This window comes from Grampus griseus (genome assembly GCF_964374135.1).
Source record: "Grampus griseus genome assembly, chromosome: 16".
Taxonomy (NCBI): Eukaryota; Metazoa; Chordata; class Mammalia; order Artiodactyla; family Delphinidae; genus Grampus; species Grampus griseus.
This window is the reverse complement of record NC_139010.1, coordinates 70,173,958-70,297,851: the sequence shown is the minus strand read 5'-3', so window position 1 is coordinate 70,297,851 and position 123,894 is coordinate 70,173,958. Positions and strand designations below refer to the sequence as shown.

Below are 123,894 nucleotides of genomic sequence, written 5' to 3'. Positions count from 1 at the left end.
GATTTTCTTTCTTCTTCCATGTGACAGACCAAAGATTAGAATCCCTCCTCCCTTCTCCCCCTCACGTTCTTGAACTTGAATGCACTCGGGGCAATTTGTTCACAGCAGCTCTGTGTATGTGTGTGTAAAGTTTTTGGTCATCTCAGCTTCCTCGTAATTGTGCTGGTTTATAATAAGAAGCAGAGGTCAGGGTTCAGAGGGAATAGAGATGGGTGTGGAGAGTGGCTGTGGGACACATTGTTCTGTGCATCCAAGTTGGCAGGTTCACACAGAGGAGTCAGCAGCGTTGTGCAACAGAGAGGGAGGCTAGAAGGATGTTCTCCAGATTTAGTGCCACAGCAAGGGGCTTGTGTTCCTATTTGCAGAGTCTTTGAACTGCGAGAATTTCAGAGGAGGACAAATAGCTCATCATGTGAATTATGATTAAGATTTAAGGATTATCTTTAAAATAGTGCTTAAAAATGACCGCCACTCTCCAGCTCATCTCCTGGTGAAAGTAATTGGGCCACTTGTGTCCACCAGCTCCCAGTGACTAGTAATTCACAGTCCATGGCCCAAAAGGCTCTTGGGCTACGAGGGACCTTAGAGTGATCTGCCTACTCATTTGGCAGACAGAGTAGCAAAGGCACAGAAACCCTCTCCAGTCTACTCAGAACCTTCCCTGTCCTACCCCCGAGCCAGATGGTCCAAGGGCTCTGCTCTGTTTCTCTCCCTACTTGCCCCTCTGCTGTCTTCTTCTTAAATTCAATCTCCATTCCTACAGCACCTATAGTTTAAGTTGTGGGCTCCAGTGAGGTGTAACCATCCAGCCAGCATCCATTCATCCACGCATCACATAGTTATTGAGCAAACTGCTATGAGTCTTCCACTATGAACCACGGATATGGAGATTATTAGGACAAGATCCTTGTTCAACGAGCTTGTAGTCTAATCAGAGAGAGAAAACTTGTCTGCAAGTAGCTGGACCTCCAACAAGACTCCTTCAATGGAGTGCAGACTAGCTCCCACCTATCAAACCATTTGAAGAAGTGGAGAAGAAATTGTAACTAGAGGACATGGTTCTCTATTGACCTATATAATTTGAAAAATTTTTGGAATATATATTTGAATTTTTCAAAATAGCTCTGATTTTAAATATTCTTTTCAGTTCATGCATCCTGACTACTGGTAAGGAAAAGCTGGATGTCATTGCAGTCAAAGGTTTTCTCTACCCAGTCTGTCTTCTCTGCTGTGTTCCTTCTCTGACTCAGACAGATTCATTCTTTGGACTTCAATCTTGTTACAATGTATCTGTCCTTGGAAGGGTAATGCCCTAAGCCATATATCAGGTCCATCTTCATCCATCACCTGAAGCCCTGCTCTGGATGGGCTTTGGGTGGGGTACTGCACAGGTGATACAAAGGTGCTTAAGTATGTCCAGGAGCCCTGGGCTACTGGGCTGAATAGGGGATGGAATCTTATAAATATCATGAAAGAAGCACCAACTGAATGCTTAGGGGATGTTACCACTGGGACTTGGAACAAGTATTGGGGATGACTGGGAAGAAACTGAGAGAAGATCATGGGAAGTGGGAGAGAATCAGAGAGATTCTTTTGGCCATTTCATCACTTTGCCCAGTGTCAGCTCTGTTGGACAGGAGCTTACCAGATGGGGGCCTGGAGACAAACCATTACAAGGCAGCGTCTTTCAAGTCTCTGTGTTTCAGTTTTATAGATAAAGGGAGCCCTGCTGTCTCTTTCCCCGACAGCTTAGAGAGAAAACAAGTCAACATTGCCTTTTAGGTTAGTGCAAATACCTTTTCTCTATGTGTAGGGACAAATGGTTCCCTGAGAGACAAATATTCACGCAATCATGGAAAAATTTAACCAGAAATCAGGGAGCATGCCAGGGAGTGGCCACAAGGCATCAGAACTTTATCCAGCCTGGTAGCCCTGACACATGTCCCTGTGCTGTCACAGAGGTCCTCATCCCCCCCAAAGACTTTGCCTTACTGCTGTTTCAACTCCAATTGTCAAGGTAATTTAAAAATAAATATGTTCTATAACGTGCATATCTAAGTGGATGTGCAAGTTTAGCATAGATTTGTTATAAACAGACATTTTTCCTCAAGAAAACATACTCTGGACTTCCCTGGTGGTGCAGTGGTTAAGAATCCGCCTGCCAATGCAGGGGATACGGATTCGATCCCTGGTCCGGGAAGATCCCACATGCCATGGAGCAGCTGAGCCCACGTGCCACAACTACTGAGCCCGTGTGCCACAACTATGAAGCCTGCACACCCTAGAACCTGTGCTCCTCAACAAGAGAAGCCACCGCAACGAGAAGCCCGTGCACCATAACGAAGAGTAGTCCCCGCTTGTCGCAACTAGAGAGAGCCCACGCACAGCGACGAAGACCCAATGCAGCCAAAAATAAATAAATTTTTAAAAAAAGAAAACATATTCTGTTCATCTAAACATATTTGGAGCACCAACTGTTTACCAAACACTAATGGGGCTGAAAAGCCAAGAGTCACCGACGTGAGGCATGGTGTCACAGTCTTCTGGGAAAGAAGCAGAAGTTGCGATTGATGCCTGCTGGGGGCGTTTCCTCTTTAGACCTAAAACTGCTCTATAAGCTACACCATCAACTCAAGCCTCCTGATGGACTCTCTTAAATGCCACTACAAGGAATCTAAAGTGTTGTACCAATGTTCCTCTCCATTGATATTGTCTGAAACAAAGTTCAGAAAACCTCTCTTTTATCAATGTTTCAACTTCAGTCAAATGACTGGTTGCTTTCTGCAGTGGTGCTTCAAGCACTCGGTGGACTGTGTTCTCTCAGTCAGCAATCTTGTCAGGAAGACCGAGGTCAGGAAAGACCTCGGAGCAACGTCCAGAGAAGGTCAGTGACCTCTTCCAAGTTGGACAGCGAGTGAGGATGCCGGGCATGGCCTCCCACATATGCCAATTTACCAGGCGATACGTTTATCTCACTTCTGGCTGGGAAGAACCTTAGATGTCTATTGTGTATCAAAGCCCTCACTTGCCAGATAAGAAAACTGAGACGATTGAGACCAGAGTGGGCTACTGACTGTCCAAAGCCATGGAAGTATATGTTCTTAGAGAGAGAAGTCACCTTTGGTCTTTTATGATCTAGTTTCATCTCTAACCCAAAGGAGAATCACTTTTCACACGCTCTTCACCAGGTGATCACCCAGCCTCTGCTTGAACACCTCTGGCGGGGACGACATGACTTTTCCTGTCCATTCCATTCACAGATGTGTCTAATTGTTGTCTCACCCTTCTCTATAATAAGAGGGCATCTGCTTTCCTGCTGCATCCAGGGACAGCTGCTTCCAAAGCTACCAGAACAAAACCTGGAGACTTCTGTGTCCCAGGGGAGTTACTCCCCCCCATGGATCCCTTTACTGACTTGACTGCTAAGCTTGCCTTGCCTTAGTTTCCAGTGAGGGTTAGGTCCAGATAGACTTTATTTAGTGTAGCTTAGTTTGTTTGTTTATTTTGCTTTTATTTATTTTTATTTTTTAAAACATCTTTATTGGAGTATAATTGCTTTACAATAGTGTGTTAGTTTCTGCTGTATAACAAAGTGAATCAGCTATACATATACATATAACCCCATATCTCCTCCCTCTTGCATATCCCTACCACCCTCCCTATCCCACCCCTCTAGGCGGTCACAAAGCACCGAGCTGATCTCCCTGTGCTCTGTGGCTGCTTCCCACTAGCTAGCTCTTTTACATTTGGTAGTATATATATGTCCATGCCACTCACTCACTTCATCCCAGCTTCCCCTTCCCCCTCCCTGTGTCCTCAAGTACATTCTCTACATCTGTGTCTTTATTCCTGTCCTGCCCCTAGGTTCTTCAGAACCTTTTTTTTTTTTATAGATTCCATATAGATGTGTTAGCATACGATATTTGTTTTTCTCGTTCTGACGTACTTCACTCTGTATGACAGACTCTAGCTCAATCCACCTCACTACAAATAATTCAGTTCTTTTATGGCTGAGTAATATTCCATTGTACATATGTGCCACATCTTCTATATCCATTCATCTGCTGATGGACACTTAGGTTGCTTCCATGTCCTGGCTATTGTAAATAGAGCTACAATGAACACTGTGGTACATGACTCTTTTTGAATTATGGTTTTCTCAGGGTATATGCCCAGTAGTGGGATTGCTTGGTCGTATGGTAGTTCTATTTTTAGTTTTTTAAGGAACCTCCATACTGTTCTCCATAGTGGCTGTATCAATTTACATTCCCACCAACAGTGCAAGAGGGTTCCCTTTTCTCCACACCCTCTCCAGCATTTATTGTTTCTAGATTTTTTGATGATGGCCATTCTGACTGGTGTGAGATGATATCTCATTGTAGTTTTGATTTGCATTTCTCTAATGATTAGTGACGTTGAGCATTCTTTCATGTGTTTGTTGGCAGTCTGTATATCTTCTTTGGAGAAATGTCTATTTAGGTCTTCTGCCCGTTTTTGGATTGGGTTATTTGTTTTTTTGTTATTGAGCTGCATGAGCTGCTTGTAAATTTTGGAGATTAATCCTTTGTCAGTTGCTTCATTTGCAAATATTTTCTCCCATTCTGAGGGTTGTCTTTTGGTCTTGTTTATGGTTTCCTTTGCTGTGCAAAAGCTTTTAAGTTTCATTAGGTCCCATTTGTTTATTTTTATTTCCATTTCTCTAGGAGGTGGGTCAAAAAGGATCTTGCTGTGATTTATGTCATAGAATGTTCTGCCTATGTTTTCCTCTAAGAGTTTGATAGTGTCTGGCCTTACATTTAGGTCTTTAATCCATTTTGAGTTTATTTTTGTGGTGTTAGGGAGTGTTCTAATTTCATTCTTTTACATGTAGTGGTCCAGTTTTCCCAGCATGACTTATTGAAGAGGCTGTCTTTTCTCCATTGTATATTCTTGCCTCCTTTATCAAAAATAAGGTGACCATATATGCGTGGGTTTATCTCTGGGCTTTCTATCCTGTTCCATTGATCTATATTTGTTTTTATGCAAGTACCATACTGTCTTGATTATTGTAGTATAGTTTGAAATCCGGGAGCCTGATTTCTTCAGCTCCGTTTTTCTTTCTCAAGATTGCTTTGGCTATTCGGGGTCTTTTGTGTTTCCATACAAATTTTAAGATTTTTTTGTTCTAGTTGTGTAAAAAATGCCATTGGTAATTTGAAAGGGATAGCATTGAATCTGTAGATTGCTTTGGGTAGTATAGTCATTTTCACAATGTTGATTCTTCCAATGCAAGAACATGGTATATCTTTCCATCTGTTAGTATCATCTTAAATTTCTTTCATCAGCATCTTACAGTTTTCTGCATACAGGTCTTTTGTCTCCTTAGGTAGGTTTATTCCTAAGTATTTTATTCTTTTTGTTGCAATGATAAATGGGAGTGTTTCCTTAATTTCTCTTTCATATTTTTCATCATTAGTGTATAGGAATGCCAGAGATTTCTGTGCATTAATTTTGTATCCTTCTACTTTACCAAATTCGTTGATTAGCTCTAGTAGTTTTCTGGTGGCATCTTTAGGATTCTTTATGTATAGTATCATGTCTTCTGCAAACAGTGACAGCTTTACTTCTTCTTTTCCGATTTGGATTCTTTTCTTTTTCTTCTCTGATTGCTGTGGCTAAAACTTCCAAAACTATGTTGAATAGTAGTGGTGAGAGTGGACAACCTCGTCTTTTTCCTGATATTAGAGGAAATGGTTTCAGTTTTTCACCATTGAGAGTGATGTTGGCTGTGGGTTTGTCATATATGACCTTTATTAAGTTCCCTCTACGCCTACTTTCTGTAGAGTTTTTATCATAAATGGGTGTTGAATTTTGTCAAAAGCTTTTCCTGCATCTATTGAGATGATCATATGGTTTTTCTCCTTCAATTTGTTAATATGGTTTATCACATTGATTTGCGTATATTGAAGAATCCTTGCATTCCTGGAATAAACCCCACTTGATCATGTTGTATGATCCTTTTAATGTGCTGTTGGATTCTGTTTGTCAATATTTTGTTGAGGATTTTTGCATCTATGTTCATCAGTGATATTGGCCTGTAGTTTTCTTTCTTTGTGACATCTTTGCCTGGTTTTGGTATCGGGGTGATGGTGGCCTCGTAGAATGAGTTTTGGAGCGTTCCTACCTCTGCTGTATTTTGGAAGAGTTTGAGAAGGATAGGTGTTAGCTCGTCTCTAAATGTTTGATAGAATTCTCCTGTGAAGCCATCTGGTCCTGGGCTTCTGTTTGTTGGAAGATTTTTAATCACAGTTTCAGTTTCAGTGCTTGTGATTGGTCTGTTTATATTTTCTATTTCTTCCTGGTTCAGTCTCGGAAGGTTGTGCTTTTCTAAGAATTTGTCCATTTCTTCCAGGTTGTCCATTTTATTGGCATAGAGTTGCTTGTAGTAATCTCTCATGATCCTTTGTATTTTTGCAGTGTCAGTTGTTATTTCTTTTTCATTTCTAATTCTGTTGATTTGAGCCTTCTCCCTTTTTTTCTTGATGAGTCTGGCTAATGGTTTATCAGTTTAGTTTTTCTTCTCAAAGAATCAGCTTTTAGTTTTATTGATCTTTGCTATCGTTTCCTTCATTTCTTTTTCATTTATTTCTGATCTGATCTTTATGACTTCTTTCCTTCTGCTAACTTTTGGGTTTTTTTGTTCTTTTTTCTCTAATTGCTTTAGGTGTAAGGTTAGGTTGTTTATTTGAGATGTTTCTTGTTTCTTGGGGTACGATTGTATTGCTCTAAACTTCCCTCTTAGAACGGCTTTTGCTGCATCCCATAGGTTTTGAGTTGTCGTGTTTTCATTGTCATTTGTTTCTAGGTATTTTTTGATTTCCTCTTTGATTTCTTCAGTGATCTCTTGGTTATTAAGTACTGTATTGTTTAGCCTCCATGTGTTTGTATTTTTTACAGATTTATTTTACTGTAATTGATATCTGGTCTCATAGCATTATGGTCTGAAAAGATACTTGATATGATTTCAATTTTCTTAAATTTACCAAGGCTTGATCTGTGACACAAGATATGATCTATCCTGGAGAATGTTCCATGGGTACTTGAGAAGAAAGTATATTCTGTTGTTTTTGGATGGAATATCCCATAAATATCAATTAAGTCCATCTTGTTTAATGTATCATTTAAAGCTTGTGTTTCCTTATTTATTTTCATTTTGGATGATCTGTCCATTGGTGAAAGTGGGGTGTTAAAGTCCCCTACTATGAATGTGTTACTGTCGATTTTCCCTTTTATGGCTGTTAACATTTGCCTTATGTATTGAGGTGCTTCTATGTTGGGTACATAAATATTTACAATTGTTATATCTTCTTCTTGGATTGATCCCGTGATCATTATGTAGTGTCCTTCTTTGTCTCTTATAATAGTGTTTATTTTAAAGTCTATTTTGTCTGATGTGAGAATTGCTACTCCAACTTTCTTTTGATTTCCGTTTACATGGAATATCTTTTTCCATCCCCTCACTTTCAGCCTGTATGTGTCCCTAGGTCTGATGTGGGTCTCTTGTGGACAGCATATATACAGGTCTTGTTTTTGTTTTGTTTTTTTCATTTTAACATCTTTATTGGAGTATAATTGCTTTACAATGGTATGTTAGTTTCAGCTTCACAACAAAATGAATCAGTTATACATATACATATGTTCCCATATCTCTTCCCTCTTGCGTCTCCCTCCCTCCCACCCTCCCTATCCCACCCCTCCAGGCGGTCACAAAGCACCGAGCTGATCTCCCTGTGCTATGCGGCTGCTTCCCACTAGCTATCTACCTTACGTTTGGTAGTGTATATATGTCCATGCCTGTCTCTCCCTTTGTCACAGTTTACCCTTCCCCCTCCCCATAGCCTCAAGTCCATTCTCTAGTAAGTCTGTGTCTTTATTCCTGTTTCACCCCTAGGTTTTTCATGACATTTTTTCCCCTTAAATTCCATATATATGTGTTAGCATACAGTATTTGTCTCTCTTTCTGACTTACTTCACTCTGTATGACAGACTCTAGGTCTATCCACCTCATTACAAATAGCTCAATTTTGTTTCTTTTTATGGCTGAGTAATATTCCATTGTATATATGTGCCACATCTTCTTTATCCATTCATCCGATGATGGACACTTAGGTTGTTTCCATCTCCGGGCTATTGTAAATAGAGCTTAATGAACATTTTGGTACATGACTCTTTTTGAATTATGGTTTTCTCAGGGTATATGCCCAGTAGTGGGATTGCTGGGTCATATGGTAGTTCTATTTTTAGTTTTTTAAGGAACCTCCATACTGTTCTCCATAGTGGCTGTATCAATTTACATTCCCACCAACAGTGCAAGAGGGTTCCCTTTTCTCCACACCCTCTCCAGCATTTATTGTTTCTAGATTTTTTGATGATGGCCATTCTGACTGGTGTGAGATGATATCTCATTGTAGTTTTGATTTGCATTTCTCTAATGATTAGTGACGTTGAGCATTCTTTCATGTGTTTGTTGGCAGTCTGTATATCTTCTTTGGAGAAATGTCTATTTAGGTCTTCTGCCCGTTTTTGGATTGGGTTGTTTGTTTTTTTGTTATTGATCTGCATGAGCTGCTTGTAAATTTTGGAGATTAATCCTTTGTCAGTTGCGTCATTTGCAAATATTTTCTCCCATTCTGAGGGTTGTCTTTTGGCCTTGTTTATGGTTTCCTTTGCTGCGCAAAAGCTTTTAAGTTTCATTAGGTCCTATTTGTTTATTTTTGTTTTTATTTCCATTTCTCTAGGAGGTGGGTCAAAAAGGACCTTGCTGTGATTTATGTCATAGAGTGTCCTGCCTATGTTTTCCTCTAAGAGTTTGATAGTGTCTGGCCTTACATTTAGGTCTTTAATCCATTTTGAGCTTATTTTTGTGTATGGTGTTATGGAGTGATCTAATCTCATACTTTTACATGTAGCTGTCCAGTTTTCCCAGCACCACTTATTGAAGAGGCTGTCCTTTCTCCACTGTACATTCCTGCCTCCTTTATCAAAGATAAGGTGACCATATGTGCGTGGGTTTATCTCTGGGCTTTCTATCCTGTTGCATTGATCTATATTTCTGTTTTTGTGCCAGTACCATACTGTCTTGATTACTGTAGCTTTGTAGTATAGTCTGAAGTCAGGAAGCCTGATTCCTCCAGCTCTGTTTTTCTTTCTCAAGATTGCTTTGGCTATTCGGGGTCTTTTGTGTTTCCATACAAATTGTGAAATTTTTTGTTCTAGTTCTGTGAAAAATGCCAGTGGTAGTTTGATAGGGATTGCATTGAATCTGTAGATTGCTTTGGGTAGTAGAGTCATTTTCACAATGTTGATTCTTCCAATCCAAGAACATGGTATATCTCTCCATCTATTTGTATCATCTTTAATTTCTTTCATCAGTGTCTTATAATTTTCTGCATACAGGTCTTTTGTCTCCTTAGGTAGGTTTATTCCTAGATATTTTATTCTTTTTGTTGCAATGGTAAATGGGAGTGTTTTCTTGATTTCACTTTCAGATTTTTCATCCTTAGTGTATAGGAATGCCAGAGATTTCTGTGCATTAATTTTGTATCCTGCTACTTTACCAAATTCATTGATTAGCTCTAGTAATTTTCTGGTAGCATCTTTAGGATTCTCTATGTATAGTATCATGTCATCTGCAAAGAGTGACAGCTTTACTTCTTCTTTTCCGATTTGGATTCCTTTTATTTCCTTTTCTTCTCTGATTGCTGTGTCTAAAACTTCCAAAACTATGTTGAATAAGAGTGGTGAGAGTGGGCAACCTTGTCTTATTCCTGATCTTAGTGGAAATGCTTTCAGTTTTTCACCATTGAGGACGATGTTGGCTGTGGGTTTGTCATATATGGCCTTTATTATGTTGAGGAAAGTTCCCTCTATGCCTACTTTCTGCAGGGTTTTTATCATAAATGGGTGTTGAATTTTGTCAAAAGCTTTCTCTGCATCTATTGAGATAATCATATGGTTTTTCTCCTTCAATTTGTTAATATGGTGTATCACATTGATTGATTTGCGTATATTGAAGAATCCTTGCATTCCTGGAATAAACTCCACTTGATCATGGTGTATGGTCCGTTTAATGTGCTGTTGGATTCTGTTTGCTAGTATTTTGTTGAGGATTTTTGCATCTATGTTCATCAGTGATATTGGCCTGTAGTTTTCTTTCTTTGTGACATCCTTGTCTGGTTTTGGTATCAGGGTGATGGTGGCCTCGTAGAATGAGTTGGGGAGTGTTCCTCCCCCTGCTATATTTTGGAAGAGTTTGAGAAGGATAGGTGATAGCTCTTCTCTAGATGTTTGATAGAATTCGCCTGTGAAGCCCTCTGCTCCTGGGCTTTTGCTTGTTGGAAGATTTTTAATCACAGTTTCAATTTCAGTGCTTGTGATTGGTCTGTTCATATTTTCTATTTCTTCCTGATTCAGTCTTGGCAGGTTGTGCCTTTCTAAGAATTTGTCCATTTCTTCCAGGTTGTCCATTTTATTGGCATAGAGTTGCTTGTAGTAATCTCTCATGATCTTTTGTATTTCTGCAGTGTCAGTTGTTACTTCTCCTTTTTCATTTCTAATTCTATTGATTTTGGTCTTCTCCCTTTTTTTCTTGATGAGTCTGGCTAATGGTTGATCAATTTTGTTTATCCTTTCAAAGAACCAGCTTTTAGTTTTATTGATCTTTGCTATCGTTTCCTTCATTTCTTTTTCATTTATTTCTGATCTGATTTTTATGATTTCTTTCCTTCTGCTAACTTTGGGTTTTTTTTGTTCTTCTTTCTCTCATTGCTTTAGGTGTAAGGTTAGGTTGTTTATTCGAGACGTTTCCTGTTTCTTAAGGTAGGATTGTATTGCTATAAACTTCCCCCTTAGAACTGCTTTTGCTGCATCCCACAGGTTTTGGGTCGCTGTGTCTCCATTGTCGTTTGTTTCTAGGTATTTTTTGATTTCCTCTTTGATTTCTTCAGTGATCACTTCATTATTAAGTAGTGTATTGTTTAGCCTCCATGTGTTTGTATTTTTTACAGATCTTTTCCTGTAATTGATATCTAGTCTCATAGCTTTGTGGTCAGAAAAGATACTTGATACAACTTCAATTTTCTTAAACTTACCAAGGCTTGATTTGTGACCCAAGATATGATCTATCCTGGAGAATGTTCCATGAGCACTTCAGAAAAATGTGTATTCTGTTGTTTTTGGATGGAATGTCCTATAAATATCAATTAAGTCCATCTTGTTTAATGTATCATTTAAAGCTTGTGTTTCCTTATTTATTTTCATTTTGGATGATCTGTCCATTGGTGAAAGTGGGGTGTTAAAGTCCCCTACTATGAATGTGTTACTGTCGATTTCCCCTTTTATGGCTGTTAGTATTTGCCTTATGTATTGAGGTGCTCCTATGTTGGGTACATAAATATTTACAATTGTTATATCTTCTTCTTGGATCGATCCCTTGATCATTATGTAGTTCCTCCTTTGTCTCTTCTAATAGTCTTTATTTTAAAGTCTATTTTGTCTGATATGAGAATTGCTACTCCAGCTTTCTTTTGGTTTCCATTTGCATGAAATACCTTTTTCTATCCCCTTACTTTTAGTCTGTATGTGTCTCTAGGTCTGAAGTGGGTCTCTTGTAGACAGCAAATATATGGGTCTTGTTTTTGTATCCACTCAGCCAATCTGTGTCTTTTGGTGGGATCATTTAGTCCATTTACGTTTAAGGTAATTATTGATATGTATGTTCCCATTCCCATTTTCTTAATTGTTTTGGGTTCATTATTGTAGGTCTTTTCCTTCTTTTGTGTTTCTTGCCTAGAGAAGTTCCTTTAGCAGTTGTTGTAGAGCTGGTTTTGTGGTGCTGAACTCTCTCAGCTTTTGCTTGTCTGTAAAGGTTTTAATTTTTCTGTCAAATCTGAATGAGATCCTTGCTGGGTAGAGTAATCTTGGTTGCAGGTTTTTCTCCTTCAACACTTTAAATATGTCCTGCCACTCCCTTCTGGCTTGCAGAGTTTCTGCTGAAAGATCAGCTGTTAACCTTATGGGGATTCCCTTGTGTGTTATTTGTTGTTTTTCCCTTGCTGCTTTTAATATGCTTTCTTTGTATTTAATTTTTGACAATTTGATTAATATGTGTCTTGGCGTATTTCTCCTTGGATTTATCCTGTATGGGACTCTCTGTGCTTCCTGGACTTAACTATTTCCTTTCCCATATTAGGGAAGTTTTCAACTATAATCTCTTCAAATATTTTCTCAGTCCCTTTATTTTTCTCTTCTTCTTCTGGAACCCCTATAATTCGAATGTTGGTGCGTTTAATGTTGTCCCAGAGGTCTCTGAGACTGTCCTCAGTTCTTTTCATTCTTTTTTCTTTATTCTGCTCTGCAGTAGTTATTTCCACTATTTTATCTTCCAGGTCACTTATCCGTTCTTCTGCCTCAGTTATTCTGCTATTGACCCCATCTAGAGTATTTTTCATTTCATTTATTGTGTTGTTCATCATTGTTTTTTTCATCTTTAGTTCTTCTAGGTCCTTGTTAACTGTTTTTTGCATTTTGTCTATTCTATTTCCAAGATTTTAGATTATCTTTACTATCATTATTCTGAATTCTTTTTCAGGTAGACTGCCTATTTCCTCTTCATTTGTTAGGTCTGGCGGGTTTTTATCTTGCTCCTTCATCTGCTGTATGTTTTTCTGTCTTTTCATTTTGCTTATCTTACTGTGTTTGGGGTCTCCTTTTTGTAGGCTGAAGGTTCGTAATTCCTGTTGTTTTTAGTGTCTGTCCCCAGTGGCTAAGGTTGGTTCAGTGAGTTGTGTAGGCTTCCTGGTGGAGGGGACTAGTGCCTGTGTTCTGGTGGTTGAGGCTGGATCTTGTCTTTCTGGTGGGCAGGTCCACATCTGGTGGTGTGTTTTGGGGTGTCTGTAGACTTCTTATGATTTTGGGCAGCCTCTCTGCTAATGGGTGGGGTTGTGTTCCTGTCTTGCTAGTTGTTTGGCATAGGATGTCCAGCACTGTAGCTTGCTGGTCGTTGAGTGAAGCTGGGTGCTGGCGTTGAGATGGAGATCTCTGGGAGATTTTCGCCGTTTGATATTATGTGCAGCTGGGAGGCCTCTTGTGGACCAGGGTCCGGAAGTTGGCTCTCCCACCTCAGAGGCACAGCACTAACTCCTGGCTGCAGCACCAAGAGCCTTTCATCCACACGGCTCCTTAATTTGGGATGATTCGTTGTCTATTCATGTATTCCACAGATGCAGGGTACATCAAGTTGATTGTGGAGCTTTAATCCGCTGCTTCTGAGGCTGCTGGGAGAGATTTCCGTTTCTCTTCTTTGTTCTCCCAGCTCCCAGAGGCTCAGCTTTGGATTTGGCCCCCGCCTGTGCGTGTAGGTCGCCGGAGGGCGTCTGTTCTTTGCTCAGACAGGACGAGGTTAAAGGAGCCTCTGGCTTACTCAGGCCGGGGGTGGGGGGGGGGCGGGTAGGGAGGGTCACGGAGTGCGGGGCGGGCCTGCGGTGGCAGAGACCGGCGAGACGTTGCAGCAGCCTGAGGCGTGCTGTGAGTTCTCCCGGGGGAGTTGTCCCTAGATCCCAGGACCCTGGCAGTGGCGGGCTGCACAGGCTCCCTGGAAGCGGGGTGTGGATAGTGACCTGTGCTCGCACACAGGCTTCTTGGTGGCGGCAGCAGCAGCCTTAGCGTCTCCTGCCCGTCTCTGGGGTCCGCGCTTTTAGCCGCGGCTCGCGCCCGTCTCTGGGGTCCGTGCTTTCAGCCGCGGCTCGCGCCCATCTCTGGAGTTCCTTTAAGCAGCGTTCTTAAACCCCTCTCCTCACGCACCAGGAAACAAAGAGGGAAGAAAAAGTCTCTTGCCTCTTCGGCAGGTGCAGACTTTTACCCGGACTCCCTCCCGGCTAGCTGCGGCGCACTAACCCCCTGCAGGCTGTGTTCACGCCACCAACCCCAGTCCTCTCCCGGTGCTTGGACTGAAGCCGGAGCTTCAGCTCCCAGCACCGCCCGCCCCGGCGGGTGAGCAGACAAGCCTCTCGGCTGGTGAGTGCCGGTCGGCCCTGATCCTCTGCGCTGGAATCTCTCCGCTTTGCCCTCCGCACCCCTGTTGCTGTGCTCTCCTCCGCGGCTCCGAAGCTCCCCCACTCCGCCACCCGCAGTCTCCGCCCGCGAAGGGGCTTCCTAGTGTGTGGACACTTTTCCTCCTTCACAGCTCCCTCCTGCTGGTGCAGGACCCGTCCCTATCCTTTTGTCTCTGTTTATTTTTTTCTTTTGCCCTAACCAGGTACGTGGGGCGTTTCTTGCCTTTTGGGAGGTCTGAGGTCTTCTGCCAGCGTTCAGTAGATGCTCTGTAGGAGTTGTTCCACGTGTAGATGTATCCAGGTCTTGTTTTTGTATCCATTCAGTCTGTGTCTTTTGGTTGGAGGATTTAATCCAATTACATTTAAGGTGATTATTGATATGTACGTTCCTATTACGCTTTTCTTGATTGTTTTGGGTTTGTCATTGTAGGTCTTTTCCTTCTCTTGTGTTTCCTACCTAGAGAAGTTCCTTTAGCATTTGTTGTAGAGCTTGTTTGGTGGTGCTGAATTCTCTTAGCTTTTGCTTGTCTGTAAAGGTTTTAATTTCTCCATCAAATCTGAATGAGATCCTTGCTGGGTAGAGTAATCTTGGCTGTAGGTTTTTCCCTTTCATCACTTCAAATATGTCCTGCCACTCCCTTCTGGCTTGCAGAGTTTCTTCTGAAAGATCAGCTGTTAACCTTGTGGGAATTCCCTTGTATGTTATTTGTTGTTTTTCCCTTTCTGCTTTTTTTTTTTTGGCGGTACGCGGGCCTCTCACTGCTGTGGCCTCTCCCGTTGCGGAGCACAGGCTCCGGATGTGCAGGCTCAGCGGCCATGACTCACGGGCCTAGGCACTCCGTGACATGTGGGATCTTCCCAGACCCGGGTACGAACCCGTGTCTCCTGCTTCGGCAGGTGGACTCTCAACCACTGTGCCACCAGGAAAGCCCATCTCTTGCTGCTTTTAATATTTTTTCTTTGTATTTAATTTTTGATAGTTTGATTAATATGTGTCTTGGTGTGTTTCTCCTTGGATTTATCCTGTATGGGACTCTCTGCACTTCCTGGACTTGACTATTTCCTTTCCTATATTAGGGAAGTTTTCAACTATAATCTATTCAAATATTTTCTCAGTCCCTTTCTTTTTCTCTTCTTCTTCTGGGATCCCTATAATTTGAATGTTGGTGCATTTAATTTTGTCCCAGAGGTCTCTGAGACTCTCCTCAATTCTTTTCATTCATTTTTCTTTATTCTGCTCTGCAGTAGTTATTTCCACTATTTTATCTTCCAGGTCACTTATCCGTTCTTGTGCTTCAGTTATTCTGCTATTGATTGCTCCTAGAGAATTTTTATTTTCATTTATTGTGTTGTTCATCATTGTTTGTTTGTTCTTTAGCTCTTCTAGGTCCTTCTTAAACGTTTCTTGTATTTTCTCCATTTTATTTCCAGGATTTTGGATCATCTTTCCTATCATTATTCTGAATTCTTTTTCAGGTAGACTGCCTATTTCCTCTGCATTTGTTTGGTCTGGTGGGGTTTTATCTTGCTCCTTCATCTGCTGTGTGTTTTTCTGTCTTTTCATTTTGCTTATCTTACTGTGTTTGGTGTCTCCATTTTGCAGGCTGCAAGTGCATAGTTCCCATTGTTTTTGGTGTCTGTCCCCAGTGGCTAAGGTTGGTTTCAGTGGGTTGTGCAGGCTTCCTGGTGGGGAGGGGGCTAGTGCCTGTGTTCTGGTGGATGAGGCTGGATCTTGTCCTTCTGGTAGGCAGGTCCACGTCTGGTGGTGTGTTTTGGGGTGTCTGTGAGCTTATTAATATTTTAGGCAGCCTCTCTGCTAATGGGTGGGGTTGTGTTCCTACCTGGCTAGTTGTTTGGCGTAGGGTGTCCAGCACTGTAGCTTGCAGGTCGTTGAGTGGAGCTGGGTTTTAGTGTTGATACAGAGATCTTTGAGAGAGCTTTTGCCGTTTGGTATTACATGGAGCTGGGAGGTCTCTGGTGGACCAGTGTCCTGAACTCGGCTCTCCCACCTCAGAGGCACAGGCTTGACACCCAGCTGCAGCACCAAGACCCTGTCTGCCACACGGCTCTTTTGGGAAGTCTGAGGTCTTCTGCCAGTGTTCAGTAGGTGTTCTGTAGGAGTTGTTCCACATGTAGTTGTATTTCTGATGTATCTGTGGGGAGGAAGGTGATCTCCACATCTTACTCCTCTGCCGTCTTGAAGGTCTCCTCCCTATTTTGCTTTTATATATTAATGATAACCATCACCTTCAGAAAGTCCCACCCATTTTCCATTCCTTTCTGAAGTGCAGAAGGCTCTCATTAGAACCTCTGTGAATTCACTGCACTGTTTAAAATCAGGCAACAACAACAAAAAGCTTGCGTGTGCCTCCCCTGACACGCCTGCTTAAATATAATTATAGATCTGTCACAAAATGTGCGGGCTTATGACGGGTTGTCAGAGTCTTTCCCGAAGTGGGAGAGGTTGGGGGAAAAATTTTTTTTAAGTTAACTGAAAAGGAACAAAGAGGAACAAATCAAGGACCAAATGTTTTTATGACAGTTTTGCATAACTACAGCGTGGCAGGCTTTGCCTGGATTCATGATAATGCAGAGGGTTCCTGGAGGAGAGAAAAATGAAGTTGTGTGCTGTACACTTAATTGGTCTTGACATCTGTCTTCTCTGAAGTTTTTATTCTTTTAACCCAGTGAGGAAGCAGGTGAGATGAAAGAACTAAAAATGTTCATTTTCTCTCATGCAGATGCAAACTGAGTAGACCAGAGGGCAGCCACTGAATACACACCCGGGTTTCTTTAAATGATGCCCTGCTCACATGATTCCTGTTATTAGTTGCGTTTCACGTCATGATGCCAGAGGGTGATGGGCTCTTAAGGATTTCTCGAAAAAGATTTAAAAATTTCTCTTTAAAGCCATTTGGCTTTGCGTCACAACACGAAGGAGAAGAATTCAGATCCTTCTGGGTTCCGTAAATGGGATCGGCGGAGGGTGTTCTCATTTTCTTCATTTCTTGGGGCCGCCTCTTTGAGGTCCTATGGGCAGCAGCCCACTCCTCCAAACGCTGAATGGATTCCTCTCTGGCCCATGCATCCGGTTGCTTCAAGGGCCAGTGTAGACACAGCCCCACCTTGCACAGCATTTGCAGAAACAATTTCATGTGGGATGTGTGACTGACCTGGTGCGGTGGCGCCTCTGCAGCCGTTGGGCTTTTCCATGGGCTTCCCTGCATCCTTCCCTCCTTGTTGTCCAAAGCTGAATCTCCCTAGCGCTCTACTGATTTGGCAATGACTCAACAGAAATAAGATTTCAGAACTCTGCCTGGTTTCGAATGTGCTTTCCACTTTCTCATCAACCCACTTCTCTGACCACACCTTGCCCTGAATGAGAAGTACATCAGCAGGAAGACTCACTGGTCCTTCAATTGCCCCAGTGGCATATTTCTATTTAACTCTCCAGTGAACTTCCCCATTCTTCACGCAGCCAGGCTAAAGAGGGCATTTCATTCAGACATGGCTAGAATGCCCTGCCCCAAAAACAGCATCGTGAAAATCAGCTTACCGTTTCCTCCAAATGAGAAAGCAATCCCACCCTTTTTAACTCCCAGGAGCAACTGTAATGAGGATTATGAACAAGCACCACAGATATCAATTTTCAAATGTAAGAACCTTTTCAAGTGCCCTAACCCTGATTGTAGACTATAGCAGTATGATGGTTTTAAAAGCCAGGTTGATGATGCCTCAAGTTAAGTTATATTATACCTGCACGTGCAAGGGAAAGGGACATCAAAGGAAAAATGGATTTGGATGGCGAACAGAAATAGATGCCGGGCACAGACATTGAACACATCTGGCTTTCCTGGAGCCTGATGTTCGTTTCTTAGGCAAGGACAGTTAGGGACTTTCGTGAGCGCTGGGTGTGGCTTTGTTACACCCTCTTACTTTCCTGTGAGTCTCTGAAGGCTTCTCATTTCCAGGCACCAAGGATGTATCAGTTGTCTTAATTGTTACCCTTTAAAGCCTATTCCTTTTTTTTTTTTTTTTTTTTTTTTTTTTTGCGGTACGCGGGCCTCTCACTGTTGTGGCCTCTCCCGTTGCTGAGCACAGGCTCCGGACGCGCAGGCTCAGCGGCCATGGCTCACGGGCCCAGCCGCTCCGCGGCATGTGGGATCTTCCCAGACCGGGGCACGAACCCGCATCCCCTGCATCGGCAGGCGGACTCTCAACCACTGCGCCACCAGGGAAGCCCTAAAGCCTATTCTTGTATTTTAACAAAGGAAAGTAATCTTTCGGGTGAGAAGTCAAGGTTGACCCGATGAATGCATGCAAAGTCAGGATTAGGTTATTATCAAGGAAATGCAGCTTCCTTACTCTCAACCTAGGGGACTAGAAAATTGCTTGGGAGAGGGAGGTCTTTGGGGGAATTGCTCAAGTGGAAGAATGACAACTATTTGTAATTAATATGTCATTTGTCTTTTTTATGGGCTTTGCGTTTTTGAATTTATTCTTGTGTGTAATTTTAACTCTACCTCTTAAGATCTTTTTACCCTTTGATTTATCTAAATGTATCAGGTTCTAAAGTGACAATATCTTGACAGAAGGGTTTGCCCTCTATGAAGCAGATTGGTGGCTGGAGAGTCTCAGGGACTTGGGTTTGAGTCCTGGCAGCGCTCTCTGGGTGACATTGGGGGCATGACTCCTAAGTGCTGTCTCCTGGCTGATAGATGGGGGATAATAATACCCTCACTTCCTGTGGTGCTGTGAAGGGTAGGATGACATAATGCACACAGCCACTTATACCAGGGCTGGGCACATGATGCAAAGAACATTAGCTCGTTCAGGGATTTCCGAGGAAAATGGCACTGAGAGTTTCCGATTCATCAGGCAAACGCCTGCATCTGTAAAGGTCTCTGCTCTCTATCATGCTTCCTAGGACCAAACCAGACAGGAAGAACACCCCGGCTATGCCCACGTTTAAGCCCTAAGTAAATAACAGATATAATCTCATGGGGAGCAAGTGCATTTTGTTATGGGTATGGAAATATTTTATCAGTCTTCAGACAAAGTAAACAGTAGATGAAAGGACGCTTTTTTCCAATTTTTCTGACGTGTACAGCGAGAAAATAGCAGAGTGATCATCTCAGCGGCCTTAGGGGCACCTGGGGTACAGTAAACAAGACCATGATGGTGTTGAGTGCAAAATAAGAGTGCTGGATGGGCCTTTCTGGACCCCTGGGTTCTAAGCCCAGTTCTGCCACTAACAGTGGGACTGGGATAAGTCACAAGCTCCATGGGTCTGATTCCCTCTGAGAATATGGTGGCTCGCCTAGTTGGTCCCCATGGTCCAGTAAACCTCTGAGTCCTCAAGTCAGCTCTCAACAGCTGTAATTTCCCACTCTGGGGGTTAATAAAAGCGTTTTATGACAGCAGCAGGCTCAGAAAAAGGCTCAAGGCAAGATGTGTTTTTCTTCCCAGATATCTGTGTCTAGGGAAAACGACTCCACTGGCTATGCTCTGGGGTGACACAAGGCATCCCAGCCATCACCTCTCATGGGGATCCACTTGGGGAATATGAGGTTGATGGGACTTATGGTTAAATGGAGTCTTCTCCATTTGGAGGAGAAACACCTTTAACTGAAGCCTGCGGTGATTATCAGATGGCCAAAAAAACCTACCCAGTCTCCATCAGCATGATGGAAGGTCTTCACAGGGAGTTTTAGAACTTTCCATATTTAGTTCCAAACTGCACATACTAGTCACTCTTTTGCAAACCGGCCAGCTGTCTCTCAGTGGGAGTGCATGCTACTGTTTCTTCCTGACGTGGGTTTACTTGACACTGTCGTGCCTGCTCCGTCTGAAAGCAGAGTCCACTCGCCCTAACCAGAAGAACTGGAGAATCACATGCAGATCTCTGTGGCTCTTATATGAGGAAGGAGCCTTTTGCAGGAAAACGGGCCACCAGTTTGGTCGTGTGTCTGGTTTAATTGCTCATGATTTGTCAAGGTATAGCTGTCCTTTTGTTTGTTTTTTGTTTTTTTGTTTTTTGCGGTACGTGGGCCTCTCACTGTTGTGGCCTCTCCCGTTGCGGAGCACAGGCTCCGGACGCGCAGGCTCAGCGGCCATGGCTCACGGGCCCAGCCAGTCCACAGCATGTGGGATCTTCCCGGACCGGGGCACGAACCCGTGTCCCCTGCATCAGCAGGCGGACTCCCAACCACTGCACCACCAGGGAAGCCCAGCTGTCCTTTTAAAGTGCTACATAAGCAGAATGGAAGCAGAATTAACCCAAAGAATGCCTCATTTCCCATAATTCACTCCCCGAGTAAGCTGTTTACCTTCCATCAGCTCGCCAGCTACTGTGACATCTGTAGTAAGGGTGTCACGAGAAGTCCCTCGGCTTTGCTGACGTCAAGGGCTTGCTTCCCACAAAGTGAGTGACACTCTTGCTGTTCTCTTAATTATTTTTATTTTGATTCTTGACTCCAGTTTAAAGAAGGGAGGCCTTATTTAATCGATCGTTTTTTAAAAGCAAAGGCTGGTATTGAGACTCGGGGTTGAATACGTGGTTATGAGGGGCACACCTAGATACTGGTGAAGCTAAGTGCAGGATGGTGCTAAAAACAAAAACAAAGTAAAACAAACAAACAAAAAAAACCCAGAAGCAATGAACTTGTGAGACTGTGACAAACCGTCCGCGAATTAGTGAATGAATGCTTTCCCCCCAGGCCTGGTGCCTGTATATAGAGCACACAGCCTGGGCTTCAGACTCACCAACCTTTTCAAGGAGAGCAGCTTCATAAAATAGGTTGATACAAGATGGCAACACCTTTGCTGGGCTAAGACGGGAGAGGCTCCAAGGCCTGCTTTCCTTTTTTTCCCTCTCTCCTCTCCTTCTTTTTTTCTTTAAACCAGAACTTCCTACTTGTCTTAGTTTCCTGTTGCTTCTGTAACAAATGACCACAAGCTTAGTGGCTTAAAACAGCACAGATTTACTCTCTAACAGTTCTGGAGGTGGGAAATCGAAAATGTCTCACTGGGCTGAAGTCAAGGTATCAGGACTGCGTTCCTCCTGGACGCTCTGGGAAAGAATCTGTTTCCTTGCCTTTGTCAGCAACTGGAAGCTGCCCACATTCCTTGGTGACGTATTCAGAGGTTCCAAGGGCCAGGATGTGGTCATTGTCAGGGAGCCCTTATTCTGCCTTCCACACATCCAGAATCACTGAGTGCTCTGAGCGAGGGTGTGGGAATGGGGTAGGGCAGTGATTCCACACGCCAGTGATGCTCAGCGTGCTGCTCTAGCTCTTGGAGTCAGCTAGGAGTCCAGAGCTTCTGGAATGGATTCGGACCAAACCTATCATTCTGGATTCTTTCTTGCAAAACCATGCGGCCCGCTGTGCATTTTACCAAAACATGAACTCAGTGCACATGACAGAGGCAAGTGTATAAAAAAATATAAAGAATTATCCAGCATATTTTACAAATCTGAAGAGACCCGGAGACAAAAGGAAAAGATTTTCTGTTGAATTTAGCCCTTATTCTTCACAGGTAGACGAGTCTCTCAGATAAGGGTTTAGGAAGGGGAACCTTGTCTGCAGCGTAAGATACGAAAAATCCCAGAGTGCTTTTGAAGCAAGGATAAAGGGAGTTTTCACCAAGCGAGTGCATTTATTTTGACCCAACCCATACTTACCATTGTCTGCACCTGTTCCTTACCCTACGGTAAATACAATTAGGATGTTTTTCTTAAGCAAAGACCGTTGCTGAGTTTCCCCTTAGAAAGCAAAGGGCTGCCACTACCACCAAAAGCAAGAGCAACAGATAGATTCTAATGCCTTTGGGACAAAACACATTTTTAAGGAAAATTTTTTTTTGTGGACCTAAAATTGTCTTTAAAAGATTCCTTCCTGGGACTTCCTTGGTGGTGCAGTGGTTAAGAATCTGCCTGCCAATGCAGGGGATATGGCTTCGAGCCCCGGTCCGGGAAGATCCCACATGCCGCGGAGCAACTAAGCCCGTGCGCCACAACTGCTGAGCCTGTGCTCTAGAGCCTGCGAGCCACAACTACTGAGCCCATGTGACACAACTACTGAAGCCCACATGCCTAGAACCCACGCTCCGCAACAAGAGGAGCCACCACAATGAGAAGCCCGTGCACCGCAACAAAGAGCAGCCCCTGCACGCCACAACTAGAGAAAGCCCACGTGCAGCAATGAAGACCCAATGCAGCCAAAATAAATAAATAAATAAATTTATTTAAAAAAAAAAGATCCCTTCCCTTTCCGCTCCTCCTCCCCCCACAGAATCACAATCTCCAAAAAAAAATAATTTTGAAAGAAGAGGAGGTAGGTTGGATAAATGTCCATGGAACTTCTGGGCTATTCTCACTTCTTTTTGAGGGCCAGCAGCCTGCTGTGGGTTAGAAGATTATGTTCATTTGTAATAAATTTTGAGGCTAGGAAAAGCCAAGCTAATAGTCCTTTGACAAAGACCAATTTCATGCCCTTGTTTTAATCTTTAATCTAGTCACCATATGTTGTTTCTGAAGGATTAGTTAACTAAAAGACCTTATTTTAAGGACAAGCTGGACCAACGTTGGCAATATGCCAGAAAAGTGAGAAAATAATTGCAGAAATGTCTGCAAAAATGCTTAATAATTTCTTTTATTAATAAAAATTTTAAAACTTAAGCTGGACTGGAAAGAGAATATAGATTTTACTCCAAATTCACGAGTTTTTAACCCAGAAGAAACAAATGCCCACAATTCTTTTAGAGAACACAATTAAAGGTGCACAGATAATAGTAATGACAGTACCTATGGGGTAGAGACATCTCTAAATCAACTGTATTTCTGAGGTAAAATTTAAACCAGTAAGCAAGCACTACCCAGTTAGAATTCAATATTGCCTTCTTGTTATTTTTTTATACAATAGTAAATATTTGCATAGAGTTAATTTGCATAGTTGCTGTATTGTTTTCCTAAGGCTGCTGTAGCAAAGAACTACAAACTTCGTGGCTTAAAACAATAGAAAGTTTCTCTCCCAGTTCTGGAGGCTGTAAGTCCAAACTCAAGATGTTGACAGGGCCCTGCTTCCTCTGGGTCCAGAGAAGGGTCTGTTTCATTCCTCTTTCCCTAGCTTCTGAGGGCTTCTGGCAACCCTTGTCGCTCTTCTGAGGGCTTCTGGCAACCCTTGTCGCTCTTTAGATTGTAGATGCATCGTTCCAGTCTCTGCCTCTGCCTCTGTCTTTATGTAGCCTGATCTCTGTGTGTCTCTGGATCTCTGTGTCTTCACATGGTCTTCTCTCTCATGTGTCTGTGTCCAAATTCCCCTCTTTTTATGAGGACACCGGTCACTGGATTAGGACCACCCTAATACATTATGACCTCATCTTAAATAAGCGCATCATCAAATACTTCCAAATAAGGTCACATTCTGACCGTTACCATTTCACTGGCTCTGCATTTCCATCCATATAATGGGAATCACATTTCTTGTTCCTGTCTGGTTTTAGTATAATGGATGTATTATTAATTGTTCTCCAGTAAGATCTATCCTTTGAGTCTTACTCCTGAGATCTAGTAAGATAGGAGGTAAAACTTTCTATGGAATTATTTTCATGTAACATGAAAATTATTAAGCACGGAATCTTTTTTCATATAAGCTTTTCAGACTTGCATTTCCTAGAACATACCTTGGGGAAGATCTGTTTAAGAATTTGCCCTATGTATCCAGTAAAAATAATAAAACTAGAGACGTAGGTTTGTGGTCTGAATGCTTGTGTCCTTCTCACCGCCCCCCTCCAGTTCATATGTTGAAATCCTACCCCCCAAGGCAATGGCATTAGGAGATGGGGCCTTTGAGAGGTGCTTAGGTCATGATGGTGGAGCCCTGTTGAATGGGACTAAGCTCTTATAAAAAAGGCCGCAGAGAGCTAGCTCCTCCCTTCCACCATGTGAGGACACATGAGAGATTGACAGTCTGCAACCCAGGAGAGGGCTTTCGCTGGAACCCAACCATGTTGGCACCCTGACCTTGGACTTCCAGCCTCCAGAATTCTGCGAAATTTATATTGTTTACAAGCTACCCGGTATATGATATTTTGTTATAAGCAGACTGAACAGACTAAGAGAGTAAGTAATATTCTTATCTTCAACACACACACACACACACACACACACACACACACACACGCTGAACCACTGAGTGCCGCATGAGTTTTTGGCTTTAGGAGACTGTCTGGAGTTTCTACAAGTGCTGCTGAACATTTTCATTAGCTCTTGGATAAAGGCCTTCTTTCGTTGACAACTTTAAAAGATTTATGATGACTTTGGAGATGGCTACAGTTGCCAGTCATAAAAGAAAAAACAATCTCATGAGCACAAGGCAGGGAATGATGGTCCTTGCCTGGAGTACAACCCAAGAGGATGGGGGAGAGGAGGTCCCTTGTGGAATGACAGCGTGCAGGGCTTGGCTGACTCACTCCCCGGGGAAACTGGTTAAAATTGTAAGAAAGGAACCATTAAAACCTCTGGAAATGGTCCTAAGGACAAGCAGTAAATGAAGAAACGTCTATTCAAGACAAATCTACAAGAATGTGGTGAAGAGTTGAGTCTGTGGTATTTGAAACAAGGCTGCTGCCTCCCTCATCTCTCCAGCTCCGTGAGGTGAGGACTCCACTCCAGACTGCTGTAGCCAAGAGCACAAGGCTGCCTAACCCCCCAGCTCCAAAATGGGGGGGCTTCCTTCCTGCAAAAAAGCAGGACTTGAGTGTTTCCAGCTCCCAGCTTCCTGCTTCTGAGGCTGAGTCCCAGGCCAGTGTGGTCAGGAGGTGGGTGCTCCCTGCTTCTGTCCAGCCCTCGCTAGTGGAATGAAGGCTGTACCTTGGGTAAAGTGCACCAGAAGCACTGGGGCCCCTATTGCGCTTGCCTGGCTCCTGAGGTATTGGTAGAGGCAAAGCCAAGAGGACCTCGGGCTGCGGCCACCCCAACCTGCACTGAGCACTTAACCCCAAAACAGGAATGTCACTCAGGGAGAAGCTGTTGTGTCATTCCTGGTTCCAGAGCCCCGGCTCAGAGATTTTGCCCCAGGGGAGAGGGAGAGCAGGCTGTTAAACAGTTAGCTCCTAATCTCTTTCCAAAGGAACTGATTTTATTTATAACAGAGTGAAAAAGCGCAAATATAAAGGCACTCTGAAGAACGGTGGAGGCTGTGGTTAAAGGCAATACAGAGGTGATTCATGGACTTAAAGGACAGCCTAGATTAAAAAGATTTGGCTTAGACCGTGGGGTGGCCGGTTTGGAGGAGAGAACTGAGAAATAAAACAGCTGAGGAGGAGCCCTCGTGAGGTCAGAACAAATCACAAATGCTGACCTCAGAGACTGTTCCTTTAAAGGAGCCACCATTTGACTGGACTCATTTGTAGAGCAGTTGAGTGCACTGTTGAAAACAATAGAGCAGTCTGCTGGAAATTAGTAGAGTTTAACAAACAGCTGGGTGTGGTCAGTGGAGGGGGAGAAAAGCCCTCTCGATACCGCAGTCACTCAGGGGTTATGGCAGGCACACCCAGAGCTGCACCTTCCTAAGGAGCAAAATCAGTCTTATCAATGTGTGTATGTATTGGGTTGGGGAAGGGGTGGAGAGACTTACAGTAAAATAAGCCAGCCAGTTACTAAAATTAAACAAGCAAAACAACAATAAGAAGTGGATGTCAGTATCCAGAGTTGCTATAATATGTCATTGAATATGTCCAGTTTCCAGCAAAAAAAATTGTGAGGTATGCAATGAAACAGGAAAGTATGACCCATACACCAGGAAAAAACAAAACAAAACAGCCAACAGTAACTGCCTGTGAGAGCACCAGATGTTGGATTTAACAGAAAAAGATTTCAAAATAGCTACAATAAATATGTTCACAGAACTAAAGGAAAGCCGGATTAAAGAAGTAAAGGAAGGTATGTTGCATTAAATAGAGAATGGCAATGAAGAGATAAAAATTATAAAAGAAGCAAATGGAAGTTCTCGAGTTTAAAAATATAATAATTGGAATAAAAAAATCACTAGATCAAGAGAATGAGAAGACAAGTGACAGATTGGGAGAAAATATTTGTAAAAGACTTATCTGATAAAGGACTAAAAAGCCAATAATAAGAAAATGAGCAAACTGATTTAAAAAGGGCAAAAGACCTGAATAGACACGTCTCCAAAGAAAATATACAGATGGCAAATAAGATGCTCATCGTTATATGTAAAAGATGCTCATCATTACATGTAATCAGGGAAATGCAAATTAAAACAACAATGAAATATTACTACACACCTATTAGAATGGCCAAAAACTAGAACACCAACAAGACCAAAATCTGCTAAAGATGTAGAGCAACAGGAACTCTCATTCATTACTGGTGGGAATACAAAAACGGTACAGCCACGTTGGACAGCTTGTCAGTTTCCTTACAAAATTAAACATACTGTTACCATACAGTCCAGCAATTGCACGCCTTGGTATCTACCCAAATGAGTTGAAACCTTATGTCTACACAAAGACTTGCACACAGATGTTTAGAGCAACTTTATCCAGAATTGCCAAAACCTGGAAGCAACCAAGATATCCTTCAGTAGGTGAATGAGTAAATAAGTTGTGCTACATCCAAACAATGGAATATTATTTGGCTCTAAAATAAATGAGGTATCAAGCCATGAAAATACATGGAGGAATCTTAAATGCATACTATTAAATGAAATAAACCAATCTGAAAAGGCTACATATTGCATGATTCCAACTATGTGACATTCTGGAGAAGGGAAAACCACAGTGACAGTGAAAAGGTCACCAGTTGCCCAGGGTTAGGTGGGAGGGAAGGATTAACAATAAGAGCACAGAGGATTTTTAGGACAGGAAACTATTTGGTATGATACTGTGATGGTAGATACATATCATTATACATTTGCCAACGATAGAATGTACAACACCAAGAGTGAACCTTGGTGTATGTTACGGACTTTGGGTGATAAGGATGTGTCAGAGAAGGTTTATCAGTTGTAACAAATGTACCCCTCTGGTGCAGGATGTTGATAATGGGGCGGCTGTTCCTGTGTTGGGTCAGGGTACATATGGGAACTCTGTATTTCCTGCTCAATTTTGCTGTGAACCTAAAACTGCTCTAAAAAATAAAGTCTATTAAAAATTCACTAAAGAAGCTCAAATGTAGATTTGAACTAGCAGAAGAAAAATTAGTGAACCTGAAGACACATAAATAGAAAATATGCCAGCTGAAGAATAGAGAGCAAAAAGAAAGATGAATGCAGCCTCAGAGAAATAGGGGAAACCATCAAGCATGTCTGTATACACACCATAGAAGTATTGGAAGGAGAGGAGAGAGAGAAAGGAGCAGAAAAAAAAAACAAATTTTCCAAATTTATTGAAAAACAACCTACACATCCAGGAAATTCAATGAACTCCAAGTAGGATAAATACATAGAGATTGACAAATAAACATATCATGGTAAAAAATGGTGACAGTCAAAGACAAGAGAAAAATCTTGAAAGCAAGAAAAAAAAACTTGTCACAAGGGCATCTCCGTAAGATTAAGCACTGACTTTTCAGCAGAAACAATGGAGGCCAGAGGTTGGGGAATAACATGTAAAGTGCTCAAAGATAAAAACTGTCAACCAGAGGAGTTACTATAGAACCCACTAGTTGAAGGACATGGTCTACAACAAGACTGATCTTATGTTAGATCAACTGACTACAAGCCTGGTGGGATTCAGTAGCAAGCCACAGAACTCAGGACAACACTATAGTTACATGCAAATGAAGACACACGTAGTGTGAGGTCTGGGAGGACCCCAAACACAGAGCTTCAATGCCTTTTCCCAAGGGAATCAGTGTATGTCACCCTTCTGGCTCAATGATGTGACCAACCAGGAGCTCTACCATTCATGCCCAGAGTTTTTATTAGGTTATCATTACATAGGCATAATTTATTGAACACTGGACATGTGATTGAACTCTGTCTCTAGCTCTTTCCTTCCCTCTCCTCCCTGGAAGTCAGGAGGTCAGGCTCATGTCATGTGACTCAAAGTTCCATCCCTCTAATCACATGGTTGATCTTTCCAGCATGACCAGCCCCCATCCTGAAGCTATTGATACCTAGGGGCTCACTGTGAGTCAACTCATTGGCATAAATTTAGTTGTAATCCAAGGGGCTCATAAATAACAAAGATACTTCATCACTCGGGAAATTATAAGCGTTTTAGAAGCTCCATGCCAGGAACCTTGGGCAAAGACCAGATAAGTATAATATCTATTATACCACAGTCATGGTGTGGCATTCTTTTTATATGTTGCTAGATTGAGTTTGTTGGTATTTTTTATTGAGGATTTTTACTTCTATATTCATAAGAGAGATTGGTTTATAGTTTTCTTGTGATGTCTTTGTCTTCTTTTCGGTAGCAGGCTGATAGGATGAATGGGGAAGTATTCTGCTATTTTTTTGGAAGAGTTTTGTGAAGAATTGGTGTTAATTCCTCTTTGAACATTTGGTAGAATTTACCAGTGAAGCCATCTATTGCTGGGATTTTTTTGTGGGAAGTTTTGCAATTAATAATTCAATCTATTTATTTTTATAAGTCTTTTAAGACTTTCGATTTCTTCTTGAGTCAGTTTCAGTCATTTTTGTCTTTTCAGAAATGTGTCCATTTTATCTGTTAAAATTTCATTTTATTCATTCATAATCCTTTTTATTTCTGTAAGTTCAGTAGTAATGTCCCCTCTTTCATTTCTGCTTCTTTGTATCACTGTTCTGGAGATGGTAGTGGGGATAGTGCCCTACATTTCTGGAGCGACACTCATGCTTTGTGAGCGTGGCACTGAGTGGGGGTGGCAGCCTCTCATCTTCTTGGCTTGTGTCTTATGCTGTGGAACCTCTGTCGAATGAGTGAGGTGGGGTGAGGTGTTCAGGGCCCCAGCGTTCTTGGCTTGCTGTGCCTGGGGTAGAGCCTTTACTGTATGAGTGAGGCTAGGTGAAGGAAGGCAGCCCATGACTCTTGGCTGCACTCACCTGGAATTTAACAGAGAGGCAGGGATAAGAGGGAGGTGGGTGGCGGGAGGGGGATAAGAATGCAGGCAGCCTGCCCTCCTGGGGAACTACTGCAGCCCTTACCTGGGAACTGGAGAGAGGACACACCCACCCAGAGTGGGGCTTCTGTTATACTGATCTGGGGCAAAGGGAGCAAGGGAATGGGTCATGGTTCTAGTGCCATGGATTCTTGAGGTTTTAGTAGATTTTCTTGAATAAATGTTGCTTCCTTTGCTGTATGCAATTGGGACAATTTACAGAGATAGTTATTTATAGATAGTTTTCACCAGTTATGATTCACTGGAGAGAGGGTCCTCAGAACTCCTCATGTGACATTCCAGAAGTATGCCTAATCTCCAGCATTAGTTTGCCTTTCCACAGAATGCGCTTTAAGTTTTGGCTTTATAACTTTAGGTGGCTGTGGACAGTTCAGGGAGGGCTGGTGAAAAACAGGAGACTAAGACAGACAACAGGGCTTCCCTGGTGGCGCAGTGGTTGAGAGTCCGCCTGCCGATGCAGGGGACATGGGTTCGTGCCCCGGTCCGGGAGGATCCCACATGCCGCGGAGCGGCTGGGCCCGTGAGCCATGGCCGCTGAGCCTGCGCGTCCGGAGCCTGTGCTCCGCAACGGGAGAGGCCACAACGGTGAGAGGCCGCGTACTGCAAAAAAAAAAAAAAAAAAAAAAGAGAAAGACAACATAGGAGGCATATATGTGGGGAATTAATATTGAATTGAAAAAAATGTTAAAATATGATATGATTAACTTTGAAAAGAGAAGGTTAAGGTTATGAAGAGCTTAGTACAAAGTGGAATGCTTATAAAGCAGAGCAAGACACATAGGTTACACACACAATCTCTTTGCAAGGTTGTTATATAATAGAACATCTTGCCCATAAAGGTTGCAGAATAGCATTTTAAAACAGACTGGATCCTTTACTTTAGGTGGTTGATTTCCTGAGTGACTAAAATGCAGCTTCCCCATCACCACATTCATTATGGTAGAATTTGACAGAGGTACTTTATTAACATAAATGATTAAAATAACATCAGTGTTGTACCTTTTACCTACAACACTGAGCCAGAGCGAAGCACCACGAATATTTTAAAGTTTTTAATAGCAAAGTGCAATTAAACCGAATGAGGTTCTGGGCCACGCGGATGATTATTTTGTTCTTCCTCCAGAAAGCTAAACAAATAAAAGCAGCTGTCTTTCCTACTTGACTTTCCGCAAAAGGCTGAGTTGGGCTTGTTGCTCCCCAGACTGGGGCACAGGGTAAACAGCCTCGTTAGATCCCTGGCAATGCTTGGATTCTTAGGGCATGTCAGCTTCCTGAACATGGGTAAGCTATTGTTTTTCCCTTTCCAGGATGAGGAGATAAACCCTACTTCAAATATTTATCCTCCTTATCTTTTTTTTTTTTTTTTTTGCGGTACACGGGCCTCTCACTGTTGTGGCCTCTCCTGCTGCGGAGCACAGGCTCCGGACGCGCAGGCTCAGTGGCCGTGGCTCACGGGCCCAGCCGCTCTGCAGCATGTGGGATCCTCCCGGACCGGGGCACGAACCCGTGTCCCCTACATCTTTGGCAGGCGGACTCTCAACCACTGCGCCACCAGGGAAGCCTTATCCTCCTTATCTTGCTTACTCTAGCAAGGGACTTGGTTGTGGTGTCATTTCAAATGAAATGCCAAATATAGAACAATTTCAATTTAAAAAGATAGATATTATTTAATGAGATGCCTCTTTGCAAATTAAAATCTCAAAAATATTAGGGGAAATGCATGCTCTCATATGTTGGCAAGATTATAGAACTTGGCCTTTCTTTGGGATCCTCCCACTCTTCCAGTGGCAGTTCAGTAATTTCTTCAATAAGAGGAAGAAGTAGCAGGTATAGTGATACTATCTGACAGCTTATCTTAGCAACAGAAAATATACGGAACATATATTTAAATGGTAATTTGCAAAGTTTGGTTAAAATTACTACTTATTAAAGTTATGCTCTAAGATACTAGGATTTGACTTTGGGGTCAAAAAGGGAAAACTAGTAACTACAGGTGGTGAAATATATACACAAATTATACATACTAAATTATATATGTATGTCGTGATTATATACATATAGATATATAGATTTAGATAGTGATCAATATATATATTAATATATATTGAGTATTATAGAGTCCTAAGGCATAAAAGTGGTTTAAAGTTTATAGAGATGTCTTTAAGCTAAAAAGCTAAATTCTATCTGAGATAAAAGTCAACTTAAAGTGCTTTGATGAACAGCAAAAGTACAGTACTCACTAATGTGAAAAAAATTCTCATCTTAGTTTCACTAAAACCTAGTGATTTAAAAGCTGATTTGAAGCAATCCTGTTTATTTATTTTGAGGGGTTATCCCCCTCTTGGAAAATAACTAGCTGCACTGACACATCCGTGGATGCTGACAAAGTGTTGTTTCACGTACTGAAAGGCAAACTCCAGACTGCAGGAGTTTGGAAATACATTTGCCTGTCATTTCAGTTATCCAGGTTCCTTGATTATATCTGCTCCTAGACAGTTGACAAGATAAGGACTGAGCACAAAATATCACCAATGTCGATGTATTCCACATGTCATGAAAAAAATCACATAATAAAGAGCAATATATTCTTTGGAAAGCTTTGAAGATCAAGGTCACAAGTCTGTAAAATAGCACAATTACTGTACGTTGGGCAGCCCATGATTTCCTGTAAACCTTCATTTTAATGGAGTTTAAAAATATCCTAAGTAAGGTTTTATATACATAAAGGATATTTAAAATATTTATTGTTGCATATTCATAAAGCAAAAAAGGGAGGGGATGAATATCCAATTTTTTTTTAACTCAAGATCCTTTTCTTTCTTTCATTTTCGGCTGCGTTGGGGCACGCGGGCTTTTCTCTAGTTGCAGAGAGCAGGGGCTACTCTTTGTTGCGATGCGTGGGCTTCTCATTGCAGCGGCTTCTCTTGTGGAGCACTGGCTCTAGGTGCATGGGCTTCAGTAGTTGTGGCACTCGGGTTCAATAGTTGTGGCTCGCGGGCTCTAGAGCGCCAGCTCGGTAGTTGTGGCGCATGGACTTAGTTGCTCCGAGGCATGTGGGATCTTCCCAGACCAGGGCTCAAACCCATGTCCCCTGCACTGGCAGGTGGATTCTTAACCACTGCGCCACCAGGGAAGCCCAAGATCCTTTTCTTAGTAAGAAGTTTCTTACTGCGTTAGGAGTTCAAAACGGCAATTGCATTAGGCAGAGATTGGATTTGCACAAAATTATAATAACAGAGTTACATTTGGTTACCTAAAAGTGTTTTAAATCATTTTCTGGGTCCTATTAAAAAAGCTGTGTATCTTTATAAACATACTGATATTTGAATTGGTTTATAGTGTTTCATTCTAAAAAATGTTATAAAGTCCTAAGGCATAAATAACAAATTATTATTTTGAAGTAAAACTAAACAAAAAGATTTTTTCCATATATATTCCAAATCACAGAATCTTAGAATGATTCAGAACTTGAGGTCATCTGGTTTCATTTCCCACCCACTGTGATAAATACTTGATCCAACTACCTTATAGCCTCTATTTGAAGACATTCATGGGCAGAGAACTCAGTGCTCTCTGTGGCATGAATGACTCAATGTTTGGAGCATGGACTAGTTGTTAGTCACTGGGCTAAGTGCTTTTCTAATATTATCAAAAAATAATTCTGTGAGGTATTAATATCCAGTTAGACAGATGAAGAAACAATGTTGGAGGTGAAGGAAGTAACTTGCTCAAGGCCATTCTGTTATTAAGTGACAGTGTCAGGTCAGCTGGAACAAAATTGGTGTTTTAGACATGACACTATGCTGTGTGACAAATTCACTCTCATTTTACATGAATTCTCTTTGCATATTCTAAGATAACCATCACAGGCTTTCCTCACTCCTTCCCCAAACAAACATTTTCTTTCTCATATTACTTCTCATTACCCTCTGGTTACCCTTACCGGGCCACCCACAAAGCTAGCAGTGCAATTGTGGGAAACAGAAGTAATCTTTTTCCCACTTTAATTTGCTCTAAAAAGTTAGAAATATTAATTTGCAAAAGTTCAAACAATACAAAAATATATCAGGTCAATAAATACTAGTCTTTCCCTATCCTCTGTATTTAACTATATAGTTATTAGGAATTTGTTGTGTCCTTCCAATTAGCTATTTCTTGTTTCTCTCTGTATATGCAGGCAGCCCTTGCTTTGAACAATTCTGATGTGCACAGTTTCAGTGAGTATAGTTTAACACCAGTTCCCCAACAACACAACTCCAGTTTCAGTTATCACAGTATATTAACTGTAATTACCTATGTACAAACCTCACTGCCAGCTCTTCAGTCCACAAATCACTATGTAATAACAGATGTGTCCCATGACCATGACTAATAATGTCACTTTCAAAGTCTGTTAGTGACTAGTCACTGTTCATGTTATTTAGTTCATGCACAGATAGATAGCAAATCATGCAGTTGTGTTGCCTTGTCTTCTAGTGATAGAGCCATGTGACATTTTACAAAAGTGGAAAATCGAAAGAGGGAATTGGCCTAAAAGACAAAAGGTACAGCAAAGAAATGAAAAGTGAAAACACTGGAAGTGAAATTTGAATGGAACGTAAATAGAGTTACAGAGGAAACAGCTGCCCATGGGAATGTTTGATGGACTCTAGGTACACAACCAGAGAAACTGAGTGAACTTATTAACATAAATGAGGAAAGTGGCTGTGATGAAAAGAATGACGATGTCTCAGAGGAAGTGACACTGGCAAAAAAAACCACTTCACATTAAAGGGACTCTTGGAGAATATAGCACAGTACTGAAAGCACAAAGATTAAAATGTTGGTAGCTCATCCAGACTTAGAAAGGAGTGTGACAATTTGCCAGGGCAGAGGAAAGGTACTTGCTCTATCTCATAAATTTATGATGGGAAGAAAGCAAACAATGTTCAAATACTCTTGATAAGTTTTCTTAACAAAGAAATGAAAACTTGAACTCTCAATATTTGTAATGTTTTAAATTACAGTGTGCTAAATATTAGCTTTATTTTAAAAAATTTCCCATACATTTATAACACTAAGAGTTTTTAATATTTTTAAAGGTCATGGAAAATACTACTTTCTCCCATTGATTATTAAGATTGCTTTGCAGTTTCAGCTTACATGCATGGTCTTTTTTAAAAAAAATTATTTATTTGGTTGTGTGGGGTCTTAGTTGCGGCACATGGTCTCCTTAGTTGTGGTATGTGAACTCTTAGTTGTGGCATGCATGTGGGATCTAGTTCCCTGACCAGGGATCGAACCCGGGCCCCCTGCATTGGGAACAGTCTTATCTGCTGCGCCACCGGGGAAGTCCCTGCATGGTCATTTTTATAATCTCGCATTACTGTACAAAGATTGTCTGTCATTTGTGTGTGTGTGCGTGTAAACAAGTATGCACCTGTATAGAACTAGTTTTTTTTTTTTTTTAACTAGAAGTTGGTACCTTTTGACCCCCTTCACCCATTTCACCTATCCCTCACTTCCCAGCCACCAGTCTGTTCTCTGTATCTATGAGCTCAGTTTTTTGGCTTGTTTGTTTGGGTTTTTGTTTGTTCTTAGATGCACATGAAAGTGAGATAATACGGTATTTGTCTGTCTGACTTATTTTGCTTATCATAATGTCCTCAAGGTCCATCCATGTTGATGCAAATGGCAAGATTTCCTTTTTTATGGCTGAATAATATTTTGTGTATATACGTGTGTGTATATACACACTCGTATATACACGCACATATATCACATTTTCTTTATCCATTCGTCCATAAATGGACACAGGTTTTTTCCGTATCTTGGCTCTTGTAAATGCTGCTGCAATGAACATGGGGGTGTATATATCTTATCAAGTTAGTGTTTTCATTTTCTTCAGATAAATACCGAGAAGTGGAATTACTAGGTCATATGGTAGGTCTATTTTTAATTTTTTTTAGGAAACTCCATACTGTTTTACATAATGGCTGCACCAATTTTAATGCATTCCCACCAACAGTGCACAAGGGTTCCCTTTTCTCCACATCCTTACCAACATTGTTTTTTTTTGTCTTTTTTGATTATATAGTTAAAAAAATAAAATAGGATATTTACATTAATTCTGTTGATGGACATTTAGGTTGTTTCCAGTTTTTCACTATTACAATTGCTGACACACTTTTGCGCACATATGCAAGTACTTGAACGAATCGATTTCTGTTAAGTACAACTACTGGGTCAAGACATTTATGCATTTAAAATTTTGATAGATATTGCCAAACAGCCCTTGAAAAAGATGTATAATTTATATTCCTTTAAACCATTACAAAAGTGCACATTTCCATGTGCCCTCACCAAGTCTTCTTAAATTTTGCCAATTTCATGGGCAAAAAGTCAGATCTATCAGCAAATCCTATTGGGCTTACCTCTACAATGTGTCAAGTTCTATCCACTTCTCCCATACTAACCCAATTCATAATCCACTCTTTATTGCTTGGGCTAATAGCTTCCTAACTGCTTCCTCTCTCCTGGCCCCATTCCTCATAATCCATTTTTCACACAGCAGCCACAGTGATCTTCAAAAACATAAACTAGATCACATGACTCCCTGTTTAACATTCCTTAATGGCTTCTAGCTGAACTTTGAAAACTCAGAATGCAAATCGCTCAAAATGTGGCTGCTGCCTACCCTCTGACATTGTCCCCATCCTCCTGACCCCCACCCAGTTCAGCAAGTTTGTGCCAGCCTGATTGCCTCTTGTTTTTTAATGGAATGCAGGTGCACAAAATTGTATTATCCATAACCCTTGGTTTTATCACTCTCAGTAAAAACTCCTGAGTCACTTAACACACAAGCTAGGCTGTTGATACAACTCACATCTAACGGTCACCCTCATCTCCCTGCCTCCCACCCAAACTACCTACCAGTCTTAATCTGGTAGTTATCATTTGTTTCTCCTTTTTGACAGAATTTTATCTATATGTATTCCTAAAATATTTTCAGTTGTTTAAAATGCTATAGAAAGAGTATCATGACTTACAGGATTCTAAGCAGTAAAATTATCTCATGATATACTTAAAACAGCACAAAAGAGAGAAACATGGCTTTAGAGGGAAAATATTTAATCTATTTCCTGAAAATAATGTACAAAGCTTTAGAAAAGCGGCATTAGGTTTCAGTGTACAGTATAAACAGATTCTTGTTTTCTATAATCACACATATTATACACTTCTTTTGAGTTGGTAACGAAGGCCACTGTGTACTCATTCCAACCATCTTCTGTTAACACATGCACTTGAAAGTCACTGAAAATAGACTTGAAATAAATGTAGAAACAGTGTTGTATAAAAATATATTACTCTATCTACATGACATGCTTAAAAATGCAGACCAAGTAAATTCTTTTAGAACTTGACCATATCTAGAAATATCAATAGATGACCCTGTAAATTGGATTTTCATTGCTTTCATTATTTTTGAAGAAAAAATAGATATAATCAAACCCTTGGAATGACAGAGATGAAGTTAGCACAGCAGACCAACTCTATTCTCAAAAATAAAATCACAAGTTTACACACAGAAGAAGGCAAGAGTCTGAGTTTTTAAAATCTGACAGATTTATGAAATGTTACAATTTGAGTGACTATGTGTGTATATGTATGTGTGTGATATATTGATTTGTCCATAATCCACACATGAAGTAATGACAGCAGTTCAAACACTTCTAAACTGGCTCTCGATGTACCCTAACAGTGAACATTTCAAACTTTAAAAAAATATTAACCTATGTATAACATAATTAGAAACATACCTCCAAGTAGAGAGAAATTACTTCTGAAGTCATGTCGGGTACTGTTCTCCTCCTTTGGAAACTGACGTATTAGGAATTTTAGAAGAAAAATTTACCAGAGCAAAACCAATCTACTGTATCTGTTATTCTGGAACCATGTAGTTCCTCACTGAAACTTCTATAGAAACTACTATACTATTGTTTTCCAAAAGCGGGAAGCCTAAGGTGTGGAGAGGAAGTGGTCGTGTGTTTTTACAGGTAAATTTGGACGGTGAACATCAGAGGCACTCAGGGAAAACACAATCCAACTCCATACAAACACACACTTGTTAGTGTTTGAACAGTGTAACGAACACAACAGGTAGCCATCCTGCACGTGCTCACAGAATGAATATATTTCTGGTGGGATTAACAATAATGACTACAACATCTAAAAATGGAAGATAGCTCCAAGGCTGAGCCCTTCTTCATTTTCAGAAAGGAACGTGTCTATTTTTACCCTTTGTTACCATAATTTATCAACTGTTTTGCCCTATATACCTTAACACATACTTTTCATGAGCATAGCACACTAGTTAAAGAATAAAAAATACTGTTTAAACTGGTTCTATTCAAATCTGAGGGCTAATTTTTTTCCCCTCAGTATTATGAGGTCTCATTTCATTTTATTGCAAATGTAAATATGTAACCAAGTATATTAAAAGCAAAAGGTAGTAAATTCTGCTTGTCCATCTAACTCATAAAAAAATCTGACACTCTTGCTTAATTCTGTATTACTGAAAAACACCAGGTCTGCAAGTTGCTGCTTAAAGAGGAAGGAATTCATACCGTGCCCTGACATGTTACAGAAATACTTCTGAGTATATGGCTGTTAGGCGCTCCGCTGTGCTTGTTTAGTGCTTCTTAGTATATGGTTGTTGGTATAAGCCGGGAAGTAGATTTGGAAATACTTGCGATTCTTTCCTTTTGGTTGTGGGGCTTTCAACAGAACAAAATGTCCTTCGGTCCACTTGAGAGCAACATGCCAGTGAGGAAGAGGGACACACCAAACAAGGAATAACTGTAGCCGGACAAACATTCCACAAGTATCTAGGGTTCGTATTTTCCAACTCCAACCTTTGAAAAAAACTAAACCAAATCAGCACACTAAGAAATGGAGGGGATGCAGTCAGAGAAGCTGACCACGCTGCCTCCTGTTCTGCTTTTCCCAGGCTGTGGTCAGACCGGCAGCCTCGGCCCGAAGCAGCCAGGCTGACCTGCAGTCTAATAATATGTGAAAGGGCCAAGGTCTGCTGGTCACAGAACACACACAGGAGATCAGTCCAGGCTCTACCTCTTAACGCCATGCTTTCTATTACCCTATTGCAAGGAAATGGGGGGAAAGAAAGCAAACTTTTAATTATTCAGGACAAAATCATGACTTGTGGCTAGCGTGAATTCATTTAAAAAAAAACCATGTGCCACAGGAGTCGGAAGAGGAGGAAACCTTGGTGATTAACAGTGAATTCTAAAGTATGACGCTATCGTTACCTTTTCAAGTTGATGTACATTTCTTTAAGGGTTTCAGAAGTGGACTTTTATAACAATGTTAACAAATTATAATATTTAAATTAGCAAACGATTTAAATGAAAAACATCTGCATTCTTGTATTTAGATGACCATGAATCGTAATCAATGGTACGTAGCATTTTACTTCATACCTTTTAACAGTACCTAAAGCTGGAACGATAGGTTGACCTGGTGAAAACTTTACTATAATAGAATTGCAAATATCTGAGTCTTGCGGGGTGGGGTGAGGCCTACATACTTCAGTGCTATTTACGAATCAAGTAGGCAGATGACTTTGTGTTAACAGATTGGCCAAATATTACGTTTCTAGGGCTCACTTTGGTTATTAAAACGGTATTTTCTTAAATATGAATAAGCTTTTAAGGGTTTGAGAGAGTCCTGTGCTAAGAATTCTGTGAGAAGGTCTTACAATTACGTTCTGAAGACTAATTAAAATAGCACTTTTGGAACTAGAACTGAAAAGCTATTTAATTCTTTAATACATCCATCTGCTAAGAAAAACTGGATAATATCTGAATTTAAGAAAGAATGGTACATAAAATCTTCTGGGAAAAACAATTATACAGACTGTTCCAAACCCTGAAGGATAACTATGTATAATGAAAAGTCCCCAAAGCTAGTAAAATTAAACGGATTTACTTTACATTTCAGTCACCACTAGGATTTTGGGGGTTCTTTGTGTTGATTAGTTACTATATATAACTATGAAGATTTATGCTTAAAAAAAAAAAATTGAGAGACAGGCATCACAGCATGGTAGTTGAGTAGATGTACCCAGGCTTGGCCAGTCCTCAATGTGTGATCTCCATTACACTGGTGTAACTGCTTATAACTTCTGTATGTCTCAGTTTCTTCATCAGGGAAATAAGGAAAATAGTACCTCCCTCATAAGGTGGTTGTGAGGATTAAATCAGTTAATACACAGAAAGCACTCAGAAAAGTGTCAGGCACATAGTAAGCAATGAATAAATTTAGCTATTATTACTTTAAGTACTGCCAAAGGCTTAAGAAAGCATTCACAAAAGTAAGTACTCTTAATCCCAGTCTGTTTTCACTCTACATGTAGGAGTACAGCTAGGAATTAGGAGATCTGTATTCAAGTAAAAGGTCCATCACTCACTAGTCACCCTTAGTCATTCAACAAAACTGGCTGAGCAACTGCCCGCACCAGGCACCGCTCCAGCATCAGCCGTTATTCCGGGAGCGCTGATCTCGAGACACGTTGCCAACATTCTAAAGCTGCTTCCTCATCTGTAAAATGGACATAAGATCTACCTGTCTGATTCATAAGGTTATTCTGAAGCTCAAATGAGGCAAAATGCATGAAGGCACTTGGAAGATTTAGGAAAGCACCGTCAGAGTATGTTCCAGGAATGTGGTTTAGGGTATGTCTGGACCCTCTAAGGAAGTGTATTACTCAGTTCCAGGTCTTAAAAAAACAAAACTGTAGGTGTTTCTTTATAACAACGTTTATAAAACAGTACTATGTTTATTATAAAACTTTCTCTTCTTGAATTCCAACTCTGTGGAGAGTATTAAATACCAAACAGTTGATAGAGAAATTCGTTTCCTTTAGAAACTGTGGTTGCAAAGAAAATGTGAAGCCATGTGTTTACAGACATAAGTTATTATCATTATTATTAACTAAGCCAATAACTAGCAGTTTCATTTTTTACTAACTGCTATACAAACACTATTTCATTGAGTCCTTACAGCAACTCCATAAGGCAGGTATAGCAACCCCAGTTTATAGGGCAGAATCCAAGCGACTGCAAAGTCTGTGCTCATAAACGCTACGCTACATCACACGATAAAAACTCCAGCAGAAAAAGCCATAATCATTTCTGTCTCCACCATATCACATACTTAAGAGAAGTGGTAGATCAAAGAGCTCTAAACTGTGTTCTGATCTTTGGTAATAAAAGTGACGTTAGAAAAGCTATTATAGAACAAGTCCTTACTGTTCAGTTCATTTTAAATCTTTAAAGCACATTCCCAGTTGGGTTTTTTTTTTTTTAAATAACCCATTGCTCAATTTAAAAAAAATTACGGAAAAGTAGAAAACAAAAATATTCACAAGTCCACCATTCATAGTCCGCCACTGACACAGTCCCTCTGCATATATATTTTTATGCAACTTGTGAGCTATGAACTTTAGTTTTTGATGACTGTTCTTAAACATGATGCCAAATATAATGGCTAGACTGTTTTTAATTGGCAGATATAAACTAATGCTAAATGTTGGGTAAGCAGAAAATTATATTACAGAGGTATGTATTATTAATGTCTTCGCAAATTTTCCAACTATGGAAAAACAAGCAGAGAATAACATTTCAGTGGTACTAGCTCCAAAGTATATTGGCCATGTGAGAAATTGAGTTGATCTTTGTATCTGCATAAGTATATATACACATACATATTATATATATATATATATATATATATATATATACACTCATCTACCTATACTAAGCTTTTTTTGGCTGTTTTAAGATTTATAGGTTTCTGCAGACCTGATAACACTATAGCTAAATATATTATTAGAACAGTTAAGGAGAAAATTGTTTAGTCATTGAACTTTACCAAAGTTACGCTTTGGGTGATTAAACTGTAAAGCTTCCCCTGTGAAAAGGTTAACTATTTGCTTCAGACAGCATTTTCAAGATAAGCAAAATGCTTTTCAGAGCTATCAATCCTGACTACAAATTCAGAAAAGAAAATTCTACCGTTTGTGAAATGATATCATAACGAGTGGCAGAAAAAATGGTGACAAAGCAGAATAATTTAGGGCAAAGATCCCAGGTATCATGTCTAAGTGTATGTAACGCCACATTACTGGCACTTCGATTACAGTGACTAACACTAAAATCTTTTTTTAAACTATCACTGAACATAACTTTTGCTTTTCCTCATGCATAAATTAAAAAATATGCAGAAATCTTTATAGAAAACAAAGTCAGGAATCACAAAGTTTTTAAAAATAGACTTTCTAGTGCTTCCTCTTACGTAAGAGATTTATGTTAGTCATAAACTCTAGGAACCTATTTATATTGCTTAATATGATTTACAAAAAATCATACCAATCCATATAAATAATACTTTGAATGTAGAAAACAATGCAGACTAGTGGCTGGCTAAGAATAAGAATGTTCAGTAAAACTGTACTTTGAAAGTCAAGAAGAGCATAAGCTTAATACTAACAGAAAACTGTCTAGATAAAGTGAACATCTAAAATATTTTTGGATTTTAGTGTATATGAAAATACATACAGTGTGTATATTTGTGTATAATACTGAAAAAACAGTTATCAGGCATTCCTGAATTAGCAATTTAAAACGGTATATACTTCTTTCAGAGAGTGAAATTATTGTCCTTAAATAGGAAAAAATTAAGCCAACCTATCCTGTCCAACTGGAAATGAGAACTATAATAATAAAATGAGATTAAAAAATTACCATGGCCTATTCTCCATAAAAGAGCAAATTAATGTTATATATCCTTTTATTACAGAACATATTTTTTTTATGGAGAGAAAAGGTTTATGCGGTACTTATATATAATTTTAAACAGAATTCCTTTTAACTTTACATTTATAATACTTCTCTTTAAAAATATCTTTAGCAGGCTACAAATTAAATGAAAGTCATGATCTATGCATTTCCTTACTTCAGATTTAGGTAACTTGAATAAAAGACGTGAATAGTATGTTCAAAACTATAGTTCAAAAAAATATAAAGATATGGGCAGATGATCATGCTTAAAAATTACACTTCAAATTGAGCACTGGTTTTGAAGGGAGAAGGCATATTATGCTATATTGTCTATAAATATTTACTGAATAAATATGATTCTCCTGTTTTTAAAAATCTTATAAGCTGACTAAACCACAAACATGTTGAATCAGTTTTAGTAAAAACAAGCAGAGGCTTTTAAAATAGTTATAAAGAGAAATTATGATTAAAAAAAACCTTTCAATATCTTCTGGTGACTATTTCTTTTAAAAACCCCACCAAAAAAGTGTCATCAAATCACTGTATGTTTCAGCCTTAATATGTTAAAGTAATATATTAAGATATACTATACATATTAGTAGCATGGAAGTACTTCACATTGAAATTTTCACTTTGAAGCCTTGACAGTAATTTTTAAAAACATCACAATAAATGATCATAATTTAAATTCTGAATATGGGAACCAAAAAAACCCCCAAACCCAACAACATCTGCATTTAACGCTTCAACTGAAATGTAAACTTCTAAGACAACATACATACCCATTTGCATCAGATTCAGTGTCACAGTTCTTTAAGTGGTATCACAGACAGTAATGTGTCCCAAAGTCCCTTTCTCCTCGAAAGTCATAACATTTCTGTGGATTCATCCGTTATTTGGTAAGACTGTTCATTCAGAAAAAAGTTAAAGGAGTGAGCCTGTATGTCCTTAGAGACTCTAACTTTTAGAAATATAGAAATATATTTTCTGTATATTGAAACATACAGAATATTTAACATACCATTAATAATGGTATGTTAAAATAGCAAATAATTTAAAATAGACTGAATAAATATATCTCAAATGAGAAAATCGCAGAAGAGAACAAAGAACATTTTTACCACCTAGGTACTCTTTAAGCTGCTACTGTGATGAAAAGACGTTTTTGGGGGCCTAAAACAGAACTTGCACCTTGAATGGCAGGCGTCCTTATAATATGTGGACTGGATCTTAACTCTGTTTAAAGTTATTGTGCAATTTACACATTCAGATGTGCTGCTTGATAAATGTAAAAAAGTTAGTTAAAATATTTGGTATCGGGGCTTCCCTGGTGGTGCAGTAGTTGGGAGTCCGCCTGCCGATGCAGGGGACACGGGTTCGTGCCCTGGTCCAGGAAGATCCCACATACCGCGGAGCGGCTGGGCCCGTGAGCCACGGCCGCTGAGCCTGCGCGTCCAGAGCCTGTGCTCCTCAACTGGAGAGGCCACAACAGTGAGAGGCCTGCGTACCGCAAAAAAAAAAAAAAAAAAAAAAATTTGGTATCATTATTGTTATCAGTATTCACTGCAAATTATCTCATGATAATATTCTGTCCTATAATGTGGACTTAGGTCTTGTGCCAAATAGCAGCACAGATTACAGGATCATGGTTCAAATCATGGTCAATGACTTAGCTGGTACACAGTGAGAAGGAAGGAATTTGTCTATAATAAATAAATAAGGAGCCTAGCTTTATTTTAGTATCAGTTGCTAGAACTCAACAATGGGTTTCTGGGTACCCAGAGGCAGAAATAAAGTTTCTTTTCATAAATTACACAGTGATGGTGGGGATGGAGAACAGGAGGCACTGGGATGCTAGCCAGCTTGCTAAAATATATACTTGAGTTCTACTGGAGGTATGTAGTCTTGTTGTGTATCGGTTATTTGTAAAGGCTGACTGAACAAAATTCCCTTCATCATACAGGCACTGCTGTCTGCACTACAGTAATAAAGAAATACGCTGATAGAGAGAACGGCTTCGAGTGATAAACAATCCCCAGGGATCTGCAGTGAGATTGTTGGTTGACTGGAAATGCTCTCTATCTCTCCAGATGGTATCTGTCCTTGAAGAAGCCATTCATTGCCTAGAAAATAAAAAGGTAAATTATTAAGACTGCATAAGAAGTCAAGTAGGAAATTGGACAGACCTTACGAACACTAGATTCATTCAATCAACAAATATTTACTGAAAGCCTCTAAGTGCCAGGCATGGTGCTCTGTGTGGAGGATACAAAGTAAGATAGAAGAAGTTCCTCGTCTAATCATGTTGATGTCAAATTAAAATTCTTCCTTTGAACACTGTAAAATAAATTATAAAGTTATTTCTATTGAAATCCAGATGAATACTGCCAATATGGTTATAGATTTAAAATGTGATTATGGAATTTAAAATGAAAACTATTAATAAGTTCTAGAAATAAACATAGGATACTTCAGAAAATAGATCATTTTTACCAGATAAGTGTCTAGAAATATAATATGCAAACTACAAAATAATCCAGGGAATACAAATGTATGTATAACTCTGCAGTGACTTTCAAGACGATGAATTATTGAATATCCAAAGGTGGTAATAAAAAAAAGCCACTGATTTTTTTAGAAACAAGTAACACTGAATACATTATTCCAAGGGACTCAATGTAGAAAACGAATAGACTTTGTCTACCTCATTTTAACACACAAAACTCCTCTGAGACTTAAATACATAGATTATCTATGTAACAAAAGTCTAAAAAACCACTAAAAATCATTAAGTCTTCTAGTATTAAAGTTTTTAAAATGTTTTTATTCACCCAGTGCCTTCTCTCAGAAGGAACATATGCGTCATATTGAGGAAGTGCATACTTAGGCTGACACTCAGCATTAGCTAATTAAGAGCCATCACTTGGGAAATGCAGGACCTGCTTTCCTGCCATCTTAAATAGAATACATTGAACGTAATCTAACGATTTAATGACAACTCTGGGCCATCTGTACAAAAACTGGACCATCTACTGAGTAGTGATGAAATTCTATGTCTACTTTTTAGCTTTTCTCTCTTTTGACCTCAGGATGAGTCAACAGACTAGAGCACCTGCCTCTACTGGTCCTCTTCATCTCTCCTTTAGTTTATTGCTTCTAATATTCTGTTGATTGAAAAATTAAATCTGAGATACATATATCAAATAAGAGTAAGGAGAATGTGAAAGGCTGAGAATCTAAGGAGTTAAGTGCAGAGCTTTTAAACAATTCTTTTAAAATTCTCTGGCCTTTTTGCTTGCCTCTGGACTGAAGAATATGTTTTATTTTAATGTTTGATTTTGTTAGATAGCAGGCTAGTGGGGGAACTTCTTATGTTAAATAAAAACAGGAAAATAGTAAATTACACTATCTTAATGTCCAATTCTAGAGATAAAACAGTGTTTCTCTAGATAATTTTTGGACACATCACGTGTATCTAAAATAGCTAAAAATAGCTAAGAACTTTCTCTTTAGATCACTTCACTTTCCTTTAATACTATCCATGTTTTGTACTCCAATAACTTGATACTAATTAACTTGTGTATTTGACAGGGTTAAAATAAACATGTTAATTTACCAGTATCCTATTAAAAAAATACTCTGTTAATTTAATTTTTCTGTGTGCGGTTAAAGAGCAGTTATCTCCAAATGATGCAATGCTTTCAGACTAATGGACACAGGCAGGACAGTTAAACTGGCAGTTGAGGACTTGCTCTGAACATACAGAGGACTGCGGAATGAATGGCCAGGGTTTGAGTTCTCTTCTGCCCAAACATCCTCCTCTAGTACTGCACGGGTCAGCCCTCTCCTTTGTGGGGAGTAGATGGGGGTTATTTCCCCACAGGCTCAGTCAGTCACTCCAGAGCCAGCAAACTCTAACTCAGCAGTTCCTTCCGGCAGATCTCTCTGTTCTCTTGGTGTGGATACCAAGTGGGCAGTTGCAGGACAGTAGCTGCTGCTCTGAGAAGGTACCAAGGTAAGAAGGCATAAAGCCTGGATCTGGGTGATGTACAAAAGAAAAGTGTGTGAGAGGGCCTGAGACAGGAGGAGTCGGGCAGCAAATTCAAAACTGAGTGAGAACCTGTGAAAGAGCACGGGAGGCTAGGACACAGCAAGATCACTAGGGACGGGAACTTACTACTGTTCACTTTCAAATTGTTGCCTACTCTCTTAGAGATGTTGGAAAGCACTGCTAGAAGACAAGCAGTACACTGATTACTTATAAGTTCATGAAATAAGTTCACACTGTGATTCAAACACACACCCAAATCTTTACATAATTTACAGTAACTGAATACTTTCAAGAATAGACTCAAACAGGAAATGTTCTGAGATTAAGAGATCACAAATTAGTGACTGAGGACAAAGGCTCTGCCTGGACTCTAATCATAGTAATTCATCTGTATTTAATTACACATCCTCCTCCAACAATGTTTTTTCTTCTACTTGAATGGCATACTTTTAAGCAATGGCTTTGGCATTCTTGTAGCAAGAAAGTTAATGGGGCTCAAATTCTACCTTTGGAATCCCTAGAGGAGAAAACACAGCTTCAGGCTTAATAACTGGTAAGTCAAGTCCTAATGATACTACTGAAATAAAATGAACAGCAACTGAAAGCTCTAAAGCGTTTGACAGACGCTATCTGGAAAAGTGAAAGATAATAATAAAACCACCAAAGAACTGAATTAGAGTTTGTGTCAAGTTAATTCAGTTAAAAGCAAGAATATATTAAAAAAAATCAAACTCCAGGGAAAAATCAATTTAATTCTTTAGAAGAGAATCTGAGATTTAGTGGTATAGTGGTAATCATAATTAATACTGGATCAGGACCCCAGAGACCTGCTGATTAAACTGCTTAGCCAATACCTACACTTCTGCTCCCTTGTGCCTCACCTTGGCTGGAGACAAACAGCCTCCACGTGGACTAGCCTAACTTTCAATTCATGACAGCCAGCCTCAAACACAGCCTCCCGGCCGTTCAGCAATCACACTGTATTTCCCTCATGCAGTCACCCTCCCACCTTCCTGACCCTCTTCTTTTTTCAAACCGCCAAAACCTCCCCCACCACCTCTCACTCCCACTCTCAGCTGATAGCTGTGCTTCCCAATAATTAAGAAAACAGAAGCATGCAGAAGAGTGCTTCCACAAGCATCCACTTCAGTTACCCATCTAGATCTCTGGGTCGCACACCGGGCCCTCCCTCCTTACCGTGGAAATGAGGTCCACATTCCTGGCAAAGGCCAGCCTGCCACCTCTCCTATCCTCCTATCCTTTAGGGTACCCCGCAACACAGACCATCAGTCCTTTCCTCTACTGATCTTTGCCATCAGTATAACAAACACACTGCTCGCTCAACTCCGTTTTCCCCTGAGGGCAAGTGCGCTCTTTTCCCTTATCTTTTTAGCTCAGGTCCTCTAAGAGCTATCTATATTTACTTTCTCCAGTTCCTCTCCTTCAATTCTTTTTTAACCTGCTCTAATCAGGCACCTCCTCCATCACTCTGAAACGGCCCTGGTCGAGGACATCAATTAACTATAACACTGAATCAACGATCAATTCTTAGTCCTTATTTCACCTGATCTATCAATCGCGCTCAACACAGCTGATCCTTACGCTCCTTAAAACACCTGCTCCAGGAAACTACCCTCTCTCTTGGTTTTGCTTCTACTTGCTTATTCACTCTTCAGTCTTCCATGTGGGTCCCTACCTCCCTCCTTGATCTCTTTATGCTGCAGTGCTCTAGAACAGGGTCACCGAAGTATAGTCTGTGGACCGGTGCTGGTTCACAAACCATGGTGAGTTAAGTACAGAAACCGAGAGTGGGGTTTGGAAACTTTTGTAACATCCCAATGCATAACTGGTGGCTTTGAATTTTATGTCTTTAAAAAACTAACTTCGTTTTTAGGACTAATAACCCTAGAGCTAGTTTGAGATGGAGTAGCACAATGGAAAAGACACTACACTAAGAACCAGCAGAGCTGGGTTCAAATTCCATCTTTTGACCTAATTCAATATATGCCCTTCAGCAAATCACTTTATCTCTTTGAGCCCGTAGTCTCACTTATAAAATAAGAGTTTTAAAACAGATGGTGTCCTTTGGTGCCTCTCAGCCCTAATATTCAAGGGCCTAACATTCTAAGACCACACGAGTCTGTCTCATGTAATGAATTTGCTTAATAGCAAATGGCGGCAATTATGATTAACTTCAGGTGAGTTACACTTATTTAATAAAAGAATCTCAAAGGCTAAAGAAAACTGCTAAAGTGGAGTTCAATCTGGATCTTTCTGTTTTACAAGACCTTCCTCAAATCCTGCCCAACTGTAAACATATCACAAATGAGAAAAATTACTAGATCAAATCTCAAGAATTTATGAAATATTTGCATTTGCAAGATTATTGTCATACCTTCCGCTGATAGAAACCAGCAACTGGGTGCTCCTTCAGTTAGCTTTGTTCCTGATGGGAGGTCTAATCTTAGCTTGAACTGAAGAGTTTGCCCTGGAGATGCAGCCACCGGGGAAAGTCTAATGTCTGGAGCAGATTTAGGTAGTCTGGGTAAGGTCTTCTGTTTTTCTGCTGGGAATGGGCCGTCCACCATAGCACTTTCAGATCTGAAGACTGGGAGCTAGAAAACAAGAAAATCTGTTTTTTAAAGCACAAGTACTTTATAGTATTATAGACTGACAGAGCTTATTTTCAGACTTCAGTACAAACATGAGATTCTGTGTCAAGGAAACTTAATTGCCATTCTCGTCTGAATCAGAAGTTGTTTACTTAAATTTCCTCATGATTATTTTGTAGGTTCAGAAAAATATTTCATCCTGGCCAAAAAACTGCCAACATTTATGAATGAAACTGAATTAACTGTCCAATATGTTTATAGATAGCAGGAAATTAAAATAAAACTTTATCAATTTAAATGTAGTGGATATAATATACACCCTCTTATAATTTTCATTGCCAACTATAAGATGTCATTCATCTTATATCAGAGATCTATGTCAAGAGAAATGACACTTATGATGGGAATCTGTGTTTTTATTTTAAAACACATCTTGGAAATTCCTAGAATTTTAGGAAAAAAACTTGCATTTTTCCAGGCAAGTGTGATATATAAAGGGCTAACTTGTATTAGAGACCATGTCCATATCTTTAAAATTAGAACTTACTTAAGTTTCTTCCAATCTTATTTTTAAGTCTTGAGAAATGTGGCTCCTAGAGCTTCCTTTAAAGATTATTTGGTAATGGATTCACCATAGGAAACAAAGATTACCCACTAGTCAGAGGATCATTAAAAAAAAAAAAACACCCAAGATTAAACAACCCAACCCACATAGTTTGTATGTGTAGTGTGTCAGTATGTCCATACATTTAAAAAGAGATGAGTCCTTTTTTTTTTTTCCCTTTTCTGAAAGTTCATCAAATTCTCTCCAACTTCTAGAATCTTTCTCAAACACTCTTGGCACAAATGGAATTTTTATTTTAAAAATAACAGGATATCCTTGGAATAGGCACCCACTCACTACTCTACCCACATGTTTCACTTTCACCACTAGAGATGGCCTAACCAAAAGTGCCTCTGTTGTTGCTGAGGATCTTAGAATCTTTCTTAAAATGATGCCCTTTAACTTAAAGATTACTTACCACAGAAACTGTTTTTGTTTCTAAATCCATCACTTTAATTTGATGGTTATTGGTGTCTGCCACATATAATAACTGACCATTCTCTCCAATACACAAGCCTCCTGGTTCATTAAAAGTTGAGTCGGTGAAATTGGAACCGATAACATTACTTGCATCTCCAGTTCCCGCTAATGTTGTACAGTTTTTTGTTTTTGGATCCACAACTTTAATCTAAGAAGATAGAACAAAAATTTATATATCTGAAGCTCAACTGCACATTTCTCGTATGGAAAAGTATCATATTAAGCAAGCCAGAGAATTCCTGATTGACATTAGTATTCTTAATAAATCTCAGAAAAAGAACAGACATTTCCATATTTTCTTAAAAAGCCAAACATTCAAATTACAGTCTAAGGGGAGATATTTCATTCTGAGGGCTAAACACTATAAAATCCCCAGTTACGTCCTGTCTTCTAGAAGCAATCTTTGATAAAATTATTTATGGAATTAAAAAAAAAATTTTAATGTTCTTCTCTCCCCTCACAATGGGACAGAGTGGAACTGACTTTCTTCTCATGAATATCTAACATTGGCTGAGGATTTGGCTACTTACGTTAAACTTAATGACTCCTCGCTGTGTTTCAATAACATTAAATTCAGTCTCTCATCACAAAAATATTAACATTTGGGTTCCACTGATTTTATAAAAAGGAAAAATGCACAGTAAGAATGCAGTAGAGACAAAAAAAATGGAAATGCTGATGAAAATGGAATTACTTGCTAACAGGCGTGGCAACTGTGCAAAGGCTCAAAAATGTTCATTCGTTAGTTGACATGTTAATTTCCCTGCTACCCGCCTTGTCCTCATTTACTCAACATGTTACTAAGCAGCTTTAATGGCTTGCAATTCACAAGTTTTGGCTAGTCATTGGGAATTTGTTCAGTCCTTTCCCCCCAGCTCAGAGTACCATCACATCCTCTCTGCAAGAAAGGACCAAGAAAAGAACAGAAAGGCTTATGTACAGTTGTCCAAAACTGTCACTCCTCGCTATATTTTAGCGGCAATTGTAGGAGGCTCACAGATCTTTCAGCATTTTAAATACCGCAAGTGAAAAGCAGGGTATTATATAATTCTTTCAAGACTCACCTTGTGATTGTAAGAGTCTGCCACGTAAACTAAATTCCTTTTCTTGTCCCAAGTTACTCCAAGTGGGTGTTGAAGCTTTGCATTGATTCCTACTCCATCAACATCACCAAAAGCAAATAAATTCTTTTTTTTTTTTTAAAAAAAAGAAAGAAACAGCATGTATTAAAATTTTTTTACAGTGCTTTGTTAGGGTATAAAGTGAAAATTAAGACAGCTGTATATGCTACTTAAAGGGGAAAAAGTCTGATTTCATATAAATAGGGCTGGGCATTTGACTGAAATTAGAAAAAAATGATAGAATTCTGAACTTGAATTAATTTGTGGTGTTTAGGAATTTTATTCACAAAAATCACACATCTGATCAGGAACAGGTCAAGTCTACTGATCTGGTGCTCTTTCCACCCTACTGCCAGATATCTAATCTACGTTTTCCCCTTGCTTGGTAATCAATATTTTATCCTTCCTTTTCTCCTGAAACTTTGACATTTATATGTAATCAAGTCGAGTCATTTTATTTTCTTAGGCGGTTTTGTTACTTGTAGTTCTTCATACTCACATTTCCTTTGGTTTGACTTCCATTTTAACATGGACAAGCCAAGAACTTTCTCCTTCCTAAATTTTATTAACTCTTCACAATTCAGAAAATCACAAGCTTGTCAAGCAGGCACACCACATGAGAGTGCTTCTCATTACCATAGGATCTCTCTCTCCTCCCACGAGGTGCTTTACTGCTCCATCTTTCAGCGAGACGGTTCTCACTGTACTGCTCTCACTATCTGCTACGAACAGGCAGCTCCAGGGATCCTCTGAGGCCAGAGAAAGACCTGAAGGTTGGGCAAAACCGGCTTTGTGAGGATATGAGTTATTTCGATTCTCTTCATTTCCACTTCCAGCAAACCGAAGGCAGGTTCCTTTTTTTAACTCACTAAAAAAGACAAATTCATAGGTGAAGTCAACATTGTTATACTGTGTCCAATTTCATTAAACAAATGAATGTAAATCAATGGTGACAGCATTATATACAAAAAAAAAAATCCAGTGATCTTGGCCTAAATTGTGCAAATCACCTTTCACTGTCGTTTCTAATCATTAACTTATTTATCCACTGTGTAGAGACCTTTCTACCTTTTTAAATTTTTGACATACACAAAAATGAAACTATTCTCAATGGCAAGACAGGAAATCACTGACAAAGTTAGAAATATAAGAATAAAGATCATATCATTGATGGGATAGTTTTTTTTTTTTCCTCCAAGTGATGAGAGGTAGGTACAGCTAGATCCCACCTTTACTTCCTGACCTCTTCTTAGCTTCATGCAACATTAGGTTCTGAAAGGGAATTAAAAAGATCTAGGTAACCTTTTCTAGCTCTTGATAGCTTAAAGCTTAAATTTTCATTAAAAATGTTTTATTTTCTTGTATATAAGTAGAGACTAGAAAAAAGAATTAAAAGAATAATTTGTGAAAGACAGCCAGGTACTCATTTTAAGATAATAATATAAGATGATTACACTGCTTTAACTAATCGATTGTACAAATCCATTTCTTATATACAGTAGGGAAATTTCTATTTAAAGGACTATCGTAATGATTCCTTTTGTAATGCAGAGAAAGTTTTATACCTTGGCTTCTAAGTGTATGTCAGAGGAACTGTAAGGAAGACATGGTAATGTCCTGGGTTGAGGGAAGGGAAGAAGCTGACTTCAGATGCAAAATAACGAGACTATATGTATATCATTTCCTAATAGGGCACAACATGCAAAAGTCTAAAATGACCATCATATCATTTACTAGTTGATATGATCCCAATGCTAACTTTGGTAGGGAGCCAGGAGTGGAGGCAAAGGGATACAAAATGTATAAATACAGCCATTTATTCAAGGAACTCGTAAAAATAACCTACTCAGAGGAATACATGTAATGACCAATATGCCAAACAAATAAAGGAGTTACAACAATTTTAAAAAGGAGTTCCCTTAATTAAAGGTAGAAAGAGTGGGGAGAAACGGTAACTTCTAAAAGCTCAGGAGTTATTACCACTTGAAGATCAGTAACAAATAAAGATAAAGGGTCCTTAAAATTATAATACAGGTCAATGTGATCCAAATGGACACTTCACTATTGCAAACAAGTGACAACTCTACTTATGTGGAAATTTAGTCCACTGTTGACCATCTAGGTCCAAAACAGCCATCGCTTACAACAGCATATTCTGGTCACCTCTGCTACTACTTTCTTCCTCATCTTATATGTTATCGGTCCTGTCGCTGTTTGGGCTACTATCGTCTCTGGCCTGGATAACAGCAATCGTCTCCTCACTTGTAGCTCTGTCTCCAGTACCGTCACACTCCAAATGCTGCCAGTGTCCTTTCAAAAACACAAATCTTATGTCGCTTCCCCGCTTAAAACTTCCTATAAAGGTATAAGCAGAATAACTTTCAAATCTCTAAAGAAGACTCACAAGGCACTTCATGATCTGGCTGCTACTGACATCACTAGGGTCATTTCTTGCCTAGAAAACCTCTACTCTTCTGAACTCCTTTCTACTCTCTATCAGGTTTTAGTTTAGTACCATCTTCCAGGAAGCCTTCCTTGATACCTCAGATCTTATTTACATCAGGTGTTCCTCTTATTTATGTAAGGGACAACTTCCATTTAAAGGGCTACTGCAGTGATTCCTTTCGCACACAGCGCCTGTACTTCCCAACTATTTTTTGTTTGTTTTTGCTGATCTGATTCTTCCTCTGAGAACAGTAACCACATTTTTTCATTTTATTCTTAATATAGTAAACATATCATTTCATCCCTACGGCCAAGCACAGTGCCTAGTTTGCTTAATAAATATTTGTTAGATGAATGATTAAATGTTGCAAAACATCGTACAAAGCAACACACACATATACACTCTTTAGAATATCTGATATTTTGGATTATCTATATAACTGCCCCTTTCTACTGATAAAGGTAACTGAGGTGACTGACACTTACTTTCTAGGGTGGTTTGACAGTCTTTATGGTCTATGACTTTCATTCATTTATTTCTTCTGCAGACCCTTACTGAGCTCCTATCATGTGTCAGATACTGTGCTAGATACAGGGGACACAAAAGTGAATGCGAAAGGGTCCTTTCCTTTAAGAGGCAGTCTACTAGGAGAACAGTTATGTAAACAAGTGCAACCAAAAACAGAAGGTGAGAGAGAGAGGGGTGAGAGGGAGGGAGAGGGGAAGAAGGGAGAGATGGGAGGGGAGGGCGGGGAGGGGAGGGCGGGGAAGGGAGGGAAAGAGAACCCTAACCCCAGTGTCAGGGAGAATAGGACAGGCTCTATAGAAAAAATACAAGAAAATTTGTAGAGACACTACTTTTCCAGCTTTATACCCCTAACAGTGGCAGCAATGCTACCAACATTTACTGTACATGCCAGGCACCAGGCTGAGCTCTTCACACACATTAATTCTCAAAACAAGCCTATGAGGTAGATATAAATAAGGAAACTGAGGCTTAGAAAGTTAAAGTGACTCTCCCAAGCTCATGTAGATAAGTGGCAAAGCCAGGACTCAATCTCAGGCCTGACTACAAAACCTGAGCTATTAACTACTCTGCTATGCAGTCTTCAAATACCTGAATTAATGATCAGGGATATTAGAAATACGCATTAAAATAAAAGATGCTCCCAGGTCTCCTTGTGGATGCTCGGGGGGACCGCTCTTCCCAAGCTCCCCAAGGTTGGGTGTGGTCACGAGCCTTACTTGGGCTGACGAAATATGAGTAGAAGTGATGTGTGTCACTTCTGAGGAGTTTTCAGAGCCAGTGAGCAACTCACCAGCTCTGTCTCTCTCTGCCAGGACAGCTGGCAGAGCTCCAGACGGTGGCTGCTGCATCAGCCTGGGGGGCAGAGTAGTGCTCCCCCAGCAAACAGACCTCGTCCGAAGCCACCAGGGACCTGGGCTGCTGGTTATGGTAGCACAGCCCAGCACATCCTGACCAGCACAGTGAGAGCTACGAGGATGAAGACTTCGGGAAAAGGAGTTCTGTGAACGCCACGTTTACCCAAAGAGAGATGTTACCGAAGTTACCACTTACTTTTTCTTTGGTAATCTGCCACAGTCCAACAGGAATGCCCATATCTGATGAGTCCCTGCCATGGCTATCCACAGAATGTCATCTCTTTGGACCTCTGAACCTTTATGAAAATAAACAGTAATTACTATAGATATATCTGGTTAATACAAACATTCCCAATCTTTCAGAAATTTAAATTAAGGGAAGACAGTAGTATGTTTATAAATCATCCGATAGAAGAAAGTAAAAATATTTGCAATGTTCTAAGTCATTTTGGAAATTTTTCCATTTTCCTCATGAAAAGTTTACTTCTTTAGACTTATAAATTTACATTCACAGAAATCCAAAGTATTCTTAATAGCAAAATGTCCCTCTGCATCTCTGGGCACAATGTTTTTAAACATCTGATTTCTTATTTTATGTGACAGAAGAAATGGGTTGACACACACTCTCCAAAGAAACTCTGGCACTCAAGTACCTAAATTACATGCTTTAGGAATATAGGAATAGTTCTTTGAACAATTTCTCATGAAAGGACTGTATCTTTTAATAGTTTAAGAAATGTATATTTCTACCCCAGTATTAGCTCTTAAGACTTAGACTCACATCACTGCTGCTCTTTAAAAATCTACTGTTTAATTGTGAACCTTTTTCAAAAAGATATGGTTGACATGTAATAAAGCTAAGAGTACACTATATTACAATATAGCTGTTTTCTAAAATTAATAAATAATGTTTTTTTAGACTGATATTACAACTTATTACAATGTGACAAGGCTCTGTTTCTCAAATTAATTCTATTTTTAAAATATTTAATTAAGCTGTATTCTGAAGCTACTTTTACATGTAGTTGAGACATTTTCACTAAAATAATTTGGTCAGACATATGCTAAAATAAATATATCGGAAAGGCTATTTTATTTGTACTTTCTTTAACTTCAAGTAGTTGTGTCCAGAAGGAATTTTTCTTCCTTAACTTGAATTACTTTCAAGTGTCTTTTAATTTAACAAAATTAAATTTTGTTTAATTAAAATTTTGTTTAATTTAACAAAAATAATGTTGATGGTCAATAAACTGTGGTTGCTATGTGCCAAGCACTTTACAGAGATTATCACTTGAATCTTCTCAAAAGGCCCTTCTTACAGGCCTTTTACAAAAGAAACTGAGGCTTAGACAGGTTAGCTAACTTACCAGAATCACAGAGCTAGTAAATGAAGGAACTGGAATCTGAACCCAGGAAGTCCAACAAGAAAATCTATTTAACATGCTGCCTCTTTCGCTGTGTTAATTGCTATCATGAAATCTAAAGGAAAGTAGTTTACTTCCATTTAATTTTTCAGTCAAATATTTTTAATAAACATAAATTAAAAGTGACAGTGCATCCATGTATTCTGGGGACTCAGTCTCTGCTTAATCACTTTAGAACTAGATCAAAAACTTTTCATTATTATATTCTTTTATTTTGCCCCTGCCATGTGAAGACAAAGGTTGAAGGTGACCGTCTATAAGCCAGAAGAGAGCTCTCACCAGAAACCAATCATGCTGGCACCTTGACCTTGGACTTCTAGCCTCCAGAACTGTGAGAAAATAAAATTCTGTTGTTTAAGCCACCCAGTCTGTGGCATTTTGTTATGGCAGCCCGAACTAAGACATTCCCCCTGAGAACAGAAATGAGACAAGGAGATCTGCTATCAACACTTATTTAGTATCATATGAAGGTCCTAATTCATACAAGAAAAAGAAGCAAAAAGCATAAAGATTGGAAATAAAACTATAATCATTAGAAGATGACATGGGTTTAAAGCCTCTCTACTTTGCCAAAGAAGAGCTGTGTTGGTATATACAGGAGTGAAAGACCAAATCAGGTCTCCATCATCTACTTCTCCAAACAGGCCAGGCTAGTTCAACTAGGGTCTACCTATGAGGCCAAAGCTTCATCGTAATATTAGTGTGAGCATCTGTTTGGTCTTAGTCTCTGTGTACTTATTCCCTTTAGAAGCTGGAGGTATGAGAAATAGTGTAGAAGCAGAGGCTGTGTCAGGTCGGGACTCAGGAGTTTATGATTCTACATACCAGTTGATGAGGATGATAATGACGACGGGGGGCATGGTGGTGAAAAGGAAAACCATTCGGAACATTTCCTGTTTAAGGCACTGAGCTAATAATAAGCACTTTGTATGGATTATTTCCTTTAACAACATTAGCAAGTCTAGTTATTATCATCTCCATTTTATAAAGAAATTGAAAGTCAAAGGGGTTAAATAATTTGTTGGTATTCACACAGCTAAACCTGGAATAACAATCCATTAGTGAGTCCAATTCCAGATTATTAGTGTTCTGATCAGAATGAAGGAACTACAGGAGTGAGCCTGTGCTCTTCTGGCCAACACTCTGCTTGGCCCGTTCTCTTTTCCCTCCCTTCCACTCCTGCTCCATGGACTTAGCTTTGGATTCAATTACCCAAGTGCATTTTAATGTGTGATCAGAAATTGAGATGTGATCAAAGGTGACCAAGGCTTTATACTCCAGTATTTGTGGCTAGGTCACTCCTTCTGCCCTTCTCTTCTTGTAGCCTCTGGAAGAGCCTGTGGCCAAATAATCTCTTTCGAGTATTTTTTCCAGTCCCTCGCCTTTCCATTTTTGGTTTGGTTCAGCTTATCAACATCTTGAGATTTTTATAATGAGAATCTTATAGCAAACAACAATAACAACGGACACTTATATAGTACTTTCTATGTGCCAGGCACTGTTCTGGGTGCTTCCCATATATTAATTCTCACAATTCTCACAATAGACATTTGAGGTAGATACTATTAGTATCTCCCACTGAGATGAGGAAACTGAAGCATCAAGAGGCTGAGTAACTTGTCCAAAGTCACACAACTACTAAGATGTGAAACTAGTTAGAACCCAAGTGGTCTGGCCCCAGAGTCCAGGCTCATCACTTCCTTACTAAACTGCCACTCAAGAAGTTTTTACCCTGCCTAACCATTTCAGTGAGGGCTGAAGAGTTTGTTCTTGTAAATAAAATGGGAGTTAAAAAAAATGGGGGGGGGGGGTGTAGCCTGGCATTTATAATGTCTATCAAACTAATAATCATGTTTACACTGTTCATCCTGGATTTTTAAATCTAAAGTATATAGTTGTGGGACTTCTCTGGTGGTGCAGTGGTTAAGAATCCTCCTGCCAATGCAGGGGACATGGGTTCAATCCCTAGTCCTGGAAGATCCCACATGCCATGGAACAGCTAAGCCTGTGCACCACAACTACTGAGCCTGCACTCTAGAGCCCGCGTGCCACAACTACGGAAGCCTGTGCACCTACAGCCTGTGCTCTGCAACAAGAGAAGCCACCACAATGAGAAGCCCGCACACCACAACAAAGAATAGCCCTTGCTTGCCGCAACTAGAGAAAGCCTGTGCACAGCAATGAAGACCCAACACAACCAAAAATAAATAAGTAAAATAAAATAAAAAATAAAATTTCCATCCTGTTGGGAAGAAGTCTCTTGACTTTCCCCTCAGCTTTAAAAAAAAAAGGGGGGCTTCCCTGGTGACGCAGTGGTTGAGAATCTGCCTGCTGATGCAGGGGACACGGGTTTGTGCCCCGGTCTAGGAAGATCCCACATTCTGTGGAGCGGCTGGGCCTGTGAGCCATGGCCGCTGAGCCTGCGCCTCCGGAGCCTGTGCTCCGCTCCGCAACGGGAGAGGCCACAACAGTGAGAGACCCGCATACCGCAAAAAAAAAAAAAAAAAAAAAAAAGAGTAGGGGTTCCCTGGTGGTGCAGTGGTTGAGAATCTGCCTGCCAATGCAGGGGACACGGGTTCAAGCCCTGGTCTGGGAAGATCCCACATGCTGTGGAGCAACTGGGCCCATGAGCCACAACTACTAAGCCTGCGCGTCTGGAGCCTGTGCTCCACAACAAGAGAGGCTGCGACAGTGAGAGGCCCGCGCAACGTGATGAAGAGTGGCCCCTGCTCGCCGCAACTAGAGAAAGCCCTCGCACAGAAACGAAGACCCAACACAGCAAAAAATAAAAATGAATAAATTTATTAAAAAAAAAAAGTATATAGTTGTATCACCAAGTATGGGTATTAGTTCCTTCTAACAAGAATGTGGCAATCATGAACATTTCAACCTTAAATTAAGAGTACACTTGGGACTTCCCTGGTGGCGCAGTGGTTAAGAATCCGCCTGCCAATGCAGGGGACACGGGTTCGATCCCAGGTTCAGGAAGATCCCACATGCTGTGGAGCAACTAAGCCCGTGAGCCACAACTACTGAAGCCCATGTGCCTAGAGCCCGTTCTCTGTAACAAGAGAAGCCACCACAATGAGAAGACCCTGTACCACAACAATGAGTAACCCCCACTCGACACAACTAGAGAAAGCCTGCGTGCAGCAACGAGGACCCAAAAATAAATAAATTAAATAAATTTATATATATATATATAAAAAAAAGAGTGTCCTTAGAATCACTGACTTACAGCAGTCACAAATTAATATTAAAAAAAGGACAATGCCAATAGCTAAAAAGGTTTTGGGAGTTAAGTATTTTTAAAGGCAAAATGCCTCATAATTATCAATTATCAAGAAGGATTAGTGAAATAGTTTCAGAAAACAGGAACAAAATCAGCAAATGAAATATGAATATAAAAATTACCTGCAGTCCAGCTTTTACAAATTCTGTGTTATTTTAAGCAACTATGATCAAAATAGATCCCACTGACTAGAACCCTCTTAATGGCATCTGTGAAATCATCCATTAGTGTAAATGGTTTTTTCTGTGCAGCTTCTAAATCTTCCCCTGTAAAGCAAAGCCTTAATCCACTAGGAAAAAGCAACAAAGTCTGTCACTGCCAGGGCACAGGAAAAGACTAATTATAACTGGAGGAGGAGGAGAGGAAAAAAAAAAACTCTCTACCTCTGGCGGAGGGGCAAGGAAATGTCTTTGGCCAAAGACCCCAGACAACAAGTAGAGATTTCCCACTGCTGGGAGAGAAGCAGGAAATGCTTCAAAACCACTCACAAATATAAGACAGAGTTAAGCTGCCAGAGAGAGAAGGAACAGAATCACTGAAAAAGCTCTAAGCTCTCCACCTTGTTTCATGGAGGCCCAGGCACACAGTGCCTCCCTAAGACTGAGGCTCACCAGAACAACAGAGAACTCTCCCTCAGCCCCAATGCAATCTAGTACAGAAAGACAGCAGCAGTCTATCCCTTGGGGATCTGTGCTGGCTGACTGAAAGCTGACGGTGGAGTACTAACACTAAGAAAAAGTCTCTAGCATCTAGCCCCCCAGGCTTAGGCAACAGCACACTGCTAGAGGACTGTGAAAGCTATGGTGATTTGACAGAACTCACAGCAATAATAAAATCCAGATCCAGGCCAGCTTCTGACTAAACTGACTCGACCTCCCATAATAATGACAAATACTATTGATCTCAGCCTCTATAGTTCCACGCATGACTGGAATTTAACAAAAAATGAGAAGACGCACTTAAATGTAAGCAAAACAAAATAAAAAAACGAACAAAAAAACATTTTCAAGAGACAAAGCGATCAACAGAAACAGACTCAGAGCTGACCTGAAATTTAGATCTATGACATAGACTTTGAAATCACTACGCTTACTATGGTAAAGAATCTAGAGAAAAAGATGGCAAACATACCTAAATAGATGGGGAATTTGAGAAGATAGATGAAATCTCTAAGAAATATTAAAATGGAAATACTGTTAGAAAAAGAATAATATCAGAAATGAAAAATTCCTTCAACAAGCTCATCTGTTGACTAGACACAGCTGAGGAAACAATGGATGACCCTAAAGATAAATCAACAGAAACTATGCACGCTGAAACACAAAGAGAAAAGGGTGACATTAAAAAAACCCCAAACCATAATATGTAAAAGTTGTTGAATATAATATTAGAATCTAACATACGAGTAACTGAAATCCCAGCAAGAAGAGAAAGGAGCAGAAAAACTATTTGAGAAGATAATGGTTGAGAATTTTTCCAAATAACGAAGGACATCAAGAATCCTAAGCAGGTAACTCCTCGACATATCAATCAAACTGCTGAAAACCAAAGAGAAAATCTTGAAGGCAGCCAGAGGAAAAAACACATTTTTATACTAAGGAACTAGGAAAAGAATTAAATCAGACTTCTTGTTTATACTATGTAAGCTATAACACAGTGGAATGACATCTTTAAAATATCAACAAAAAAAAAAGCCGATCCAGACTTATTTATGGAGTAAAAATAGCTTTCAAAAATGAATGCTAATTACTTTTTCAGACCCTCCCCCTCCAAAGAAAGGGCTAAGAGAAATCACTGTTAGCAGACATGTGCTGCAAGAAATGTTAAAGTTAGTTCTACACGCAAAAGCAAAATTATTCCAGCCAGACACGGGATTTTTAAGAAATCAGCAACGTTGGGAAACAGTCTGGCAGTTTCTTATAAAATTACACATACACTTATCATATGATCTAGCAATTTCATTCCTAAGCATTTGCCCAAGAGAAAATATATGTCCACATAAAAACCTGTACACAAACGTTTATAGAGGCTTTAATCATAATTGCCATAAACCAGAGACAGCTGAAATGCTTACCAACTGGTGAGTTAATAAACAAATTGTGGTTCAGCTGTACAACGGAATACTACTCAGCAATAAAAAAGAACTACTGATACATGTAAGAACATGGATGAATCGCAGAAGATTATGGTAACTGAAAGAAACCAGACATACAAAACTATACTGAGGAACAAGAAATCATTGTTGCCAGTGGGTGGAGTGGGTAGAGTGGGTGGTAGAGGGCGAGGGAGGGAGACTGAACAGAGTCATAAGAGAAATTTTGGGGTGATGGAAATATTCTATATCTTGATTGTAGCAATGGTTATAAAGATTCTTCATAATAGAACTTACACCTATTAAGGGTAAATGTTACTTTCTGTAAATTATTACCTCATCATTCGAACTGAAAAAAAACCCTTATAAACACCAAGTCAGTGTGATAATAGTTATTCAGATATACAAATACTACTACTGTTTTTATTTTGTTAAAATAAAAACACACTAGTCACATTATATAAAATTTATTCCTCAAAAAAATTTTGTATCATCTGATAAGAGGATAAATGTATTTTATTTAGAGCATATTAATGGAAGTCAGAGAAACATATTATCTAAGCTGTAGATTACCAGACTAGCACACTAAATAGCTGGATTTCAATCATTAAAGGTCAAATAAGTACAACTAAATTTCTATCTAGGGAAATGCTGATTAAAGGGCCAAGGAAGGTTAATGGCATTTGGGCACACTATCCTTTCTGTAAATGATTTAAAATCAGGTGAAGTCTGAAGTACTTAGAGACTAGCAGGGGTTCTGACCTTTACGATAAAAGAAATTCTCGGGTTATTGTCGGGCATGAGTGGAGACAGCACAGACTTGGTATGCATTTTAGAAACATGGCAATGTTTCTGGTGAAAAAATGAATTTATTGGAGTTCTTTTTAATTATTTTTAGTGCATTATAAAGTTTTGACCATATTTAGAGTGATAATCAAAAATGGACAAAGATGAAAATAACTTTTATAAAGTGATTTTTTGTAAAAATCAATTTATGTGAATTATTTCCATGCTTTTATCACTGTAATGGCATAATTACGTTAAATATTCAGGTACTATTTAAAATACAAACACACACACATTTACATATTACATATATATTTAAAATAATCAGAGGTATTTGAAGTCCCTTTCCCTAATCTCTTTTTGAAGTATGCTGTTCATTATCTGAGTCTTTTGGTGGGGTATATATTCAACTGTATATTGTCTTTGTTATTTTTCACTCTTTATCTGATCTATTTTCTTTCCTTTTAAGGTTTAATTTTTACTTAAATATGCATATGAATGGATAACTGTTCTACATGAAGTTTAAATAATAACTAAACATCCATGTGCACAACACCAGCTCAAGAAAAGGGAAGATTATTTGAAAACTTCCTGCATCCCTCTGTTAGCATATCCTCCCCTCCTCTTCCCAGAAGGAACTACCAGTCTAAAAATGTGTTTTTCATTATCTTCTTTGATTTTAAAATTTTACCATGTCTGAATGGATCTCTCAATGTATAGTTAATCTTGCTTGCTATTGAACATTCTATAAAAGGTGCTTTCTCCACTCAACAGATTTCCTGATACTTCTCCATGTTGTCAGGTGTAGCTGTGGTCCATTGTTTGCACTGCAGAACAGCTTAATATATGAAGATACCACAATACCTTATCTATTTTTCATGTTTTCCTTCTGATAATTCCATCCTTTCTCATATTCCTAACTATGGTAGAATTTCAGAAATATTCTATATAATTCTTAAAGTATTAAAGAATTTAAGTGCTTACAAGAACAATTTTTCTTAACCACAGTCCCCTTCAAGTTGCATTTAATCCCACATCTGCTTAAACCAACCAGTTGTACAATTACATAATTTAAATATATTCAAACCAATTCAATATGAATGAATTGGAAGGAAGTTTTTCCTCTGAAAACAAAGTTAATACTTTGGAAAGACAATAAAGGCAAGTAGCAAAGTCAAATTGTTAGTGAATAAGATGTGGAAAGACAATTGAAAAGAATAGGTTTTAAATTTTTCAGCCCTGTTTTCTTTGCAGGTGTTTTAAAAACTCATCACTGTTTAAGGAAACCAAAACAATACATTGTGATTGGTATAAGACTGTCAGAAAAGACACACTTAAACATCAAAAGACTAGTTAAAAATGTACATTCTACAGGGCTTCCCTGGTGGCGCAGTGGTTGAGAGTCTGCCTGCTGATGCAGGGGACAGGGGTTCGTGCCCCAGTCCAGGAGGATCCCACATGCCACGGAGCGGCTGGGCCCGTGAGCCATGGCCGCTGAGCCTGCGCGTCTGAAGCCTGTGCTCCATAGCGGGAGAGGCCACAGCAGTGAGAGGGCTGAGTACAGCAAAAAATAAATAAATAAAAATAAATTATTCTACTGGATTATTTACTTCTACTTTTATTTCACAAAGTATTCAGGTAGTTTACAAGGAAATAAACCCTAGTAAGATAAATAAATTTAAAATAAGAAAATTGAAGCAATAGGTAAATAGAGTAGAAAAGAAAGATGCAGCCAAGTAATATTAAAAAATGAATGTCAGCCCAGAGATGGAAACAACCTAAGTGCCCATCATCGGATGAATGGATAAAGAAGATGTGGCACATATATACAATGGAATATTACCCAGCCATAAAAAGAAACGAAATTGAGCTTGTAATGAGGTGGATAGGCCTAGAGTCTGTCATACAGAGTGAAATAAGTCAGAAAGAGATAGACAAATACCGTATGCTAACACATATGTATGGAATTTAAGAAAAAAAGAATGTCATGAACCACCTAGGGGTAAGACAGGAATAAAGACACAGACCTATTGGAGAACAGACTTGAGGATATGGGGAGGGGGAAGGGTGAGCTGTGACAAAGCGAGGGAGAGGCATGGACATATATACACTACCAAATGTAAGGTAGCTAGCTAGTGGGAAGCAGACGCATAGCACAGGGATATCAGCTCGGTGCTTTGTGACCGCCTGGAGGGGTGGGATAGGGAGGGTGGGAGGGAGGGAGACGCAAGAGGGAAGAGATATGGGAACATATGTATATGTATAACTGATTCACTTTGTTATAAAGCAGAAACTAACACACCATTGTAAAGCAATTATACCCCAATAAAGATGTTAAAAAAAAAAAATGAATGTCATGTTTCCGTTACACTTTGCTAGAGACAAATCTGTCTCTAAGTTTCCTAGGAATCAATATAACAAAGCAAACACAATCAGTTATGATATTCAAATTATCCAGGAGCTTAAAAACAAACTTGATACTTAAAAAAAAACATAATTATCTATAACACAGAAAAATTCTCTAGTAGATAATCAGAGAGGTTATTTATAAGATAATAACTGAAATTAGCAGCAAACCCTTATAGTAAAAACAGTTCAGAAGTCCCACAGGACTGTGTTTTGATGAAATATATAACATGAAACATATACATATATAAATGAATGTAAGATATGTTGATGTGTTAATATATTTTTAAATGAATGACATGATGTCAAAATACAGTTAAGTAAAAACAATTGTAAGGAGAGCAATTATTCTATGATCCAATTTCCCCATACTCTGACAATAATGCATTAATCCAGGATTAGACTTCAGAGTGATTTAAAGCAGTGGCTCTTAAAATGTTTTGGGGTAACACACCACTTCGAAACTGATGAGAATCTGACCAACTCCCCCAAACCTTAAATAGAATTTCTGGGAAATTTAAGTACTTCACAAAATCTAACCATGAATGCCTTGAGTATATAACTCAAGGTTAAAAACTCTTGTAGTCACTGTGATTATAGGTCCTTCATACAGTACTTGAAAACCATTTTCTCTTAGCATTTTGAAAGGTGTTGAGCTTATTTAAGTGCATTCAAGATTACTCCTCTTGCCAAGTACCTGGAGTGAAGCTAATTTAAACTGTAAGTTAAATGTGGAACCATATGCTTTTAATGATCTATTGAGCTAAGGCAGGATTCACTTCCTTTTCTAAAAGCTGAGCTTAATAAAGACACAAGCCTCAGCACATCACTCCAGTTGGAAGCTGAGGGAGTACTTGTCAACAGAGCCAATATTTTTCTTGGAAAGCAATTTGGGTACACTCTCAATATGAGATAAACAACCAGAAATTCCATGCCATAAAGTACGACTGAAAATTTTTTAGCCTATAAAAATATGTGAGTACATTATTAAATAAATCCAACTTAGTAAAGCATCCGGTAAAGTACACCCTGTTTTTAAGCAATGTAAATTCTGAAATATGTAACAGACTGAATTACTGGTCTCAAGTCTTTATTCCTCTGTGGTAATAATACAAGCACACCCTTGCCATTGCCTCACTGTAGGCAAAGTGCATATCCCTGCCCCATAACTTTGACCTTAGTTATGTGACTTGCTTTAATGACAGTAGGTAAGCAGATACGACATGAGCAAAGGCTTTAAATGTGTGTAACTGGGCTTACTCTCCTGTGCTCCTGCCTTTTGCCAAAAGAATATACCTCAGTCAGCTACTGGCTCAAGAAAAAGGAGAAAGAAATGGAGATCTGGACCCAAAAAACAGTCTGGAACCAAGCCCAGGCTCAGCCTTGATCAACTGAACCCCAACCCTGTATGTAAGTGAGAAATAAAGGTTCAGGTTTATATGAGTTTGGGGATGATTTCTTATGAAGCTTTACTGTGGCAATTACTGACAGACAGTAAATACAGGCTGTAAGATGTAAAATATAAAAATCAATAACTGAATTGCTATATGGACTATTAACTGTAAATCACTGGGGCCTTACATATTAAGAGAATTTTTTTTTCCCTTGAGGGAAGGTAATAACATACCAAAATAACAGTTCTCATCCACTTTGACTATTTTACTAACAGATATATTTCAGACTGTTTTTCCATCTATAAGATTATGTTCAAACAGCTCAGGTGTGTACCAAAAGCAGAGAGGCAAGTCCGGTTAAGTCCTGATGGGGATGAGTATTTTCAACCCTGAAATTATTTAGAAGTGCTGGTGCATGGTGATAAAAAGAAGATCGAGGTGTAGTTGGTTTTCTTATTGTTTTTAAAATCTCTACATATAATATATCCCCTTATTGACTGCTCTTGAGACACACTGCTCCCTCTACCTTCTCAACCCCTCCCCACTCTGAGCCACTAAAACAACTCGTCATTATTAGGGCACCAAATTCCCAAAATGGAATTTTCGAAAATGACTTACACAAAATACCTAAGTTACATATATTAAGTGCAGGTAGTACCAGAAGTTCATTCAGTTACTTTATAAATATTAAAAGCTTTATAAAAAGTTAATCACAATGAAAAAATTAAGGTCTTTGAATTATAACCAAATCGGCATCATAAAAAAATTATCTCAAATGTAAAATCATCCAACTAAGATGGTGCTTAAGTCACTCTATAAATATATGAAAATCATACAAACCATTTAGCTCCAAGTTCCATTTTCAATATATTCTACTAAATTTCTTTCTTCATTACTCTGGTTTTAAACATGTAGGATAACCATGTCAGCCACACTGAGGGCCAGTGAAAAATAAGAGTACTAGCGCTCCTGGATTATCTTTTAGTCAAGTAATATATAGGTAACAAAGATTGTAAAAATAAGGCAAATCTCATTTTCAATTTTCTAAGTAATTCAGTAGGATAAAGTTTTTACTTTTTAAATTAAGTTTTATTTTTTAATCTTAACTTTTTCTTCCAGTTTTATTTATATAATTGACATATATAGCACTGTATAAGTTTAAGATGTACAACATAATGATCTGACTTACATACATCATGAAATAATTACATTAAGTTTAGTGAATATCCATCACCTCATATAGATTAAAAAAGAAAAGAAAAAATTTTTTTCCTTATGATGAGAACTCTTAGGATTTACTCATCTTAACAACTTTCATACACACATACAGCACTGTTAGTTATATTAATCATGTTGTACATTATAGCCCTACTTCTTATGTATCTTATAACTGGAATTTTGTACTTTTTGACCACCTTCATCCAAATCCCCCACCTCTGCCTCTGGTGACCACAAATCTGATCTCTTTCTCTACACGTTTGTTTGTTTTTTGAAGTATAATCGACTACAACTCTATGATAGCTCCTGGTACACAACATAGTGATTTGATATTTCTCTACATTGCAGAATGATCACCGTAAGTCTAGTTACCAAAGATATGATATTATTATTGACTATATTCCTCATGTTGTACACTGCATTCCTGTGACTCATTTCTTTTGTAACTGGAAATTTGTGCCTCAATTTTCCTCACCTATTTCACTCATCCCCACCATCCCCTTCCTTGTTTGTTGTATCTATGACTCTCTTTCTGTTTTGTTATGTTTGCTCATTTGTTTTTAGATTCCACATATAAGTGAAATTATACAGTATTTGTCTTTCTCACCCTCTAGGTCCATTCGTGTTGTTACAAACGGCAAGATTTCGTTCTTTTTTATGGCTGAGTAATATTCCATTGTATATAGGTAAAGTTTTTTTTAACTACTCAAAAGAAGCTATAATAATTAAATAAAAATTTTATTGATAATCTAAAAAAACCCTCTCATTTCTTGATTTTTTACACGACAGTAAATAAAAAGGACATTGTTAAACAGTATAGTGTGTGAATAATCTTTTGAAATTCTGAAACTATAGTCTGTCCAATTTCAGAATATTCAGAACTATCTTAATTGGAAGCTGCAACTAAGATGAAATTCTTTAACATTAGAGAAATACATACCCTATCTTGTGTATAAAATATAATATGTATGTAATGTTACATGTAATATATAATGATATATTTACTCTATCTTCTATATATTACTGCTGGCTTTGTTTTTATGCAATTAACAAATCCCAAGTCATTGGTATAAAAGCATAAAATAACTAGTAAAAGAATTAGTCAAAAATGAATGTTCCCATAATATCTTAAAACTTTTACTTAGCAAAATTTACTTATATTTAATATCAAAAGTTTACATACCTGACCTTCCAAAAACTATATCCCAAGGAGAGCTAATGGGCTGTTCTTCTCCTTTAGCTCCACCTTCTTTATCTGTACCTTGAATTCCAATGCCAGCTACAGTGCTCACCATCTCAGCTTCTAGGTCAATCTATAGACATTAATACAGGTTTTATGCAATGCATCTATTTCCCGTAGAACATACAGAAAACATGTACTTTATTTACAGTATGTGTGAACTTATTATATGTTAATTAATAAAACTGAGTGGTTTTTAGTGTGTAAAAAAAAAACCATGTGCAACATACTTAAAAAAAAAAAAAGCTTAAAAAAAAAGGCTAATCAAGTACATGGTGACCTGGTTATTGAAATGCATAAAACTCAGTCCTTTTCATTTCTCCATCTGTCCATTCCCCCACTTTCCTCTTACTCCCCTCCCTCATCATGCCTCTACCAGAACTGCTGTTGATCTCATCTCAACTATAAAATATTTTAAAAGAAGGTGAAATTTGAAAATTTAAAGCAGAATCAAGGAAAACACTTGCTTCTTAAATTAAATGTATTTCAATTATGCTTGGCCAGTAACTGACACATATGGAGCTTAATATGTGGTAAGAACTAATCCAAGTATCAACCATCCATCCATCCATCCACTCATCTTAATAATCGTATGACTGTGATTTTGATTACTTTAGAGGAAACTGAGGCACAGATCATTCAGTAAGAGCCCAAGATTTTACAGCTAGTAAGTCAAGGATCTTGGATTTGAACCAGTTCTAGCTCTACTATGTTATATAGCCTCTGCTTCATAAACCAAAAAATCAATGCATTCTACTGAAAAAAGATGCTCTGGTTTCATCTCCTGAGACACTTTCAACATTTTATCATGAAAATTTTCAAACACAGAGAAAGCTGAAAGAATATTGCACCAAACATCCATATATCAACAGTTCACTGACTTGCTTTACCACATATCTCATCCAGCTATCAATCCTTCAATTCATTTACATTTTCTGATGCATTTCAAAGTAAATCATAAACATTAGTACACTGTCCCTAAATATTTCAGTAGGCTTGTCATTAACTAGAGTTCCATATTTGTTCAGATCTCCTTTTTCCTTTTTTGAGGCAAAACTTACAACGAAATGCACAAATCTTAAGTGTATCACCTGATAAATTCTCAAAAATGCATAAACCTGTGTGGCCCCAACTTATATACAGAATGTTACCTTCACTCCAGAAAGTTCCCTCATACCTCCTTCCAGTCATTCTTGAACCCCGTGGCAAACAGTGTTAATTTTTTATTTCCATCACAGATTAGTTGTAACTCTTCTAGGATCTCAGATAAATGGAGTCATACAGTAATGAACTCTTTTGTGTGAGGCTTCTTTCATTTAACATGTTTGAGATTTATTCATGTTTCTTTTTATTGCTGAGCAGTATTCCATATAAGGAATACATCACAGTTCATTTATATATTTTCTTACTCACAGACAGCTGGGCTATTTCCAGTTTGGGGGCCTTCAAATAGAGTTGCTATTAATATTCTTGTATAAGCCTTTTTGTGGACATGCTTTCACTTCTCTTGGGTATACACAGAGGACTGTAACTGCTATGTTATAGGGAAAGTATATGATTAGTTTGATTAAAAAACTCCCAAAAGGTTTTCTCCAGTGCTCTATCATTTTCTATTCCCACCAATGATGTATGAGAGTTCAAACTGCTCCACATCCTTGCCAACCTATGGTATTGTCAGTCTTTTTAATTTTAACCATTATACTGGATATACAGTGAGTGGTATTTCATTGTGGTTTGAACGTACATTTCCTTCTCAGCTCATGATGTTGATCACTTTTCTATGTGCTTGTGGTCATTCTTATATCTTCTTTTGAAAAATATTCAAATCTTTGGCTCATTTTTCATTGGTCTGCCTTCTCATTTTTCAGTTGTAGAAGCCTTTATATTTCATGGATACTAATCCCCTACATAGATGCGTTTTTGTGAATTTTTGTGACTATTTTCTGACAGCCTGTGGCTTTTCACTTTAACAGTGAAGTTTAATAGAAGTTTTACATTTAGATAAATTTGAATTTATAGTTTTTTTTCTTTTATGATTATTGTTTCTGTGTCCTGTCTTTGAGAAACCTTTGCCTACATGCAAGTCACAAGGATATTCTCATGTTTTCTTGTAAAAGCTTCATAGTTTTAGCATTTACATTTAGGTCTGTGATGCATCTTGAATTGATGTTTGTATATGGTGTGTGAAGTAGGTGTCATATTTATTTTTTCCCCATGTTGGTATTTAGTTGTTCAAGCACAATGTGCAGAAATGACTTTCCTTTCTCCCGATTTCACGCTTTTTAGAAAATCAAGTGACATGTATACACTGATGTGTATACAACTGATGACTGATAAGAACCTGCAGTACAAAAAAACAAACAAACAAAAAAACAACTAATACTAAACTTTCTTTGGGTTATTTGTATGGAAATATGTTAATATAAATGTTTCAGACATTACATGAAATTTCTAAAAATCTTATATGTTCTGGTATAATGTTATAATTCATAATTCTAGTTATTACTTTAAAATGTATATCTCAGAAATAACTAAATTTCCTTGTCAATTGCATTATTATCAACTTTCATCAAATCTTTAACCATGGTCATTTTTAAGTCTTTTGTCATTTACAGACAGTTCTGGGTGTACTCTGATGCTTTTGCAAAAATGTTCCTATAAAAGGGTTTCATCTTCAAGGAATTCATGGAAAAGACTCTGACAAGTACAGGTTTTTGGTAACTATACTGCTGAACTGAATGAATAAGCATTTTCAGAACTCTAATGGAAAACTGATGAATTCATAAAAGTGCTAACAAAAGATCAAGATGAAAAAAAATTAATTACATGGGACTGAGTGAACTGATGAGGATGATTATAATTTTTGTGACTTTCTGTTTGAATAAAAAGAAGAAAAAAATCCCACAAGGACTCAGAAGCAAAAAATATACCAATCAATTTTCACTGGAAAGTAAACGAGCCGTTACAGTGGAGAATTACTGGACTGAATGTCAATATTATGACATGGTATGAGTGTGTTTCGTGTTTGGTAATTGCAATCATTGTTGCTTTTGTTGTGGTCATCCATTTACAATGCTTGGTGTCAGTTTATCTCTTGTAAAAATAAAATACAGTGTGTGTGTGTGTGTGTGTGTGTGGAAAAAAAGGAGTTTTCAGTTAACTAACTGATAGTCATGCTCTATAGAAACAGTATTTTAGAAGCAATATTCTGATTACCACTTATCCAGGTGATTGATTAACATATACCTCAAGGAAAAGAAATCCTAGTATGGAGTTCTCTTTCAGTAAGTGCACATTTCTTAAGATGACTCCCATGAATACCGACACCCATAGACTGAAATTCATTTTTTTTCACTTTTCTCCCAAACCCACATCACCAAAATTCCAAGCTATTACCTTAGAGCTTCTTGTAAAAAAAAAAAAAAAAAAAAAAAGAAAATCAAGTAACTGCACAGGTGTAAGGTTACTTCTAGGTGCTGCATTCTTTTTTACTGATCTATATATCTATCCTTATGAAAGTATGACATTGTCTTGATTATACATAGTACAGCATGAGTATATAGCATAGCATTATAGCAAATCTTCAAATCAGGTAGTGTAAATCTTTCAACTTTGTTCTTTTTCAATATTGTTTTAGATATAATAATCCTTTGCTTGCATTTCCACATAAATTTTGGAACCCATTTGTTAATATCTACCAAAAAAGCCTGATGGCGTTTTAATTGGGACAGCACTGAATCTATAGATCAATTTAGAGCAAACTTGAGTTTTGAGTTTTTCAATCCAATATTAATTTTTGTCAGCAATTTTTATAGTTTGAAGTATATAGTTTGAAGTTCAAACTGCTCCACATCCTTGCCAACCTATGGTATTGTCAGTCTTTTTAATTTTAACCATTATACTGGATATACAGTGGGCTTGTATATATTTCTAAAAACTTATTCTAAGTATTTTATTTTGGTTGCTAAGTAAATAGAATTTAAAAATTCCATTTCCAGTTGACTATTACTAGTATATAATAAATATAAAACAAATAAAAATAAAATAAATAAAATAAAAATACAGTTGATATTTATGTACTGATTTTGTATTTTGCAACCTTTCTAAATTCACTTATTAGTTCAAGTAACTGTATAGATTTCTTAGAATTTTCTATGTACATGTCATGTCACTGACAAATAGAGTTATTCTTCTTTCTTCTCATCCTCTATATCTTTTATTTCTCTTTCTTGCCTTATTATAATGGCTAGTACTTCCAGTACAATGTTTAATAGGCATGGTAAGAGTGGGGATCCCTGCCTTGTTCCCCCTCTTGAAGGGAAAGTATTCAACACTTTGCATTAAGTGTAGCTGTAGGCTTTTTGCAGATGGCCTGATTTTATCATATTGAGGACATTCATTTCCATTTGAAGTTCACTAATTTTAACATGATTAGGTATTAAATGTTTTCCAATGTTTTTCTGAATCTAGTGAAGCATCATCTTTTATTCTGTTACTATGGTGAATTACATTTATCACCAGATTTATTCTGGTGAAATCCTCTTGCATTATTTTTAGTAGCTGCTCTATAATATCCTGAAATTGTAAAGAATATTCATCAGTGTAACTTTATTTATATTTTTACTGAACTCAAAATCTGCAAAATATAATCTGCAAAAATACCATAGGCAGCTACAGATGGGCCCTTGAAATAGATCTTGATTTAAGAAATGTATCACAGAAACTGATAGGAGAGTTTAAAAAATCCTCTTGGAAGAAGCCCTGGGCCCAGGTAATGTTACAAGGGAGTTTTAATAAATATTCAAAACCATTAATTCCTATGTTAGACAAATTATTCCAAAAAACAGAAAAAGAATGAAAACCAGCTCATTTGATGAGGTTAGTGTGACCTTGATTCCAAAATCTGGTGAGAACAGTACAAGAAAATATAGAGCCATTTAATTTTAAAATATTAAATATAATTTTGGATAATCAAATCCAATTTGACTTTTTAAAAAAATTCATGATTAGGTAAGGTTTATCACAGGATTAAAAAGATGGTTCAACATCAAAAATATCTATTAATGTAATTCATCACATCAGAATACTAAGGGCAAAAAACTATACAATTATGTCCATAAATGTAGAAAATGCATTTAATAAAATCATATAATAATTCTTAGTAACAAGGAATAAAGTTTCTTAACTTCATAAATATTTTATTTCCCAAAGCTATGGAAAATATTAAACTTGTGGAGAAAGTTTACAAGAGTTCCATTTAAGACTACGAGCATGACAAGACACCCACTATGGCTGTAATGCTTAAAAGCAATATAATAAAAGGAAATGGGAAGTATAAAAATAAGAAGGGAAAAGATAAAACTGTCATTTGTTCCTTCAAAAAATATAATTTACTTACATGAGAAAGAAACAGAAGTTTTTGCAGAAATGGATAAGTTGATCCTAAAATTCATATGGAATTGCAAGGGATTCAGAACAGTCAAAACAATGTTGAAAAAGAAATAAGTAGGAGGATTCATACTTTCTGATTTCACAACTTATTAAAAGTTATAGCAATCAAAACAGTGTGGTACTGGCATAAGGACAGATACATAGATCAATGGAATAGACTTGAAAGTCCAGAAATAAACCCATGCATGTATGAATAATATTCAAAAGGTTGCCAAGACTATTCAATGGTGAAATAATAGTCTCTTCCATAAATGGTTCTGGGATAACTGGATCCACATGTAAAAGAATGAAGTTGGACCCCTACTTCATACCATATGCAAAAATCAACTAAAAATGGATCTAAGAGCTAACTGTGAGAGCCATAACTATAAAAATCTTACAAGAAAACATAGGAATAAATCTTCGTGACCTTGGATTTGGCAGTGGATTCTTACAAGACACAAAAAATATAAGGAAAGAAATAAATAGATAAATTGGGAATCATCAAAATATAAAACTTCTGTACATCAAAAGACATGATTAAGAAAGTGAAAGGAGGAAGAGGGAGGAACCAAGATGGCGGAGTAGAAGGACGTGCTCTCACTCCCTCTTGGGAGAACGCCAGAATCACAACTAGCTGCTGGACAATCATCGACAGGAAGACACTGGAACTCACCAGAATAGATACCCCACATCCAAAGACAAAGAAGAGGCCACAATGAGATGGTAGGAGGGGCACAATCACAGTAAAATCAAATCCCATAACTTCTGGGTGGGTGACTCACAGACTGGAGAACACTTATAACACAGAAGTCCACCCACTGGAGTGAAGGTTCCAAGCCCCAAGTCAGGCTTCCCAACCTGGGCGTCCAGCAACAGGAGGAGGAATTCCTAGAGAATCAGACGTTGAAGCCTTGTGGGAATTGATTGCAGGACTTCGACAGGACGGGGGGAAACAGAGATTCCACTCTTGGAGGGCACACACAAAGTAGTGTGTGCATCGGGACCCAGGTGAAGGAGCAGTGACCCCAGGGGAAACTGAACCAGACCTACTTGCTACTGTTGCAGGGTCTCCTGCAGAGGCAGTGGGGGGTGGGGGGAGCTGTGGCTCACCGTGGGGACGGGGACGCTGGCAGTGGAGGTTCTGGGAAGTACTCCTTAGCGAGAGCCCTCCCAGAGTGTCATTAGCCCCACCAAAGAGCCCAGGTAGGCTCCAGTGTCGGGTTGCCTCAGGCAAAACAATCAACAGGTAGGGAACCCAGCCCCACCCATCAGCAGACAAGCGGATTAAAGTTTTACTGAGCTCTGCCCACCAGAGCAACAGTCAGCTCTACCCACCACCAGTCCCTCCCATCAGGAAACTTACACAAGCCTCTTAGGTAGCCTCATACACCAGAGGGCAGAGAGCAGAAGCAATAAGAACTACAATCCTGGAGCCTGTGGAACAAAAACCACATTCACAGAAAGACAGACAAGATGAAAAGGTAGAGGGCTATGTACCAGATGAAGGAACAAGATAAAACCCCAGAAAAACAACTAAATGAAGTGGAGATAGGCAACCTTCCAGAAAAAGAATTCAGAATAATGATAGTGAAGATGATCCAGGACCTTGGAAAAAGAATGGAGGCAAACATTGAGAAGATGCAAGAAATGTTTAACAAAGACCTAGAAGAATTAAAGAACAAACAAACAGAGATGAACAATACAATAACTGAAATGAAAACTACACTAGAAGGAATCAATAACAGAATAACTGAGGCAGAAGAACGGATAAGTGACCTGGAAGACAGAATGGTGGAATTCACTGCTGTAGAACAGAATAAAGAAAAAAGAATGAAAAGAAATGAAGACAGCCTAAGTGACCTCTGGGACAACATTAAACCCAACAACATTCGCATTATAAGTGTCCCAGAAGGAGAAGAGAGACAAAGGACCCGAGAAAATATCTGAAGAGGTTATAGTCGAAAACTTCCCTAACATGGGAAAGGAAATAGCCACCCAAGTCCAGGAAGCGCAGACAGTCCCAGGCAGGATAAACCCAAGGAGAAACATGCCGAGACACATAGTAATCAAATTAGCAAAAATTAAAACAAAGAAAAATTACTGAAAGCAGCAAGGGAAAAATGAAAAATAACATACAAGGGAACTCCCATAAGGTTAACAGCTGATTTCTCAGCAGAAACTCTACAAGCCAGAAGGGAGTGGCATGATATACTTACAGTGATGAAAGGGAAGAACCTACAGCCAAGATTACTCTACCCAGCAAGGATCTCATTCAGATTCGATGGAGAAATCAAAAGCTTTACAGGCAAGCAAAAGCTAAGAGAATTCAGCACCACCAAACCAACTCTACAAAAACGCTAAAGGAACTTCTCTAAGTGGGAAACACAAGAGAAAAAAAGGACCTACAAAAACAAACCCAAAACAATTAAGAAAATGGTCATAGGAACATACATATCGATAATTACCTTAAACGTGAATGGATTAAATGCTCCAACCAAAAGACACAGGCTTGCTGAATGGATACAAAAACAAGAACCATACATATGCTGTTTACAAGAGACCCACTTCAGACCTAGGGACACATACAGACTGAAAGTGAGGGGATGGAAAAAGATATTCCATGCAAATGGAAATCAAAAGAAAGCTGGAGTAGCTATACTCATACCACATAAAATAGACTTTAAAATAGAGAATGTTCCAAGAGACAAGGAAGGACACTACATAATGATCAAGGGATCAATCCAAGAAGAAGATATAACAATTGTAAATATTTATGCACCCAACATAGGAGCACCTCAATACATAAGGCAACTGCTAACAGCTATAAAAGAGGAAATTGACAGTAACACAATAGTAGTGGGGACTTTAACACCCCAGTTAAACCAATGGACAGATCATCCAAAATGAAAATAAATAAGGAAACAGAAGCTTTAAATGACACAATAGACCAGACAGATTTAATTAATATTTATAGGACATTTCATCCAAAAACAGCAGATTACACTTTCTTCTCAAGTGCGCATGGAACATTCTCCAGGATAGATCATATCTTGGGTCACAAATCAAGCCTCAGTAAATTTAGGAAAATTGAAATCATATCAAGCATCTTTTCTGACCCAAACACTATGAGATGAGAAATGAATTACAGGGGAAAAAAACGTAAAAAACACAAACACATGGAGGCTAAACAATACGTTACTAAACAACCAAGAGATCACTGAAGAAATCAAACAGGAAATCAAAAAATACCTAGAGACAAATGACAATGAAAACACGACAATTGAAAACCTATGGGATGCAGCAAAAGCAGTTCTAAGAGGGAAGTTTATAGCTATAAAGCCTACCTCAAGAAACAAGAAAAATCTCAAGTAAACAGTCTAACCTTACACCTAAAGGAGCTAGAGAAAGAAGAACAAACAAAACCCAAAGTTAGCAGAAGGAAAGAAGTCATAAAGATCAGAGCAGAAATAAATGAAATAGAAACAAAGAAAACAATAGCAAAGATCAATAAAACTAAAAGCTGGTTCTTTGAGAAGATAAACAAAATTGATAAACCATTAGCCAGACTAATCAAGAAAAAGACGGAGAGGACTCAAAACAATAAAACTAGAAATGAAAAAGGAGAAGTTACAACAGACACCACAGAAATACAAAGCATCCTAAGAGACTACTACAAGGAACTCTATGCCAATAAAATGGACAACCTGGAAGAAATGGACAAATTCTTAGAAATACACAACCTGCCAAGACTGAATCAGGAAGAAATAGAAAATATGAACAGACCAATCACAAGAACTGAAATTGAAACTGTGATTAAACATCTTCCAACAAACAAAAGCCCAGGACCAGATGGCTTCACAGGTGAATTCTATCAAACATTTAGAGACGAGCTATCACCTATCCTTCTCAAACTCTTCCAAAATATAGCAGAGGGAGGAACACTCCCCAACTCATTCTACGAGGCCACCATCACCCTGATACCAAAACCAGACAAGGATGTCACAAAGAAAGAAAACTATAGGCCAATATCACTGATGAATATAGATGCAAAAATCCTCAACAAAATACTAGCAAACAGAATCCAACAGCACATTAAAAGGATCATACACCATTATTAAGTGGGGTTTATTCCAGGAATGCAAGGATTCTTCAACATATGCAAATCAATCAATGTGATACACCACATTAAAAAACTGAAGGAGAAAAACCATATGGTCACCTCAATAGATGCAGAGAAAGCTTCCGACAAAATTCAACACCCATTTATGATAAAAGCCCTCCAGAAAGTAGGCATAGAGGGAACTTTCCTCAACATAATAAAGGCCATATATGACAAACCCACAGCCAACATCGTCCTCAATGGTGAAAAACTGAAAGCATTTCCACTAAGATCAGGAACAAGACAAGGTTGCCCACTCTCACCACTACTATTCAACATAGTTTTGGAAGTTTTAGACACAGCAATCAGAGAAGAAAAGGAAATAAAAGGAATCCAAATCAGAAAAGAAGAAGTAAAGCTGTCACTGTTTTCAGATGACATAATACTATACATAGAGAACCCTAAAGACACTACCAGAAAACTACTAGAGCTAATCAATGAATTTGGTAAAGTAGCAGGATACAAAATTAATGCACAAAAATGTCTTGCATTCCTATACACTAATGATGAAATATCTGAGAGTGAAATCAAGAAAACACTCCTATTTACCACTGCAACAAAAAGAATAAATTATCTAGGAATAAACCTACCTAAGGAGACAAAAGACCTGTATGCAGAAAATTATAAGACACTGATGAAAGAAATTAAAGATGATGCAAATAGATGGAGAGATATACCATATTCTTGGATTGGAAGAATCAACATTGTGAAAATGACTCTACTACCCAAAGCAATCTACAGATTCAATGCAATCCCTATCAATCTACCACTGGCATTTTTCACAGAACTAGAACAAAAAATCTTAAAATTTGTATGGAGATACAAAAGACCCCGAATAGTCAAAGCAACCTTGAGAACGAAAAACGGAGCTGGAGGAATAAGGCTCCCTGACTTCAGACTATACTACAAAGCTACAGTAATCAAGACAGTATGGTACTGGCACAAAAATAGAAATATAGATCAATGGAACAGGATAGAAAGCCCAGAGATAAACCCACGCACATATGGTCACCTTATCTTTGACAAAGGAGGCAGGAATGTACAGTGGAGAAAGGACAGCCTCTTCAATAAGTGGTGCTGGGAAAACTGGACAGGTACATGTAAAACTATGAGATTAGAACACTCCCTAACACCATACACAAAAATAAGCTCAAAATGGATTAAAGTCCTAAATGTAAGGCCAGACACTATCAAACTCTTAGAGGAAAACATAGGCAGAACATTCTATGACATAAATCACAGCAAGATCGTTTTTTGACCCACCTCCTAGAGAAATGGAAATAAAAACAAAAATAAACAAAGGGACCTAATGAAACTTCAAAGCTTTTGCACAGCAAAGGAAATCATAAACAAGACCAAAAGACAACCCTCAGAATGGGAGAAAACATTTGCAAATGAAGCAACTGACAAAGGATTAATCTCCAAAATTTACAAACAGCTCATGCAGCTCAATATCAAAAAAACAAACAACCCAATCCAAACATGGGCAGAAGACCCAAATAGACATTTCTCCAAAGAAGATATACAGAGTGCCAACAAATACATGAAAGAATGCTCAACATCATTAATCATTAGAGAAATACAAATCAAAACTACAATGAGATATCATCTCACACCGGTCAGAATGGCCATCATCAAAAAATCTGGAAACAATAAATGCTGGAGAAGGTGTGGAGAAAAGGGAACCCTCTTGCACTGCTGGTGGGAATGTGAATTGGTACAGCCACTATGGAGAACAGTATGGAGGTTCTTTAAAAAACTACAAATAGAACTACCATGTAACCCAGCAATCCCACTACTGGGCATATACCCTGACAAAACCATAATTCAAAAATAGTCATGTACCAAAATGTTCACTGCAGCTCTATTTACAATAGCCAGGAGATGGAAACAACCTAAGTGTCCATCATCCAATGAATGGATAAAGAAGATGTGGCACATATATACAATGGAATATTACTCAGCCATAAAAAGAAACGAAATTGAGTTATTTGTAGTGAGGTGGATGGACCTAGTGTCTGTCATACAGAGTGAAGTAAGTCAGAAAGAGAAAGACAAATACCGTATGGTAACACATATATATATGGAATCTTAAAAAAAAAAAATGTCATGAAGAACATGGGGGTAAGACGGGAATAAAGACACAGACCTACTAGAGAATGGACTTGAGGATATGGGGAGGGGGAGGGGGAGCTGTGACAAAGTGAGAGAGTGGCATGGACATATATACACTACCAAACGTAAAATAGATAGCTAGTGGGAAGCAGCTGCATAGCACAGGGAGATCAACTTGGTGCTTTGTGGCCACCTAGAGGGGTGGGATAGGGAGGGTGGGAGGGAGGGAGACGCAAGAGGGAAGAGATATGGGAACATATGTATAACTGATTCACTTTGTTATAAAGCAGAAACTAACACACCATTGTAAAGCAATTATACTCCAATAAAGATGTTAAAAAAAAGCAATTGACTTTTGTATATATATAAAAAAAAAGACAACTCACAGAATGTGGGAAAGTATTGAAAATCATATATCTGATAAGGAATTTGCATCTAGAATATATAAAGAACTCTTACAACTCAATAATAAAAAACACAAAAACCCAATAAAAAATTGTCAATGAATCTGAATAGACACTTCTCAAAAGATGATAAACAAATGGTCCATATACGTAGGAAAAGATGCTCAACATCATTCCTCATTAGAGAAACACATATTCCAAACCACAATGATAGGCCACTTCATATCTAGTAGAATGCCTAGAAGTTTAAAAATGGAAAATGAAAAAAAGAAAAAAAAAGAAAATGGAAAATGATAAGTAATGGTGAAGATATGGAGAAATTGGAACCCACATATATTGCAGGTAGATATGTAAAATGATGCAACCACTGTGGTTTAGCACGTTCTCAAAAAATTAAACACAAAATATAAAACATATGAATCAACACTTCCAGTATTTACAGACTTACCCATGAGAAATAAAAATGTATGTCCACACAAAACTTATATGTGAATTATTTATAAATAGCCAAAAACTGGAAAACACCTTAAATGCCCACCAACTGTTAAACAGATAAAATGTGGTTTATACATGCAACAGAATGCTATCCAGCAATACAAAGGAATTAATTACTGTCATGTTACATCATCAATGAACCTCAAAAACATTACACAGAATAAAAGAAGCCAGACACATAAGACCATACACTGTATGATTCTGTTTATATGAAATGTTCAAAGAGGCAAATTTACAGAGACAAAAAGTAGATTAGGGCTGGGGGTGGGAATGGGGATTAACTGTAATTGGGCATGAGGGTTCTTACTAGGAGGATGAAAATGTTCTAAAAATGATTTATGGTGATGGTTACACAACTTGTTAAATTTACTAAAAATTCCTGAATTATATTCATGAAATGGGTGACCTTTGTACTATGTAAAATGTATCACAATAAAGTTGTTATAAACACACACACACCAAAAAAAAAAAAAAACCACACACAAAATACTACATGTTTTACAAGATCACAGATAAATAAGAAAATGTGAATCAAACATATCAGAAAGGCTGCCTATGGGAGTACTTATGTACAGGGAATGGCAGGGGAAATGGGAATGGAGATGAAGAGGAATTTACAAATTAATAAATAAGTTATTCTAACAAGAGACAGGTCGGCATGGAACGATGATGTTCATGAGCTGTGAATGTAGGAGTATGATCAACCCTCTGCAAATGAGATCTTAAACAAATGTAAAATACAATAAATACATTTATACTTTTAAAACTTTTGTTTTTTTTAAAACAAAAGGAAGAAATCATAATTCTCTCATTTCCATTTTTGCAGACACTAAACTAAGTCATAAAAATGACCTCGAGTAACCTATATTTATCATGATTATGCTACTTAAAAAGTATTTGAAATGCAGTCAATACTCCAAAACCCACTAAGTCCTAAAGCAAGAGAAATAACATAAAATCAAAAAAGGACAAGTACTCCCTGTATGTTGTGGGCTACATATATTACTACTTCAATATCCTGTTAGATATCTATGACACTATGATGAATTTTAGAAGCATAGAACCCCCAAAAGATAATGATAAGGAAATACTGACCTCTAAGGAGTTATAACATAAAAGCACTCTTCCCAGAGTATACAACATTAAGCTATTAGTCCTATGAAAAGTTCTGCCTAAAAAGGGCTCCTTGGTCAAATAAGTTTAGAAATACCACACACATATCCCCCCACTAGTGTATTCACAATATGTTAGCATATTAAAATATATTAGCAAGACTTTCAAAAAATAAGTCTGCTTTAAGGGCTTCCCTGGTGGTGCAGTGGTTGAGAGTCCGCCTGCCGACGCAGGGGACGCGGGTCTGTGCCCCAGTCTGGGAAGATCCCACATGCCGCGGAGCGGCTGGGCCCGTGAGCCATGGCCGCTGAGCCTGTGCATCCGGAGCCTGTGCTCCACAACGGGAGAGGCCACAACAGTGAGAGGCCCACGTACCGCAAAAAAAAAAAAAAAAAAAGTCTGCTTTAATTTATAAATCCACAAAATCCTTTTTTCATGTAACATCTTTTCATATTAAGAGGAATTCACGCTTTAGAAAATGCTTCATTCAACAGATGTTATTTGCTTATAAATTAATTCAACAAATATCTAATAAACACCTACTGTGGGCCAGGCACTGTTTTAGGTGCTTAGGATTTCAGTAGTAAAGAAAACAAATGTCATGCCCTCATGGAGATTTACATTACAGTGGTTATTATTAAATGTTCTACATATGTTTTTTCCTATTATATATATATTAGTTGATAATTTTTATAATATAAATGGGCAAAAATATCAAGAGAGAGAAATAGCGAGAAAAGCAAGGAAGTACCTAAATGTACTTAGGTACAATATGTAGTACATATATGTTCAGACAGAATGGGTTAGATGAACTTACTTATTTTCCAAACAGAAATAACAACTTAAAGACCAACAGATTACAGTCAGAATACTCATCAATAAGAAATGTTTAAAATAACTAGGTAATACTATGCAGTCATAGTCATATGACTAACATGGAAAAAAAAGTTAAAAAAAGAATGTAGGAATTATGTATGTACATTATGATTCCATTTGTTTAAAGAAGAAGATTCTCTAGAGACAGTCCTTTCAGTATAAAATTATTCGTACATGAGTAGAAAATTTCTGAAGACACAAATTTTAACAATGGTTGGTTACCCCTGGAGAGCCTGAATAGATGATTAGGAGACCTTTTTTACCTTTACATATTAATTCATTTTTTTAAAAACAAGATCATATATTACTTTTATAATGAGATAAAATAAATTTTAAGACTAATTGACAGATAAGTATTCCCAGACAAAGCATAAGAGCTGAAGGGATGCAGGAGTGGTATGTTTTTTTTTTTCTAAGTTTGAGAAAATTTAACTGAAAAAGGACAAAGCATCTCTTTATAAATAGTAGTTAGGAAAATACCTCAAAATGAGGAGCTTTTGGGTGATTAGGCACATGACTTTAAAATAAAGGATTAAGAAAACGATTTGATGTGTTTTGTCTAAGAATAAAGTTAAGCAAGTAACCTCTGAACAAAGCTGAATGAGGATGATCTGAAGTATTTAAGCAACACCCTCTCACTTCAAATATTTATGTAGCAAGTAAATATAAGTTTTTCTGATTAGAAGGATTAAAACTTTATTTAAAATGGAAAATTACCTTTCTTATAAGGTGGTTTTCTGTATCTGCCACATATATGATATTATCCATTATGGCTACACCTTGTGGTGAGTTAAAAGTTGACTCTGAAAACATTCCATCTTTTCTTCCAGGGTTGGGTCCTACAAGACAAGATAGCTGTAAGACAAAATTTTTCCACTTAAAGTTATCTCAAATTAACACCGAAAAAATAAAATTTGTATTTAAAGCTGGGATTTTAATATAAATAACTTGATACTTCTACCTAAAAACTAAACTGTATCCCAAGATACCTATTTTTCTCGAGTAAGTTTTGCTAATGACAGGGCTTACTAGATAATGGTTACTAGTACACTTTAGTAGTAGATAGCAGAAGAAATTACTTTAAAAAGCATCTTAATTACCTATTATCTAGACTAGAAAGAATTAAAAAATAACTTAAATCTTTTACAATCTAGATGAATGATTTTTAACAATTTTGGAAGATAAACTCCTTTGCTTACAACTGAAAATTACGAACGCTTTCCTTACAAAAATACACATGCCCATAAAATGTCACAGGAATTTCAAGGGGTTCCTAAATCATGAGGATCATTCAAGCATTTCTTAATAGTCCATGAATCCCAAGTTAACAGACTTCGTTTAAACCCTAGCTCTTCCTAGCTGATGATCTGGGCAAGTTCTGTGTGTCTCAGTTTCTCTTTTGTAAAATGGAATTAATAATATACCTAACTCATAGCACTGTGAGGACTAAATAAATTAATACAGGTAAAGTGCTTAGAATAATGCCAGGCATATTTTTGTTTGCTATTATTACTATTATTAATAATACTATTTATTACTGTTGGTGATGAGAGTTCCCTGGGGAAAAAAAAGGGAGAGTACTGTGATCACTTCAGATTGGAAAATACTGTATACTATAACCTCCTCTCATATATTCATGAGATACATTAGGCAGAGTAAAAGATCTGAGTACAGTGACACCACCACCACCAAAAATCTTTTAAAGCACATCTGACCAGTATTTCCTGAGTGTATCTGACCACGGAATTCTTTTTTAAAAACTGTAGAATAACTATAAATTTATCACAAGATAACAATATTCCTAGAAACATATTTGGAAAAGGTAGCTTGCTGCTGGTTCCTCTGTTTAACAAAGGAGAATATCCATCTAAACTAGAAAATTTTAGAAATCTATTAAAAACTTTTAACCATTTAAACGTAATTTGCTATAACAGATGCTTTTTGAGTAACAACTGTCATAACTTCCTGTTATTAACCAAAATACCAAGTTGCCCAAGCAAAATAAACCATATAGAACACACACATACTCTAACAGAAACAACAAATAAGAAACAAATGAATTCAAGAGCTAAGGGAATGATACCTTGGCATACTAAGAATAGCCTCAGGACTTAGGAAACAATTAGTTTATTTTTTAGTTTATTTGTTTATTTGCATCAGGAATGTTGATATCCCTACTTTATGTACTAACACTGCATGTGTGACCAAAGTAGGATTGCAAAGAGATGAATTACTTTTCTCTTTGACTAATTATGTTGTCAGATGTCAGTTCAGCCTGGTGAGCAGGATTAATAATGTACTTAACAGATTTTATTAATTATATAAGATGTCAATAAGAGCCCTTTTTAGATCAAGACCAGGGAGATATGAAAGAAAATGATCTATGCCTATATGATAATTTTATTTCACTACAACCAAATGGAATGGATTCAGAAGTATGCTTAAGTTCTTATGGAAGGAGAGAAAAGTATAATAATATACAAATCCTAGGTTATTTCATAATCTAAGACTCAACTTCCTAGGGTATTGCCGTGGTCTTAAAAAACATATGGCTAGGGACTTCCCTGGTGGCGCAGTGGTTAAGAATCCGCCTGCCAATGCAGGGGACACGGGTTCGAGCCCTGGTCCGGGAAGCTCCCACATGCCGGAGAGCAACTAAGCCCGTGCGCCACAACTACTGAACCTGCACACTAGAGCCCGCAAGCCACAACTACTCAGCCCACGTGCCACAACTACTGAAGCCCGCTTGCCTAGAGCCCGTGCTCTGCAACAAGAGCAGCCACCACAATGAGAAGCCTGTGCACCGCAACAAACAGTAGCCCCCACTTGCTGCAACTAGAGAAAGCCTGCACGCAGCAACAAAGACCCAACGCAGCCATAAACAAACAAATAAATATATATATATATATATGGCTATATTTTGATGGAAAGTGAAATACTTCCATTTAAAATGCCTGAAATCTAAAATGTATATAATACTTTCATAAGATACAATACTGTGGCAGTTTTTTGAAAAAACAAGATGGGATATATGAATATACTTGAAAATTACACAAAAGATTTCCTCCTTTTGATCTTAATGGAGTTTTTTGGGGTAGTTTTGTTTGTTTTTGAGGGAGTGAGAAGAGATTAATTCAGACACAATTAACAAAATAATTTCTGATGAAGTTAAAATCAGTGTATATTGCCCTTCTACAATTAGTTCTTATTTATAAATTTCAATTTTAATGCATTTCCTTGAACTAGTTTTTTACATGTATAATGTAAAATACATTATATAACATAATTAGCAAACTTTACCTCCAATGCTGTACTGAATTTGTCCATTCCTCCAGACGACCAAAATTCTATGATGTCCAGTGTCTGCTATTACCAATCTATTAGAAACATGGTCTACTGTTACTTTGCCAGGAAACAGCAATGGTGAAGGTGGCAAAGAATCTTTATAGAGTTTTATTCCAATTTTATTATCTCTGATCTGTCCCCTGTCTTTGTAATATTTTAAAGCTATTGAAGTATATAAAAATAATTTCTCTCTATGTCCTTCTCCAATCAAAGAAAACAACATGTTTCCACGGGGTCCAAGTATGATCAGAGTTGGCCAGCAGGAAACTTCTAGTTCTTGCCAAAGGCTGGCATCTGCATCATTAACCACAGGGTGGGTGATGTTGTATCGAAGAATAGCACTCTTAACGTTATCCAGGACTCTTTCATTTGGAAACTTAGCCGAGTGAACACCAACAATCAGAAGACCATCTAAACGGGAAAAGTTATACGTTGAACATTATGAAGTATTAAAGTTTGAATATCACCATCCACATATTAGGTTTTGGGTCATAAACAAATATAAACAGTCAGAGATTAAAAAAGAGGAAACATAGAACTAAATTAGTATCTTCAACTGCGTTTACACTCATGAATAAAAAATTAACATTTAAATCTAAATTCAAACACGTATGATCAAAACCATGCAGCTATTTTAAGTTTAAAACCCTGTGTCCTTTATCTAGATAAAGCTTTAAAATAATATTCTCTATTTTCTTAGAAGATGTTGAAATTTTATAACTTTTTTCCACCTGTTTTAATCCCCTTTGAAATTCACAGTGACTATGATTGCTTTTTGTTGGTATTTATTATCACATTATCCTCTTAAATTTTTCTGACCTAACTCTACTATAGATTAACATAATGAATATAAGCAAGATGTTTCCATAAGGTCTTTATTTAAAATTCCTATTGTATAGTTCTTAGAACAAACCTTGTTGTAGACAGCAGACCTGCTGAAAACTAAAAACAACATATTTCTTCTATCTGATCAATACAGTATATCAAGAAAATAATACAGAAAAAAAAAGTATGAAGTGTTAGGCTGGATTCAGAGAAAAACTCAGCATTGATTACCAAGTAACATGTTACCTCGGGCATGTTACTTAATCTCTCTGTGCGTCAGTTTTCTTATTTGTAAAATGGGAAAATAACAGGAATTGCCTCATAGGTCAGTTTTGAAGATTTAGAAAGATAAATCTGTATAAGACATTTAGCATAGTACCTAGTTTACTGTAAAACTTCAACAAATGTTCATTATTATTATTTTTTGAAGTTATAAGTACAAAGATAACCAATAAAAGAGAAATACAACACTTCCTACATATCAAAAGAAATCAGTAAAGTAAAATAGCAAAAAAGCACATCATGTTGAGAAACAGCAAATAAAACCTAATACACAAAATAACACAATAACTACATAACACTACTTATAAATAAATGTGAATGGGTTTAACTCACCTACTAAAATGATTTGGATCAGAAAAGCTAAAAATAAAGATATGCACAAAGATACGTGGGCAAGTGAAAGCGACAGGAATATAAGGGTGTGATCCTGGTAGGTAGGATCTACCCAACAAGGTAGATTTCAAGCCCCAAAGCATTAAACAGGGCAAAGGAAGAAACGTTTTAATGTGAAAAGCATTCACAACAAAGATAAAACAATTAGGAATATCCATGTACCAAGCAATAAAGGAAGCAACTTATTTCTATTTTAAAAGTTTTCTAAAAAAAAAAAAAAAAAAGTTTTCTATTTTTGTTCCAGTGGTTACTTTCTATTAATACTTTTTAATCATATTATAAAAGTATTAATCCCCATTTTTTATAACCTTTTGCTATCTGACCTATCATTTTTAAATGGCATCCGTTACCACTTATTACCTATACAATAATCAATAGTCTTGTTTCCCCTCTCTCCTTTTTCTTTCCATCTTTCTTTAGTTGCATTCTTTCTAATTTTGTCAGAATACATGATTTTATATTATTCCTCTACTCTTGGGTGATGGATTTATAGACTTAGCTAAGTTGGAATTGTTTTCCAGTATTCTATTCCCTGCCTAGCTCTGGGTTATCCTGGACCACAAGATATTATGTGAGAGAACTGGAAGGTGTTAAGGGCAGCAGCAGCCATATCCTCTCTTGTTGGAAGATTGGTGCAGGGCACCAGGTGCTACTGCAGTTTACACACTCTGTAGCTCATCTACTGGCTCACCTCAGTGGTTGTGGGGTAGCAGCTGGGCCCCGGCAGCTGCACCAGCTCCTGCCAGATCTCCTCCCTCAGCTTTTGCAACTCCTGGGCCAGGTAAGTTTTTAGCTCCTGATGAGGGGAACAAACTTATTTTTCTGGTCACCTCATTATTTAAATTGGAAGCTTACATAGGTTCCAGTTCATCCTTACGGGTTCCAGTTCATGCATGCAGGTTGTAGTTTACCCTTGATCTCCCCTACTTCTTATCCATCTTTCCTTTTCAACTGCCTGAACTTCTGACTTCAAATTGAGGCATCAGACACAGAAGCAACAGCTATATACATGTAGACTAGTTAACCAGCTCCCACAATTACATAAAGTCAAGTGCCGTTAACAAATCCTTATTACTTCTCCTTACTCCTAGTGGTCCTTCTCCCCTGATCAAACTCTGACTGATTCACCAAAACGCCTCATCCTTGTTGGTCACAGCTCTACAAATACATGTATGAAGTCTTCATTCATCCGTCTGGAGTTTCCTTAGTCATACCTGGTTAGAATCTCCCTCAAGTAGATTCACCAGAACGGGCACATGGGCACAGTATTCTCTGAGTTCTTGGACATTCAGAACCGTCTTTCTAGGACTTCCCTGGTGGCACAATGGTTAAGAATCTGCCTGCCAATGCAGGCGACACGGGTTCGAGCCGTGGTCCACGAGGATCCCACATGCCGCAAAGCAACTAAGCCCGTGCACCACAACTACTGAGCCTGCGCTCTACAGCCCGCAAGCCACAACTACTGAGCCCATGTGCCACAACTACTGAAGCCTGAGCGCCTACAGCCCGTGCTCCACAACAAGAGAAGCCACCGCTCGCGCCAACTAGAGAAAGCCTGCTCGCATCAACGAAGACCCGACGCAGCCAAAAAATAAATAAATAAATTTATTAAAACAAATTAAAAAAACTTTCTATAACCTTGATTCTTGAAAGGCAGCTGCTTAGATATAAAATCCTTGGTTTGTACCTCCTTAAGATTCTTAGGAACGTTGCTTCACTGTTACCTTGCTTTGTATGTTATTTGTGAAAAGTCTGTCCAGTCTTAATTTACATGTCTTTCAAAATCATCTTTTCCTAGAGGCCCTGAGGACTTTTTTTTAAAACATCTTTAAAGTGTAATAGTTTTACGAGGATACTTCTTAGCCTGTTCTGGGTATTTTCCCTGGTATCTAGTAGGCCCTTTCAATATGTAGATTTAAGCTTCCTTTTATTTCTGGAATGTCTTCTTGGATTCTAATTTTAGATATTAGTTCTGGTTAGTTGTTTTGATTTTCTTCTCCAGTCTCCAAAGTAGTCTTATGTTGGACCTCTTCTCCTAGTCTTCCAATTCAATCATTTCCTCTCTAACCCTTTTTACTACTTCTTTTTCTTTTTAAGCTCGTTTTCAGTCTCTAAGTCTGTTTTTATATCCCTGCTTTAGCTCAATGCCCCTTATAACATTTTTACATGAATTTATTACCCCTTGGACACCCTGTAATTTAGTCTTCATCTCTAATATTATTCGGAGTTTTTTCTTCTATTTCTTTTCTTGTTCAATCAACACTCATTTCTTCCTTTGTTTTGTGGGGGTGGGGGGGCACGTCCATTTCTGTTTTTAGTTTTTAAATCTCTGATTCACGCTTTTTCATTATTCCTAAATACTTTTAGAGGATATGTCATTCAGTATGGAGGACTGTGTTATAGTTTCTGTCAACTTTTTGATTAAGTGAGAATTTTCATCAGCATTTCAACTTTGAATCACATTTTCAGCTTTTTACAGTTTTATATGGATGTGATCTGCTTTTTAATAATCCTAATCAGTTTTTGGACAGAGCTCCTAGTTTGAGAGTGCCCTCTTCTGACAGTCCCCCTTTTCTGTGCAGTCTCTTTTCAGAGAGCGCCGTTGGAAGAAGGAGTTGATGTGTATATTGTTTTGTTTCTGCAGCATCCTTAACTTTTCCCTCTTATCTTCTTCGTTCCCTTCAGTAGGCTATCTCCAAGGGAAACTACACACACCTCTACATATCTGATTCTCTTCCAGAAGCGATGCTTCTCTGAGGCTTCTGTTCCCAGTCCCACACTCTTTCAAGGGCTAGTACTATGTTCTAGTATATCCAAACCTGTGTTCAGTATTTTGCACTTATAGTGTTGGAGTTTCTCTTTCTGCAGGTAAGGGGATTACTCTTTTTGTGCTTTGCCTAAGTCTTCTGAACCACTTTCTTTTTTTCATGGAGTCTTTTAAGCCTCCCCCATTTCTGTTCTCAGCACCTGCTGGCTAGTAGCAGCAGGATCTTTAATGGAAGTAAGTTCATTTCACAACTTACAGGTAATTTGAAGGCCATGATATTCTCTGTCTCCTAGTATTGCTGAAGGTAGGATCAAGTGTGGTTCTATTTACTCTCCCTGTTGTTTTTATGTTTGGGGAGCGGGCGAAAGAGACATGGGGAGATTCAAAATTAGGTAGCCACCATTCTCCTCCAAACCCAGAAGTAGCAGAGATAGATTTTTGTTTTTAACATCAGGTTTACTGAGATATAATTTAAAGTAATTTTGTACTTTGATAATTTGTTAATTGAGTTAATAAATATAAGCGAGTCCTAAAACCAGCCTCTAACTTAATGGAGAAGAACTAGAAGTTTTCCAGTAAGATAAGGAACAAGGCAGAGATGTCCACTGCTTCCACTACTATTTAACAATGAGTAGGAAGGGTGATAGTAGACAACAAAATCAGACAAGAGAAATCAGTTATAGGCGTAAGAATTGGAAATTTTCTTTGCAGATAATAAGATAGTATGTTAGGGAAACTCCACAGAATCAATTACAAAACTAACCCAAATAATAAAAGATTCAGGAAGTTGTGGAATATAAAATTAACACACAGAAGTCAATAGACTTTATATACCTACATAATACCCAGTTTTGGAGGATATAATGGTAAACAAAACCCCATTTACAATAAATAGCCATAAACATATGAAAAGACTTGTTCAACTCCACTCTAAAATGCAATTTAAAACTACACCGAGATACCATTTCTCCTATACTAAACCAGTAAAAATATGTCAACACATTTTACTGGAGCGGCAACGGGGAAAGAGACACCATACACTGTTAGTAAGAATGCAAACTGAGGGAATTCCCTCACTGGCAGTCCAGTGGTTAGGACTCTGCACTTCCACTGCAGGGGGCCCAGGTTTGATCCCTGGTCAGGGAACTAAGATCCCGAAAGCTGTGTGGTGTGGCCAAAAAAAAAAAAAAAAGAATGTAAACTGGTACAGTCCTCCTGGTACGGAACATGGCAACATCTAACCAAATTGTATATACATTTAACTTTGACCCAGCAATCCCACTTCTAGGAATTTACCCTTAAGATATACTACCAGCAGTACAAAAATGTATCTGCAAGATTATTCACTGTTTGTTAAATATTATAAACAAAGTAAGGGCCAATACACAGGATAGGAGAGTGGCTGAATAAATTATGGACACACAAAGTACTATGCAGCTACTAAAAGTAACCAGGAAGTTCTTTATAAACTGATATGGAGTGACTACCAGGAAAAATGTCACATGATAAAAGTGAAGTGCACAAAAATGTCAATAGTATGTCAGTTTTTATGTTAAAAAAACAAGAAATTTTAAAAAAGAAAAAGAATGGGACAGAAAGAATGAGAACGTAGGAACAGGCAGAAGAAATGGGTGGATGGATCTATACTTTCTGTATAGTTCTGACTTTCAGACCATCTTATAATTTTGCATACTCGAAAACAAAATCAACAGAAATGGAGAAAGGGGGCCTAAAAGTACAAACAGAAACAAATGAATCTAGCTATATTTCAAATGAATAACATAACCTCATGGGGGGTGAGAGGGACTAGTTTAAGTAATTTTTAAATTAGTTGAGAGGGACTGGAAGCAAAGACACCCCAACAGCAACAAACATGTCTAGTGCCCGGATCTTGGTTTCTCAAAACCATTCCCAATGTTCAATACTAAAAGGAATGAGAGCTCCTTGGAGAAGAGGCTGATTCAGAGATGGGGCTGGGAAAGTAGAAGATGAACCCGGAAATATTTTGTTGTGACAAGTAAAGAAGCGCCAGAGAATGATAAGGACATGTCAGAAGGGCACAGGTGACAGCTTGAAGGGGATCCCATTAGTCAAATACAGAAAATTTGAAAATCAAAACAAATGATTGATGATTTATAATAACAAATTAAAAAAGAAACCATGAGTCCAAATATATTTTATATATATAATATATATACACAATATATACCTTATTACTTCAAAAAATGTATTTCTTTCCTTTGGTCAATATATCCCAACACTTCTTTGAAAAAGTGATGACTGAGGTGAGATCTAAATGATGAGAAGATGTTAACTATGTGAAGAGAGCAACAGAGGAGATTTCAGGGAGAGAAAACAACACATTGAAAAGTGGGACAAGACAGAGACTGAAGAAGGTAAGTGACTAAACACAGAGAACAAAGGGGAGCATGGGACAAAACAAGAATAAACATACAGATAGGGTCAGTCTCGTAAGTCATAATAAGGATTGAGATCTTTTTCTTAAAAGCAATGGAAGTCAGATGGAGAATGAAGTGCAAGTCTCAAAGATACTTCAAACTAAACTCACGAACTTCCCCTCCAAACGCCCTTTCTACAGCGTTTCCTGTCACCAAATGGCACCACCGTCTTTCCAATTACACAAGCCAGAAACCTACCTAGGATATCTCTGTGATAACCAACCAGCCCTCTCTCATCACCCATAGTTAATCCATGACTGAGTCCTATTGATCTTAACAGCTATAACGGGCTAAGCTATTATCATATCTCACAGGGAGCACGACAGCCTTGTCACCAATCCATTTCTTGTCCACTAATTAGTTGCCCACCCAGGAGATGAAGTGATCTTTAAAAAACACAAATCTGATCACATCACCCTCTGGCAGAAAATCCTTCCTAGGCTTTCCCAATGGAAAACCACATGCAAAAACCACATCTCACCTCTCCAGCATCTTTATCCACTCTTCTTCCCCTCCCTCAGGGTACTGTAGCGACCAGGACTTTCTTAGTTCGTCCAGAATATCATTATTCCTCTTGCTTTAAAGCCTTGACACATAGTGTCTCTCTGCCTGGAACCTTCTCACCTAGTAAAGTCATACCTGTCTTTTAGATCTCAGCTCAATTTTTACTCTTAAAAAAGCTTTCTTTAATTCTTCCAGATTAGAGTAAACCTCATTATTTGTTTTCATAGCAGTCTGTAACTTTCTTCTTCTTCTTTTTTTTTTTTTTTTTTTTGCGGTACGCGGGCCTCTCGCTGCCGCGGCCTCTCCCGTTGCGGAGCACAGGCTCCGGACGCGCAGGCTCAGCGGCCATGGCTCACGGGCCCAGCCGCTCCGTGGCATGTGGGATCTTCCCGGACCGGGGCACGAACCCGTGTCCCCTGCATCGGCAGGCAGACTCTCAACCACTGCGCCACCAGGGAAGCCCTGTAATTTTCCTTTTTAGCACTAATCAGAAATTATAAAAATATTTGTGTGGTTATTTGATTGTAAGTTTTCCCCTTGTTACACTGTAATTCCTATTAATTATTTAGGGATCATACACTATTTTATTATTTACCAGCATAGTGTCTCATACATAATAGGAAATGAATGGACAGGACATAAATACTGAAGAAACATATTTGTACAATATATAAACCACAACGTATTGTCTAAATAGAATATCTATATTGGTCTACATACAAGGACAACTGCCAAATAGCTATGCATCTCATTTTTTCAGTGTCAACAACCTTAAAGTGTACAGAAATTTTTCTTAAAATATTTTGCTTGTTCTATTAATCATACAGAATAAAAAACAGTATGTAAAAGATTCTTCCCTTTATGGATCTTTTGCCAACACATGGATCAAAACTACTACATTTAAAATAAAACATGGAAAGAAGAAAAGGAAGAAAGAGAGACGACAGGGAGAGGAAAAAGAAAGGGAAAGAGAAAAGGTAAAACCAAATAAAAAGAATAGCTGCTTCTAAAATATGAGTAATAAAATAATTTTTTAAAATCATTTAAGAAACTTCAGGGAATTCCCTGGCAGTCCAGGGGTTAGGACTCCGTGATTCCACTGCAGGGGGCATGGGTTCGATCCCTGGTCAGGGAACTAATTACAAAGGTCTTATTTTTCAGAAATGAATAGACATATAAATACAATTATGCATAGTAATATATAACATTTAAATATAGTATATAGCAAACAGTACAGTTTAATCACAGGCAGTATAATAACTTAGTTCAATGCAAAAACTAAAAATATTTAAGGAGTTTTAGATGTTACAAAACCTGTAAATTGAGGCATTTTGAGATCTAAAAGACGAGCATGACTTTACTAGGCAAGAAAAGATGAAGGCAGGTCACAGAGGCTAGAATAGCCCGAGGGGAGGGAAGGGAAGAAGGATGTGGAGAGATGGAAACATGAAAATATCGGGGGCTTCCCTGGTGGCGCAGTGGTTGAGAGTACGCCTGCCGATGCAGGGGACGCGGGTTCGTGCCCTGGTCCGGGAGGATCCCACATGCCGCGGAGCGGCTGGGCCTGTGAGCCATGGCCGCTAGGCCTGCGCGTCCGGAGCCTGTGCTCCGCAACGGGAGAGGCCACGACAGTGGGAGGCCCGCGTACCGCAAAAAAAAAAAAAAAATCAAAGTCACCCAAACACTACATTAAAGCAGAGATGAGAAACATATGTGAATTTTTTTTTAATTTCAAAAACTGACATTTCCCTGTGTCTACATTAAACACTCTGAAAGTTTGCCATAAATCAGCCAATATTTTCATCATACTTTATTTAAGAACAAAGAATAATCAGTATATGAGGTGCTGCAGAAAGAAAGTGTGAAGTGTGTACAAAAAAGCGTTAACATAGCAGGCCCCACTACTATTCTTTCCAAGACCTGCTTACAGGGCTGGTCCTTGCCTGTATTTCGGAAGCGTTCCCATCATTCCCAGAACTGATGAGAGTAGCTCACAAGGCCTAAAGTGCTGGGTGCTGTCTCTAGTGAGCTTCCCTGGTTGGCAACGTCCAAACTCACTGTAACAACTCTTTGCTGGGGGAATTAAGCGCCTCTTACGCGACTCCACCGAGAGAGGACTCTGCTTGCTCCTGGCCTCCCCTGGATTCAGCCCCAGGCGTTTTTTCCCTTGGCTGATTCTGCTTTGTGTCCTTTTGTTGTAATAAATTATAGCCATGAGTACAGCTACATGCTGAATCCTGTGAGTCCTCCTAAAGAATTAAGTTTTGGGAACTCTGACACAGAGTAAAACCGTATATTGACTCATTAAAAGGTTTAGTTTCCCTATAAATTAGAAATACATTCTTCTAATTTTTAATAAAGTGAAAAACAGCATATACCCCATAACAAGAATACCAGCGTTTACTCAGCAGTGTTATGGCATTTAGGTTTTTAAAGTCTGATTTAATTATATATTAACATTCACCTAGCAAACACATTTTAAAATATGCCAACTTTTCCTACTAGATGTTTTCTTATAAAACAAGTCCTTTTCAGGGCTTCCCTGGTGGTGCAGTGGTTGAGAGTCCGCCTGCTGATGCAGGGGACACGGGTCCGTGCCCCGGTCCGGGAAGATCCCACATGCCGCGGAGCGGCTGGGCCCGTGAGCCATGGCCGCTGAGCCTGCGAGTCCGGAGCCTGTGCTCCGCAACGGGAGAGGCCACAACAGTGAGAGGCCCGCGTACCGCAAAAAAACAAAAACAAAAACAAGTGCTTTTCCTTAGATGATAGCCATTGTGCCAAATTTGGGTATTATATATCATTAATGTATCCAGCATAAACAGGTAAAAGAAATTAGAAACCCTCAAGGAGAAACCAGAACCATTCATTACTATTAAGTATCTTTTTACTTTTGCTTTAGATCTTTGGCATTTATAATTTCTTTTACGCTATTGTGAAAGTGATACTGATCACCATTACAAACCAGACTTTAAAAGCTGTTTACAGAGGAAGGAGACTGAGTATTAAAGCGGGCTTCTTTCAGAGTGTTTTTGAATTAAAATGCACTTCCTCACTCAGCTGAGCATTTCCAGCTTACTGATAAAATGAACTGAATATTTCATGGAATAGAAACAGGCTGCTTAATGTCTCTTCAAGAACATAAATAGCATTGCTGAAGATAAATTCAGAAACATCAGATAGTAATGAAATAAGACACAGCATCATGATAAATTAGGAGATTGGAATTAACATATACATACTACTATACATAAAACAGATAACTAACAAGGAACTACTGTATAGCACAGGGAACTCTACTCAATATTCTGTAATAACCTATATGAGAAAAGAATCTGAAAAAGAATGGATATATACATATATATAACTCATTCACTTTGCTGTACACCTGAAACTAACACAACATTGTAAATCAACTATACTCCAATAAAAATTAAAAAAAAAAAGACAGCAACAAGAAAGCAAATTTAGTGACAGCCTACTGAACTTTCATATGATAATCTCTAGGTATGTCTGCTTTTGTGAATATGAACTGAACTTATCTTCTAAGCAATACAAAAATCTTTTATTTCTAAGTTACCAGCATTTTCATACAGCAGCATAATGAAGTAATGTTTCTTTGAAATTACAATGTTGAAACCACTTACAAAGTATTTTACTTTTCAGAAGTGTATTTATATATAAAAATAGTTATTATTTTTTGTCACAGTGTGTTATAAAAGTATTTTCAGTAAACTGGTAAAGAGATTGTTAAGGATCCATTCTAAGAAGCCACTGAATTTGCTTCAGGTGTGGGGTTAACCAATTAAGTTAAACAGTCCATTAGGGGTGATCTTAAGTAGGAAATGGTTAACTTTGGGATTTTTAACCCAGTCTGTAAGTGCCATTCTGAAACACAAATCGTACTGTCATCCTCCTCTAAAACAAGTAAATCAAAAACAACCTTGAACATCTCTGTACTTTCAGTGGATGAAAAAGTCCATTAACTATTAAGAACGTTATACAAAGCCCTTCGTAACGCAAGTCTGAACCTAATCTGCCTTCCTCCCCTTTAACTCTTCCCAGGGGCCCCTATAACCTTGCGACACTAAACTATTTACCACTCTCCAAACCTACTCTTCTGTGCTTCCCTCCTTGTTTACCTGTCACTTCCTCAGCCAGGAGTGTCCCTCCTGCCCCATTTTCATTTTCAGCTGCACTCCTGCTCATTTTTCAAGTTCCAGCTTAATTGTCTCCTTCTCTTGAGAAATATTTTCCAAAGCTTCCAGGCAAAGCGAGTTGGTCCTTTCCCCATGTTCCATAATGCTTTAATTCAACTTTATTACATATTTCCCCAGCAGTTAGAGTACCCTGCACATAATACTCAATAAATGTATTTATTACATGGACTTGAACAAGACACTTAAGTATCCAAAACCTAGGAGATAATGAAATACTCATGTTTCTTAAATATAGATGAATTTTTGAAAACATGGTTTAGCTATTGGGAATATTTGAGTTCTTGGTAAATCTCACCCATAGGCAATTCCAAGATACAGCCCGTTACAATTTAAAAGCATCTGAAGTTTCACCTGCACTGAAGGTTTTATCCAACACTCCTTTTTTTAAACTAAGTTTCAAGAAATCCTTCATTTTTGTACATGTATACTCTATTCTCATCTTTACTCTCACAAGATCAGTAACCCTCTCTTCTTTTTAGTCACTGCAAAGAGGACAGCTTCAATTAATTTAAGCCTAATTAAATGGCACCTTTAATTAGTTTCATTTATCCCATATGCTCTCTTTTTAAAAAGAAGTAAACAAGAAAAAATCTGAAAAAATGTCAAAGTTCTAAAGAAAATACTAAGTATAACCTCTTACATTTTCAGAATTTGTAATACCATAAAAAAGGATTTCCTAGTGTGCTTTGGAAAACATTAACCTTTATAAACAATTTTTAAATAAAGCAGGGTCAAAGAAAAATATCTGTTATAATATTTTGCCTTCCAAAATATTAGCACAGGTAGTAGTTTATGTCATTTGAGATTAAAGGAAGCTTATTCATATTTCCTAATAAGAACTTTAAACCTTTTTATCACAACAAGAAGAATATAAAATTAGTCACACATTTCATTTTTTCTTTTTTTCATAGAACAAATTTAGGTAAGTCCAGGTATACAAAATGACCTTTTTAAAATACTTGATCATGAAAAAAGTAAACTATGTCCTATCTTTAAAGAAAGACCATAGACTAAATGCTGGTTCTTTAGGAAGGCAAACGGTCATCACTAAGCTTAACTCTTCATGAAAAGGTACATGAAGTCCTTAATTCATAGATTAGAAATTACTTTAGAATCACTGAAGTCTTGCCGAATGTTTCATTCTCCTATGAGCAAAATGAGTCAGCTACTCTTCCAGTGACTATGCCAGGACAGACTGTTAGAAACCAATTAAAGGGCAGATACCTTTATCAGAGTATGTGTGCTCTAATGCATGAAGATCAGGCAACAGGTGAATACAGTTTATGCAGCAGTAGGTGAAGAAATCAAGGACAACCACTTTTCCACATAGATCCTTGTAGACAGAAATAGATTCTTCTGTGTTCAGCCATTCTAATCCTGAAATTTACACAAAATAAAAAATGATTAAAGGAAATGATCAAGATAATTTACTTAAAACTTTCTATTAAAATGTGAACAATTATTATTTCTAAGGAAGGGACTGGCAGGGCAGGAAGGGAGTGGGGAGGTAGAAGATGAGAAAGCTACTACTATGAGACAGTCTGCAAATATAGTAAGAAAAAGCTACTAAATTCTTTCAGAAATGGTGTATTAGTCTGTGTGTGAAAGGAAGTAAGATTAACATATTTAGGTAAAAATAAGAGGAAATATCAAATATTAAAAGGACTTAAGTACATGATTAGGTACAAATGGGCTACTGAGAATGAAGGTCAACCTTAAGAATAAATATCAAAAAAGTGTTAAAATATAAGGATAAGCATACAAAATACCTAAGCCAATTTCATAAAAGAGCTGAAATGCTCTGGATTTGAATGAGACCTCAAATACAAAATATTTTAAATGCAAAGTTAAGCAAAACACACTGCTATTATTATAGATTTCATGGAAGCAACACTAATATTGAAGAAGAGCATGTTCCCTTCCCTCCAAAGAAAAACAGAATCTCATTAATCTGTGCTTTTGTAAATTAGAATTTATAATTACTTGACCATGATTTACAATTTTAACTATGCACTATGAAGAAAAATTTTGTTAAACAAAAGTAGATTAAAAGTACAGCATCTCTGTTTAACCAATTTAAGGAAACAAAGATAATGAGTTTGTTGCTTATAAGTAAATAAATGCAGATACTAAAAGTATTAATTATAACTTGAAGCAGGTATTTGGAAATATTTTATAGAAACTGAAAGCCAAAGCTGGGTGGAACAAATGAATAATAACAGCTAACAACTAATAACAGCAACTGAAGTTACTCAATTAAAACAAAATTCTAAAAAAAAAAAAGTCTGCAAATCAAACTAGTATTTCTGCCAATTAGTCACACCTAGTGAGGTTTAGGGTACAGTGAGGTCTTAAATATCCATTTTGATAAAGTTTTAATAGTATGCCAGATCAAGTGACCCTATAAAACTTCAAAGTAATTATGTATATTTCAAATCCTAATTTTAAAATATTTATGAATTTGTCTCAAATTTATTTTCTGTAAATAGTCAAGTGACTTAGATTGGAGAGGCAGGGAAAGTATAATTACATGTCACTTATTGTGCTAGGTGCTTATCAGACTTAATAATTCACTTTATAATAACAATAATAACAATGAATATAACTTTAAAAGCTGCTAATAATGACATTTACTGAGCTCCCCTATGAAGTAAGAACTTTAGATACACTATATAGTCTGCATAATAAACCTGAAAGGTAAATAATTGCTTCCATTTTATAAGTGAGAAAAGTAAGGCTTGGCAAAGTCAACTAACTTGCTCAAAATCATGCAACTGACAAATGGAATAACTGGGATTTAATTCTGGTTCTGTCTGAATCCATCCATTATACCACACAGCTTCTCATAAAACATGTTTCTTTGAAGAAATTAACAAAGCACAGTGTTTCTGAGTTATGTTTATGACTTCCTGATTACAGTAACTGATAAAGAAACCAAGAAAAAACTCACATCTAGTATTCTGTTCTCAATAATCAGGTCCAGCAGAAAATTTGTGTCAAATATGAAGGCTGAATATTTTGTTGTATTACGTATGAGTCACAAAGATCAAAGCTCATAGTAATAAAATACACTCATCGTAGATACAAACAAGAAAATAAAAACACTGGCCCAAATCCTAGCTGCTGGCATGCCCATTTTACGACAGGGTACAATATATAACTAACTTCTTACAGACTTTAAAAAAAAAATACACATTCATGTATATAAACTTTTAAAGTTTCTTTGATGGGATAAGCACTAATGCACCCAATTCTTTTGATAGAATTCCACAATAATTCAAGTCCAGTATAGGATTAATAACAGATAAAGTAAGCACGTATGAAGGCGAGAGCAAAAGGCTTCGAAAGACGAGGCTGTCGTCAGAGGCAAAGTTCCAATAGACCTCCCATGAGATACTGAACCCTGCCACATCTAACCAATTAACTATACATGTGGTTTCAGTGTCATGCCAGGAGGCACGCCAACACCACCAGTCAAAACAATGCCAGTCCCAACCAAAGAAGGTAAAGTTCGGTTTCATTTATCATAGCAAGATGAGCTTCACAAACAGCACTGCTGGGACTATCAGTTCCCTCGTGCTCCAAACATTCACAGAGCCAGGATTCAAACCTGGAAACTGGCCATAATTGATTCAGATTTTTAAAATTACAAGCTTCACGACTTTGAACGGAAGAGTGTGACACAGTTAAGAAACCGGCCGATGCAGTGCGGGGGAGTGCGTGGGGGGGGGTGTCTGTATAATCCAACTCTAGCCGTTCTCAGTTGTGAGGCCCTCGGCAGACGACTTAACCTCCCTGTCTCCGGGCCTCAGTTTCCCAACTATAAAATAGGACTAAGAAGAGCACCTCAAATAGTTTGCAGAGAGGATTAAATAAGATAATACCCTTGTGTTTAGGGCTGTGTGCGGCCCATAAGAAGTAATCAATAAATGGAAGCTAGGATGATGCACAAAGATGATGACGATGCTGGGCAACCAGACTGAATGGGCACGGACACTGGAATCACTGCCAACAGGGGTCACGAAACAGGGAAAGTCTATTGAGTTAACACACGGCCCGGGCAGATAGGGAGGAAACAGAGACAAAGATGCATGTGCTCGCCCTCCACAAACCCCCGGTCCGCCGCCGCCGCCGCCGCCTGGAGACTGAGGCTCGGCTGGGCGAAGCGCCTCTGCCCGGCGCGGCCGCAGAACCACGCCTCGCCCACCGCTTCAGGGGAGGGCGCCGTCCCCGAGGAAGGGGAGGTTCCGGGAGGGGTCCCCACCCCGAAGCCAGCCCCTCACCTTCCGGAAACTCGGGCACTGACAAGTCCTGCTCCCAGCCGTCCACCTTCTGCAGATACTGGTAGACCAGGCTGTCCTTCTCCTCCTGGGTGACGGCATCGAGCAGAGCGTACTCCAGCGAGGTCTGAGCCGGGAGCAGGCCCGAGAGGCTGCAGCTCCGGGCTCCGGGCGCCGCCATGTTCTCTCCGGACGGTCCAGAGGCGGCCGCAGAGCCCGCGGGACGGTCTCGTTTGGAGGGAGAGGGACTTACGGTCCTCTGGTTTCAAAACCGCACATTCGCCTCACTCTCCACCAGCCCCACTCCACGCTCACAGCACTTTTTTCAAATGCTAAAGTACAAATTGACGCAATTCCCCGGCGCGTAATTAAACTACCGTCCCAACCTACCCCGCCCCTTCTAAATCTTCTCGCCGCAGCTGAGCCTGGACATTCAGAGCGCCAGATTCAACACGGAAAAGGCTTCTGGGCCAGCGTTCTAGAAGCTCCAAGAGAACAATTCCCCACCCTTCACTTTGGAAATTAGCAGGTTTTAGAACTAAAACAAAACAAAATAAATCCGTAGGATTTTAAAGGGCCCCAACTTTTTTTCTTTTTAAAGTCTCACGTTTAGACCAGGATCAGCTGATTCGACACAGCATTGGGAACGCGAAGCTGTTCCCGCCACGGCACGAAAGGTAAAGGAGTAGGCTTCTTAAAGTTGGGAGTGACTAGCCAATGGCCTTGGCTTATATGCAAACGCTGCATTTTGTTACCCTGCAGTGCTGAAAGTGCGGGTGCGAATAGATTGTCAGCCAAGCAGGGGGAGGGGGCACGATGGGAGCGGACGCAGCTGGAGCTACTCCCGAGGCGCGAGGGTGGCAGGTGGGCGACCGCGGGGATCCCTGAGGGCCCGGCCTCTGTCTTCAGAAGTGGAGAGCACTGGTGGCTTTTGTGGAGCGAGCTGTGCTGGCAGCTCCCTCGCTCCCTTCCCTGGAGGGGGTGAGGGCCCACTCCGCTGGCCTTGCAGCTTTTAATGCCCAAAGAGGCGGTCGAGCCGGTGGGAGGCATCAGGCAGGTGAAGCTTGGTTTTGAGGCTGCTGGAGAGAGAGCTGATCGCCTTCAGGCAGACTACCTCTGGAGTCTGGAGATAGGAGTGTGGGTGGCCTCAGTGCAAGCACAACTTCACGTACTTGAATTTTGTTTGTTCATTGTGCAGTGTTTGTTCGTTGCCGCTGGAGGAAGATACTGGATTGACCCAGGAAACTGAAGTTGTCGAATATCCACCAGTCACGGATAAGGGCGCGTTTTTTTTTTTTTTTTTTTTTTTTGCTAATCACACACATTTGATTATGGTGTGACTAGTGTTACTAGCAAACTGAAGTAGCCATTAAGTGTTTGGAACACCTGCTGAGCCAGTTGCCCAGGGACTGTGGTTGGGTTTGTGAATTATTTGGACAATTGTCCAGTTGAAAGAGAGCTGACAGGAGCTTTATAACAATTTTACGAAGCTCCTTCTAAGATTGAACTGTTAAACCTATACTTCCCATTGGGTTTAGTGTTCAAAGTATTACTGACACTAATTTTTATGAATCAAGTCCTGGAAAAAGCCAAGATACCTGAATCGAAATACACACAATGGAAAACTCAGATGTTAATTTTATTGTGCTATAAATGAAACAGTAGGTGTTCTCACGTATAAGGTTTGTAGTTTGCCAATATATTCATTATCAGAGCTTTAAATTCCCATCAAGTTGGTGGGTTTTCTGTTACTTTTTTTTCCTGAGCAAAATAATTCCATTTAAAAATTTTGTAACAAGACATAGACCCTCAATTTACTTAAGATTAGTGCTTCTTTAATGATCAAAATCATTTTGCCATGTTAGAGGATGCTTTTCTGGAACAAGACATCTGGGAATACAAATCCAAAAGAAAACCCAAACAAGTACATCCAAATAATTGCTCTGAGAATATTCCAGAATCTGTTGAGAAAGCAACAGATGGACAATACCAGTCAAAACGAAACAGAAATAAAAAAAGAACTGTAAAAGGTAAAAAGAAGGTTAAGGCCCCCGAAACGTGCCTTGGAGAAACAGACAGTCAGACTTCTGTCGCTTCCAGTCAGAACTCTAGTTGTGGAGACGGTATTCAGCAGTGTCAAGACAGGGAGGCCACTCCAGGAAAGCACTGTAGGACTCACAAAAACAAACACGTGTCTCCGAAGATACGACCAGTTTATGATGGGTACTGTCCAAACTGCCAGATGCCTTTTTCCTCGTTGCTAGGTCAAACACCTCGATGGCATGTTTTTGAGTGTTTGGATTCCATACCAGTCTCCGAAACAGGTAAGATTCCAAAAAAGATAGTGGACTCTAACTAGTCAAAAAGACTTGCATTAGGTCAGACATATCAGTCCAGTGAAACAAGCCAGGTAAGCAGTAAACCAAAAATGAGATGAGATGCTCAAAGTATAAATGACTTAACCGTAGAAGGAAACAAGGTAATGCATTGTTATGCTTCTTGTGAAGGGTAAAAAGATAACAGTCAATTCAAGTTGCAAACTTGAAAACAGTATAAATGCATTTTACTATTTCATAAGAGTCCCTAAAAATCTGTGATTTTTCATAAATGTTAATTGAGCACATATTATGGTAGATATTTTCAGCTGCATAAGGTAGGTGGTATTGACATCTGATAGATGAGGGTTCTTAAAAGCTAACCAACTTGCCCATTTTGTTATCTTTTATGAAACAAACTTTTAGAGAATCATGAATGTAGTCCAGCCTTCTAAATACGGCTGTGTTGGGGTCATCATGCTAATGGACAGAAAGAAGAACTAGGAAGGAGTGTTTGGTTATTAAGATTCTAATAAATAAAATTGTGCCAAATGAGAACTGAAGTAATACTATGTTTCTGTTATCATTTAAACTATATAATAAATATCATGTTTAATATGTAGAAAATCCTACTTGTAGTATATGGAGAATGGATGGTTATTGATGATTTGATTATTTAAAAGTTATATATACCATACATAAATTTTTAAATCTCAAAGAATCAAAATTCATTAAAATAAAAATAATATTCAGTATGGCTTTCGTGTTAACTATGATTCAGAAGACGTTTTATTATTAACTTCTAGTTCTCATTTTAAAGTACTGCATGAAGATGCAAAATAACTTAAAAAAAATTGGCACCAGCCTTATACAACCGAGAAAGCCTCATCAAATGCTAGTAATTTGTTTTTCAGTGGCTTGAAAGTCAGAAATGGCCGCTGGAATCCCGTGGTGAGCACTCAGGGTGAAATATCTTATAGATGAAGCTACCTCAAAGAGTTTTTCTCTTGGTTTTTTCACTGATTAAACTCCTTTGAATGGATAATCTCAGGTGGATTCTTCTTGAATTGAATTTTATTCTATAACATATACTTTTATGAGGTGGGTTTTTAAGCAATGAAGTCTCCAGTTTAATGTGACATCTTTTTGCGGGGGGAGTGGATCATTTTTTGACAGGCCTGAAAATGAACATACAAGGGGTAGGGTATGCCAAGATGCTTTACAGACTGTTTCTCAGTCATAAAGGTATGACAGGGAATAGTTTCCAGATTATTAAAGCCTTATTATTAACCAGTTTATCAAACTGAATTTCAAATCTTAGAACAGAACCTAAAATGTTTAGAACAGCTCTAATTAAGATTGCTATTACTGTTTCATATACAGTGTGAATATTAAATAATGGAACCTAATTTGGTACTGCAACTGTCATACATATGTGTTGCCTGATAAGACAAAAATTGAGGTAGAACTTTGGTCTGTGAGAGACATACCAGCCTTCTCTACTCTTTATTGCTTGAGCAATAGGGACGGAGTGAAACTGATGGGATCAATTTGTAGCACCTGGTTCAGAAATACCTAGTTCAAGCATGACATGCATTTTGGAGGAGCTCATATTTGTGAAAGTTTTTAGTGGGGAGAAAAAGGTGTTAGTCTTAAATAAGACTAACAATAAGACTAAGAGAGTATTTGAAAAGAAATTTAAAAGAATATATTGATTTAAAAATAATAACTAGCACCTTGCAAAACCATACTGGATTACTGTTACTGTGTGCTGATTTTTTGTTTATATAATGATAGCTATTGTCCTAAGGCCTCAAAGTTGGACTGATGACTTTCCACTTACATGTTAATTTATAGCGCTAATACTGTCAAAGCTTAGTCTGTGCTTTGATCCGGTAATACTTTTTTCTTTATTAAAATTTTCAGAGTGTCCTGATGCTCTTCAGTGTTCCTCAACAATTCCTTCTCATTACAAGAGATACACTCATCACCTGCTAGCTCAAAGCAGGGCTGGTAATAGTCCTTTCAGCGATCCATCCCATGAGTCAGGTGGGAGTTTCAGTGAGACTAATTCAGGCTTTCTTTGTAAGCGTAAGGAAAGATGGTCTCCATATCAGAAACAAACAGATAACTTAAAAAAAAATGTTTCAACTGATCCCTTGTTAGTGACACAATGTCTAAGAAAATCTCAGTCTCCAACTGAAACTAATAAAAAGGTTTCCTCTTCAACAAATAGCCAAACTTCCCAACAAGTCCCACAATTTACAGAACTTGTTAATAATGACAAACTGGTAGGATTTGGTTTGCCTCCTGCTGAAGAATTAGACAGTCAAAACAGCCCAGAACACATAAATTTGACATTGCCAGAAAATGACTTTAGCAACTGTGAAATCTCCTATTCTCCACTTCAAAGTGATGAAGAAACTTATGATACAGATGAAAAGCTGGATGATTCACAACAGGAACTATTTTTTACAGAAAGCTCTAAAGATGGCAGCTTAGAAGAAGATGAAAATAGCTCCACTTTGTCTAAAAAACTCCATGACCCTTTACTGAAGGACCAGGAGGAGAGCTGCCCCGAAGTGGATAGCTTCTTAACTCAGGATAAATACGATGAAGAATTGTATAAATGCAACACTCTAAATGATTCGTCTCAACTTACTTTCCAAAATAAGAGTATTATTTTACGTGATGATCCAGCATATACTGATGATTTTATATTGTTTCCACCTGCATTAGCAGAGAGGTTTACTTCTCCTAGTTGCCAAGCTACTAAAGCAAAACCTGATGAGCCAGAATTTCACTCATCTCAGTCAAATAAACAGGTAATTGAAGAATCAGCTGTTTACAATCAAATTTCTCTTCCCTTACTTAAGGGTAAAATGTCAAAACCTTTTGAAAGCCAGGGAGGGGGGTGTCATTCTTTCCAACCAACCCAAAGTAAAACTAGAGAATTATCAAGTAAGAATTTCAATGCTAAGCACAATACGAACTCAGCATGTTTCTGCAGAAAGGCATTAGATGGTATGCTGGACAGTAAAGTTACAGCTTTAAATACAGCGATATTTTCTAGTACACCTACTGCTGCTAAGTCTTTGAAAATATTGCTATCTGACCCTAAGTGTAACGCATCACAACCTTCTACTAAGGTAATGAAGCAAATGGATATAGGTGTGTATTTTGGACTACCACCCAAGAGAAAAGAAGAGAAATTGCTGGTGGAAAGTGCATTAGAAGGGATGAACTTAAATACAGTTGTAAGTCCTAATGAAAAGAGGTCCCGGCAGCGCAAGAGGAAAACAGAAAAATCTTTAAGTGATTTAGAATTAGAGGCAAATAATTTAAGTGAGAGTCAGCCCTCTGTGGAACTTTCTCGTAAGAGGTCACAGCATCAAAGAAAGAGACTTAAAAAGTCAGATACATTGCAGGAAGGAGTACATCAGAAGAATTCAGGTCACCGTAACAAGACAGAACCTGGAACAGTCAAGTTAAGTAAAGACAGAGTCTTCGTAAAATCAGCTCATGGCAGGCTGCAGAGAGGGAACACGAAAATCCCAGAGTCCTCGAATGCAGGAGAATTAAGGAAAAGGACATGTCCATTCTATAAGAAAATACCTGGTAAGTTGAAATATCAAGGCTTCCTATATCTACGAGGATGCAACTTTTTTGTATTACATGTTCATTGCCCATGTTATGTGTGTGTGAAACAATTTTTTTGTGTGTTTACTTTTTATACCTCATTGACCTGTAACAGACTTTTTTTCCTATTTAATCTTTTTTACTCCAATTCAGCAAACTTTTATTAAACATATTTTATATATAAGGTACTATACTATTTAGATAGATATTACAGATCTGACAAAGATTCATATAGATCAGCTTAATACAGAAGGAGGAAAGGCTCTCTGTAAGTAACCATAATAACAGCTTCTAAGCACTTAAGAAAAATGCAAGTACTAAATAGCTTCGAAGAAGGAAAATGTCACAGGTTATGCAGGTCATAATAAATGCTAAACATTTTTAAACCATATCATAACTTAGTTTCTCAGTCTTTTCATGTTCTTATAATTTCTCATGTCTTCATAGATGAGTTAGTAGGAAAATGTGTCGTAAAATGAATTTTATTATTGAAGAAAACAGGTACCCTTCTTCTGAAAAGAATATAAAACTGCCCAAATATACTTGGTTTCAGAAAAAAATTTTAATATGCTTTTTTGATATTCTAAATCTATTCAGTATAATTTGTTCAAAATATTTATGTAAAGAAAAGCATTTATGTACATCATAGTACCAGTTCTGTTTTTAATAATTATTTTGATTAATTTTCTGTATTTTAAGTGAGCCCAGAATTAGTGGGCCACGTGTGGATAGGTCTCCGTAGAATTGTGGAGGTATGTTTATGTACCTGCATATCACAGTCAGCGCACTTGTTTTTTCTCATGAACAAATTTCAGAACAGCTCAATCTTTTTTATTTATTTTTTTCATTATTGCTCCTCTAGGGAGCCTGTTTAGGCTTTTTGTTTGTTTGTTTGTTTCCCTTCCTCCTCCCCACCTCCCACAATGAAATTCAAATACTACAGATACCCTGTTTATCTGTTATTGTACTGTGGCCCTTTGGAGGGCCATTAGATTATTTTTGTCCCTTAGGAGCATACCAATATCACCCCCATTGAGAATTCATGTTTTAAAATAAAGTTAGCATTCTCCTTTTGCTGTTTTGCAGAAGTAAAGGATTTTAGGTGCCCAGTAAGTATTGTGAAAACATTCAGCAAAACAAAAAAGTAACTCATTTGTAGCTAGTATTTTTAATTTTTTTGTACAGTTATTCATTAAAAAGCCTATACCGGGATATTTAATGGAAACTTATAAGACTCATTTTCATCTCTAGTATCACCTTTTGCTGAATTTATGTGGTGTAGATTTTTAAATTAAAATGTAAAGTTAAGTTGGAAATGAGATGTAAAGGTGTCAGAGGGTTTGCTATATAAGCAAATTGGGTTGCTTTTACTTAGTTAGCTATCGCTCAAGCAGCTGTGTTGGTGTTTTCATTGTAGGAACTGGCTTTACAGTCGATGCCTTTCGGTATGGATTGGTTGAAGGTTGCACGGCCTATTTTCTCACACATTTTCATTCTGATCATTATGCTGGATTGTCTAAAAACTTCACGTTTCCTGTTTATTGTAGTGAGGTAAGTTTTAGTATTCTAAATCCTGAATTTGTAGAATGCAGCGAATTTCTAACCAGTCTGGTTAAAAAAAGGTAATTAAGATTGTAAGATCTATCATTCTTCTAGAAAATATATGAAAAAACAGACTCCACATTGAGATTCTAAAAGTAAATGAGTTATTGTCAATAGTTACAATAGATTTTTTAAATTATGCTTTATTATGTGGAAACAATAAAAGGTGAGCATTTTAATGTGTATTACTAAGGGCTTTGGCTAGAATTTGATTTTATCCTCAAGCATTCTTGAATTATCTTCTTTTTATTAATGAAGCAGCTGAGGCTTGGAGAGGTTAAGTGGCATGCCCCAAGTCACAGAGCTAGTAATGGCAGAGCCAGAATTTGAATGCAGGTCTGTCTCATTTCAGAGCAAGGCAGAGGGAAGAGGAGAGAGCCTTCCAGGTAGAGAAGAGTTTGTGTAAAGGCACAGACACCTAAGAAGTATGCCCATTCCAGGAACTTCAGATAATTCAGAATCACTAAAGACAAGATAGGGAATAACAGGAGATAAATCCACAGAAATGGGTAGGGGCCAGATCATGAAGGGTTTTGTATGACATGATGGGGATAATGGACTTTTTACAGGTGAGGGAGCATCAGTGACAGTGTTTAAGCAGAGTTGTGACACAGTCATTTTAGAAAGTTCTTCCTGGCATTCTGGAGGGTTTACATGAGTATAAGTGGGAGAACCAGGAGATTATTAAGATATTTGGGTTCTAAACTAGATATGAAATAAAAGACATATTTAATGTTTTAATGTATCAGCAATAAGCACATCCTGTTTTGCAGATAACTGGCAATCTGTTGAAAAGCAAACTTCACGTGCAAGAACAATATATCCATCCATTGCCAACAGACACTGAATGTATAGTGAATGGTGTCAAGGTTGTTTTGCTAGATGCCAATCAGTAAGTATTAAAGTTACCTTAGTAATACCCTATTTTTAAATATTCAAAAGGAAAACACATTGCATGGTTATTTAAGAACTTTTTATTGGAACTATTATGCTTGATATTTCATAAATGTCTTATTTAAGTAAGATAAGAAACAGTTAAGTAAAGTGTGTTTCTCCTTTTGAAAAAAAATGTACCCAATTACAGGATCAAAGATTAAACACAGAGAGATTCTCTAAGTGTTCTCTAACCCATTTTTTAATGCAGTTTAAATTACTATGCTTTACATGAGGCTCCATCTTATTTTTTTTTTAAATCTTTTAACATATTGCTGCTGTTCTTTAAGAGATAACCTTTTGCCATTTTCTTTAATATCACTTACATAAATTAACAGCTGGTACAAATTAACAGCTGGTACTCCATTCAGATTCTAGAGGGTTTTTTTTTTTCCTTTAAGAAATCCTTTAGGTTTTTGATACTAAAGTCTTGGAAGATTTTTTTCTTGGAAATTGGTTTTCTTTTTCCCTCATTTTTTTAAATGTAAAGTACTGTCAGGATTCACATTGCCAAAATGTAACTGTCAGTCAGCTATGCATCTTTGTAATTTCCATAGAATGTTAGCCTTATGTCCCTTAGAGATCATAGATGCCTAGAGAATTAAAATTAAGACTAAACCTAGGTTTCCTAAAATCCAGGCTTGTTATTTTTTCCGGTTGCCTATAAGTTTTTGTCTGCTAACTTCGCTGCTGTTTATTGTTTTAATCACCAATTATGATAACTCAGGTTCTGATTTTTTTTTTTTGGTCAACTTTATTGAGGTACAATTTACATAACTAAAATGGACCCATTTTAAATCTTTGCTGAATTTTGACAAAAGTAAACACCCATGTAATTCCCACCACAATAAAAATATGTAAAATATTCCCCACCACAAAAGTTTTCTTTGTGTTCCTTCCCAGTCAATCCCCAACCCCGACTCTGACCCAGGAAACCATTGATGTGTTTTCTATGACTGTGGATTAGATTTGTCTTTACTAGGGATTCATCTAAATGAAATCATATAGTATCTTCTGTTTTGTATCTGGCTTCTGTCACTCCTCATGTTTTTGAGATTCATTCATGCTGTTGTGTGTTCCTTTTACTTACTGAGTACTATCTATTGTATGGACACAATACAATTATTTTTTCCATTCACTTCTTGTTGGACAACTGATTTTTGTTTATTGATCTTGTGTCCTGAGACCTTGCTAAGCTTGCTCATTAGCTGTTGTAGGTTTTTTGTAGATTCTTGAAAATTTTCTACATATGTCATCCACAAATAAAGATGCTTTCGTTTTACTTCTTTCTTTCCATTTAGAATGATATTTTTTCTCTTATTTATTGTACGGGATTATGCCTTCAATACAGTGTTGAATAGGAGTGATGTGAGCAGACATATTGCCGTGTTCTCGATCTTAAGGGGAACGCTTTCAGTCTTTCTCCGTTAAGTATGATGTTTGCAATAGGGTTTTCATAGATGCCTTTTATCAGGTTGAGGAAAATCCCTTCTATTCCTATTCTGCTGGGAGTTTGTAATCGTGAATGGGTGTTGAACTTTGTCAAATGTTTCTCTGGCATCTATTGAGGTGATAATACAACTTTTGTCCTCTATAATGTTAATGGGGTAAATGACAAAGATGGACTTAAACCAGCCTTGCATTACTGAGATAAACCCCACTTGGTCTTCATGTATTACCCTTTTTCAAAATATATAGCTGGATTTGATATGCTAATATTTTGTTAAGGAATTTTGTGTCTGTTTTAAAAAGTATATGGGTCTATAGGGTTTTTTTTAAACTACACTTTTGTCTTATTTTGATATCAGAGTAATACTGCTCTCATGAAATATTCCTTCCTCTATTTTCTAAAAGGTGTCATGTAGTAATTATTATTATTTCTTCCCTAAGAGTTTAGTGGAAAATCTCTAGTGAAGTCATCAGGGCCTGAATTTGGGAGTCAGGGAGATAAGGGGAAGTTTTTAATTACAATTGTAATTATTTCCTGTGTTTTCCTAGAATTTAAAATGAAAATTCTCTGTGTTTCGGCAGTAATTTCCAAACCCCATTGTGTCAGGGGTCCCCAAGACCACCTTGAGGCTCAGTGGTTCACCAGATGGACTCACAGGACACAGAAAAGCTGTTTTATTTGTGGTTACAGCTTATCACAGTGAATGGATACAGATTAAAATCAGCAAAGGGAAAAAGGCAAATGGAGGCAAATCCAGGAGAAACCAGGTGCAAGTTTCAAGGTGTCCTCTTCTAGTGGAGTGGCACAGATGTGCTTAATTCTCCCAGCAACAGTGTGTAACAACACATAGGAGGTGTGGCCAACCAGGGAAGCTCAGTTGAACCTTGGTATCCAGGGGTTTTATTGAGGGTCAATCATGTACACATGCAACACCCATGTTGATTGACCTGGGGTACTTAGACGCCAGTCCCCTAGAGCAAAGACAGATATTCACCATAGATCACACTGTTAACATAAACTATCTTATCAAACTAGTAACACATGGCCCAATGTGTCAGGCATACAAAACACTCTTAGCAGGCAGAATATTTCAAGGACTCTAAACTTATCTCCCAAGGGCGAGCCAATGACTATTCCTAAGGACAGGCCTTTCTTGGGGACCTGTGGAGTTTGCACAACACTGGCCTGCTGAATTAACCCTTTCCTGCACACCATTTTTTGTGTGTGTGTGACATAAACTTCCTTAAGTTAAAATGCTACATACCTTTGTAGTACAATGCTATGTCATTGTGGTCAGCTAATAAAGTATATTAATTTGTTGATATTGAAATGAACACTCTTTCTTTAGATGCTTTGCCTGTGTTAAGAATATTCCTTTGAAATGTTTGTGTTCAGCTGTCCAGGTGCTGTCATGATCCTTTTTTATCTTCCTAATGGTTATGTCATACTACACACTGGAGACTTCAGAGCAGATCCCACCATGGAACGTTCTCTTCTTGCAGGCCAGAAAGTCCACACGCTTTACTTAGATACAACGTAAGAGAAACTTTGTTTGTGTACTTCTTTTTTCCACCAACAGCATTTGCCCTGCATGTTATGAATAATTTGAACTTTTGCTTAGGTAATCAAAATGATGGCTTACTGTCTAATTATCATTTTAAGTATTAGGTGGATGCTGTTTGAAAAAATATATACTTAAGAACAAATTTTGGATTGCATGGCTTAACTGACTCCAGCTCAATTTTTTATGTAATATCCTTTTGAAAATATGGTTTATGTAAAAACCTTGCTACTGAAACAAGGATGAAAAATTCGGGAGCAAACTTTAGGAAAACGCCCTTTAAAGTTATCCTTTCAAAGTGTCTGTAACTATTAAGCATGATTGTGAAGAAAAAAACAGAGAATGAGATTCTGTCTGAATATTCAAACTTACTTTGTTCCTTTCTCCAAAAGGTAATCTATAAGTGGCAACCTTGAATTCCTAAGTGCTACATAATAGTATAAGCTATTATCTTCTTTTATATATTGAAATACCTCATCAATTGGTCAGAAATTATGTTAACCATTTCAACCTGTTTCAAGAAGAAGTGAGTTTGGATGGCATATCTTAGTAAGAGATGGTCTTTCCACAACCAGTTTTCTAATACTATAGTTAATTCTTCCATTCACCTAAATACTAGGTGAACTAAGAAAATAATTTTTTTTAAACTTTGTTACTTAATTCTACATACAATTCTGGATTTCTTTGTGAGTATTTATAGGAGAAAGGACTAAGTCTTTTCTTAATAATAAGAATTATGGCTGAACAGCAAAAACAATTTTGAAAATTGGAAAAATACTTCTTTAATGTGTGTACTTTATGAGATTTTTCGTGAAAAAGTGCTTAATTTTCATCTCAAATATCTATAACTAATAGCGTTAATTTTTCATTGGGTGTTACTGTATTGAAGTAGACCCAACTGGATCTGCCGTAGTCCCATGATACTGTATATATTTCTATATCTCCTAAAAGAAAATAACAACCAGATGAATATTAACTGTTTGATTTAATGCTACTTCACCAAATTCATGTTCAGTTTCATTATCTTAAAATACATATATATTTTTTGGGCTTCCCTGGTGGCGCAGTGGTTGAGAGTCCGCCTGCCGATGCAGGGGACACAGGTTCGTGCCCCGGTCCGGGAAGATCCCACATGCCGCGGAGCGGCTGGGCCCGTGAGCCGTGGCCGCTGGGCCTGCGCGTCCGGAGCCTGTGCTCCGCAGCGGGAGAGGCCACAGCAGTGAGAGGCCCGCGTGCCGCAAAAAAAAAAAAATATATATATATATATGTATATATATATAATTTTTTTAACTAAATCAGAATTCTTTAGTCCAAAAAGATAATCCCTATAAATCATATTTCCTTTGATAGGGATTGGGGTTAAAAAAAAAGATATTAAGGCTTATAATTCATAGCTAAAATAGCTACCTAGAAATATTCTTGAAGGAAAAAAAATGCAGTTTCTTTATTTGAGGGTTATAAAAGAAATAGAATTAAAAAGGTATATTGAAATGTATAGTTCCATCATAAATAATCAATAGCTGGTAACAAATATTTTAACCACAGGCACTGGTGAGATAACTGCGGTGGTGTTAATGTACTATACTGCTGTTGTACGTAATTTTGCTAAAGCTTGTTTTCTAAAATAGCATCCAACTTAATGCTATGACTTTCTTGTTGTTCTTTTAATAAGTACCATATTTCCATATTACAGATATTGCAGCCCAGAATACTGTTTTCCGTCTCAGCAAGAGGTTATCCAGTTTGCCATCAACACTGCCTTTGAGACTGTAACTCTAAACCCACGTGCTCTTGTTGTCTGTGGCACTTATTCTATTGGAAAAGAGAAAGTCTTCCTAGGTGGGTGGTAGCTGTAGCTAATTTACTGTATTCTAAAGATCAGATTCTTTTTGCATAAAGCCCTTTCAGGCTCTGTTCTTTCAGTTGATATTTATTTCCTGAAACAGTTCAATATTACCTTTGAGGTTGAAAGAAAAATTTGGTAGAGTTTGATTCATTTAAATTTTGAAAGCCTTAACTTAATGGAAACATTTGATAAGTATGTTTACGGTAGCCTTTATATCTGCAAAATGTTTATAGAGCAAAAGTCCATGCTACATTAGTATTTTAGTGAACTTTGAAAGATGACTAGTGCATAGGTCTTTCACTGCATTCTTTGATGATAACCATCAATTAATTATTTTAGAGACCAGTTTTAGTTTTTGTTCCTAAATGATTTTTGGATATGTAACTGTAGTTTGTCTATATAGTATTGTACTATTTTGCAAAGTACTTCCATTTCTTCTTAACTGTGGTCCCATAATGTCAAACATTAAGACGTGAAATGATAAAGCTAAGGTTTTAACTCCTCCAAATTTTGTTTTTTCCCTCCTCTAACTCTTTCCATACATCTTATGCAATTTTTAAATACTAGGTCTTTAAAAATAAATTCTTGGCTTTCTCACAATTTATTCCACATAGTTAACTGACAAACCTGTTCAGCCTTTTTGAGATATTATGGCAAAAGTGTGAATGTTTTGAATTTCTTTTAATTTGGTTAAATTCTTATTTTAAAGTTAAGTTGTAATTTTATTTTTTTCATAAGCTGTAATTTTACTATTTTTAAACTTTTCCTTTAGCCATTGCTGATGTTTTAGGTTCAAAAGTGGGCATGTCCAAAGAAAAATATAGCACATTACAGTGCTTCAATATACCAGAAATTAATTCCCTCATCACTACAGACATGTGCAATTCGCTGGTTCACCTTCTCCCAATGATGCAAATTAATTTTAAGGTAAGCATTCAAGAGACATGTCTTTTTAGGATGAACTAGAAAAGGCAATCTGATGATTGTAAACTAGAATCCCATTTTACTTGCATTTAACGTAGAGGAATTCAGTTACAGTGGAGTCAAAGTAAACTTTGCCCTAGAAAATTTTTTAAGTGGAATTTTAAATGTTTTAAGTTTGTGTGTGTGTGCAGCTGTATAGAGTAATTCATATGCCCACCAGGCGTTTAAGAACTAGAGAACTGTCATAAAGGAAGAAACAAAAATAGAAAAGTGTGCAGCTCTCTGGTCATTCAAACATTCTGAGATTGTTCTCCATTCTTCCTGGATGAGTAGGGAAATGAGTGGAGAATTCTAGGGAGTTCTTACTTTTCTTCAGGTCTATTCTGTATAATATTAAGCCACTATAACATTGATATACGTTGAAAATATACTGGTGAGGATTAAATGAAACAGTAGAAGTGAAAGAGAAAGTTCTAGTGCTAGTTCTGAGATATAAATTAAGATACATATGACATGACCTCCCTGTGATTTATGTGGGCTCATTTGTCAGATTTATTCAGATACTAAGATTCATTCCATTTGCTAACGTTTTGACACCTTGCAATGGAATACATCAAACCTATGTATTAAAAGTAATTCAGGGCTTCCCTGGTGGCGCAGTGGTTGAGAATCTGCCTGCTAATGCAGGGGACACGGGTTCGAGCCCCGGTCTGGGAGCATCCCACATGCCGCGGAGCAACTAGGCCCGTGAGCCACAACTACTGAGCCTGCGCATCTGGAGCCTGTGCTCCGCAACAAGAGAAGCCGCGATAGTGAGAGGCCCGCGCACCGCAATGAAGAGTGGCCCCCACTCACCGCAACTAGAGAAAGCCCTCACACAGAAACGAAGACCCAACACAGCAAAAATAAATTAATTAATTAATAAACTCCTACCCCCAACATCTTAAAAAAAAAAAGTAATTCAGAACATAATGTACACCAAAAAATATGTTTAATTTTGCTATAATGTTTATGAAATAACTTTTATGGAGCTTTTTGAAATAGCTTAGGTGTTGATTACTGTATCTGTCTTATAAATAATAACACTTACATTGTGTAAAGAAAATTAGGATTTTAGTTCTGTCCCTTGAGTAAGGAAATTCTCACTGATGTAACTACTCTTTTCATGAGATTATGGTAAAAATTTTATGGCCTATTTTCATGAGTATATAATTCATAAAAATGTCTAGGATAATCAAGTCATAGTGTTGTCCATTGGTGTTTAAGCCAGCTTTGCAAACATATGTTAAATTTGAGAGGCATCCAGTTTAATGGAGGCTAATGAGGATGTTGGTTAATTATAAAATGAACACTGATATCCTGCGGAGGGTATAGCATATTTTTATAATTTTTATAAAGATTACTTCATGCAATACAGCCTTATTTCCTGCTAACTTAGTTTCATTTGGACAAATTATCCATTTAGGGGGACAAAAGGGGTGGGGAAGTAAGAATATTATGGAAATGAAGGGACTAGACCTTTCCAAGAATAGTGTTTAAAAGTGCCGTATGCTGTGGAGAGGTCGTATGAGGAAAAAATGACCTGCACAAGAACTGTTTCAGTGAAGTGATGTTGGAGAAAGCCAGTGACAGCAGAGGGCTAAGGAATGAATGAGAAGGTGTACAGATGGCCAAGGAGCACATAAAAAGAGGATCAACACTGTTAGCCATCAGGGAACTGCAGATCAAAACCACAGTGAGACACCACTGTACACTCACAAGGATAGCTGTACTAAGAAAGACAGTGCCAGTTGTTGGTGAGGATATGGAGAAACTGGAACCCTCATGCGTTGCTAATGAGATTTTTAAGTGGTGCAGCTGCTTTAGAAAGCAGTTTGTTAATTTCTTTCAAAGTTAAACATGGAGTGACTATATGACCAGCGATTCCAGTCCTAGGTGTATGCCTAGGAGAATTGAAAACATGTGTCCACTTCTACACAAATGTTCACAGCAGCATTATTCATAATAGCAAAAAACTGGAAACAACTCAGATGTCCATCAAATGATGGATGGATAAACAAAATGTTATATATACTTAAAATAGAAATATTCTTCAGCTGTAAAAAGGAACGAATTACTGCTACATGCTACTATATGAATGAGCATTGAGAACATGCCAAGTGAAAGAAGCCAGACACAAAAGGCCACATATTGTGTGATTCCATTTATATGAAACATCCAGAATAGGTAAATCTGAAGAAATAAGTAGATTAGTGGTTTCCAGGGCTTGAGGGAGAGGGAATGGGGAGTGACTGCTAATGAGTAAAGTGTTTTATGGAGGGGTGATGAAATGTTCTAGAATTAGAAGTGGTGATGGTCATACAACTTTGTGGCTATACCAACAACCACTGAACTGTATGCTTAAAAAACACCCCAAAACCTGGCAGTTACCTGCTTTGAAGACAAAAAACAAAAAAAGGAATATCTGAAATCGTTGCCTGTATTATTTCCATTGTTTGTCACAGGTTGTTGGTATTGTTCAGTAGCCCTTCCCCTTCCTCCATGAAAGTGGCCAGATATTGATGACATTTTTTACAATTTCATATCTTCAGAACACAGACGGAGCAGAAGCTGACAGTTACCATAAGACTATATTTTAGTTAGTACTTAAAGCCAGTTTTTTTTACCAGCCAAAAATAGTTTTATCGTATCAGAGCTAATGACTTTTTTGTGAAAATGTAAACCTGATACAATTGTCAGGGTTTCTAAGGCAGGCTTGAAAGACTTAGAAACCCTATAAATGAAACCATTCGTGCTACCTAGTTCAACATCCCAAGTTCATATATGTAAGTATATAGTTTACTATCACCTCTGATTTAAACCTTATTCATGGGATGTGGCAAAACATTATAACAGTAATGTTATAAATGATTATTTGCATACTGAAAAAATAACTTTAGGGGCATCTACTGAATGCATTTTAATCACAAACTGGTTACCACTAAACAGAGAGACAAGTCATAGATCAGGGACTTTATGTTGACTAAATGATAATAAAATTCCTCATGATAGTAGTTCTGCAGTTGTGGTTAATGAAAGACTAGTGGCTGTCAGCAGTCTTCTCTGTGTGTTTGGCTTATATGATAATATCCTATGTTTTTGTTTGTGGTACAGATTAATGATGTTTTCATGGTAACTCTAATTTGTCTCATGAAAAGCATGAAATTACTTCTGAGTGGGTTCTCCCGAGTGTTTTAACAGAGGCAAATAAGAATGGATAAGTTTGATGACCTGCATTGATAGCTGGACTCTCAGTTTATGATATTATGTGTTTAATTGCGCTAAACCTGTTTCCTATTATTTCCTTTTCTTTGTGAGGACAGGAAGAGAGAGGGATTAGTAATTAAGCAAATAGTATTACGATAGATCTTAGACTAAGTAAGACAAAAATCTGAAAATTTGCAGGGCCGGGGTTATGGTAATGAAAACTTAGTTATATAGCTATATAACTTAAACTTTTTGGGGGGGGGTAGTAGTTGGTAAGAAATATGACTGTTTAATGGTAGGTATACAAATTAATAAAAGATCATTATTTGATGCAAAAGAGAAATCAAAGGGTTATTATTAATTTGTCAAGTGAAATCTTAATGTCTGATAAACACAGTAAACTGTTCAACCTTTAAATAGTAATCAAAAAGAAAAATTTTTAAAAAATGATGTGTTTGTCTTCTACCAAATTGGTGGACTTTTAAAAAAGGTAATATTCCTGTGCTGAGATTTAGAGAAATTGGCACTCTTCATCCACTTGGATAATAATGGAAAAGAGGGTAAATCCTCAACTATCTCCATTTCTAGAAATTTATGCTAAAAAATGAGTCCTTTCTGAAGAGATCAATCTGTAAGTTCCTAGGTGCTGATGGTATAATAGATGATGAGAGTCTTAAAAAGTTAGGAAAGGGTAGATGGTTTCCATTAAAAAAAAAAAAAAAAAGACTCAGAAGGTGGTGTTTATTGATGTCTTCCCCTTAGGCTGTAAACTTCCAAAAGGTGAAGGCTGTGTCTCACCACTCTGACATCAGCACCTGGTGTTAATACAGGAACAGATATTTATTGAACAAATGAATAGATGGATGAGTGAATTTGTCTTTATCATTTCTTCAGAACTTCCTACCAGCATCTTTTAAAAATTCAGTAGAGTATGTATGGTTAAAGAAGAAAAAAAAGACTTCTAGAAATCCAAGATGTTACTATATACACTTTAGGTTTTTTATTGTTTTAAATAAAATTAAAATTTTATTATAAATTTACACTAAGCCTTTGACACTCTGGGTTGAATCTTTAGCCCAAAAAGTATTAGAGTTTTTTTGTATCCCTCTTGTCATTGTTACATTTATCTGGATTTCTCTTATCTTTCAAAGGTTGAACATTTGTCATTGATTTTCTGAGAATCTTACCTAATGTCCTCACTAATGATGACCTCACTAATGATGACCTCAAGATTTATTAGCATATTACTTCTGATCATAGCACTGTGAAAAGTTTTGAAATTATTCTAGTTCATGCATAAAGGGTGAAAAGGAGTAAACACTTGAAAAGGGAACACTAGATACTATGCATCTTAAAATGTATGTCTGAGTTGAGTATAATGCCATTATAAAGTTATTTCCATATTTTATCCATCTGTCAGACCTCTACTGGTGTATATGTATGAGGATATGTTTGGATTGATGTTTACCAGTGTTAATATCAGTATCTCTCATAAGGATAGTATTAGATGCTAGTATCTCTAATATCCTAATAATTGTAGGATTTGGAGAGGTGTTTGTTTTGTTTGTTTTTGGTAGCTATCTGAATTGTAATTTTAAAACACATGATTACTTATCTTTAAAGTTGCCTCATCTTATTTTTCTCAGACTGTACTAAAACTTGTTTAACTTAGGTAAGTAAAGGGGAAAAGATTTTTTTTTTCGGTGATTTTATTTTTGGGGGGAGCACAGCACTAGGTTTTCCAAGTTAATGTTCACCAAGTGAAAACTCCGTGACTATGCCAATGTAACATTTTAATCATTCTGTTTTATTCCATATAACCCATCTTCACTGACCATTAAATAAATATCCTTTTTTTATTTAACAGGGTTTACAGAATCATTTGAAGAAGTGTGGTGGGAAATATGATCAGATTTTGGCTTTTCGACCTACAGGATGGACGCATTCTAACAAGTTAACTAGTATGGCGGGTATTATTCCCCAGACCAAAGGAAACATTTCAATATATGGTATAATTATTCAATTTTTTTACTCTTAATGTTTGTAATTACCTTACATTTTTTTTAAAAGCAGTAAAACTAAGATCCAAGGAAAAAGAGGCACCAAAGAATCTTTAATAATTTAACAGGTTCAAATCATTCCTCATGCTCTACACCTGTATCTTTAGTATGTTGTAAATGCATATAAGGGAGTATGACTAGTAAATAGACATTGACTAATACAGATCAGTCTGTATGTGTGATCAGTGACATGTAGGGGAGATTGTAGAACTACTTGAAAGGAGGGGTGGGTAGTGCCATTGTGTTCTGGAAGTTTAAATGACGCTGCGACATCAAGACAGGAAGACAGTGGATTAGATGTGATGACAGCAAGAGATACAGACTTGACTTTAATTTTTTCATCTTTGGAGGATGTTTACCATTGTCCTCAGAGATTGGCTTATTACAATAATGGCTGACGGAAACATTTTTGGATCCTAGTTTACTCAAAACAGGACCCTTTCTCCCTCTTTCTCTGAGGTATTTGATCTTCAGTAAAGAAGATGAAGAGATTTTTAGTACTTCATTTTTTTTTTTCCTTTTTATGTGTACAAAGCTTGGGAATGGAATCTGCTTACTTGCTGTGGAAATCAAGAGTCTTCTGCTTGTCATTCTTTAAATTTTACTCATATTTCTTCCAGAATTTTCCTGAAATCAATAGCTGGGCAAAGTGCTTAAAGGGAAGAATTGTTTAAAAAGAAAAGCCTACTTATAAATAAGAATCTATAGAAATGCCTATTATTAAGTGTCTACATAGCAAAGTAATAGAATTTTTTAATGTTCAAAAGTTTTTGTATCATTTTAATGTTTATTATTTGTAAAAGATACTAGCAAATTTTGTTATCAGAAAAAAGCACCAATGAATTTTTGGCAAAAATACTCTGGATTGCTTTCCTTTTCTCTTTTATTTTATTTTGGGCTTGTGCAGTTTTATTAGTTTGATTTTTAGTAGGCACTGTCTTTTGTGTTGCAGGGATTCCTTATAGTGAACACAGCAGCTACCTAGAGATGAAACGTTTTGTTCAATGGCTGAAGCCGCAGAAAATCATACCTACCGTGAATGTTGGCACCTTGAGATCCAGGCGCACAATGGAGAAATATTTTGAAGAGTGGAAGCTGGAAGCTGGATATTGATGTTACCTCAGAGGACTCAGAAGTAGTTAAGTAACTTAGGCCTAGCTTGTTAGTAGTTAAATCTTCAGTGATATGATATTTCACTTTATGTGAAAAACCTCATGAAGGTCATTCATACAGCTTATTTTCTCATTTACGTTTGAATAACATGTTCACAGTGCAGGACCTCTCAGCATCATCAATGATAATTGAGACTGGTCTGCCTAGTACCCTTGTTTCTTGCCCCTCCCTGTGGGGCTGTTGTATTCCGCATCCAACAGTAGGAGCGTAAACATAGGCAGGTTTGGGGACCAAAGGATTCATGATAATAAACTAGATTGAAAGCATTATATGTAAGTAATTACGTATCTTTAAAATTATTTAATATGGGGCATATTTTTATGAGATAAAGCTTTTCTATGATATGTATACTTAAATAAAAAATTGATCTTAAATTTGCCATAGTGTCGTTTGGTTTTTAGGATTTATAACTGACATTTATGCAATCTTATAAAATTTCAGTGACAGTAAGTCAAAATTTGACTCTGAAAAAGATGACTCAAAGAGACTAGACAACTACCCAGTAAATGATGGAGAAAAGTTTGCGGGAATAATGTTTATCTGAATTGTTTACTCAAGACATTAGATAAGTAAAAGTTTAGATTGCAATTCTTTGTTTGTTTGTTTGTTTTTGTTTTTGTGGTACACGGGCCTCTCACTGTTGTGGCCTCTCCCGTTGCGGAGCCGGAAGCGCAGGCTCAGCAGCCATGGCTCATGGGCCCAGCCGCTCTGCGGCATGTGGGATCTTCCCGGACTGGGGCACGAACCCGCGTCCCCTGCATCGGCAGGCGGACCCTTAACCACTGCGCCACCAGGGAAGCCCGCAATTTTTTCTTTTAAAGTGAGATTATATAATTTATTTATGAGTCTTGATCTCTCCAACAGAGATTAA

General features: G+C 37.9%; 2 protein-coding genes across 2 annotated transcripts; one reads left to right on the top strand and one right to left on the bottom strand.

The window, feature by feature from the left end:
- Positions 1-42,051: 42,051 nt before the first annotated feature.
- On the bottom strand, positions 42,052-102,617 carry NHLRC2 (NHL repeat containing 2). The gene is made up of 11 exons (XM_082673159.1): positions 102,278-102,617; positions 99,219-99,371; positions 86,503-86,958; positions 83,920-84,041; positions 68,551-68,680; positions 54,952-55,051; positions 51,564-51,795; positions 50,871-50,993; positions 49,745-49,954; positions 48,506-48,725; positions 42,052-44,182 (listed from the first exon to the last, which is right to left on the bottom strand). The coding sequence occupies exons 1-11, from the start codon at positions 102,453-102,455 to the stop codon at positions 43,926-43,928; spliced, it is 2,181 nt and encodes a 726-aa protein (XP_082529285.1). The 5' UTR covers positions 102,456-102,617; the 3' UTR covers positions 42,052-43,925.
- Positions 102,618-104,132: 1,515 nt separating this feature from the next.
- DCLRE1A (DNA cross-link repair 1A) lies at positions 104,133-123,327 on the top strand (the record flags this gene model as incomplete). Its single annotated transcript, XM_082673030.1, has 9 exons — positions 104,133-104,598; positions 106,516-108,207; positions 109,646-109,779; positions 110,604-110,722; positions 113,609-113,749; positions 115,468-115,613; positions 116,393-116,547; positions 121,658-121,799; positions 122,803-123,327. 9 exons carry the CDS (start codon positions 104,133-104,135, stop codon positions 122,961-122,963), a joined length of 3,156 nt encoding a protein of 1,051 aa, XP_082529156.1. The 3' UTR covers positions 122,964-123,327.
- Between the last annotated feature and the right edge of the window lie 567 nt (positions 123,328-123,894).

Bases quoted from the DNA above. Each gene is read 5' to 3' on its own strand.
- NHLRC2 (XM_082673159.1), bottom strand. From the start codon at position 102,455: ATGGCGGCGCCCGGAGCCCGGAGCTGCAGCCTCTCGGGCCTGCTCCCG. The intron at 84,042-86,502 runs GTAAAGTTTGCT...CTTGTCTTGTAG, and splicing joins AATTCAGTACAGCATTGGAG to GACCCAACCCTGGAAGAAAA. The intron at 48,726-49,744 runs GTAAGTAATCTT...CTTGTTTTCTAG, and splicing joins AAACAAAAACAGTTTCTGTG to CTCCCAGTCTTCAGATCTGA.